The sequence below is a fragment of the Glycine soja genome, chromosome 5, assembly GCF_004193775.1.
Source record: "Glycine soja cultivar W05 chromosome 5, ASM419377v2, whole genome shotgun sequence".
NCBI classification, from domain to species: domain Eukaryota; kingdom Viridiplantae; phylum Streptophyta; class Magnoliopsida; order Fabales; family Fabaceae; genus Glycine; species Glycine soja.
In genome coordinates this window covers 14436117-14580295 of record NC_041006.1, presented here as the reverse complement: position 1 = coordinate 14580295, position 144179 = coordinate 14436117, and the positions used below count along the sequence as shown (strand labels likewise).

General features: G+C 38.3%; 3 protein-coding genes across 4 annotated transcripts; 1 reads left to right on the top strand and 2 right to left on the bottom strand.

Moving 5' to 3' along the window:
* Nucleotides 1-31930: 31930 nt before the first annotated feature.
* On the bottom strand, nt 31931-80032 carry LOC114411162 (uncharacterized mitochondrial protein AtMg00810-like). The gene is made up of 2 exons (XM_028374917.1): nt 79100-80032; nt 31931-32116 (listed from the first exon to the last, which is right to left on the bottom strand). The coding sequence occupies exons 1-2, from the start codon at nt 80030-80032 to the stop codon at nt 31931-31933; spliced, it is 1119 nt and encodes a 372-aa protein (XP_028230718.1).
* Nucleotides 80033-84491: 4459 nt separating this feature from the next.
* On the bottom strand, nt 84492-102438 carry LOC114412349 (cationic amino acid transporter 2, vacuolar-like). Its single transcript, XM_028376192.1, has 14 exons — nt 101948-102438; nt 101186-101387; nt 100638-100722; nt 100151-100291; nt 99630-99748; nt 99440-99536; nt 98973-99145; nt 98398-98464; nt 88923-89081; nt 87038-87308; nt 86526-86631; nt 86231-86343; nt 85841-85916; nt 84492-85001 (listed from the first exon to the last, which is right to left on the bottom strand). The coding sequence occupies exons 1-14, from the start codon at nt 102102-102104 to the stop codon at nt 84845-84847; spliced, it is 1923 nt and encodes a 640-aa protein (XP_028231993.1). The 5' UTR covers nt 102105-102438; the 3' UTR covers nt 84492-84844.
* Nucleotides 102439-136927: 34489 nt separating this feature from the next.
* LOC114412348 (replication factor C subunit 3-like) lies at nt 136928-141382 on the top strand. Of its 2 annotated transcripts, none has more exons than XM_028376191.1 (11): nt 136928-137148; nt 137233-137343; nt 137510-137542; nt 138181-138349; nt 138718-138899; nt 139644-139780; nt 139908-140006; nt 140198-140267; nt 140348-140422; nt 140768-140805; nt 141020-141382. In XM_028376191.1, exons 1-10 carry the CDS (start codon nt 137065-137067, stop codon nt 140801-140803), a joined length of 996 nt encoding a protein of 331 aa, XP_028231992.1. In that variant the 5' UTR covers nt 136928-137064; the 3' UTR covers nt 140804-140805; nt 141020-141382. The 2 variants fall into 2 exon arrangements, with proteins under 2 accessions (XP_028231992.1, XP_028231991.1); XM_028376190.1 differs by having other exon boundaries at nt 140760-140805.
* Nucleotides 141383-144179: the final 2797 nt, after the last annotated feature.

Sequence of the window (144179 nt, the reverse complement as noted above, 5' to 3'; positions counted from 1 at the left end):
ACTTTCCGTACCCCCTTTTGACGTGCTTTAGTCATTTATTTAAGTCATTTTCTCGCCTAATAAAAAATAAAATAAATTTCCACCGATCATTTGAGTTATAACATCCTTTAATTTCTGTTAGAATAAAATCCGACCGATCTTTCACGTCGTAACCACATTTAAAACCAAAAAGAGGCAAAATAATAATATAATAATAAAAAATATCTTTAAATAAAATAATAAAAAAAATCAATCAGACATTTTTTCTTTGGGATTTTCTTTCTTAATCGAATTGACTAATAACCAAAGTGAAATTAAGGCTAAAATCAATTCATAAATCAAGCTTTTTTTCATCACCCAAAAACCATTTTTAAAGGTCCAACGCCTTGAAATGGTCCTTTTCGCTTTTCTTGGTTAAACGTGGATTTTTAAAAGCCTAAAATCAACACATAGCTTTGTCACCTCTTTCAAAAAACCAAGAGATCATTAATGGTCCAATGCCTTAATGTTTTCTCTCCTTTCAAAAGAATCAAAAGATCGTTTAATGGTCCAACGCCTTAAATGACCTTTTATTCAAATCAAAATATATCTTGCAAAAAAGGATAAAAACAACTTAACCAACGTTTAGTTCTGAAAAAACTACGTAGGTCTGATTTCCTTATCACAATTGAGGAATACGTAGGAGCAAGGGAAACACCCTTGTCGACCACAAAAAGATAAAAATATAAAAGGCATAAAAAGACATAAAAAGCGTAAAAAAGGGAAGATAAAACAATTTGAAGTCATATTTGCACACTTGACTAAAGGCTGTCGTCCCTTGTGACGAACGCGTGGGGTGCTAATACCTTCCCCGTGCATAAATACAACTCCCGAACCTTTCACACTTAAAGTTCGTAGATCACGCCTTTTTCGGTTTTTCCGACGTTTTCCTCGAATAAACATTGGTGGCGACTTCGCGCGTTTTCCTTCCTTGGAAAATGCACCCGTGAGTCTCGCGTCGCCCTCCGTCCGAAGGGTAGGTTGTGACAGTTGGCGACTCCACTGGGAACTATTGTTAGAGAGTTAGGCCAATCAATCAGTGTGCTTTCCTTATTATGACTTCCCTTTTGTTCTTTTTCTTTGTCTTTTTTTTTCTTATGTTCTTGTATATATAAACTCTTTTGATGCTTTTAGTGTGTTTTAAAATGTATGCATGAGGTAAATATTTATTCATTTGATGCACACAAACACCAACACTATTTGCACACACGGTGAGTTGAAAAGGGGCCCTATACCCGGGTCCATGGGAACATAAGGAGTGGAGGTGAATCTGTGGTCATGCTAGGTCTCCGACTTGCTTAATAACAGTGAACCCTCATCTAGAGTTTTTCTCTTTGATAAACGTATTGTTGCTAGTAGTCCCTACTATCGCAATATGTTCTTCAAAGGGGATGATACCTTTAGAGACCATCAAGAGAGATATGACCACCTTGGGAATTATCACTAAAAGCCCTTTTAGCTCCCTCCCATGTAGGTCCCTTAAATAGGGGCACGAAGCAAACACGCTGCGTGCCACTTTTTACACTGCCATGCATGTAGTCCTAAATGTCCTGTACCCCTTTGATTATATTAGTTTGTGGATATTATCGTACTATGTATATCCCCGTGTTATACCTTTCGCATATGCATCATGCACAGGTTTCGTCTTGATCCCCTCACTTTGGCAAACCAACGGATGGTCCGTGTCGCCTTCTTAAATACATACGTTGGGCGCCATGCTGCCCAAACGTTGTATCTAAGAAGGGGAAAATTACCCGGGCTCCCGTATTCATAAAATTGCATTTGTGTCATATGCATTTCTTCATGCATTCATCCATTCCACCCATGATAGATGTCGGAGTTTTGATTCGCACTGGGTTTTGTTTCACTTTAGTAAAACATGGGGTCCAATCAAACACCTTCGCTTAAAAAGAGGTTCTATCAAGTCAAGGTCAAGAGCCTAGGGATCACCAATCTAAGCGAGTTAGGGCAATTGATGGGTCAGCTCCAGCGACAAGCGTTTCGCAAAGCTTACGGTAAAATCTGGGACCTAGCCATGGTAGATGTCTCCACGGAGGCCATTGCATCCCTCGCCCAGTATTATGACCAGCCGTTGAGGTGCTTCACCTTTGGGGACTTCTAGCTATCACCCATGGTGGAAGAATTTGAAGAGATCCTAGGATGTCCTCTAGGGGGAAGAAAACCATACCTCTTCTCAAGGTTCTATCCCTCATTAGCTAGAATTTCTAAGATAGTCCAAATCTCAGTGCAGGAATTAGACCACAAAAAGCAAGTCGAAAATGGGGTGGTTGGAATACCGAGAAAATGTTTGGAGGCAAAAGCAAGAATATTGGCAGGTAGAGGCAAATGGGCCCCGTTCATAGACATCCTCGCACTTTTGATCTTTGGGGGAGTCCTCTTTCCAAATGTAGATGGGTTGGTGGACCTGGCAGCGATCGACGCTTTCCTCGCCTATCATGACCGCAAGGAAAGTCCGGTTGTCTCTATACTAGTCGATCTATACGACACCTTCGACCGAAGATGTGAGAAGAGCAGTACAAGGATTGTTTGTTGTACTCCAGCCCTCTATGTATGGTTGGTTTCACACCTTTTTTGCCAAGAGGTGAGGCATGCTTGCCCGCTAGAAAGCCACCGTTCATGCACAGAGAAAAGAGGGGCAAATTGGGACCAACTCTTAGCAAGCAAAGAAGGAGCGTCTGTCAACTGGTTCCCTCGATGGAAAGAAGGAAGAACCAGGATTCTTATTTCGTGCGGAGGATTTCCAAATCCTTGATGGGGACAAGGGGTTGCATAAGTTACAATCTCCTTCTTGCTATAAGACAACTTGGCTACCCTATGAGAGGGGCACCATTAGAGGAAGAGCTCGCACCTATTATTGCACGAGGTTTCAATAAGACCAACGTGGAGGCACTTCAGAAGGTCCGCAAGGCGTGGGAGATGGTGCAAAAGAAGGACAAAGAACTCATAGGCAGTAACAACGGGCCCATCAGCGGCTACCGTAAGTGGTTGAAAGCCCACATGCAAGGTTTGGGTTGGCTCCCGAGTTTGAGAACCACTAAAGGGGAGGAAGTTGAGGCACCGGAGGAAGACGAAGAGGTGCATGCCCTTAGGGCAGAACTCGAGCAAGCCCAAACAGTCAAAGAAAGGTTCAAATCAGCAGCTCTCAAGATCCGAAAGGAGAATGCCGAACTGAGAGATGTAAATATAGCTACCACCAAGGCCTTGGAACGAGAGACCAAAAGGGCTCGTAGGGAAGAACACGACCAGAACAAATTTCGAGGGGCTCTGTGGGGCAGTAACAGCGAGCTTAAGCTCCGGAGAGAGGAGAGGGACCAATCACGAGTAGACAGTTTGATCTTGAAGGATGAGTTGAAGGTTTGCCTAAGGTCCAAGAGAAGCTTGTCTCAGCGTTTATGCAAGACAAAAACCAACATGTTATCCATCATCAACAAGTACCAAGAAGAATTAAATCTAGCCACAGTCCACGAGCACAAAGTGGCGGACAAGTATGCCTGAGTGTACGCGGAAAAGGAGGCTAGAGGAAGGGTGATCGACTTGTTACATCAAGAGGAAACAATGTGGATGGACCGATTTGCTCTTACTTTAAACGGGAGTCAAGAACTTCCCCGATTGTTAGCCAACGCCAAAGCAATGGCGGACACCTACTCCTCCCCCGAGGAGATCCACGGACTTCTCAGCTATTGTCAGCATATGATAAACTTAATGGCCCATATAATTAGAAATCGCTACGAAGTTTGTATTGTCACTCAGATCTTGACTAGTTATAACTTTCTGAATAAAATGAGTTTATCCCACGTTTTTACTCCAAAAATTAGTGTGAATCAAATCACTCCCGCATTTTATCTCTAGCATGCATTCATTTTTTTTACGTACTCCTCACGTTTGGGTTTTTAGGAAAAAAACACCATAACTAAACGCGCCCAAGGCATCCTTATCGCACCAGATCCAAATCTAAGATGATGGGTGACCAAGAGGAGATATAGGAACAAATGAAAGCCGACATGACGGCTTTGAAAGAGCAAATGGCTTCCATGATGGATGCCATGTTAGGAATAAGACAACTTATGGATAATAACATGGCCACCGCTGCCGCTGTTAGTTCGGCTGCCGAAGCAGACCCAACTCTCCCAGCTACTGCGCACCATCCTCTCCCAAACGTGGTAGGACAAGAAAGAAGCACACTGGGGCACATCAGCAACCCCCATTTGGGATACAACCGAGTGGCTTACCCTTATGGATTACCACCTAATTACACGCCACCAGTCATGCGTGATGACGCGGGTCATGTCCCTTCCCCCATCCTTGAAGGGGAGCCTCCTCGACAGTCGGACGAGGTTCACGAGGATCGTAGAGAGTATGCCCAAGGAGACATCAATTTCTACCCCCTAGTCCCCGTCGAGGGGCCGGCACCCAACACACTGCCTCAGCCCAACCTCATGGGAGAACCTCGAAACCTCCCAGCACAGCCAATATTCTTGTCCACAGAAGGGTCGTCCCCGGCAGCGGAAGAAAAAAGGAAACTCAATCTCATATGTCATACCCTAATTTCGTCTGGGGACCATTGTTTGATGGCATGCAACCTTCACTTGACCGCTTCGAGGAACTTGACACCCATCGTTAAACAAACCGTGAAGTTCCGCGACATGTCAGGAGTCGAAAGGAAACATTATTACGCAATCCGTAAAGTTCTATAACATTCCAGAAGCCGAAGAAGGGATGGTTGCGTAATTCGTAAATTTTCGTGACATTATGGAAAGAAAACAAGTATTGTTACGTAATTCGTGAGGTTTCGTAACGTTACGGAAAAAGAATCAGCAAAAAAAGGGCAAACGGGGTGTATTTAGTAAAATGGGGGGTGCAAATAGTAATTTTGAAATGGGCCTTCCAGAGTGTTTTTCGAAGCTGGATTGCTTCTGGAGGAAGCAACCCATCTCGCCTGGGTGAGCTGGGCGGCAACCGCCTCCCCCTTTTTCTTATAAAAAGGCAAAATGGGGCTGTTCTAAGGGTCCCTGATCTCCCTGGCTATGTATTTCAGCTGTTTTGGGTGAAAAAAATTGTTTCCGTGAAGAAAATCGAAGCCGAGGTGCTTCCGTAACGCTTCCGAGAATTTTCCGTAAGAAAAATTCGTGAAGGTTTTCCTCCGTTCTTCACCGTTCTTCGTTCTTCAACGGGTAAATTTCCAAATTTGAGACTTTCAATTCATTTCTTGTTTTTTTGGTTTTCATCTTTATTTTTTTCACTTTCAGTTTCTTTTCTTCCGTTTTTAACGTGCTTTAACCGTTTATTTAAGCCGTTTTCTCACTTAATAAATGATAAAATGAATTTCAACCGATCATTTGCGTTGTAATCTCGTTTAATCACTGTTAAAACAAAATCTAACTGATCATTCACGTTTTAATCTCGGTTAAACCAAAAAAAGCAAAATAATAATAAAATAACCAAAATATCTTGAAAAATAATAATAAAATAATCAAAATATCTTTGAATAAAATAATCAAAAAAATTAATTGGACGTTTTTCTTTGGAAGTTTCCTTGGATCAATTGACTAATAACCAAAGTGAAACTAAGGCTAAAATCTACTCACAAATCAAGCTTTGTCCGCAAAAAATCACTAAAAACCGTTTTAAGGTCCAACGCCTTAAACGATCCTCTTTGCTTTTATCGGTTAACATGGACCGTTCAAAAGCATAAAATCAACATGTAACTTTACAATTTGCAAGAACTAAGTAGGTCTGATTTCCTCTTCGATGAAGGATACGTAGGAGCAAAAGCCCCACTTTTGTCGACCTCGTGAGATGGTTAGAGGTCCAACGCCTTAACTTTTTTACCATGTAAAATGGATCATTTTAAGGTCCAACGCCTTAAATGACCCCCTTCCAAGTAAAAAGAATCACTTGATTTGCCCCTTTTGAAAGAACTACGTAGGTCTGATTTCCTTATCACAATTGATGAATACGTAGGAGCAAGGGAAACACCCTTGTCGACCACAAAAAGATAAAAAACACAAAAAGCATAAAAACAAAAAAAGACATAAAAAAGGGAAAATAAAACATTTTGAAGTCATATTTGCATACTTGATTAAAGGCTGTCATCCTTTGTGACGGACGCGTGGGGTGCTAATACCTTCCCCGTGCATAAATACAACTCCCGAACCTTTCACACTTAAAGTTCGTAGACCACACCTTTCCGGTTTTTCCGACGTTTTCCTCGAATAAACGTTGGTGGCGACTCCGCGCATTTTCCTTTCTTAGAATACGCACCCGTGAGCCCCGCGTCGCCCTCCCGTCGAAGGGTAGGTTGTGACATCATCGAAGACAGATTGAAAGTTGTTGAAGGCTTTCGCGACTATCCGTTCGCGGACATGGCGGATCTTTGCTTAGTACCGGACGTCGTCATCCCCCCAAAATTCAAGGTACCTGATTTCGACAGGTACAAAGGGACGACTTATCCTAAGAACCATCTCAAGATGTATTGTCACAAGATGGGGGCATATTCTAGGGATGAAAAGTTACCTTCACATTTGGGTTAATGGGCACAACAAGTGGAGGCTTAATAGTTGGCCTTGCTAGAATGAGACAATGTGGAGGTCTTGCATTTGGTTTCATCACATCTTTGTTTCGTCTGAAAAGATCTGAGAAAATCTTATAGGCTTGGAAGCCATGTCAAATGGCTTCTTTGCTTTCAGATGCTCTACCAGGACTTCAATGGATACAAACTCTTTCACTCCATATTCCTTTTCCTTTTTCCTCAGTTTGTCCTCATCCATTTCTTTAAACAAAGCAACAACAACAATTATCTCATTAGCTTTAGACATTGGTCTTGGATCCACCCCTTCAACACCAAGATTTGTGCCCACTATGCCATCCTCTTGCTTTCTAAGAAAGACTTCAATAGTAAGCTGAAGAATTTCAATAAGATATGCAGAAAACAAGATACAGACTATATCATCCACTGAATGAAAACAACTATGATAGAAAACAGGACTACCATCCAATGCTTGATAAAATAGTGTTTTTCACAAAGGTTTTTAGAAGAGCACTTGTGTGAATAAATGTGTCAAATTAAGCTTAAGAGAATACAATTAAGCTCAATAGAGTGGACAAGCAATTAAGCTTGAATACAAATGAATAAATTTGCTTAGCAAAGGATGAACTATTTAAGTGCAGAGTGAAATGTCATATGACTTGATAATATTTCACTTCAAATGCTCTCTCTTGCTACTCTTCATAGGATAATGTCTCACTTTTGAATTGCAGGGCTTGAATCTCCATTTATAGACCTTTATCCGTTATAGGATTTGTGCTTGCCTAGATATGACTGTTGTCTCACATTTGGAGGCATTTCTACTTGACGCACTCTTGTTGGAGAGAGAAGGAATAAAGTATAGACAATTTCATGTGTTTATTTTCTTTAGAGAAAACAACCCATGAGGAATATTCCTGTAAATCTTTATATTTCCTTCTATTTTATCCTTCCTTAAATTCAAATGTTAACAATTCAAAATAAGAGAGGCAAAAATGAACTTCCAAAAATTAAGTTTGTACACTTCCCTTTGTAGCTAACATTGATTTCAATACAACGTTGATTGTTACTTATACTTTATATAAAATAGATTATGTAAGTGCTTAAGTCCATTGGATGCAAATAAAAACAATAGTTTATAGACATTGGTTTTTGCAATGAGTGGACGCTAGTTTATAATAACAGGTTCGAAGCTGGATATTACTCTTCAATAAAACAGTTTCCACTTTGAGATTGAACGTGTACTAATAAGAGCTACATAGTACAAAATAATACCAAGTGTGCTCATATATAGTAGGTCATATTCACTTAAGGATAGCTCATTAATCCATCAATAATTTATACCTTTGTAATCATCAAAATTATGGGTAAGAATGGATCGTCTAGTCGTAATAGTGGACTGTCCAGACTTAACAATCTGCTCCTTTTTTATGATGATCAACCATATAAATTTTGATCAAGATAAAACATAATCATGATAAGATAGAAAGATAATGTATGATTATGAGTTACGTATCAGAGAAAATATATATGTATAAAGGTTTGTAAAAATTCCCCCTGAGTTCAACAACCTTTATGCATGTATCAGAGCAAACCACACTTATATTATTTAAGAGTGTGTCATTTACATAAATCAAAATTCCTTAGCCTTATTACCCTTTTGTCATTAAGAAAAAGACTTAGGGTTCAAAGAAAGAATGATGATTGGACATTATTGTCACTCTTGATTGGACGATGGTAGTGGCAGTTGAACTGGTGGTGTTTATGTTAGTGATGGTAGTGTTGCTTCAGTAGGTGTAGGCAATATACTTGGAGTTGGTTGTTGCTGGACAATAGGAGGAGGTTGGACAACAACACCCAACATGTTTTGCTGAGCTTGCAGTAGATTCTACAGTGGCATATTGGAGAGATTGGTGAATTGAGTAGCAATGGCAGACTGAATGGATTGCTTGTATTGCTTACTCTCCAATCATTGTTGTTCAGCATAAGCTTACAATTCCTTTCTTGTTTCTTCTCTTTATTGCTCCATGACCTGAGTTACTAGTGTTTGAGTTTCTTCTTTCTGCCTTATCAGAGCTAGATTAAGCATCACTTGAATGTGATCTTTAGTTAACCACAACATCAAGAACCTTCTTTTGCACTAAAGAGGCTTCATTTGAGGTATCAGCCTACTTAGATGCAGGTTTAGGTTGACATGTTGGAACAACCTCATCATCCTTGGTTGCATTGGACTTAGTAGAGAATGATGCTTGCTTATCAACTTCATGCATTGCACCAGAGATAATGAGATCAACAAGGACCTTAGTAATCTTGGCGATATCGTCCATTGCTTGTTGCTCAGCTCTTGCTTCCTTTCCAGCTTGTACTTTGGTGGCCTTTTTATTATCTTCTTGTGCAACTTTCATTTCTTGATAGGTTTTCTCCACTTGTTCCCTATCAGGCTTTTGTACTTCATGGAGTTTCACCACATGATCCTTGAAGTCTTTCTCATCCATCTTTGTCAGATTTTAGACAATGTCATGGGTGGGATGTTCTTCCAGCCTAAAGATGAATCCTTCATCTTCAGAGTCCTTAACAAAACACACACAAGCATCATCAAAGTGATACGTGTTAGTGCTTAGCTCTACTGAGTTTTAAAAGATTGGCTAAGATTTTGTTAAAACATAAGCACTTAGACAATGAAGGAAAGCTGGAGTTGCTGCACATGATGTCCAACCTTATGTCAAGGAATAAGATCGGGCTGCACAATGCACAAGGCAAGATAAAGTGTCAAGTGAAGAATTGAAGCTGCAGGATCCACGATGTCGGATACAATGTCCAGGACATCCTGCCCGAAAATACTGGAGTTGCTGCACAATGCACAAGGCAAGATAAAAGAATTGAAGCTGCAGGATCCACGATGTCGGATACGATGTCCAGGACATCTTGCCCGAAAATACTGGACACATAAATCTGTTATATCTTTAACAGATTATTGTGCAGTTAGCAACAGATTAGATGATCTATCTTTAGGAACGAATTAAAAGATAATTAAAGTTCGAATTACAAACTAGAAGAGTTCGTTCAGGGATTAAAGATTAAAGATAAAAACTAAAAGATCAAACTGTATCTTTTAGTTCTTTAAGTGCAGATTTTTCAGGAGAATGATAGATCTCCTCCAGCACAAGTTGTTGCAGCCCAGATACGCACACTGCTATATAAACATGAAGGCTGCACGGGGTTGAGGACCAAGTCCGAGATTGAAGAGTTATTTTGTGAGTTTTGGGACTTGAGTGTTTTGTGAGCCACCTTGATGTTATCCTAACTTCAAGTGTTGGACCTGAGTGTGTAGAGTTGATCTCTTTTGTTCAGAGAGCAATCTCTGGTGTGTCTTTGATTTATTTGTAAACACGGGAGAGTGATTGAGAGGGAGTGAGAGGGGTTCTCATATCTAAGAGTGGCTCTTAGGTAGAGATTGCACGGGTAGTGGTTAGGTGAGAAGGTTGTAAACAGTGGTTGTTAGATCTTCGAACTAACACTATTTTAGTGGATTTCCTCCCTGGCTTGGTAGCCCCCAGATGTAGGTGACGTTGCACCGAACTGGGTTAACAATTCTCTTGTGTTATTTACCTGTTTAATCTGTTCATACTCTCAAATATAATCTGCATGTTCTGAAGCGTGATGTCGTGACATCCTGTACGACATCTGGCATTGGTATCAGAATTTCAATTGGTATCAGAGCGGGCACTCGAAATCACTGAGTGAGATCTAGGGAGATAAATTCTGATGAACATGGAGAAAGAAGGAGGACCAGTGAACAGACCACCAATTCTGGATGGAACCAACTATGAATACTGGAAAGCAAGGATGGTGGCCTTCCTCAAATCACTGGATAGCAGAACCTGGAAAGCTGTCATCAAAGGCTGGGAACATCCCAAGATGCTGGACACAGAAGGAAAGCCCACTAATGAATTGAAGCCAGAAGAAGACTGGACAAAAGTTGAAGACGAATTGGCACTTGGAAACTCCAAAGCTTTGAATGCTCTATTCAATGGAGTTGACAAGAATATCTTCAGACTGATCAACACATGCACAGTGGCCAAGGATGCATGGGAGATCCTGAAAACCACTCATGAAGGAACCTCCAAAGTGAAGATGTCCAGATTGCAACTATTGGCCACAAAATTCGAAAATCTGAAGATGAAGGAGGAAGAGTGTATTCATGACTTCCACATGAACATTCTTGAAATTGCCAATGCTTGCACTGCCTTGGGAGAAAGAATGACAGATGAAAAGCTGGTGAGAAAGATCCTCAGATCTTTGCTTAAGAGATTTGACATGAAAGTCACTGCAATAGAGGAGGCCCAAGACATTTGCAACATGAGAGTAGATGAACTCATTGGTTCCCTTCAAACCTTTGAGCTAGGACTCTCGGATAGGACTGAAAAGAAGAGCAAGAATCTGGCGTTCGTGTCCAATGATGAAGGAGAAGAAGATGAGTATGACCTGGATACTGATGAAGGTCTGACTAACGCAGTTGTGCTCCTTGGAAAACAGTTCAACAAAGTGATGAACAGAATGGACAGGAGGCAGAAACCACATGTCCGGAACATCCCTTTCGACATCAGGAAAGGTAGTGAATACCAGAAAAGGTCAGATGAAAAGCCCAGTCACAGCAAAGGAGTTCAATGCCATGGGTGTGAAGGCTATGGACACATCAAAGCTGAATGTCCCACTCATCTCAAGAAGCAGAGGAAAGGACTTTCTGTATGTCGGTCTGATGATACAGAGAGTGAACAAGAAAGTGATTCTGACAGAGATGTGAATGCACTCACTGGGAGATTTGAATCTGCTGAAGATTCAAGTGATACAGACAGTGAAATCACGTTTGATGAGCTTGCTACATCCTATAGAGAACTATGCATCAAAAGTGAGAAGATTCTTCAGCAAGAAGCACAACTGAAGAAGGTCATTGCAAATCTGGAGGCTGAGAAGGAGGCACATGAAGAGGAGATCTCTGAGCTTAAAGGAGAAGTTGGTTTTCTGAACTCTAAACTGGAAAACATGACAAAATCAATAAAGATGCTGAATAAAGGCTCAGATACGCTTGATGAGGTGCTACAGCTTGGAAAGAATATTGGAAACCAGAGAGGACTTGGATTTAATCATAAATCTGCTGGCAGAACAACCATGACAGAATTTGTTCCTGCCAAAAACAGCACTGGAGCCACGATGTCACAACATCGGTCTCGACATCATGGAACGCAGCAGAAAAGGAGCAAAAGAAAGAAGTGGAGGTGTCACTACTGTGGCAAGTATGGTCACATAAAGCCCTTTTGCTATCATTTACATGGCCATCCACATCATGGAACTCAAAGAAGCAGCAGTGGAAGGAAGATGATGTGGGTTCCAAAACACAAGACTGTTAGTCTTGTTGTTCATACTTCACTTAGAGCATCAACTAAGGAAGATTGGTACCTGGATAGCGGCTGTTCCAGACACATGACAGGAGTTAAAGAATTCCTGGTGAACATTGAACCTTGCTCCACTAGCTATGTGACATTTGGAGATGGCTCTAAAGGAAAGATCACTGGAATGGGAAAGCTAGTCCATGAAGGACTTCCTAGTCTGAACAAAGTACTGCTGGTGAAGGGACTGACTGCGAACTTGATCAGCATCAGTCAGTTGTGTGATGAAGGACTCAATGTAAACTTCACAAAGTCAGAATGCTTGGTGACAAATGAGAAGAGTGAAGTCCTAATGAAGGGCAGCAGATCAAAGGACAACTGTTACCTATGGACACCTCAAGAAACCAGTTACTCCTCCACATGTCTAGTCTCCAAAGAAGATGAAGTCAATATATGGCATCAAAGATTTGGACATCTGCACTTAAGAGGCATGAAGAAAATCATTGACAAAGGTGCTGTTAGAGGCATTCCCAATCTGAAAATAGAAGAAGGCAGAATCTGTGGTGAATGTCAGATTGGAAAGCAAGTCAAGATGTCCCACCAGAAGCTTCAACATCAGACCACTTCCAGGGTGCTGGAACTACTTCACATGGACTTGATGGGGCCTATGAAAGTTGAAAGCCTTGGAGGAAAGAGGTATGCCTATGTTGTTGTGGATGATTTCTCCAGATTTACCTGGGTCTACTTTATCAGAGAAAAATCAGACACCTTTGAAGTATTCAAGGAGTTGAGTCTAAGACTTCAAAGAGAAAAAGACTGTGTCATCAAGAGAATCAGGAGTGACCATGGCAGAGAGTTTGAAAACAGCAAGTTTACTGAATACTGCACATCTGAAGGCATCATTCATGAGTTCTCTGCAGCCATTACACCACAACAAAATGGCATAGTTGAAAGGAAAAACAGGATTTTGCAAGAGGCTGCTAGGGTCATGCTTCATGCCAAAGAACTTCCCTATAATCTCTGGGCTGAAGCCATGAACACAGCATGCTACATCCACAACAGAGTCACACTTAGAAGAGGGACTCCAACCACACTGTATGAAATCTGGAAAGGGAGGAAGCCAACTGTCAAGCACTTCCACATCTTTGGAAGTCCATGTTACATTTTGGCAGATAGAGAGCAAAGGAGAAAGATGGATCCCAAGAGTGATGCAGGGATATTCTTGGGATACTCTACAAACAGCAGAGCATATAGAGTATTCAATTCCAGAATCAGAACTGTGATGGAATCCATCAATGTGGTTGTTGATGATCTAACTCCAGCAAGAAAGAAGGATGTCGAAGAAGATGTCAGAACATCGGGTGACAATGTAGCAGATACAGCTAAAAGTGCAGAAAATGCAGAAAACTCTGATTCTGCTACAGATGAACCAAACATCAACCAACCTGACAAGAGACCCTCCATTAGAATCCAGAAGATGCACCCCAAGGAGCTGATTATAGGAGATCCAAACAGAGGGGTCACTACAAGATCAAGGGAGATTGAGATTGTCTCCAATTCATGCTTTGTCTCCAAAATTGAGCCCAAGAATGTGAAAGAGGCACTGACTGATGAGTTCTGGATCAATGCTATGCAAGAAGAATTGGAGCAATTCAAAAGGAATGAAGTCTGGGAGCTAGTTCCTAGACCCGAGGGAACTAATGTGATTGGCACCAAGTGGATCTTCAAGAACAAAACCAATGAAGAAGGTGTTATAACCAGAAACAAGGCCAGACTTGTTGCTCAAGGCTACACTCAGATTGAAGGTGTAGACTTTGATGAAACTTTTGCCCCAGTTGCTAGACTTGAGTCCATCAGATTGTTACTTGGTGTAGCGTGCATCCTCAAATTCAAGCTGTACCAGATGGATGTGAAGAGCGCGTTTCTGAATGGATACCTGAATGAAGAAGCCTATGTGGAGCAGCCAAAGGGATTTGTAGATCCAACTCATCCAGATCATGTATACAGGCTCAAGAAGGCTCTCTATGGATTGAAGCAAGCTCCAAGAGCTTGGTATGAAAGGCTAACAGAGTTCCTTACTCAGCAAGGGTATAGGAAGGGAGGAATTGACAAGACTCTCTTTGTCAAACAAGATGCTGATAACTTGATGATAGCACAGATATATGTTGATGACATTGTGTTTGGAGGGATGCTTCGACATTTTGTCCAACAGATCCAATCTGAATTCGAGATGAGTCTTGTTGGAGAGCTGACTTATTTTCTGGGACTCCAAGTGAAGCAGATGGAAGACTCCATATTCCTCTCACAAAGCAAGTATGCAAAGAACATTGTCAAGAAGTTTGGGATGGAAAATGCCAGCCATAAAAGAACACCTGCACCTACTCACTTGAAGCTGTCAAAAGATGAAGCTGGGACCAGTGTTGATCAAAGTCTGTACAGAAGCATGATTGGGAGCTTACTATATTTAACAGCTAGCAGACCCGACATCACCTATGCAGTAGGTGTTTGTGCAAGATATCAAGCCAATCCTAAGATAAGTCACTTGACTCAAGTAAAGAGAATTCTGAAATATGTAAATGGCACCAGTGACTATGGGATTATGTACTGTCATTGTTCAGATTCAATGCTGGTTGGGTATTGTGATGCTGATTGGGCTGGAAGTGCAGATGACAGAAAAAGCACTTCTGGTGGATGTTTCTATTTGGGAACCAATCTTATTTCATGGTTCAGCAAGAAGCAGAACTGTGTGTCCCTATCTACTGCAGAAGCAGAGTATATTGCAGCAGGAAGCAGCTGTTCACAACTAGTTTGGATGAAGCAGATGCTCAAGGAGTACAATGTCGAACAAGATGTCATGACATTGTACTGTGACAACTTGAGTGCTATTAATATTTCTAAAAATCCTGTTCAACACAGCAGAACCAAGCATATTGACATTAGACATCACTATATTAGAGAGCTTGTTGATGATAAAGTTATCACACTGGAGCATGTTGACACTGAGGAACAAATAGCAGATATTTTCACAAAGGCATTGGATGCAAAACAGTTTGAAAAACTGAGGGGCAAGCTGGGCATTTGTCTGCTAGAGGAATTATAGCAGCTACTGCTATCTGAACGTGCTCAAACGTCTCACTTAACATTAATAGCACGTTCACTACTGAGCCAAAACAAATTCGACCGTTGCTTCACACGTCCCTCTACATTCCTCATTCAAACTTATATTTTCGTGGTAATCTCGTTTTCAGCATTCCCCAACAGCTCTCAGAAATTTACGAAATCATTCCAAAGGCTCTGCACTTCCATGGCTACCTCACCAAAAGAAACTTCAGCTCCTGGTTCAACCTCTGTACCATCATCTCCATCATCCACCAAAGCACCATCAAACCAGGAACGACCTGAATTCAATATCCAGCCCATACAAATGATTCCTGGTTCAGCCCCTGTTCCTGAAAAACTGGTCCCCAAACGACAACAGGGTGTGAAGATTTCTGAAAACCCTAGCCTTGCAACAAGTCCTAGGGAAGTAGACACGGAGATGGACAAGAAGATCCGCAGTATTGTGAGTAGCATTTTGAAAAATGCTTCTGTCCCTGATGCTGATGAAGATGTTCCAACATCTTCCACCCCAAATGTTTCTGTGCCTGATGTTGATAAAGATGTTCCAACATCTTCCGCCCCAAATGCTGAAGTCCTCTCTTCATCCAGTAAAGAGGAATCAACAGAGGAAGATGATCAAGCCACAGAGGAGACCCCTGCACCAAGGGCACCAGAACCTGCTCCAGGTGACCTCATTGACCTGGAAGAAGTAGAATCTGATGAGGAACCCCTTGCCAACAAGTTGGCACCTGGCATCGCAGAAAGATTACAAAGCCGAAAGGGTAAAACCCCCATTAAGAGGTCTGGACGAATCAAAACTATGGCACAGAAGAAGAGCACTCCAATCACTCTTACCACATCCAGAAGGAGCAAAGTTGCAATCCCTTCCAAGAAGAGGAAAGAAATTTCCTCATCTGATTCTGATGATGATGTCGAACCAGATGTTCCCGACATCAAGAGGGCCAAGACATCAGGGAAAAAGGTGCCTGGAAATGTCCCTGATGCACCATTGGACAACATCTCTTTCCACTCCATTGGCAATGTTGAAAGGTGGAAATTTGTGTATCAACGCAGACTTGCCTTGGAAAGAGAACTGGGAAGAGATGCCTTGGATTGCAAGGAGATCATGGACCTCATCAAGGCTGCTGGACTGCTGAAAACAGTCACCAAGTTGGGAGATTGTTATGAAAGCCTAGTCAGGGAATTCATTGTCAACATTCCCTCTGACATAACAAACAGAAAGAGTGATGAGTATCAGAAAGTGTTTGTCAGAGGAAAGTGTGTTAGATTCTCCCCTGCTGTAATCAACAAATACCTGGGCAGACCAACAGATGGAGTGGTGGATATTACTGTCTCTGAGCATCAAATTGCCAAGGAAATCACTGCCAAACAGGTCCAGCATTGGCCAAAGAAAGGGAAGCTTTCTGCAGGGAAGCTAAGTGTGAAGTATGCAATCCTGCATAGGATTGGCGCTGCAAACTGGGTACCCACCAATCATACTTCCACTGTTGCCACAGGTTTGGGTAAATTTCTGTATGCTGTTGGAACCAAGTCCAAATTTAATTTTGGAAACTATATTTTTGATCAAACTGTTAAGCATTCAGAATCTTTTGCTGTCAAATTACCCATTGCCTTCCCAACTGTATTGTGTGGCATTATGTTGAGTCAACATCCCAATATTTTAAACTACACTGACTCTGTGATGAAGAGAGAATCTCCTCTATCCCTGCATTACAAACTGTTTGAGGGGACACATGTCCCAGACATTGTCTCGACATCAGGGAAAGCTGCTGCTTCAGGTGCTGTGTCCAAGGATGCTTTGATTGCTGAACTCAAGGACACATGCAAGGTGCTGGAAGCAACCATCAAAGCCACCACAGAGAAGAAGATGGAGCTGGAACGCCTGATCAAAAGACTCTCAGACAGTGGCATTGATGATGGTGAAGCAGCTGAGGAAGATGGTGAAGCAGCTGAGGAAGAAGAAGAAGCAGCTGAGGAAGAGGAAGATGCAGCAGAGGATACTGAATCAGATGATGATGATTCTGAAGCCACCCCATGACCATCAGACCTTTATTTTTGCTTTTTACTCTTACTAGCTATAGGGGCATGTCCCTTTGAACAATGGTTTACTATTGGTCTGTAATATTTGCACCTTAAGTTCATGCATTCTACTTTTGTCAAATTCTGTCTAAAAAGGGGGAGTAATGGTATTATTATATGCATGATTAGTAGGATACTATGTATGTTGTGCATGATTTGTGATTTTGAGAAGTAGGATACGTTGTATGTATATGATTTTGAGGGGGAGACTGCTGCTGCTGATGATGACTGATGTCACATGAGATGTCTTGACATCCTGGAAAAGACTAGTAGCTGATAGAAGATGCTGCAGTGAACTGCTTTACAGCAGTAGGAGCATGGAGACAGGGGGAGCAGAAAGCTGATGTCACGTGAGATGTCCTGACATCCTGGAAACGACTTGCAACTTGCAGAATTTTGCTGTCGCCACTACAGATACCGCTGTGCTTGATTACTCTGATAATGAAAGTTGCTGATCCCACTTGCATAACTGCTCGTACCTGCTCAGGAAGTGTCTAAGTATGTTTTAGACAAAATTTGCCAAAGGGGGAGATTGTTAGTGCTTAGCTCTACTGAGTTTTAAAAGATTGGCTAAGATTTTGTTAAAACATAAGCACTTAGACAATGAAGGAAAGCTGGAGTTGCTGCACATGATGTCCAACCTTATGTCAAGGAATAAGATCGGGCTGCACAATGCACAAGGCAAGATAAAGTGTCAAGTGAAGAATTGAAGCTGCAGGATCCACGATGTCGGATACAATGTCCAGGACATCCTGCCCGAAAATACTGGAGTTGCTGCACAATGCACAAGGCAAGATAAAAGAATTGAAGCTGCAGGATCCACGATGTCGGATACGATGTCCAGGACATCTTGCCCGAAAATACTGGACACATAAATCTGTTATATCTTTAACAGATTATTGTGCAGTTAGCAACAGATTAGACGATCTATCTTTAGGAACGAATTAAAAGATAATTAAAGTTCGAATTACAAACTAGAAGAGTTCGTTCAGGGATTAAAGATTAAAGATAAAAACTAAAAGATCAAACTGTATCTTTTAGTTCTTTAAGTGCAGATTTTTCAGGAGAATGATAGATCTCCTCCAGCACAAGTTGTTGCAGCCCAGATACGCACACTGCTATATAAACATGAAGGCTGCACGGGGTTGAGGACCAAGTCCGAGATTGAAGAGTTATTTTGTGAGTTTTGGGACTTGAGTTTTTTGTGAGCCACCTTGATGTTATCCTAACTTCAAGTGTTGGACCTGAGTGTGTAGAGTTGATCTCTTTTGTTCAGAGAGCAATCTCTGGTGTGTCTTTGATTTATTTGTAAACACGGGAGAGTGATTGAGAGGGAGTGAGAGGGGTTCTCATATCTAAGAGTGGCTCTTAGGTAGAGATTGCACGGGTAGTGGTTAGGTGAGAAGGTTGTAAACAGTGGCTGTTAGATCTTCGAACTAACACTATTTTAGTGGATTTCCTCCCTGGCTTGGTAGCCCCCAGATGTAGGTGACGTTGCACCGAACTGGGTTAACAATTCTCTTGTGTTATTTACCTGTTTAATCTGTTCATACTCTCAAATATAATCTGCATGTTCTGAAGCGTGATGTCGTGACATCCTGTACGACATCTGGCATTGGTATCAGAATTTCAATACGTCTTGACAAGATGCAACACTTGAATTGAATCCAAGTGGTCAGCAATGTCACTTCCATTGTAACCGAACAATGATGCCTTTGAGGTGTTGTCGCAATGTGCCCTTTTGCGGGCGGGCGACGCGTGACTCGCGGGATGCGTGTTCCACGAAAGGAATACGCGCGGAGTCGCCACCAACGTTTATTTGAGGAAAACGTCGGAAAAACCGGAAAAGACGCGATCTACGAACTTTTAAGTGAAAGGCTCGGGAGTTGTATTTACGCACGGGGAAGGTATTAGCACCCCACACGTCCGTCCCAAGGGACGGCAACCTTTAATCGAATGTGCAAACATGACTTTGATTTTTTATGTTCCCTTTTTATGTCTTTATATCCTTTATACCCTTTTTATATTTTTTCTCTTTTTGTGGTCGACAAGGGTGTTTCCCTTTGCTCCTACGTATTCCCCAATTGCGATGAGGAAATCAGACCTACGTAGTTCTTTCTTATCAAGTGATTCTTTTTTACTTAAAAGGTGATCATTTTAAGGCGTTGGACCTTAAAAATGATCCATTTTACTTAGTAAGAAATTTGAAATGATAAACTTTCAAAAAAACCTATTTTTGTGGACGAGCTTGACTAGGCGAGTTGATTTTAGCCTTAGTTTCACTTTAGTTATTAGTCAATTCAATTAAGAATGAGAAATCCCAAAGAGAAAACGTCCGATTGATTTTTCGCTTTATTTTACTAAAAGACATTTTTTTGATTATTATATTATTATTTTACCTCTTTTTTGATTTCCAACGTGGTTACGGCGCGACCGAACGGTCGAAATTCATTTTAACCGAAGTTAACGGATAATACAATTCAAACGATCGGTGGAAATTTATTTTATTTTTAGGTTAAGCGAGAAATGACTTAAATAAAATGGCTTAAGCACGTCAAAAGGGGTACGGAAAGTAAATGAAAAGGAGAAGGAAAATACACGAAACACAATGTGGACCACCATGGGTACATAGAATGAATCAAAAAGCTTGGTTCGAGGTACTTACCCATTGAAGACCGAAGAACGATGAAGAACGAATGAAGAACGTCGAAGAACGGTCGAAAACCTTCGCGAAATCACTCACGGAAACGTTACGGAAGCGCCTCGGCTTGGATTTTCTTCACGGAAACAATTTTTCTAAGCAAATTCAAAAGAGAGAGAAGTGCCTAAGGGGCTGAACCCTTTTCCACTTCACTTCTCCCCCTATTTATAGAAAATTGGGGGAGAAGCTTGCCACCCAGCTCGCCCAGGCGAGCAGGGTTGATTCCTCCAGAAGCAACAGCCTTCTGGAGGAATCTTCTGGAGGGCCCAAGTGGGCCTGGTTGCCATTTGCACCCCCATTTCTACTAAGTACACCCCTTGCCTTTTTTTGGTGATTCTTTTTTCGTAAAGTTACGGAAACTTACGAATTTTGTAACGATACTTGTTTTCTTTCCGTAATGTTACGGAACCTTCCCGGGGGAACAAAAGGTGCAGAAGACGATGTCAGCCTCTGCATGCTATCAAGCGTTCTGTCTTACAGATAGCAAAAGAATGTTTATACGGATAACCACTCGGGTATTTCCGCCCGTCAGCGTGACTCAAAAGTCAGTATGACAGATCTTGTGAGCGCGGAAGATGATGTAAATCTCCGCGTGTCAACGGGCTTGTCGGCCGCGATTGACGAAGGGCGCAGAATGACCATAATTTGTCTCTGCGTGCCATCTGACACAGCTGTGTCTGAATGGCAAAAAGGTGTGCGGAATGACCATAATTCGTCTCCAAATGTCATCGGGCCCGCCACCTCTGGATGACAAAAAGGTGCAGAATGACCATAATTTGTCTCTGCGTGCCATCGGACATGATTGTGCCTGAATGGCAAAAGGGGTGTGCGGAATGACCATAATTTGTCTCTGCATGTCATCGGGCCCGCCGCCTCTGGATGACAAAAGGGTGCAGAATGACCATAATTTGTCTCTGCGTGCCATCGGACACGACTGTGTCTGAATGGCAAAAGGGTGTGCGGAATGACCATAATTTGTCTCCGCATGTCATCGGGCCCACCGCCTCTGGATGACAAAAGGGTGCAGAATGACCATAATTTGTCTCTGCGTGCCATCAGACACGACTGTGTCTGAATGGCAAAAGGTGTGCGGAATGACTATAATTTGTCTCCGCATGTCACATGACCTCAGGGTCAGTATGATAGAGATTGTGGGGCGGCCGACAAAAGCAAGGCTCTTGCTCCTACGTATCCTCCAATGAGGAACTCAGACCTACGTAGTTCTAGATAACTTGTGAGACTTGAAAAAGTCTCCACCGGAAGATGCTGACATCTCCGGAAAGGGCGCAGATGACCACATTGGCCTCTGCTCATCAATCACACTTTGGGTCACTGAATGACGAGGTGCGGATAACCGTAAGGCGTCTCTGCGGGCTACTAGCTCTTGGGTCATGGTAACAAAAAGCGGTGTGGTCGACAAAAGCGAGGCTCTTGCTCCTACGTATCCTCCAATGAGGAACTCAGACCTACGTAGTTCTGGATAACTTGTGAGACTAGAAATAGTCTCGATGTTTTCTTCGCTAAAATGCGAACGTGCTTTAGTAAAGAGATAAAACTTCCAACTAATCAGATCAACATATGCTTTTCGGACAAAAACAATGTGTCTACCGGGGAAGGAGAATCTGCTGATGAAATTTTCTCATAACCATAAATGAGATTTTGGATGTTTAGCATTTCATTTCTAAATGACCATTTAGAGGAAACACCGGGCTCGACAAAAATAGAAGAAAATCACTCAAAGTGTATCAATCTCGCACAGGTAAGTGTTTCATCCTAATTCCGAACCATAGATATGTCATGACTTGACTTTGCAAATTATTTCCTATCAAATCAAAAATTACATGCGTGATCATGGATCAATAGGACTTCCCTTGGGAATGGGTTCTTTTGGTGGGTTTTTCGGCTTTTGATTTTTTTTGGCTTTTTCCTTTTCTGTTTCTGTTTTGCGCGAGGCGAACAAGTCACCGACGCACAGGATTTTGGTTGGTAATCAAAGGGAGAAGACCACTTTCAGGTCGCGGTTTCCTTTCCCTTTTTTTTGTTCATTTGGTGACAATTCTGTATTGTATAGATATTGTCCGGTCCAAAGACCTTTCTGCACATTTCTTCTGATTTCTTTCGATCCTTGATCACGAGCTTTCTTTCCTTCCTTTTTTACTTTCTCCCATTCTTTGGTTGGGAATTTTCTTTCTTTTCTTTTCACTTTCTCCCACTCTTTGATTGGGAATTTCCTTTCTTTTTTTTTTCCTTTGATTGGAAATTTTCCTTCTCTCTTTTTTGCTTCCGAGGGTAAGGATTGACATTCTCACCCTGGGTCAAGGTTCATGGTGAGTCAGGATTTTGGCTCAAGACTTGTAGAATGGCTAGACATGATACATGTCAGGGTTTGGTTTGGTTCAAGGATAAAAGGGATGCCCCACATTATTTCCATGACACAAATGCAAAGATGATGATTTGGAAATTTTATGCAAAACTGGTCATGCATGCACCTATGCGGACACTTAAGTGTCAAATTTTTATGGTCATGTGATGCTAGGGCTCAGGATTCATTTCCTCTATTTTAAATCAATCCAATGTTTCCAAAATATGTTCTTTTATCAATTTGTGCATTCATCCGAGTCCATTTTGGGTACTCGGGAAAATATCACAGCATTCACCCTTCAGGTGTACACACATTTTTTTTTCAACAACTAGCTATGATCAGCGAATTTTTTTTTTCAAAGAAGAGTTGGAAGTCATCTCTTTTCAAAAGCATGTTGGTTTTTCAGCTAGACAACTTATTTTTCTTTTTTTTCTCTCTTTTTTTCTTCTTTTTTTGTTTATTTCTTTTTCTTGTTTGTTTTTTTGTTTTTTTTCCCTTTTTTTTCATGAGGTATTTTGCTACCTAAACATGTGTATATTTTTGTGAGGTATTTTTGCTATATACATGCATATCCAAGGTATCTTGCTACCTAAACATACATATATATTTTGTGAGGTGGTTGTTTGCTACCTAAATTACATACATGCATATCTAAGGTATTTTTCACTACCTAAACACGCATACATATATTTTGTGAGGTATGACTACCTTCCGAGCTTGTGCTCGTTTTATTTAAATTCTTAGGATCATGAGCAACTAGGTGTGTCCCAATATGACTTGAGAAACAAAAGGTGATCAAATAGCAAGCAGAAATTTAAAAGTTACTAGGTTGCCTCCTAGTAGCGCTTCTTTAACGTCTTGAGCTGGATGCCTGATGACTTGTTTGTCACGGACCTAGTACTTTTGCTTATCTTTGGCTTTGGACTTGGTAGCCTGCTGGTCGGCCATGTGTCGTAGGCAACGCTCTAACCTTTTTGTGGATGAGCTGAGGTGAACTCTAGAGGTGGTGGCGATGTGTCTATTGCCCGCTACCGGCCATCCCAATGCTGCTGTGGTGTTTCGCCCTGCGCCTGCCTGGGGGCGCAGTACTTCTTGATGAAAGCCTGGTTAATAGGGTACCTGATGACCTTGCTGGGGGCGACAGGCACTCCGTAGAACCGAAAAAGGTCCGTAATCAGAGCTAGAAACCCCAAGACCCTGTTGGACTTCTCCGGGTCCACTGGGTGTCTTGCGGGCGCGATCCCTGCAAACAATAGATGGCATCAGAAATCAGTTGAGAGAGGTGCATGCTTACCTATGCCACGACGACATGAACTTGCTGGGGGGAACGGGCGCCCTGTAGGGCCGACAGAGGCCCGTAACCAGAGCTGGAAACCCCAGGGCCCTGTTGGACTTCTTCAGGTCCACTGGGTGTCTTTGTGGGTGCGATCCCTGCAAACAATAGATGGTATCAGAAATCAATTGAACCATATGCATACTTACCCATGTCGGGACGACACAAACCAACTGATACTTTTGCAGGGGGAGATTGGCATTGCGGTTGCTGGGCAGAATGTTACTAAGTAGCAATGTCATCTATATCTGTGTAAGAGTGGTCATGTTGGTGCGCATGATCCGCACTCGTCTCTTTGCAGCGGCACGGGTGAAATCTTGCCCCGGTATGCATAGTAGCTGTGTGACAGCCTCCCTCTCTGGTGTTGCTCGCATAGTTGGCCCTCAGGGGGTTGCCTAGGAACCGTTAAAAGGAAACTACTGGCCCCTTAACCGGGAGTGCAAGTCTCGGTTAAGCATTTAAGGACAGAGGACCTTAAATTCTCTTAAGGTGTAGATGTGGAGCACACTGAAAATGAGGACACGTAGCCTTCTAAAGGTGAGGGCGTGCAGTCCTCTCAAGGTGAAGGCGTGCAGCCCTCTGTTGGTGAGGACGTGTAGTCCTCTCAAGGTGAGGGCGTACAGCCCTCTGTTGACGAGGACGTGTAGTCCTCTCAAGGTGAGGGCGTGCAGCCCTCTGTTGGCGAGGACGTGTAGTCCTCTAAAGGTGAGGGCGTGCAGCCCTCTGTTGGCGAGGACGTGTAGTCCTCTAAAGGTGAGGGCGTGTAGCCCTACGTTGGCGAGGACGTGTAGTCCTCTAAAGGCGAGGGCATGTAGCCCTACGAAGGTGAGGACATGTAGTCCTCTGATGGCGAGGGCGTGTAGCCCTCTGAAGGTGAGGACGTGTGGTCCTCTAAAGGTGAGGGCGTGTAGCCCTACGAAGGTGAGGACATGCAGTCCTTTGAAGGTGAGGGTAACTAGTACCCAAGGCGAGGGCGGGTAGCCCTCTCAAGGCGAGGACGTGTAGTCCTCTCAAGGTGAGGGCGTGCAGCCCTCTGCTGGCGAGGACGTGTAGTCCTCTCAAGGTGAGGGCGTGCAGCCCTCTATTGGTGAGGACGTGTAGTCCTCTAAAGGTGAGGGCGTGTAGCCCTCTCAAGGCGAGGATGTGTAGTCCTCTTCAAGGTGAGGGCGTGCAGCCCTCTGTTGGCGAGGACGTGTAGTCCTCTCAAGGTGAGGGCGTGCAGCCCTCTGTTGGAGAGGACGTGTAGTCCTCTAAAGGTGAGGGCGTGTAGCCCTACGAAGGTGAGGACATGCAGTCCTCTGATGGCGAGGGCGTGTAGCCCTCTGAAGGTGAGGACATGCAGTCCTCTGATGGATGAGGGCGTGTAGCCCTACGAAGGTGAGGACATGCAGTCCTTTGATGGTGAGGACATGTAGTCCTCTGGAGGTGATGGTACTAGTACCCAAGGGTTCACCCTTATGAGAAAGCAAGAGATCGACTCATCGAGAGGGTCGGTCATCCCAAATCCACACGACTGGATATTAGATGTAGGAAATCTATGCAGTTAACATGATTTCTTAGGGATGCAGATGCATGCAACTTTTGTCTTGAAATGCGGTAAATGCAGACTTCATATGAAACAATGCAATGTAATGGAAAGTTGTACAACGTTCATGACATTCTTTCCCTATTTTGTGATTTTGATTTTGATTTAATTTTTTGGAAAACATAGATTGACTGTCCTTTTGAAAGAGGTGATAATTCATGCAACCTCATCCTATCTTTTTGCAAATCTCTCCGGGAACTCCCTCAGAGTGTATGTTCTTTTTTATTTAGTCACTTGACCATTTTGGAGTGACGGCAATGGAGCCATTTGATGTTTAACCAATCCATTGAAATTCCAGGGTTTGTCCCCTTTTTTATTATTATTATTATTTTTTTATTATTATTTATTTATTTTTTATTTTTTTAAAAAAAAAACATCGATGGGTGAGAACTTCTAATCTGCCCCTAGGTTCACCTGAGGCTCATGCACGATGCCCCTCATTGCCCCAGTGTAAGGCTTTGAGGTACCAATTGTTATCTTTCGTCATGACCTTGTAGCAAGGAACCTATTGGGTGAGAACTTCTAATCTGCCCCTAGGTTCGTTTGAGGTTTATGCATAGTGCCTTTCATTACCCCAGTGTAGGGCTCTAAGGTATCCATCGTTGTTTTTGTTTTCACAACCTTGTAGCAAGGGAGAATGAAAGAAGCAGTTGATTTTTGCAAAAAGAATTTTCCAAGGACGAGAAATAGTTGAATTTTTTTTTTCAATTGATGGATTAAGTCAAATGACTCCTATGTAGAAGCAAGATGTTTTGATGTTTTGATGATGCCGAAGGATCAAGTGCTTCTAAGTTTTATGCAAGACAAGAAATCAAGATATATGATCAAGTTGATCTCTAGAATCTTAGGAAGAAGTTTCCAAATTGAAAAACAAAAGGTTTGACCAAAGAATTCTATCATTTCAAATTGAGATTTGCTCTCTGGTAATCGATTACCAGTAGTTGAAAATGTTTTAATTCAAATTTTTAAAACCTGTAATCGTTTACACAAGTCTTGTAATCGATTACCAGAGGGGATTTTCGGAAAATAATTTCCAAGAGTCACATCTATTCAAATGGTTTATGAATGGGCATCAAAGGTGGCTTGGAAGCACGAATTTAAAGAGAGTTTTCATTGCCCACAAAGTTTATCCTCTCAAAAGATTAAGAGTTTTTCTGAACTGAACTGTCTTATCCTCTCAAAAAGATTCCTTGGTCAACCACTTGCATATTCAATAAGGAATTTTGATTGGTCTTAATTGTACAATCTATCCCTTTTAAGAGAGATTTCTTCTTCTCTTCTTCTTACTTCTGAAAAGGGATTAAGAGACTGAGAGTCTCTTATTGTAGAGGATTCTTGAACACAAGGGAAGGGTTGTCCCTGTGTGGTTCAGACTTTGTAAAAGGAGTTTTACAAAGAGAGTGGAAAATCTCAAGTGGGTTTCTTGAGGACTGGACGTAGGCGCGAGAAGTGGCCAAACCAGTATAAATCAAGTTTGCATTCCTCTCTTCATTTAAACTTCTTTTATTGCTATTTATCTTTTGCTTTAAAGAAGTTTATTTTGATTTGTCTTTTGAGTAATTCATGTTTAAGGGTGCATTGTTAATCCAAAAAGAAAGAGTGATAGTTCAATTGGGGAATAGTCTTTGCATCTTAATTCAACCCCCCCTTTCTTAATATAACTGAGGCCATCTGTCCAACATCCTATTCTTGACAACTCGCTTCTCTAAGAAGACAAACTTTCCGGCATGATAAAATGAGGTCACATGAACGTCTATATTTTTATTTGAAAACACAGTCAATCAAATGCCCTCTCTTCTTTTTTTTGTTTTTTGTTTTTTTTGTTTTTTTTTTTACTTTACTCGTCGTTTTACGACACCCCCACCAACGTGCAAGATGAGTAATCTCTGATTGAACGATCTTGGAAGTCAACACTCAGGAGCGCAGGTTGCTTGAGCAAACAGACCAATGGCTTACACTCACATTCCGGTGGAAGTTGAATAAGCAAAGATGTGTTCGTGAGAGGATGAGAGAGACAAGGATGTCCATTTTATCCATATCATTTAGCATTGTAACTGTGGTTTATGGCATAAACTTGAAAATCCTGACGAGTCATAACAACAGCTTCCAGAATTGCCCCATGTATGGTGTTGCTTGTCAATGTTATGATTCAACAAGCGATTCTCCTCAAATTTTAGCCAGCCCGTATCAATTAGACTTCACACTTTATGCTTCAGGGTCATACAATGCTCAATGGAATGCCCCAGGGCTCCTCCACGATAAGCACACGTTGTGTTCGAGTCGTATCCTCAGAAAAATGGAGGTTGAGGAACCTTGGTTGGGGTTATGGCTACCATTGAATTATTGAGTGGATATGGGATCAAGTTTAGCATATGACAACGGAATTTGGGGTGAACCCTACAGGCTTTTTGCTGCAAAATTCCTTTTTGTTGGTGTTTTTTGGTTTGTGCTAAAGGTGGTCTTCGTCATTGGAAGTGCGGTAGACATGCTTTGTGGTTGATTTAGGGATGGCCTTTGTGGATAACTGGGTGGTGGGTAAGGAGGAGGTTTGTTCTTGGCTGAGTAATGACATTGTTGGGTTGGTGGGAAACTTGGCCATATAGGAATGGCAATCACAGAATGGGTTTCTCCCTCTTTCTCACCCTCTTCATTTGCCCCAGTTTTCTCAGTCGTCCTAGTAGGATGATCAAATTTGCCTCTTTTCGGACCCACATTGATCCTTTCACTGGCGAAGACCAAATCTGCAAAGCTTTGAGGGTGCGTAGCCCACCATCTTTTCATAGTAGAGTACCGATAATGTGTCTACCATCACGATTATCGTCTCCCTTTTTGCACATGTTCTGTAGTTGCATCCTATCCGGAACCATATCAGAATAGTACTGATACTGCCTAACGAAGGAAACCATTAGGTCCTTCCAAGTATGGACTCGGGAAGGTTCCAAGTTAGTGTACCAGGTAACAGCTACCCCAGTAAGACTTTCTTGGAAGAAATGTATTAGCAGTTCCTCATCTTTGCGTATGCCCTTATCTTCCGACAATACATCTTTGGATGGTTCTTGGGGCAAGTAGTCCCCTTGTACTTGTCAAAGTCCAGCACCTTGAACTTGGGAGGGGTGATGATATTGGGTACTAGGAACAACTCTTCTAGGTTAGGAAAGGCATAATCTTTACCTCCTTCAATGGCCCTGAGCCTTTCCTCTTTCCCATTTCTGCCATAGCATGAGGGTTTTTAACCGCTGTGGAATGTGAGGGTTGTGGTTGTGGGTGACACTGAGGGCCCTCCAAAGTGTTTTGCAGGGGTATACCACCAACAGCTTGCTCTTCAGTGGCATATCCGAGGCAAGGCTCGAAGTCGGCTAGATTGTGGTGGGGAATTTCATGTGTCTCCTCCATGGGTCGAGAGACATGTGCATGATCAGATTGAGGTTGTTGGCTCTTAATGAGTATGGGAGTGGAGTTATTGACATCCCCATTGGGAATGTACGCCACATTGGGTGGTGTATAGTTTGGGAGGCAAGCCATATGGCGGGAAGGCGTGCTTGTTTTGAATTTGCACATCATGGGGTCATCCGTACTTCCCAAATCTTTGCCTACCATATTTGAGGTTGGATGATTCATTTGCTTGAGGCCAGATGGGAGCATCGGGTTCACTTTAGCGACAGCGCTAGTAGCGGCAACTATAACCACATTGGCTTCCATTATCTTCTTCATGCTCATCATGGCCTCCATCATTGTGGCCATTTGCTCTTTCATGGCCTCCATGTCGGCCTTCATCTTCTCTTGCACCTCCTCTGCTTCACCCATTACTCTAACTCTAGCACGAGTTCGGTAAGGGCGCCGTAAAGCGTGTCCTTCTCTTTTTGATAACAATGATTAAGTTCATTTTATTTTATTTTATTTTATTTTTCAAGGAAAGAATGCAATGAGCAATGCAACCAATGAAAAGCATGGATGTATGCGAATGATGTACAGTTGAAGTATTGCGAATTTTTACGCAGGATATGGGGTTGAATCAATTTAGATTTTCAACATGGTCCATGACATCTTTGTCAAGGTGAAACTCGAAGTAACAAGGACATCAACAATCCAAAATATGTTTGGCAGTAGACGAAGCAGTGATGTGACTCGATTCATCTTTTGCCCCAATTTTGCAGGACGGTTACTTCCATATTTCAACTTGACTTGATGAACATTTTTGTAAAAGCATGAGCTTGGTTCAACCCTATAATCCAAGGAATGGCAATTCTGATCGCCAATACTTCAACAACGTCTCATAGGGATGAATGACTCGGGCATACTTTAAGCTATGCATGGAAAATGTAATTATGAAATTGAGATGCCCGAAGAAACACCATTTCCTAGTTAACCATGCATTAGGTACCATGTTCAATTATTTTGTTTTGTTGTTGTGTGTTTCTTTTTTAGAAATGGGTTTATGATCCCGACATGGTTGGCTCATGGTGCCTAACACATGCAATTAAGAATGTAGTGTGAAGTTTCACGCTTCCCCTTTTGTGTTTTTTTTTTTTTTTTTGTAGAGGAAAACGCAAGGATGAGCAAACATGAAAACAAATGGTATGCAATTTTGTAGATCAAAAAGTTTGTTGAACGCATATGCATGATGATGCCATGACTCATGCAAAATGTGAGGCTGGAATATGATAACGGACAAATGCAGGAACGATATGTTCCTTATGATGTTATGAAGAGATGCTTATGCAATGCATGATATGAATGCATTTTACGGACACGAGAGCCCGAAAAATTATCTCTTCTTACTTGCGCATTTGGGGGCGCAATGCCCCATGTGTACAATTAAGAAGGTGATATGGACCTTCCGGCTTCCCGTGACAAAGGACGAGACCAACATACAATGCATGCTAGAGATAAAATGCGGGAGTGACTTGATTCGCACTGATTTTTGGAGTAAAAACGTGGGATAAACTCATTTTATTCAAAAAGTTATAACTAGTCAAGATCTGAGCGACAATACAAACTTCCTAGTAGTTTCTAATCATATGGTCCATTAAGTCTATCATATGCTGACAATAGCTGAGAAGTCCGTGGATCTCCTCGGGGGCGGAGTAGGTGTCCGCCATTGCTTTGGCCTTGGCTAGCAATCGGGGAAGTTCTTGACTCCTGTTCAAAGTAAGAGCAAATCGGTCCATCCATATTGTTGCCTCTTGGTGCAATGAATCAATTACCCTTTCCCTTGCTTCCCTTTCTGCTGATATCTTGGCGTACTCATCCTCTAGCCTTTGCTCGTGAGTCGCTGCTAGATTTAGCTTCTCTTTGCACTCATCGATGATGGCCCACATATTACCTTCAGTCTCGCTTAACTATTGGGGCAAATTTCTTTTCGACCTAAGGCAAGCTTTTAGCTCGTCCTTCAAGATCTTGCCTTTCACCCATGATGATTCCTTTCACTTTTTCGGAGCTTGAGCTCACTATTGCTGCCCTATAAAGCCCCTCAAAACTTTGCTTTGGTCGTGTTCTTCCTTTCGGGCCTTCTTGGTTTCTCGTTCCAAGGCTTCAGCGGTGGCCATATTGACGTCCCTTAGTTCATCATACTCTTTTAAGACTTTGATGGCTATGGATTTGAACTTCTCTTCGACTACCCGGGCTCTTTCAAGCTCTGCCTTTAGGGCTGGTACCTCATCACTTTCTTCCGAAGCTTTAACCTCATCGTCTCTCACAGTCTTTAGATTTGGGAGCCAATCCAATCCTTGTGTTCGGACTCTCAGCCACTTATGATAGCCGCCGATGATCCCATTACTGCTTCCCCTAAGCTCTCTGTCCTTTCTTCACGCTGCATCCCATGCCTTGCAAACTCCTTGGAGTACCCTCGCGTTGTGGTCACTGAAACCCCGTGCGATGAAAGGCGTGATGCTTTCGTCTGATGGCACTCCTCTCATGGGGTAGCCAAGCTGTCTTATGGCGAGGACGGGATTATAATTAATACAACCCCTTGTTCCCATCAAGGGAACATTTGGACATCCTTCGCATGAAGATAGAATCCTGATTCTTCCTTCCTTCTAGCGAGGGAACCAATTAACAGACGCCCCTCCATACTAGCCAAGAGTTGGTCCCAATTCGCCTTTCCTTTTTCGACGCACGAGCGGTGACCTCGTAGCGGATAGACGAGCCTACCTTGTTGGAGAAAAAGGTGTGAAACCAGCCACACATAGAGAGAAGTGCCTAAGGGGCTGAACCCTTTTCCACTTCACTTCTCCCCCTATTTATAGAAAATTGGGGGAGAAGCTTGCCACCCAGCTCGCCCAGGCGAGCAGGGTTGCTTCCTCCAGAAGCAACAGCCTTCGGGAGGAATCTTCTGGAGGGCCCAAGTGGGTCTGGTTGCTATTTGCACACCCATTTCTACTAAGTACACCCCCCTGCCTTTTTTTGGTGATTCTTTTTTCGTAAAGTTACGGTAACTTACGAATTTCGTAACGATACTTGTTTTCTTTCCGTAATGTTACGGAACCTTGTGGATTACATAATCATCCCCTTTTTGACTTACGAAATGTTACGGAACCTCACTAATTGTGCAACGATGCTTCCATTTGATTTCCGGTGTGTCACGGAACCTTACGGATTGTGCATCAATATTTTCTTTTGTTTTCCGGCATGTCCCGGAATTTCACAAATTGCCTAATGATGGGTGCCAAGCACCTCACCAGGACCAAACAAAAGTTGCATGTTATCAAGCAAAGGTCCCCGGACGAAATTAGGGTATGACAGGTGTCATGCCAAACAATTTGATTCAAGAAAGTTCAACAAAAAAAATGTTTGGTTTCTTCACTAACTTCTTCCCACAGAATAGTAAGTACTAGTTTCTGGGGTAGTTGACAACTTAACCCTTTTGATGTTTGTTGAGCATCTCTTCGCTATAGTAAATGTTGAAGCCTTTCTTCTTCCTTCATCTTTGACAGGGAACCTTGTATAGCAGCGATTAGGTACAATCTTAATATCAATGGTTCTACTGATCTGTAGACCCAATGGATATGAAATAGCTTGATTAAATCCACATATGTGCAAGAATGCCACTTATCATGGAGAACTTAATAGGTGTTAGAATCAGATTAGCTATATTCACTAGTAGAAGGGGGCATCAAGATATTGATCTTCTTCTCCCACTTGAATTGTGGAGGTTGGATTTTCATAAAAGGATCCACTTTGCTTCTATCAAAGGTTGAAAGTGGGATATGATCTTGAGTTCTCTTCTTTTTTGCTTTATTCCTAAGCTTTTCTCTTGTTGCTTCTGCACTTTCGTCTGAGGCTAGATGCACACATTGTTGTGTTCTAGGGATCAACCAATGAGGTTGCATCCTGACCAAGTTTGTATGTACTAGTCGTTTTGGGGTGTGGCTATGGGTTAGCTGATGTGTGATGTGTTGAGATATTAGAATGCAAGTTGTTGGGTGCTGGTTTAATGGGGAATAGGGGTATTAGGTACACTGAGTTTAGTTAACACAATGTAATTTTACATTGTGTAATTATAAAGCGATGCAATTAAAATTTATAAAACTTATATAGTAAAATCTATGCTAGTCAATCAATTAAAATTTCATATGTAAAGAAATTATTTAAAGGCATAACTTTACAAGAACTAAATTAATAGGAAAATGTTAGAATTTAAACAAGTACAGACTACACAACCAACATTTAATTAGAAAAACACTACAAATTAAATAATTAGATAAAATAATACACTTAAATAAAATACTACTGACAATTGACCACAAAGAATTTAATTACATGCAACCAATATAGGAATTTAATTGCAGAGAATTTTATATGCTTGATTTTGAAAAATTTTCTACTTAACCATTATTAAGAAAAACTAATTTTATTTAATTTCCTTTATTTTTATTATTTCCTCAATTAATCACTAACTATATGTAATTACTCACACTTTTTCTTATTTAAACAAAAACAAATCCTCAATAAATCCTAATCAAATTACTCGCATACTTACTTATTTAGTTGAAACTTTTGGGGTGTTACATCAAGGCTTAGCTTAAAGGGATTCCATGAGAGGAGGAAGGAAAGGGAAAAAAGATAAGATAATGAGGAAGGAGAGAACTCTACACTACTACGAAAAATACTTTCTATGTTGATTAATTTGTGCATTCTACGTCAGTTATTAACCGACATTGTAATCAACATCGTAGAAAGTGCAGACTGTGACATCCTGCAAAATTCTACCCGGAATTTTTGTAAACGGTGCATTTTGAATGATTATATCTATATATATATAAGTATTATTCAGTGTATATGCATATATGTTCCTAGTAGAAGTAGGAATAGTGGGGGCAAGATACGCGGGTTAGGCTAATTAAGGAAGAGAAATCCATAACTGGAAGGTTATAGGTTAATTCTTAATTAATTAGTCTAAAAATCATCATTTTGCGTGCGACTTAGAATTTAACAAAACCAACCTCTGAACCACGCTCGGGGTTTCATTCTGAGCGTTTTGATATATATATTGCCTACTTTCGAAAACTGGCCCCGACGGGCGCAGAGAAACGCGAGGGACTGGAACCAGAGAAACGGCATGCAAACCGAGGCAGGACTTTGGCATTTCAAAAGGTCAGATTTTTCTCTTCATGTGGCTGAGCATGAGTCACATCAAGAGAAAAGTGGGCCTTTTGCTCCACTCAAATGGAGACATGTGGCATAGTTTATAATAAAATAATAAGAAAAGAGGAAAAAGCCTTTTTAAACTAAAAAGCAACTCTCTCTCTCCTCACTCAGCCCCAAAATTCAGAAGCTCTCTCCCTCTCCCTCATGTTGCTTTCTCTTTCTTCTTCATTCTCCATTGAAGCTCCAACAAAGCTCCAACCTTTGGCCATCATTTCTGCTCCAAATCGTGAGAGGAAGGCATTTTCGGAGTCGTGAAGCGCATCTCTACGTGTGGGACCTCGAAATTTCAGGTTTAGGTAGACTTCTTTCTCACTTGATTTCCGTGGGTATTGGGTTTTGGGAGATATGATGGGTAGTTTTGCTAGGTTTCTGCTTCATGATAGTTATTTGTGAAGAAATTTGTTGAAAGCATGTTGAACTTGCCATGTTTGGATGAGTTAAGCTTACCCATTCAGTTTTAGGGTTTTTATGATGATGCTTGTGATGTTTATGTGCTGAAATTGCTTATGGAAAACTGTTAGAGATGAAGGGTAGAGTTAACCTAGGGTTAGAAAGTGAGAATATGGTGTTATGAGTGGAAAAAGAGTGAGGTTTTGAGAGTTGGAAGGCCAAATCTGGATTTAGTGGCATTTGGAGGTTAAAGTGAGTTAATCCTAGCTTGAAATGTCATTTAGGACTTATGAGAAAGCTTGGGCTGTACAAGAGAGAAAAACAAATGACCAAAGTGAACAAAGAGCCATTTCTAGGGTAAAATTGGGTGTTGAGGAGTCAAATTTTGATTCGGTGGGATTTTAGGTGTAAATCTAGTTTGAGCAAGTTTAAATTGATGATATAGACTTGTGTGAAGTGAGAGTTTGCTCCAAATTTACCCCATTCTAAATTTCACTTCTCAAACCTTGAAAATCCATTAAATTGAGGGGTTTTGGATACCTAGATTTTGTGTTGCTGTGGTTTGAAGCTTCTCCTTGGTTTAGACATGATTGATACACAATTTGGGACTTGTAGGATTCGATTTGGGCAAAATTGGATGAGGGAAAGTGTGATTTTGAAATCTGCACTTTATGCAGAATTTTGCTGTTGAAATGTGCAGCAGAATTTTGTATAAGTGCAGAAAAATGCTATGTATTTGCTGGTTGTGGAAAGAGTAGTACAGAATCAGTTCTGGATGTTTTCAAGTAGATCCCAATGGTCAAAATGTAGACTTATGTACTAGAGACTTCCAGTAAAATTTTCGAGTTGATCCAACGGTTAACGAATTAGAACGAAGAAAATGTTACTGGGGTATTTGTATGTGAAAAGCTGCGATTATGAGTTGTGTTTTGGGCAGAGTTTCTGCTTTTGCCCTATTTTGCTTGGTTTTGTTGGTCCATGATGATTGGATGTGGAATTACCTGGATGTTGTGGAAGCTTGAGAGGATTGATGGGGACCTGGCGTTGAGAGGAACGAGGATAAGGGCTACGTGGGAGTACGTGAGCTCAGTTGGAGGTGGGCAACAGGGGATGGTGGGTTATACGTGATTTGTGGATGTGGAGAATCGTTTTGTACCATCGCCCGACCGCCACCTAGTACCACATGTGATGGGTACCCCATAATCCTACAAGCTTGAAATGAGGAAGTGTAGAAGGGTGAGACTTCCTGCTTTTATTTGTTGACCACAGAGTGGTACCTGGAGATATGTCGCGGGGGTCAGGAGACCTTGGGGATGTCAGGTGGGGTGCTATTGCCCACAACCAAGCTTGACCAATCCCGACCCAACCCAGGCATAGTCAGTCAGTGAGAACCTGTGATGTACCTAAACAGGCGAGCTCCTGGCAGTCAACAGATAAAAGGAACAAAGACCACAAAGCAAGGAGGCTTGTGTGGTGGCTGGCCAGCTGTGAAACTTGATTGATATATGGGATATGGCCTCTGGTAATCGATTACCAAGGGTGGGTAATCGATTACAAGGCTTAAAAATAAAGATAGGAGGCTAAGATGGTCTCTGGTAATCGATTACCAAGGGGTGTAATCGATTACCAGGCTTGAAAACGAGGTTAGGAAGCTAGGAGAGCTTCTGGTAATCGATTACCAAGGGGTGTAATCGATTACCAGGCTTAAAAAGGGAACTGGAAGATTGTGGAGGCCTCTGGTAATCGATTACCAATCTGTGTAATCGATTACACAGAGGAATGGGTCACTGGTAATCGATTACCAGGTATGGGTAATCGATTACACAGTGCCTTTTTCAGGTTTTCATGTCCTGAAGCTGTGTGATTCAAGTGTGGCCTCTGGTAATCGATTACCAAGGCTATGTAATCGATTACCAGAGATGAAAAGCCTAAAGATACCCCTTTTACTTGCATGTAATGGTTATGAGACGCATTGTGTTGCGACGCAATTAGATTTTCGTGAAAGAGTCTACCCCTTTCTTTTCTTTCTTGTAGATCGTGATGGCAGCACAGTTAATCCATGATCGAGTGGAGATGGAGTGCCTAGAGGGAGCTTGGGAGACCCTCGAAGGCAATACGAGGTGCCGATTTCGGGGCACGATTCGATTTACGGCTACTTCATTGGTGCATCCAGATGAACCCGCGCACACGCTTCAGCGCACTGTGGAGTGGATACTACCCACGCCTACACCATACCGTCTAGTGGAGCCAGTCCACGTGATTGAGGTGACGTCATCAGAGGAAGACCCTGAGGAGGACCCTGAGGAACTACCTCCCGAGCCTGCTGTGGATGCTCTTGACTTTCTAGAGGGTGATGAGGACCCACTCCCTGAGGTGGATTCTCCCGAGGATGTCATGTCGGCATCTGAGGCAGACTCTACGGAGGATAGTGGCCCTGGAGAGATGGCGATTAGTGGAGGCTCTTCATCATAGTAGACAGCTCATTGGACTAGTTTTATATACTTTTTGAGGGTAGGTGTATCTAGGACTAACTGTTGGGTTTACTCTTTTGTTTTGTATGGGTAGACCTATTGTATAGGAATTTGATGATTGTACACATGTGGCTGAAGCTACTACAGGGGATACTTTTGCTTTGGATGACACTAAGTATTTTGTAAAACTCCCATATTTTGGACAGCTTTAAATGATGAATGTACTTACGTTTAACCTTGTTATTTGAAAAGAAAGCATTAGCAAACTTTATTTACAAAAAAGTTTACCGACCGTATTTCGTTTTATTATTTTCACGTGACGACCTAAAGTAATGGCTGATATACTCTTCCTTTGAAACAACAAAATAGTTTAAAGATTACGAGTGGTAAGAAAGAAATGACTCCGAATAGAGTTGTGAACTGGCCATTCAGGACTCTATAGTGAGGATTTTCCTTCTGAACCTAATTATTGTGAAGAGAGAAAGAAATGAAAAAGAAAAAGAAGAAAAAAAAATTTACCATGGTTTTTGTTAATTAAATCATTACTTTTAAACCAGTCATTATTTTGGGGACGCCACACAGACTTTCTACGACGGTTCCATAGAGAACCGTCTTAGAAAAAGATATCATTCTAAGACGGTTCCTAGCTAAAAACTGTCTTAGAAGAGTACTTTTCTAAGATGATTCTTCGTTAAAAATCATCTTAGAAGGATACACTTTCTAAGATGATTTTCCAGATAACCATCTTAAAATGTATTTTTTTAAAAAAATATATATATATTGAGGATTCTAAGATGGTCTTCTCCAAAAACCGTCTTAGAATCCTCAATATATTTTAATTTTTCAGAAAACCGTCTTTGAATGTCTTTTGTTAATAAAAAATTAAAATTTTTATATACATTAACGTCCCAGCTGAATTCTGAAATTTCACTCAGCCCAATTATTAATTTTGAAATTGAGATTGTCGCACATGTCATATTAAACTTTTAATTAGTGTCGCAACCTACCATTCGACAGGAGGACGAGGCAAAAAGATAAAGTGCGTCTTCTCATAAAGAAAACGCGTAGAGTCACCACCAACGTTTATTCAAAAAAAAAATTAGAAAACCCAAAAAAAGGTTTGCGAATTTTGAAAATAAGGGTTCGGGAGTTGTTTACGCATAAGAAAAGTATTAGCACCCCACGCGTCCGTCACAAGGGACGACATTCTTTAATCGAGTGTGCGTAACATGACTTCAATATTATTTATTTTCCCTTTTATATTTTTATTTTTTGGGGGTTGACAAGGGTGTTGCCCTTGCTCCTACGTATCCTCAGGTGCGATGAGGAATTCAGACCTACGTAGTTCTTTACAGTGAGAAAGTTTGTGTGTCAAATTTTTTTTTATGCTTTTGAAAGATTCTTCTTTAATAAGAACAAAAGAGGATCGTTAAGGCATTGGACCTTGAACGATTTCAAGTGACATTTTGATAAAAAGAAGTTAGTTATGAGTTGGTTTTATCTTGGTTTTGTTTATTAACTTTCAATCACTTTTAAGACAACTTTACAACACTAGTGATCGGTTAAGATCGAACTTTACAAAGAAAAATGAGATCGTCGATGATAGATGGAGAAGATGAATGTACACATAATAACAAGGGGGACCCCTAAGGGTACATAAATCACATTCAATCCTCAAAAATAAAACTAACCGATGGTCGCACAAAGAACACAGAACATGAAAACGACGTAGGGAATAATCACGATCGCGATTCGGTAGCACCTCGACTTTGTTTCCTATTCTTTCTTCATTTTCTTTCTTTCTTCTCTCAATTCCCTCACCTTCTGAACCTTGGAACCCTTTAAAACACCCTTAGGACGCCTATTTATAGGCAAAGGGTCACTTTGGGGCAGTTGCAGCTCGCCCAGGCGAGCTGAAACTTAGTGTTGAAGCAATGAGCTCGCCCAGACGAGCTAGAGCTCACCCAGGCGAGTTGGTTTCTTCACCATGAAGTTATTTTGGTGGCCTAGGCTAGCCTGGGCGAGCTAGGGTCCAGGAAAACCAAGGAAAAGACCCTATTGCCCCCTTTTTTTGGTATTTTTCGCATTCTTGATCAAAACACTAAATGATCCTATTTTGCACTGTAACTGGCGTTCAACATCGTAAGTCGACTAGCAAGGATCAAAAGATCAACGAACGATAGTCCCCAAACGAAATTAGGGTATGATAGTTGCCCCTCTTTACTTATCTTTTATTGGAAATAAAAAGTGAAGTAAAGATAAGGACACTAATTTTGTTCGAGTGACCTTGCTATTCGACTGGGCAACTGGCGAAAACCAAGGAAGAAAAATCTGTAAACAAAAGGACATTTGAAATCCTATAAAACATAAAAAGGGAGGACATGGAAGTCCTATAGAGTAGAAGACATTTGAATTTTTTTTTCAAAGCATAGAAATAGAGGACGTTGAGTCCTAAGAAGCACGAAGACAAGGACATTGAGTCCTATGAAAGACAAAAGACATTGAAGTCTTATAAAGTGTAAAAGCCAGAAGACATTGAAGTCTTCGTAAGTGTAAATGACTGAAGACATTGAAGTCTTTGAAATGTAAATGAAGACATTGTAGTCTTTTGAAAGCGTAAATGATTGAAGACATTGAAGTCTTTGAAATGTAAATGAAGACATTCTAGTCTTTTGAAAACGTAAATGATTGAAGACATTGAAGTCTTTGAAATGTAAATGAAGACATTGTAGTCTTTTGAAAGTGTAAATGACTAAAGACATTGAACTCTTTGAAATGAAAATGACAGAGGACTTTAAGTCCTACGAAAGCATAAAGGCAGAGGACTTTGAGTCCCATGAAAGATAAAGGCGAGGACTTTGAGTCCTATGAAAGATAAAAGCGAGGACTTTGAGTCCTATGAATGATAAAGGCGAAGACTTTGAGTCCTGTGAAAGATAAAAGCGAGGACTTTGAGTCCTATGAAAGCATAAAGGCAGAGGAGTTTGAGTCCCATGAAAGATAAAGGCGAGAACTTTGAGTCCTATGAAAGATAAAGGCGAGGACTTTGAGTCCTGTGAAAGATAAAGGCAGAGGACTTTGAGTCCTATGAAAGCATAAAGGCGAGGACTTTGAGTCCCATGAAAGATAAAGGTGAGGACTTTGAGTCCCATGAAAGATAAAGGAGAGGACTTTGAGTCCCATGAAAGATAAAGGCAAGGACTTTGAGTCCTGTGAAAGATAAAAGCGAGGACATTGAGTCCTATGAAAGATAAAAGCGAGGACTTTGAGTCCGATGAAAGATAAAAGCAAGGACTTTGAGCCCCATGAAAGATAAAAGTGTGGACTTTGAGTCCTATGAAAGATAAAGGAAAGGACGTTGAGTCCTAGAAACCAAGCCAATAGGTAATAGTACCAAAGGGCTTAACCTTATGAGAAAGCAAGAGGTTGACTCTTTGAGAGGGCCTCTCATCCTAAACTCAAAAGATAGGACATTAGATTTGGGCTTGTAACGTGGTCAGGGGTAAGAGGGCTATGAAAGAAATAATTAGAGAGGCCCAAAGAGTGTTTAAGGGTTATATTGAGTAAAAACCTCAAGAGTGTTGCTTGTACTTTTATTCATTTCAACTTTTGGGTTAGGCTCTACTCCTTTTGTCTTATACATTAATCCTTATTGCACTTTTGGGCCTTCCTTGTAAAATTTAGGGATCTTTTGTCTCTCATTTTCTTCACTCGCCTTTGGCAGATTATATTTTCTTTTTCTTTTCATTGTTGCCTAAGTTCATGCATGTGTAGTTTGCATTGCTCTTCTCGTCGATTTAGCGGTGGTTCCTACTTGGGGTTTCTATTTTGTTTTTGTTGTTTTTCGTGTTGTTTTTAGAAAAAAAATATGCTTTGGCTCAAAGGGGGTTGCAAGGGATAAATTAGTATTTGGGATGTTGAAAGACGGTCATGTGTCATTTCAAATCTTGACTAGATACTTTTAGTAGTGTGGATTTTAGGACCAAACCTCTGATAAACATGCTCCTAATTGTTTTTACTTTTCTTTTATTAACCCTAATTTTTGCCTAGGTCGCCCTTTCGGGTTTTCGACCTACCGGGTGAGAACTTTTGATCTGCCCCTAGGTTCACTTGAGGCTCAAGCATGGTGCCTCTCATTACCCAGTGTAGGGCTCTGAGGTATCTATTGTTGTCTTTTGTCATGACCTTGTAGCAAGGAAAAATGAAAGAAACTGTGCCGGTTCTTGAAAATAAATTTTCAAGGATGAGAAATATTTAAAGGATTTTCAATTGACAGATTAAGTCAAATGACTCATGTTCTTGATAACTCACTTTTCTCTCAAAAAGACAACTTTTAAGAACGATAAAATGAGGTCACACGAATGTTTGTACTTCTTATTTTTTATTTGAAACACAATCAATCAAACATTTTTTTTAACTTTTTACTTTACTCGTCGTTTACGGCACCCTTACCAAACAGGGAGAACGAACAATTTCTGATTGAAAAGACTTGGAGATCAACTCAGGAGCATAGGTCACTTGAGCAAACAAACCAACGGCTTACATTCACATTCTAGTGAAAGTTAAATAAGCAAAGATGTAATTGTGAGAGAATGAGAGACAAGGACATCAAATTTTTCCATTTTATTAGCATTATGACTATTGTTTACAGTAATGGCATAAATCTAAAAATCCTAATGAGTCATTGGAGACATCTAACAACAACCTTCAAATTGCCTCAAGCATCATACGTAGTATTGCTTGACGACATCATACCTCACGAGTGATTCCCCTCCTCGAATCTCAGCCAGCCCGCATCAATCAGACTTTGCACCTTATGTTTCAGGATCTGCAATGCTCAATGGAATGCCCCAGAACTCCCCCATGATAAGCACATGTCACGTTGGGTTTGTATCCTCTAGGAAACGGAGGTTGAGAAATCTTTGTTGGGCTTATGACTGCCATTGCATTATGATGTGTCATTATTTTCTCCTATTTCTTACCCCTTTCTTTCACCATTTTAATTACTGATTAGCATTAATTGTCAAATTAATTATGCAGTTTTATCATTTGGGCCTACTTGACTAATTCTATGTTTTAATTTAATTTCAGGAGAATTATAAGCAATTGGACTTGGATCCGGAATTGGGCTGAACTGGCTTGGACTTGAAGAGAGCAGACAATTTTATTTGTCGTCCAGTTTTATTTTATTTCATTTTCGGGCTATATATTTGTAATTGGGCCACCAGACCTTATTGGGCCTGATAATCAGATTTGTAAGCTTTGGGGCCTAGTGACCATTAGTGAGCCCAGCTGCTAGGGTTTTAAGGTGGTTCGAGGTTACTATTCAGGTAGCCAGGCAGAGAGTATCGTAGGGTTTTCATTTTCAGCTTTGGTTCGTATTACTATTCATGTGAGGTTACTGTTCACGTAGTAATTTCCACTTTCATTTTCTGCTTCAATTTCCAGTTTTGTTTTCTACTTCAAATTCCATTTCGTTTCTGCTGTTAATGGAAGGCTGAATCTTTAGTGTTGTTTTCTCTTGAGGATTAAGCATAGCTCTCTTTGAGGTTTTGTTCTTAATATTAAATTCTAATCAGTTTTTCCCCTTTACCAATTATTCTGTATTGTTGCTGATATTAATCCATGCATGCTTAATGTTTGATTAATTGTCTTTGTGCTTAATTAACGTTCATGCTTAATGGACATGTGAGAGGGATTAATTGGTGTATGTGTTGCTTAATCACATAATGACAGCCTTGTGTTAATTTTCGCTTAGTAAATTAATTTTGGGTTAGATTAAGTGGTTGAACTAATTCGGGATAAATTCTCGTAACCTAGGATAAGAGGCTTACTTTTGAATCAAGGGGAAACAACATGTTTTAGTTCTATTAGTTTTTAATTCAAGTTTGCTTGCTGTTTAAATTACAAAAACAACCAACCCCCCTCTCCCCATTTCGTTACTGTTTTATGATTATATGTTATGAACATTTGTTTGATCATTGCTCGCTGGGAGACGACCTAGGATCATTTCTTGGATACTGCATTTTAATGTTTATTTGATTCGGATACGACTCCGATCACATTATCGAGTAGATAGGGGAGTAAGTCAACATATGGCATTGGAATTGGGATGAATTCTACAGGCTTCTTTTCTGGAAAATTCCTTCCCTGGTTGGTGTTTTGGTTTGTGTTAAGGGTGGTGTTTGGTATCGGATATGCAACAGGCAGGTTTTGTGGATGATTGGGTGTTTTTGGCTAATAAGGTGGTGGGTAATGAGAAGGGCTGATATTGGCTGAGTATTGATATTGTTGAGCTGGTGGGAAATTTGACAATGTGGGAACAGCAGTCACAACATAAGTTCCTCCCTCCTTCTTATTCTCTTCATTTGCCCCAGTCATCCTATTCATCAAAGCAGGATATTCAAATTTGCCTCTTCTCATACCCACTTCTATCCTTTTGCCGGCGAAAACTAAATCGGCGAAGCTTGAAGGCATGTATCCCACCATCTTCTCATAATAGAACAGCGGTAACGTGTCTACTGTCATTGTTATCATCTCCCTCTCCATCACTGGGGGTGCTACTTGAGCTGTCAGGTCCCTCCACTTTTGGGCGTATTCTTTGAACGATTCATGCTCTTTCTTACATATGTTTTGTAGTTGCATTCTATTCAGAGCCATATCAAAATTGTACTGATACTGCCTAATGAAGGCAACCATTAGGTCCTTCCAAGAATGGACTTGGGAAGGTTCCAGATTAGTATACTAGGTGACGACTGCCTTAGTAAGACTTTCCTGGAAGAAATGCATCAACAATTTTTCATTTTTCGAGTATGCCCCCATTTTCCTATTGTACATCTTTAGGTGATTCTTGGGACAAGTAGTCTCCTTGTATTTATCAAAATCCAGCACCTTTAACATTAGAGGGATAACGACGTTGGGCACTAGGCACAGTTCTGCCATGTTAGCAAAGGCATAATCTCTGCCTCCTTCAATAGCCCTCAACCTCTCCTCTATATGATCAAATCTCTCCCTTTCCACCTTAGCAATTCCTACCACAAAATGCAAGGGTTGTGGTTTTTGGCGATACTGAGGGACCCCCAAAGTGTTTGGCAGGGGTACACCGCAAAACGCTTGTCCCTCAGCGACATATCCGACGTGAGGCTCGAAGTCGACTAGATTGTGGTCTCGGGGTGCTTCATGTGTCTCCCCCATGGGTTGAGAGATGTATACCTGACCAGATTGGGGATGTTGGCTCTCAATGGGTATGGGAGTAGAGTTGTCGACAGTCTCATTGGGAGTGTGTGCAACATTGGGTGGTGTATAGTTGGGAGGCAAGCCATATGGTGGGAAGGAATGCTTGCTGAAGACCTGCACAAAATGAGGGCCGCCCGTACTTCCTAATGCTTTGCCTCCCTAACCTACCATATCCGAGGCTAGATGATTTACTTGATTGAAGCCAGGTGGGTGAGTCGGGTCCAATTCTATGGCAGTACTTGTGGCAACAACTATAGCCGCATTGACCTCTATCATCCTTCTCACACTCATCATGGCTTCCATCATTGTGGTCATTTACTCTTTCATGGCCTCCATGTCAGCCTTCATCTTCTTTTGCACCTCCTCTATTTCACCCATCACTCTAGCTTTGGCACACGTTCGATAAGGGCATCATAAAGCACATTCTTTCCTTTTGATTACAATGATTATAGTTCCGATTTCAAGTAAAGAATGCAATGAGAAATGCAACCAATGTGAAAATAAAAATAAGCATGGTTGTATGTGAATGATACATTGTCGAAGTATTGAAAATTTTACATAGGACATTCAGTAGAACATAGGGTCGAATCAATTCAGATTTTCATTAAAACAACATTGTTCATTACATCTTGTCGAAGTCAAAGTGCAACTAGAAATAAAACATGGATATCAACAATCCCTAGTTTTTGTAAATTATTTTAGCTCAACCATGTGTTGGCAGTAGCCAAAGAAGCTATGTAAACTTGATCCATCTTCTATCCCAACTTTTTGCAAGCTGGTTACTTCCATACTTGACCTTGACTTGATGAAACCTTTTTCTTAAGAGCATGTACTTGGTTCGACCCCATAATCCAAGGAATAGAAATTTTGACTGTCAATACTTCGACAACATATCATAGAGATGAATGATTAGGGCATACTTATGTTATGCAAGACAAATGTAATTATGAGATCGACATGAGACGCCCGAAGAACCATCCTTTCCTAGTTAACAATGCGTTAGGTACCAGGTTCACATGATTTTCAATCATTTTTTTAAGAGAAATGAGTGTATAATCCCAACATGGTTTGTTTATAGCTATTATCATGGTATCCAACACATGTAATTAAGAATGTGGCATAAACTTCATTCTTCATTGTGACTTTCTTTTCGTTCTTTCTTTTGTTTTTTTTTTTGTAAAGGAAAATACAAGGATCATGTATGAGTGAGCATAACATGCGAATGATGAAAATAGAATGTATGCAGTTGGCAGAACAAAAGCATGCTAAATGAAGATGTATGATAATGCAATGACTCATGCAAATGCAATGCATGAATATGATAAATGATAAATGCAGGAATGATATGTCCATTACGATGCCATGAAGAGATGCATGATGCGATCAAGGAACAAGCCAGAGTGAGTTTTCTATGTGCCCCCTAATTCAAGAACCTAATGGAAAGGATCCAAAAGTCCACTTCTAGTGATAACTCCCAAGGGTACTTTCATGTAACCTTACTGGTCTCTAGAGATATCATCCTCTTAGATAATACATTGTGGCGATAGGGACTATCAGCGACAATGCATCACCAAAAGGGGAAAACTCTAGATGAGGCTTCACTGTTATCAAGCGAGTCAGAGACCCAGCATAACCACAGGTCGACCTCCACTCCTTATGGCTCACATAGACCTGGGTATATGGCCTAATATCTTAACGTGTGTGCAAAGGTATGTGTGCCATGTGTGCATAAAACAAAAATATTCCTAGCTATGAATGTAATAGATAGACATACACACACCAAACACAATAACATAGCGAAGTTTATACACAAATATGGACAAAACTAAAGATAAAAGAGAAGAGGAAAAATAAAGAAGAAGTCACGATAAAACATTGCACATTGATCGAATGGCTTAACCCTCTAACATTTCCCAGTGGAGTCGCCATCTGTTGCAATCTACCCTTTGACGGAAGGGCGAGGCGAAAAGATAAAGTGTGTCTTCTCATGAAGAAATCGCGAAGAGTCGCCACCAACGTTTATTCAAGGAAAATGTTAGAAAAACCAAAAAGAGGTTTGCAAATTTTGAAAATAAGGGTTCGGGAGTTGTTTACGCATAAGGAAGGTATTAGCACCCCACGCGCCGCCTGTCACAAGGGACGACAACTTTTAATCGAGTGTGCGTAACGTGACTTCAATATTATTTATTTTTCCTTTTATATTTTTTATTTTTTTGGGGTCGACAAGGGTGCTGCCCTTGCTCCTACGTATCCTCAGGTGCGATGAGAAATTCAGACCTACGTAATTCTATAAAGTGAGAAAGTTTGTGTGCCAAATTGTTTTTTTTGCTTTTGAAAGATTATATTTTAATAAGAACAAAAGAGGGTCGTTAAGGCGTGGGACCTTGTACGATTTCAAGTGACATTTGATAAAAAAAAGTTAGTTATGAGTTGGTTTTATCTTGATTTTATTTATTAACTTTCAATCTCTTTTAAGACAACTTTACAACACTAGTGATCGGTTAAGATTAAACTTTATAAAGAAAAACGAGATCGCCAATGATAAATAGAGAAGATGAATGTGCACATAATAACAAGGGGGACCCCTAAGGGTACATAGATCACATTCAATCCTCAAAAATAAAACTAATCGACGGTCGCACGAAGAACACAAAACAAGAAAACGACGTAGGGAATGATCGCGGTCACGATTCGGTAGCGTCTCGGCTTCATTTCCTCTTCTTTCTCTCTTCTCTCAATTCCCTAACCTTCTGAACCTTGGAACCCTTTAAAACACCCCTAGGACGCCTATTAATAGGCAAAGGGTCACTTTGGGGCAGTTGTAGCTCACCCAGGCGAGCTGGAGCTCGCCCAGGCAACCTGAAACTTAGTGTTGAAGCAATGAGCTCGCCCAGGCGAGTTGGTTTCTTCACCATGAAGTTATTTGGTGGCCCAGGCGAGTCAGAGGCTAGCCTGGGCAAGCTAGGGTCCAGGAAAACAAAGGAAAAGACCCTTTTGCTCCCCTTTTTTTGATATTTTTCGCATTCTTGATCAAGACACTAAATGATCATCTGTTTCGCAGTGTAACTGACGTTTAACACCATAAGTCGACTAGCAATGATCAAAAGATCAACGAACGATAGTCCCCGGACGAAATTAGGGTATGACAATTAGGACACAAAGCATTAGCTAATGATTCACCTGTAGGGCATGGTGTAGTAGATTGAAATTCAATATAGTTTCAACATTATAACATTCAAGGTAGATAGCATAAAAAATGCAAGACATACCTTTCCAAGCCTTGTACCCATTATTGCACTTGTTAGTGTTAACATCAAGTTTAAAAATCCGAAGCTTTTAAAGTAAATTCACAAAAGTAGGCATTTGCCATTACTAGAAATAAGAAAGGAGAAATGCACAATTATATGATACAAACCTTGTAAAAAACCAGGCATAAGTAGCATGGCATAACATCCAAGGGCAAGTAATTGTGTAATCCAACGATAACCAACACAAAAAAACACACATAGCCAACTAAAATAATGATAAACTATAGAACAAAATCACTAACCTTACCAAGACTCTGACTTGCCACCCCCTTTCGAGCTTCCTTGGCCTTCTCCTCTGCAACCCTCTCAAATTCTTCAGCTGTGGAAGGTGCCCTCTCTTCCATCATGGACATTATTAAACAATTGAGTGTTGAATGAGTCGTGTGCAAACAAACCATTCACATACAAAAACAAGCTTTTGAAATCACAAAGAGACCAAAGGAAAATTAATTACTATTTCCTAACAGTTTTTTTTATAGATTCAAATATTTTTAACTAATTAACTGCTTTCTTTTTCTTTTTTGTGAACAAGGAGAAATAATTAGAATTCAGTATTTTTTATTGAAAAAGAGAACCTATTTTCTACAAAGAAGAATAAAAAATATTTAAAAAATTCATTGAGTTAATATTTTAAAGTACAACGTACTACACTAGATTTGAAAAACATAAACACATTAGATTTGGAAAAGTAATAAAAATCAAGAAATAAAACTTAAAGAAGAAAAATGAGGCATAAATTTCAAAACTGTAAATTTTTTATTTTTCTTGCAGAATAGTAGTGCAAATATACCACTTAGCAACACGTGGAAATAGTGTACCTTTCAGTATTGTGATTAAAACCTTTTTGCTCCAAGTGGAAATATAGACTGGCTAAAGTGGCTATTAATAACATTGGAAACGTGTAAATGAGTATGGTTGTCCCTGTGCACGGAAATAGGATGCAAATAAATTAGTAATGTAGTTCCATTATACCAAATAAATAAAAATAAATCTCAATAAACAGTCTTGTAAATGTTAATAAATAACTTTTAATTATCAAATAATTTATATTCAATTTTTTCATGCTAATGCATTACATTCATAATCAAATTTATATAAAAAGAATACTAATAAAGTCTTGTAAATATAATTATTTAGTGTTTAAAATAACAACAATAGATGATAAAAATATTACTAAAAATAAAAATAAAAATATTTTAATATTTTGCCTAAAAAGAAAAAACACAATTATCTTCCCAATAAATATTATAAAAGAGAAGTAGTTATTTATTTAAAAAGATAAAATATTTTATCTTCAAGATAAATACTATAAAAAGATAACTAAAATGTCATCATCTTCACAATACAAAATATAAAAGGAGTATTATATATTTGATAAAAAATAATAATAGATGACATTTTAATGACATATCTTCTAATCCCAAAATAAAATTAATTACTGTAATATTAAATATAAGGAAAATCATATTAGGAAAATATGACTTACTTTCAACTACTTCCATTTCTTATATTCAGTTCACATTATCACTAAGTAACAATCAAAAGCATTGCAAGTTTATTGTCCTAATATACCCATCTTACAAAGGCAATTCTATCCGAATGGTGAATATAGAAAAACACTTGTAGATAAAATCATTAGATTCACATGAAAAGATTACACAAGGGAGGATGGGAGAATGTTAAAAAATAAAGACTTGCAGACAATACACTAACCTCAAAATAATCATTCATCCAGCACATATGGAGCATGAATTTGATCCTGCTGACTCTAAGCTGCAATATATAAATAATATAAATAATAATGATATCAATTTTATCGAAAAGCAGCTCAAAAAATAGGACACAATTTAAACTATACCAACATTTGTTGCAGGTTCTTTTAAACTATACCAACACAATTTAATCTTCATATTTGAAAAAGATATTTATATTGAAGACTTAAGGACAAAAGTATCTTATAACATGCCAAAAATGTATCCCCAGAACAAGAGAACAGGATTCTATTCCCCATAAAAAAAAACGTAGATATAGGATTTAATTACCAATTATTATATTTGTAAATCGACTTGCAAAAAACTGAAAAAGTTTGGAAATTGTCTTACGCTCCATTTCAAATCTGAGCAAGTCAGAGATCAGCATACCCTTCGTTCACTATTGATACTAAGCAAAGTCAAAGTCATACGTATGGTTAAAATGATCTGCAACATCCATACTTTAATGAATTAATGAAACAATTTTTCAATCATGAAGAATACAAACTCTATCCATATCCAATAAAAGCAGAACTCATAAGACAACACAACACAGATTAAGCTACATATATATACATCAGTTAAGTAACTTTACCTTTTTTTTTCTCTTATTAGGAACCATCTTTGCAACAAAGCATAAAAACCCTTCAAATGATTTAAGCCAAAGGGTGCATCCAACAAACCCCTTACCTCAACTCAAAACCCAGATCACCCAAACTCCCACTTCCACTTCAAAATCCCTGAAAAGAAAACACTAAAACAGAGAACCACACAAACACCAGAACACCCTAGATCAAAAGGGGGCTCAAAATGCAAAGCGAGAAAAACCAAATAAAAAATGAAAAAGTAAAGGAGAAAACTTTTGTTGGAACAAATAAAGTTCTCCACACTCACTCACACTATGCACTCACTCACTATATGTTAGAGAATAAGAGAAGATGAAGGAATTGATTTAGAAAATAGAGGGAACTTAGAATTCTGAATTAAAACTTCTGCACACTCATTCATCTCATTCATGATCACTAATATTTTTATACACTGCACATGTAGCTATAACAACCTTCATAGCTGTCAAACTAACTAATTCCTAACTAACTAACTGAATTACAGCATACATCAACATCCCTCCTTAATTCAGATTTGTCAAGGATGTCACTCCTAACTTGTCTCTCAATTCCTTGAACTTGATAGACTTCAATGGCTTAGTTAGTATGTGATGTAAGCTCCATTTGAGCTTGTAGGCCTAGGATCTTCTTCATCAATGGATTCCTTTGCTTCTAGGAAGATGAATGGCAGTGGAATGGAGAAAGGAAGAGAGAGAGGAGACGCGACTTCAAGGAGAAGATGAGTCTAGAAGAAGCTCACCACCATAGGAGGCCATGGATAAGAGCTTGGAGGAAGAAGGAGATGAATGAAGGGTGTCATACCCTAATTTCGTCTGGGGACCTTTGCTTGATGACATGCGACTTTTCTTTGGTCCTTACAAGGTGCTTGGCACCCATCATTAGGCAATTTGTGAAATTCCAGGACATGCCGGAAAACCAAAAAAATATTGATGCACAATCCGTAAGTTTCCATGACACACCGGAAATCAAATGGAAGCATCGTTGCTTAATTAAGTGAGGTTCCGTAACATTCCGTAAGTCAAAAAGGGGATGATTATGTAATCCGCAAGGTTCCGTAACATTACGGAAAGAAAACAAGTATCGTTACGAAATTCGTAAGTTTCCGTAACTTTACGAAAAAAGAATCACCAAAAAAAAGCAGAGGGGGTGTACTTAGTAAAAATGGGGGTGCAAATAGCACCCAGGCCCACTTGGGCCCTCCAGAATATTCCTCCAGAAGGCTGTTGCTTCTGGAGGAAGCAACCTAGCTCGCCTGGGCGAGCTGGGCGGCAAGCATCTCCCCTATTTTGCTATAAATAGGGGAGGAAGTGAAGAAGAAAAGGGTTCAGCCCCTTAGGCACTTCTCTCTCTTTCGAATTTGCTTGGAAAAATTGTTTCCGTGAAGAAAATCTAAGCCGAGGCGCTTCCGAAACGTTTCCGTAACGTTTTCCATGGAGAATTTCGCAAAGGTTTCAACCGTTCTTCGACGTTCTTCATTCGTTCTTCATCGTTCTTCGATCTTCAACGGGTAAGTACCTCGAATCAAGCTTTTTCGATTCATTCTATGTACCCATGGTGGTCCACATTGTGTTTTGTGTATTTCTATTCTCGTTTCATTTACTTTTTATACCCCTGTTGACGTGCTTAAGCCATTTTACTTAAGTCATTTCTCGCTTAACTTAAAAATAAAATAAATTTCCACCGAACGTTTGAATTGTATTATCCGTTAACTTCGGTTAAAATAAATTCCGACCGTTCGGTCGTGCCGCAACCACGTTGGAAATCAAAAAAGAGGTAAAAAATAATATAATAATCAAAAAAACATCTTTTAGGTAAAATAAAGCGGAAAATCAATCGGACGTTTTCTCTTTGGGATTTCTCATTCTTAACTGAATTGACTAATAACTAAAGTGAAACTAAGGCTAAAATCAAATCGCCTAGTCAAGCTCGTCCATAAAAATAGGTTTTTGAAGTTTGTCATTTCAATTTCTTACTAAGTAAATGGATCATTTTTCAAGGTCCAACGCCTTAAAATGGTCACCTCTTAAGTAAAAAAAAAGAATCACTTGATAAGAAAGAACTACGTAGGTCTGATTTCCTAATCGCAAATTGAGGAATACGTAGGAGCAAAGGGAAACACCCTTGTCGACCACAAAAAAGAAAAAATATAAAAAGGGTATAAAGGATATAAGGACATAAAAGGGAACATAAAAATCAAAGTCATGTTTGCACATTCGATTAAAGGCTGCCGTCCCTTGGGACGGACGTGTGGGGTGCTAATACCTTCCCCGTGCGTAAATACAACTCCCAAACCTTTCACTTAAAAGTTCGTAGATCGCGTCTTTTCCGGTTTTTCCGACGTTTTCCTCAAATAAACGTTGGTGGCGACTCCGCGCGTATTCCTTTCGTGGAACACGCATCCCGCGAGTCTCGCGTCGCCCTCCCGCCGAACGTGTGCTTATCATGGAGGAGCCCCGGGGCATTCCATTGAGCATTGTATGACCCCGAAGCATAAAGTGTGAAGTCTAATTGATACGGGCTGGCTGAAATTTGAGGAGAATCGCTTGTTGAATCCTAACATTGACAAGCAACACCATACATGGGGCAATTCTGGAAGCTGTTGTTATGACTCATCAGGATTTCCAAGTTTATGCCATAAACCACAGTTACAATGCTAAATGATATGGATAAAATGGACATCCTCTCACAAACACATCTTTGCTTATTCAACTTCCACCGGAATGTGAGTGTAAGCCATTGGTCTGTTTGCTCAAGCAACCTGCGCTCCTGAGTGTTGACTTCCAAGACCGTTCAATCAGAGATTACTCATCTTGCACGTTGGTGGGGGTGTCGTAAAACGACGAGTAAAGTAAAAAAAAAAAAAAAAGAGGGGGCATTTGGTTGACTGTGTTTTCAAGTAAAAATATAGACGTTCATGTGACCTCATTTTATCATTCCGGAAAGCGAGTTGTCAAGAATAGGATGTTGGACAAATGCCCTCAGTTACCTTAAGAAAAAGGGGGTTGAATCAAGATGCAAAGACTATTCCCCAATTGAACTATCACTCTTTCTTTTTGGATTAACAATGCACCCTTAACATGAATTACTCAAAAGACAAATCAAAATAAACTTCTTTAAAGCAAAAGATAAATAGCAATAAAAGAAGTTTAAAGGAAGAGAGGAATGCAAACTTGATTTATACTGGTTCGGCCACTTCCCGCGCCTATGTCTAGTCCTCAAGCAACCCACTTGAGATTTTCCACTCTCTTTGTAAAACTCCTTTTACAAAGTCTGAACCACACAGGGACAACCCTTCCCTTGTGTTCAAGAATCCTCTACAACAAGAGACTCTCAGTCTCTTAATCCCTTTTCAGAAGTAAGAAGAAGAGAAGAAGAAATCTCTCTTAAAAGGGATAGATTGTACAATGAAAATTCATTATTGAATATGCAAGTGGTTGACCAAGGAATCTTTTTGAGAGGATAAGACAGTTTAGTTCAGAAAAACTCTTAATCTTTTGAGAGGATAAACTTTGTGGGCAATGAAAACTCTCTTTAAATTCGTGCTTCCAAGCCACCTTTGATGCCCATTCATAAACCATTTGACTCTTGGAAATTATTTTCCGAAAATCCCCTCTGGTAATCGATTACAAGACTTGTGTAAATGATTACAGGTTTTAAAAATTTGAATTAAAACATTTTCAACTGCTGGTAATCGATTACCAGAGAGCAAATCTCAATTTGAAATGATAGAATTCTTTGGTCAAACCTTTTGTTGTTCAATTTGGAAACTTCTTCCTAAGATTCTAGAGATCAAATTGATCATATATCTTGATTTCTTGTCTCGAATAAAACTTAGAAGCACTTGATCCTTCGGCATCATCAAAACATCAAAACATCTTGCTTCTACATAGGAGTCATTTGACTTAAATCCATCAACTGAAAAAATCCTTCAACTATTTCTCGTCCTTGGAAAATTCTTTTTGCAAAAATCAATTGCTTCTTCATTCTCCCTTGCTACAAGGTTGTGAAAACAAAACAACGATGGATACCTCATAGCCCTACACTGGGGCAATGAAAGGCCCCATGCATAAACCTCAAACGAACCTAGGGGCAGATTAGAAGTTCTCACTCAATAGGTTCCCAGCTACAAGGTCATGACGAAAGATAACAATTGGTACCTCAAAGCCTTACACTGGGGCAATGAGGGGCACCGTGCATGAGCCTCAAGTGAACATAGGGGTTGATCAAAAGGTCTCACCCATCGATGTTTTCAACAAAAAAGGGGGATAAATCCTAGGATTTCAATGGATTGATTAAACATCAAACGACTCCATTGCCGTCACTCCAAAATGGTCAAATGACTAAATCAAACAGAACAAACACTCTGAGGGAGTTCTCGGAGAGATTTGCAAAAGATAGGATAGGGTTGCATGGACTATCACCTCTTTCAAAAGGACAGTCAATTTGTGTTTTCCAAAAAAAAAAATCAAAATCAAAATCACAAAATAGGGAAAGAATGTCATGAACATTGTACAACTTTCCATTACATTGCATTGTTTCATATGAAGTCCGCATTTACCAAATTTCACGACAAAGGTTGCATGCATCTGCATCCCTAAAAATTATGTTAACTGCATAGATTTCCTACATCTAATGTCCAAATCTTGTGGATTTGGGATGACCGACCCTCTCGATGAGTCGATCTCTTGCTTTCTCATAAGGGTGGACCCTTGGGTACTTGTACCTATCGCCTTTAGAGGACTACACATCCTCGCCTTCAGAGGACTGCACGTCCTCACCTTGAGAGGACTACACGTCCTCGCCTTGAGAGGACTACACGTCCTCACCATCAGAGGGCTGCACGCCCTCACCTCCAGAGGACTCCATGTCCTCGCCTTGAGAGGGCTACACGCCCTCACCTTGGGTACTAGTTACCCTCACCGTTGAGAGGACTACACGTCCTCACCATCAGAGGGCTGCACGCCCTCACCATCAGAGGACTACATGTCCTCGCCTTGAGATGGCTACACGCCCTCACCTTGGGTACTAGTTACCCTCACCGTTGAGAGGACTACACGTCCTCGCCCTCAGAGGGCTGCACGCCCTCACCTTTAGAGGGCTACGTGTCCTCATTTTCAGTGTGCTCCACATCCTTACCTTAAGAGAATTTAAGGTCCTCTGCCCTTAAATGCTTAACCGAGACTCGCGCTCCCGGTTAAGGGGCCAGTAGTTTCCTTTTATCAGTTTCTGGGCCACCCCCTGATATTGGAGGAGGGCCAACCGTGCGAGCACAACCAGAGAGGGAGGCTATCACACAGCTACTATGCATACCAGGGCAAGATTTCACCCGGGCCGCTGCAAAGAGACGAGTGCGGATCATGCGCACCAACATGACCACTCTTACACAGATATAGATGACATTGCTACTTAGCAACATTCTGCCCAGCGACCGCAATTCCCATCTCCCCCTGCAAAAGTATCAGTTGGTCTGTGTCGTCCCGACATGGGTAAGTATGCATATGGTTCAACTGATTTCTGATACCATCTATTGTTTGCAGGGATCTGAAGAAGTCCAACAGGGCCCTGGGGTTTCCAGCTCTGGTTACGGGCCTCTGTCGGCCCTACAGGGCGCCCGTTCCCCCCAGCAAGTTCATGTCGTCGTGGCATAGGTAAGTATGCACTTCCCCCAACTGATTTCTGATGTCATCTATTGTTCGCAGGGATTGTGCCCGCAAGACACCTAGTGGACCCGAAGAAGGCTAACAGGGTCTTGGAGTTGCCAGCTCTAAATACGGGTCTCTGTCAGTTCTACGGAGTGCCCGTCGCCCCAACAAGGTCATTAGGCCCCACAATAACCGGGCTTTCATCAAGAAGTACTGCACCCCCAGACGGGCGCAGGGCGAGACACCACAGTAGCATTGGGATGGCCGGTAGCGGGCAATAGACGCACCGCTACCACCTTTAGAGTTCACCTCTGCTCATCCACAAAAAGGTTTGAGTATTGCCTACACCACACGGCCGACCAATAGGCGACCAAATCCAAAGTCAAAGGTAAGCAAAGTACTAGGTCCATGACCGACAAATCATTAGGCGTCCAGCTCAAGACATTAAAGAAGCGCTACTAGGAGGCAACCTAGTAACTTTTAAATTTTTGCTTGTTATTTGATCACCGTTTGTTTCTCAATTCATAGTAGGACACACCTAGTTGCTCATGATCCTAGGAATTTAAATAAATCAAGCACAAGCTCGAAAGGTAGTCATACCTCACAAAATATATATATGTATGTTTAGGTAGAAAGATACCTTAGATATGCATGTATGTAAACAAAAAAACACTTCACAAAATATATATATGTATGTTTAGGTAGAAAGATACCTTAGATATGCATGTATGTAAACAAAAAATACTTCACAAAATATATATATGTATGTTTAGGTAGAAAGATACCTTGGATATGCATGTATATAGCAAAAATACCTTAACAAAACATATATATGTATGTTTAGGTAGCAAGATACCTTGGATATGCGTGTGTATAGCAAAAATACCTCACAAAAATATACACATGTTGTCATACCCTAATTTCGTCCGGGGACCTTTGCTCGATGACGTGCGACCATTCTTTGGTCCTCGTGAGGTGCTTGGCACCCATCATTAGGCAATTTATGAAATTCCAGGACATGCCGAAAAACCAAAAAAATATTGATGCACAATCCGTAAGTTTCCGTGACACACCGGAAATCAAATGGAAGCATCGTTGCATAATTAAGTGAGGTTCCGTAACATTCCGTAAGTCAAAAAGGGGATGATTATGTAATCCGCAAGGTTCCGTAACATTACGGAAAGAAAACAAGTATCGTTACGAAATTCGTAAGTTTCCGTAACTTTACGAAAAAAGAATCACCAAAAAATAGCAGAGGGGGGTGTACTTAGTAAAAATGGGGGTGCAAATAGCACCCAGGCCCACTTGGGCCCTCCAGAAGATTCCTCCAGAAGGCGGTTGCTTCTGGAGGAAGCAACCCTGCTCGCCTGGGCGAGCTGAGCTCGCCTGGGCGAGCTGGGCGGCAACCACCTCCCCTATTTTGCTATAAATAGGGGAGGAATGCAAGAAGAAAAAGGTCCAGCCCCTTAGGCACTTCTCTCTCTTTCGAATTTGCTTGGAAAAATTGTTTCCGTGAAAAAAATCTAAGCCGAGGCGCTTCCGAAACGTTTCCGTAACGTTTTCCGTGAGGAATCTCGCAAAGGTTTCAACCGTTCTTCGACGTTCTTCATTCGTTCTTCATCGTTCTTCGATCTTCAACGGGTAAGTACCTCGAACCAAGCTTTTCGATTCATTCTATGCACCCGTAGTGGTCCACATTGTGTTTCGTGCATTTTGATTCTCGTTTTGTTTACTTTTTATACCCCCCGTTGACGTGCTTAAGCCATTTTACTTAAGTCGTTTCTCGCTTAACTTAAAAATAAAATAAACTTCCACCGAACGTTTGAATTGTATTATCCATTAGCTTCGGTTAAAATAAATTCCGACCGTTCGGTCGTGCCGTAACCACGTTGGAAATCAAAAAAGAGGTAAAAATAATATAATAATCAAAAAACATCTTTTAGTAAAATAAAGCGGAAAATCAAGTGGACATTTTCTCTTTGGGATTTCTCATTCTTAATCGAATTGATTAATAACTAAAGTGAAACTAAAGGCTAAAATCAATTCGCCTAGTCAAGCTCGTCCATAAAAAATAGGCTTTTGAAGTTTGTCATTTCATTTCCTCACTAAGTAAAATGGATCATTTTTAAGGTCCAACGCCTTAAAATGACCACCACTTAAGTAAAAAAGAATCACTTGATAAGCAAGAACTACGTAGGTCTGAGTTCCTCATTGAGGATACGTAGGAGCAAAAGTCCCGCTTTTGTCGACCACCCCAAGAGATCGTTAATGGTCCGATGCCTTAACGTTTCTCTCCTTTCAAAAATAAGAGATCGTTAATGGTCCAATGCCTTAACGTTTCTCTCCTTTCAAAAATAAGAGATCGTTAATGGTCCAATGCCTTAGCGTTTCTCTCCTTTCAAAAACAAGAGATCGTTAATGGTCCAACACCTTAACGTTTCTCTCCTTTCAAAATCAAAAGACCGTTTAATGGTCCAAACACCTTAAATGACCTTTTGTTCAAATAAAAACATATTTTGCAAAAAAGACAAAAACAACTTAACCAAACACTTTGTTCCAAAAGAACTACGTAGGTCTGATTTTCTCATCCCAAATTGAGGAATACGTAGGAGCAAAGGGAAACACCCTTGTCGACCACAAAAAAGGAAAAAATATAAAAAGGGTATAAAGGATACAAGAACATAAAAATCAAAGTCATGTTTGCACATTCGATTAAAGGCTGCCGTCCCTTGGGACGGGCGTGTGGGGTGCTAATACCTTCCCCGTGCGTAAATACAACTCCCGAACCTTTCACTAAAAAGTTCGTAGATCGCGTCTTTTCCGGTTTTTCCGACGTTTTCCTCAAATAAACGTTGGTGGCGACTCCGCGCGTATTCCTTTCGTGGAACACGCATCCCGCGAGTCTCGCGTCGCCCTCCCGCCGAAGGGTAGGTTGCGACAGTTGGCGACTCCACTGGGGACTGTTTTTAGAGAGTTAGGCCATTTAATTTTGTGCAATGTTTTACCATGACTTACCCCTTTGTTGGTTTCCTTTCATTATGTTCTTGTGTATATAAACTCTTTGTTGCTTTTAGTGCATTTTAAAATGTATGCATGAAGTAAATATTTATTCATTTGATGCACACAAACACCAACACTATTTGCACACACTGTGAGTGAAAAAGGGCCCTATACCCGGGTTCATGGGAGCATAAGGAGTGGAGGTGAATCTGTGATCATGCTAGGTCTCCGACTTGCTTGATTACAGTGAACCCTTATCTAGAGCTTTTCTCTTTGAAAACCTATTGTTGCTAGTAGTCCCTACTGCTACAATATGTTCTTCGAAGGGGATGATACCTCTAGAAACCATCAAGAGAGATATAACTACCTTGGGGATTATTGCTAAAAGCCTAGTTAGTTCTCTCCCTTATAGGTCCCTTAAATAGGGGCACGAAGCAAACACGCTGCGTGCCATTTTTCACACTGCCATGCATGAGTATCATATACCCTTTTGCTTATGTTCGGTAAATATTGTCATACTGTGCACATTCCCGCATTATGTCTTTTGCATAGGCATTGCATATGGGTTCTGTCTTGATCCCTACTGTAAACAAACCAACGGAGGGTCCGTGTCGCCTTCTTAAAAACGTGCGTTGGGGCATTTCGCTACCCCTAGACATCGTATCTAAGAAGGGGACAAATTCCCCGAACCCCCGCTTTTCTAGATTGCATCTGCGTCATATGCATTCCATCATGCATTCATCCATCCCACCCATGATAGATGTCGGAGTTTTGATTCGCACTAGATTTTATTTCACTTTAGTAAAACATGGGATCAAGTCAAAAGCCTTCGCTTAAAAAGAGGTTTTATCAAGTCAAAATCAAGAGCTTAGAGGTCACCAGTTTACGAAAGTTGGGGCAATTAATGGGTCAACTTCAACGGCAAGCCTTCCGCAAAGCCTATGGTAAGATTTGGGACCTAGCTAGGGTAGAAGTCTCCATGGAACCAATTGCCTCCCTCGCCCAGTATTATGATCAGCCGTTGAGGTGCTTCATCTTTGGGGACTTCCAGCTATCACCAATGGTGGAAGAATTTGAAGAGATCCTAGGATGTCCTCTAGGGGGAAGGAAACCATACCTCTTCTCAGGGTTCTACCCCTCATTGGCCAAATCTCGGCGCAGGAATTAGACCGCCAAAGGCAAGTCGAAAATGGGGTGGTCGGAATACCGAGAAAATATTTGGAGGTAAAAGCAAGAATCTTGGCAGATAAAGGCGAGTGGACCCCATTCATAGATATTCTCACACTGTTGATTTTCGAGGGAGTCCTCTTTCCAAATGTGGATGGGTTGGTGGACCTGGCAGCGATCGACGTTTTTCTCGCCTATCATGACCACAAGGAAAGTCCGGTTGTCGCTATGCTAGCCGACCTATATGACACCTTCGACCGAAGATGTGAAGAAAGCAATGCAAGGATTGTTTGCTGTACTCCAGCTCTCTATGTGGGGCTGGTTTCACACCTTTTTCTCCAAGAAGGTAGGCCCGTCTATCCGCTACAAGGTTACTGCTCGTGCGTCGAAAAAGGAAAGGCGAATTGGGACCAACTCTTGGCTAGCATGGGGGGGCGTCTGTTAATTGGTTCCCTCGCTAGAAGGAAGGAAGAATCAAGATTCTATCTTCATGCGAAGGATGTCCAAATGTTCCCTTGATGGGAACAAAGGGTTGTATTAATTATAATCCCATTCTCGCCATAAGACAGCTTGGCTACCCCATGAGAGGAGCGCCATTAGACGAAAGCATCACGCCTTTCATCGCACGGGGTTTTAGTGACCACAACGCGAGGGTACTCCAAGGAGTTCGCAAGGCATGGGATGCGGCGTTAAGAAAGGACAGAGAGCTTAGGGGAAGCAGTAATGGGATCATCGGCGGCTATCATAAGTGGCTGAGAGTCCGAACACAAGGATTGGATTGGCTCCCAAATCTAAAGACTGTGAGGGACGATGAGGTTAAAGCTTCAGAAGAAAGTGATGAGGTACAAGCTCTAAAGGCAGAGCTTGAAAGAGCCCGAGTAGTCGAAGAGAAGTTCAAGTCCATAGCCATCAAAGTCTGAAAAGAGTATGATGAACTAAGGGACGTCAATATGGCCACCGCTGAAGCCTTGGAACGAGAAACCAAGAAGGCCCGAAAGGAAGAACACGTGCAAGCAAAGTTTTGAGGGGCTTTATAGGGCAGCAATAGTAAGCTCAAGCTCCGAAGAGGTGAAAGGAATCATCACGGGTCAAAGGCATGATCTTGAAGGACGAGCTAAAGGCTTACCTTAGGTCGAAAAGAAATTTGTCCCAACAGTTAAGCGAGACTGAAGGGAATATGTGGGCCGTCATCGATGAGTGCAAAGAGAAGCTAAATCTAGCGGCGACTCACGAGCAAAGGCTAGAGGATGAGTACGCCAAGATATCAGCAGAAAGCGAAGCAAGGGAGAGGGTAATTGATTCATGGCACCAAGAGGCAACAATGTGGACGGACCGATTTGCTCTTACTTTGAACAGGAGTTAAGAACTTCCCCGATTGCTAGCCAAGGCCAAAGCAATGGCGGACACCTACTCCGCCCCCAAGAAGATCCACGGACTTCTCAGCTATTGTCAACATATGATAGACTTAATGGACCATATGATTAGAAACCGCTAGGAAGTTTGTATTGTCGCTCAGATCTTGACTAGTTATAACTTTTTGAATAAAATGAGTTTATCCCACGTTTTTACTCCAAAAATCAGTGCGAATCAAATCACTCCCGCATTTTATCTCTAGCATGCATTGTATGTTGGTCTCGTCCTTTGTCACGGGAAGCCGGAAGGTCCATATCACCTTCTTAATTGTACACATGGGGCACTGCGCCCCCAAATGCGCAAGTAAGAAGAGATAATTTTCTGGGCTCTCGTGTCCGTAAAATGCATTCATATCATGCATCGCATAAGCATCTCTTCATAACATCATAATGGACATATCCTGTATTTGTCCGTTATCATATTCCAGCCTCACATTTTGCATGAGTCATGGCATCATCATGCATATGCGTTCAACAAACTTTTTGGTCTGCAAAATTGCATACCATTTGTTTTCATGTTTGCTCATCCTTGCGTTTTTCCTCTACAAAACAAAAACAAAAAAGGGGGAAGCGTGAAATTTCACACTACATTCTTAGTTTCATGTGTTAGGCACCACGAGCCAACCATGTTGGGATCATAAACCCGTTTCACTTAAAAACAAAATAATTGAACATGGTACCTAATGCATGGTTAACTAGGATATGGTGTTTCTTCGGGCATCTCAATTTCATAATTACATTTTCCGTGCATAAGCTTAAAGTATGCCCGAGTCATTCATCCCTATGAGATGTTGTTGAAGTATTGGCGATCAGAATTGCCATTCCTTGGATTACGGGGTTGAACCAAGCTCATGCTTTTACAAAAAGGTTCATCAAGTCAAGTTGAAATATGGAAGTAACCGTCTTGCAAAATTGGGGCAAAAGATGAATCGAGTCACATCACTGCTTCGTTTACTGCCAAACATATTTAGGATTGTTTATGTCCTTGTTACTTCCAGTTTCACCTTGACAAAGATGTCATGGACCATGTTGAAAATCTAAATTGATTCAACCCCATATCCTGCGTAAAAATTCGCAATACTTCAACTGTACATCATTCGCATACATCCATGCTTTTCATTGGTTGCATTGCTCATTGCATTCTTTCGTTGAAAAATAAAATAAAATAAAATAAAATGAACTTAATCATTGTTATCAAAAAGAAAAGGACACGCTTTACGGCACCCTTACCGAACTCGTGCTAGAGCTAGAGTAATGGGTGAAGCAGAGGAGGTGCAAGAGAAGATGAAGGCCGACATGGAGGCCATGAAAGAGCAAATGGCCACAATGATGGAGGCCATGATGAGCATGAAGAAGATAATGGAAGCCAATGCGGTTATAGTTGCCGCTACTAGCGCTGTCGCTAAGGTGAACCCGATGCTCCCATCTGGCCTCAAGCAAATGAATCATCCAACCTCAAATATGGTAGGCAAAGATTTGGGAAGTACGGATGACCCCATGATGTGCAAATTCAAAACAAGCACGCCTTCCCGCCATATGGTTTGCCTCCCAAACTATACACCACCCAATGTGGTGTACATTCCCAATGAGGATGTCAATAACTCCACTCCCATACTCATTAAGAGCCAACAACCTCAATCTGATCATGCACATGTCTCTCGACCCATGGAGGAGACACATGAAATTCCCCACCACGATCTAGCCAACTTCGAGCCTTGCCTCGGATATGCTGCTGAAGGGCAAGCAGTTGGTGGTATACCCCTGCAAAACACTTTGGAGGGCCCTCAATATCACCCACAACTACACCTCTTGCATTCCACGACAAGTAAAAACCCTCATGCTATGGCAGAAATGGGAAAGTTGGATCATCTAGAGGAAAGGCTCAGGGCCATTGAAGGAGGTGAAGATTATGCCTTTGCTAACCTAGGAAAGTTGTTCCTAATACCCAAACATGGTCATTCCCAAGTTCAAGGTGCTGGACTTTGACAAGTACAAGGGGACTACTTGTCTCAAGAACCATCTAAAGATGTATTGTCAGAAGATGGGGGAATACGCAAAAGATGAGGAATTGCTGATACATTCCTTCCAAGAAAGTCTTACTGGGGTAGCTGTTACCTGGTACACTAACTTGGAACCTTCCCGAGTCCATTCTTGGAAGGACCTAATGGTTGCCTGTGTTAGGCAGTATCAGTACAATTTTGATATGGTTCTGAATAGGATGCAACTACAAACAGTGTGCAAAAAGGGGGCACGAATCTTTCAAAGAATACGCCCAAAGATGGAGAGACTTGGCAACTCAAGTAGCACCCCCAAAAACAGAGAAAGAGATTATCATAATGATAGTAGACACGTGACCGGTGTTCTACTATGAAAAAAATGGTGGGTTACACACCTTCAAGTTTTACAGATTTGGTCTTCGCCAGCAAAAAGATCGAAGTGGATCCGAAAAGAGGCAAATTTGATCATCCTACTAGGACGACTGAGAAAACTGGGGCAAATGAAGAGGGTGAGAAAGAGGGAGAAACCCATGCTGTGACTGCCATTCCTATACGGCCAAGTTTCCCACCAACCCAACAATGTCATTACTCAGCCAATAACAAACCTCCTCCTTACCCACCACCCAGTTATCCACAAAGGCCATCCCTAAATCAACCACAAAGTCTGTCTACCGCACTTCCAATGACGAAAACCACCTTTAGCACAAACCAAAAAAAAAAAAAACACCAACAAAAAGGAATTTTGCAGCAAAAAGCCTGTAGGGTTCACCCCAAATTCCGTTGTCATATGCTAAACTTGATCCCATATCTACTTGATAATTCAAATGGTAGCCATAACCCTAGCCAAGGTTCATCAACCTCCATTTCTCCGAGAATACGACTCGAACGCAACGTGTGCTTGTCACGGAGAAGCCCCGGGGCGTTCCATTGAGCATTGTACGGCTCTGAAGCGTAAGGTGCAAGGTCTAATTGATACGGGCTGGCTGAAATTTGAGGAGAATCGCTTGTTGAATCCTAACATTAACAAGCAACACCCTACATGGGGCAATTCTGGAAGCTGTTGTTATGACTCATCAGGATTTCCAAGTTTATGCCATAAACCACAGTTACAATGTTAAATGATATAGATAAAATGGACATCCTCTCACGAACACATCTTTGCTTATTCAACTTCCACCGGAATGTGAGTGTAAGCCATTGGTCTGTTTGCTCAAGCAACCTGCGCTCCTGAGTGTTGACTTCCAAGACCGTTCAATCAGAGATTACTCATCTTGCACGTTGGTGGGGGTGCCGTAAAACAACGAGCAAAGTTCAAAACAAATAAGTTTCAAAATAAAAAATAAGTTTCAAAATAAAAAATAAAAAGGCATTTGATTGACTGTGTTTTCAAGTAAAAATATAGACGTTCATGTGACCTCATTTTGTCTTTTTAGAGAGAAGTGAGTTATCAAGAATAGGATGTTGGACAAATGGCCTCAGTTACCTTAAGAAAAAGGGGGGTTGAATTAAGATGCAAAGACTATTCCCCAATTGAACTATCAATCTCTCTTTTCGGATTAACGATGCATACAGGGATAACCCTTCCCTTGTGTTCAGGAATCCTCTACAACAAGAGACTCACGGTCTCTTAATCCCTTTTCAGAAATAAGAAGAAGAGAAGAAGAGGTCTCTCATAAAAGAGGTAGATTGTAAAATGAAGATCAATCAAAAATTCCTTATTGAATAAGCAAGTGGTTGACCAAGGAATCTTTTTGAGAGGATAAGACATTTCAGTTCAGAAAAACTCTTGATCTTTCGAGAGGGTAAAACTGTTTGGGCGATGAAAACTCTCTTTAAAACATTTGAATGGCCATTCATAAAACATTTGAATAGATATGTCTCTTGGAAATTATTTTCTGAAAATCCCCTCTGGTAATCAATTACAAGACTTATGTAATCGATTACAGGTTTTAAAAATTTGAATTAAAACATTTTCAAACTGTTGGTAATCAATTACCAGAGAGCAAATCTCAATTTGAAATGATAGAATTCTTTGGTCAAACCTTTTGCTTCTTCAATTTGGAAACTTCTTCCTAAAGATTCTAAGAGATCAAACTTGATCATATATCTTGACTTTCTTGGATTCTTATCTTGAATAAAACTTAGAAGCATTTGATTCTTTAGCATCATCAAGACATCAAAACATCTTGCTTCTACATAGGAGTCATTTGACTTAATCCATCAACTGAAAGATCCTTCAACTATTTCTCGTCCTTGGAAAATTCTTTTTGCAAGAATCAACTGCTTCTTTCATTCTTCCTCACTACGAGGTCGTGAAAACAAGACAACACTTGGTACCTCTAAGCCCTACACTGGGGCAACGAAAGGCACCATACAAAAACCTCAAGCGAACCTAGGGGCAGATTAGAAGTTCTCACCCAATAGGTTCCCTCCTACAAGGTCATGACGAAAGGCAACGATTGGTACCTCAAAGCCTTACACTGGGGCAATGAGGGGCACCGTGCATGAGCCTCAAGTGAACATAGGGGCCGATCAAAAGTTCACACCCGTCGATGTTTTTAAACAAGAAAAAAAAAAGGGAGACAAGCCCTGGAATTTCAATAGATTGATTAATTATCAAACGACTCCATTCCCGTCACTCCAAAATGGTCAAGTGACTAAATCAAACAGAACATACACTCTGAGGGAGTTCCCGGAGAGATTTGCAAAAAGATGGGATGAGGTTGCATGAATTATCACCTCTTTCAAAAGGACAGTCAATCTGTGTTTTCCAAAAAAAATTAAATCAAAATCAAAATCACAAAATAGGGAAAGAATGTCATGAACATTGTACAACTTTCCATTACATTGCATTGTTTCATATGAAGTCCGCATTTACCAAATTTCACGACAAAGGTTGCATGCATCTGCATCCCTAAAAATCATGTTAACTGCATAGATTTCCTACATCTAATGTCCAAATCTTGTGGATTTGGGATGACCGGCCCTCTCGATGAGTCGATCTCTTGCTTTCTCATAAGGGTGGACCCTTGGGTACTTGTACCTATCACCTTGAGAGGACTACATGTCCTCGCCATCAGAGGACTGCATGTCCTCAACTTGAGAGGACTACATGTCCTCGCCATCAGAGGACCTCATGTCCTCGCCTTGAGAGGGTTGCACGCCCTCACCATCAGAGGACTACACGTCCTCGCCTTGAGAGGGCTACACGCCCTCACCTTGGGTACTAGTTACCCTCACCGTTGAGAGGACTACACGTCCTCGCCTTGAGAGGACTACACGTCCTCACCATCAGAGGGCTGCACGCCCTCACCATCAGAGGACTACACGTCCTCGCCTTGAGAGGGCTACACGCCCTCACCTTGGGTACTAGTTACCCTCACTATTGAGAGGACTACACGTCCTCGCCTTGAGAGGGCTACACGCCCTCACCTTGGGTACTAGTTACCCTCACCGTTGAGAGGACTACACGTCCTCGCCTTGAGAGGACTACACGTCCTCACCATCAGAGGGCTGCACGCCCTCACCATCAGAGGACTACACGTCCTCGCCTTGAGAGGGCTACACGCCCTCACCTTGGGTACTAGTTACCCTCACTATTGAGAGGACTACACGTCCTCGCCTTGAGAGGGCTACACGCCCTCACCTTGGGTACTAGTTACCCTCACCGTTGAGAGGACTACACGTCCTCGCCTTGAGAGGACTACACATCCTCACCATCAGAGGGCTGCACGCCCTCACCTCTAGAGGACTACATGTCCTCGCCTTGAGAGGGCTACACGCCCTCACCTTGGGTACTAGTTACCTTCACCTTCAGAGGACTACACGTCCTCGCCTTCAAAGGGTCATGTACCTTCAACTTCAGAGGACTACACGTCCTCGCCGTCAAAGGGTCATGTGCCTTCACCTTTGTAGGGCTACACGCCCTCACCTTTGTAGGGCTACACGCCCTCACCTTTAGAGGACTACACGTCCTCGCCATAAGAGGACTACATGTTCCCCATTTTCAAAGGGGGGCATGCCCTCACCTTTAGAGGATTGCACGTCCTTGCCATCATAGGACTACACTCCCTCGCCTTCGAAAGGCGACACGTCCTGAACTTCAGAGGGCTACACGCCCTCGCCTTTAGAGGACTACGCGTCCTCACTTTCAGTGGGCTCCATATCCACACCTTAAGATAATTTAAGGTCCTCTGTCCTTAAATGCTTAACCGAGACTTGCACTCCCGGTTAAGGGACCAGTAGTTTCCTTTTAACAGTTCCTGGGCCACCCCCTGATATTGGAGGAGGGCCAACTGTGCGAGCACAACCAGAGAGGGAGGCTATCACACAGCTACTATGCATACTGGGGCAAGATTTCACCCGTGCCACTGCAAAGAGAAGAGTGCGGACCATGCGCACCAACATGACCACTCTTACACAGATATAGATGACATTGCTACTTAGCAACATTCTGCCCAGCGACCGCATTGCCAATCTCCCCCTGCAAAAGTATCAGTTGGTCTGTGTCGTCCCGACGTGGGTAAGTATGCATATGGTTCAACTGATTTCTGATACCATCTATTGTTTGCAGGGATCGCACCCACAAAGACACCCAGTGGACCCGAAAAAGTCAAACAAGGCCCTGGGGTTTCCAGCTCTGGTTACGGGCCTCTATCAGTCCTACAGGGTGCCCGTACCCCCCCGGCAAGATCACGTCATCATAGGTAAGTATGCACATCGCTCAACTGATTTCTGATTTCATCTATTGTTTGCAGGGATCGCGCCTGCAAGACACCCAGTGGACCCGAAGAAGTCCAACAGGGTCTTGGAGTTGTCAAGCTCTAATTACGGGTCTCTGTTAGTTCTACGGAGTACCTGTCACCTCCAGCAAGGGCATCAGGCCCCCTACTAATCGAGCTTTCATCAAGAAGTACTGCGCCCCCAGGCAGGCGCAGGGCGAAACACCACAGCAGCATTGGGATGGCCGGTAGCGGGCAATAGACACACCGCCACCACCTCTAGAGTTCACCTCAGCTCATCCGCAAAAAGGTTAGAGCGTTGCCTACGACACATGGCCGACCAATAAGCGACCAAGTCCAAAGCCAAAGGTAAGCAAAGTACTAGGTCAATGACCGACAAGTCATAAGGCGTCCAGCTAAAGACGTTAAAGAAGCGCTACTAGGAGGCAACCTAGTACCTTTTGAATCTGTGCTTGTTATTTGATCACTTTTCATAGTAAGACACACCTAGTTGCTCATGATCCTAGGAATTTAAACGAGCACAAGCTCGGAAGGTAGTCATACCTCACAAAATATATATATGTATGTTTAGGTAGAAAGATACCTTAGATATGCATGTATGTAAACAAAAACACACTTCACAAAATATATATATGTATGGTAGCAAGATACCTTGGATATGCATGTATACAGCAAAAAATACCTCACAAAGCATATATATGTATGTTTAGGTGGCAAGATACCTTGGATATGCATGTATATAGCAAAAATACCTCACAAAAATATACACATGTTTAGGTAGCAAAATACCTCATGAAAAAAAAAAAAAAAAAGAAAAAAAAGAAAACAAACAAGAAAAAGAAATAAACAAATGATAATGATAAAAAAAAGGAAGAAGGAGAAAAAAGAAAAAATAAGTTGTCAAGCTGAAAAACCAACATGCTTTTGAAAAGAGATGACTTCCAACTTTTCTTTGGAAAAATTCACTGGTCATAACTAGTTTTTGAAAAAATGTGTATACACCTGAAGGGTGAATGCTGTGAAGATTTTCCCAGACGCCCAAAATGGACTCGGATGAATGCACAAATTGATAAAAGAACATATTTTGGAAACGTTGGGTTGACTAAAATAGAGGAAATGAATCCTGAGCCCTAGCATTGCATGACCATAAAAATTTGACACTTGAGTGTCCGCATAGGTGCATGCATAACCAGTTTTGCATAAAATTTCCAAATCATCATTTTTGCATTTGTGTCATGGAAATAATGTGGGGCATCCATTTTTATCCTTGAACCAAACCAAACCCTGACATGTATCATGTCTAGCCATTCTACAAGCCTTGAGCCAAAATCCCGACTCACCATAAACCTTGACCCAGGGTGAGAATGTCAATCCTTACCCTCGGAAGCAAAAAAGAATAGAAGGGAAATTTCCAATCAAAGAAAAAGAGAAGGAAAATTTCCAATGAAAGCAAAAAAAAAAAAAAGAAAAGAAGAAGAAGAAGAAAAAGAAGAAGAGAAAAGAAGGAAAATTCCCCAATCAAAGAGTGGGAGAAAGCAAAAAGAAAAGAAAGGAAATTCCCAATCAAAGAATGGGAGAAAGTAAAAAAGGAAGAAGAAGAAGGAAAGAAAGCTCCTGATCGGGGATCGAAGGAAAAACAGAAGAAATGTGCAGAGAGGTCTTTGGACCGGACAATATCTGAACAATACAGAATTGTCACCAAATGAACAAAAAAGAAGGAAAGGAAACCACGACCTAAAATAGTCTTCTCCCTTTGATTACCAACCAAAATCCCGTGCGCTAGCGACTTTTTTTTCTCGCCCCGCACTAAACAAAAAAACAGAAAAGAAAAAGCCAGAAAAATCAAAAGCCAAAAACACACAAAAGCCAAAAAAAAAAAACCATCAAAAGAACCCATTCCCAAGAGAAGTCCTATTGATCCATGATCACGCATGTAATTTTTGATTTGATAGGAAATAATTTGCAAAGTCAAGTCATGACATATCTATGGTTCGGAATTAGGATGAAACACTTACCTGTGCGAAATTGATACACTTTGAGTGGATTTCTTCTATTTTTGTCGAACCCAGTGTTTCCTCTAAATGGTCATTTAGAAACGAAATGCTAACATCCAAAATCTCATTTATGGTTATGGGAGATTTCATCAGCAGACTCTCCTTCCCCGGTAGACGCATTGTTTTTCACTCAAAAAAGCATATGCTGCTCTAAATCAGTTGGAATATTTGTCTCTTTGCTAAAGCATGTTTGCATTTTAGTGGAGAAAACACCGAGACTTTTTCCAGTCTCACAAGTTATCCAGAACTACGTAGGTCTGAATTCCTCATTGGAGGATACGTAGGAGCAAGAGCCTCGCTTTTGTCGACCACACCGCCTTTTGTTGCCATAACTCAAGAGCCGGTAGCCCGCGGAGACACCTTACGGTTATCCGCACCTCGTCATTCAGTGACCCCAAGTGTGATTGACGAGCAGAGGCCAATGTGGTCATCTGCGCCCTTTCCGGAGATGTCAGCATTTTCCGATGGAGACTTTTCAAGTCTCACAAGTTATCCAGAACTACGTAGGTCTGAGTTCCTCATTGGAGGATACGTAGGAGCAAGAGCTTTGCTTTTGTCGGCCGCCCCATAATCTTTGTCATACTGACCCTGAGGTCATGTGACGCGCACCCTTTTTGTCATCCAGAGGCGGCGGGCCCGATGACAAGCAGAGACCAAGTTTGGTCATTCTGCACCCATGATACGCGGAGATACCTTACGGTTATCCGCACCCTTTTGTCATCCAGAGGCGGCGGGCCCGATGACAAGCAGAGACCAAGTTTGGTCATTCTGCACCCATGATACGCGGAGATACCTTACGGTTATCCGCACCCTTTTGTCATCCAGAGGCGGCGGGCCCGATGACAAGCAGAGACCAAGTTTGGTCATTCTGCACCCATGATACGCGGAGATACCTTACGGTTATCCGCACCCTTTTGTCATCCAGAGGCGGCGGGCCCGATGACAAGCAGAGACCAAGTTTGGTCATTCTGCACCCATGATACGCGGAGATACCTTACGGTTATCCGCACCCTTTTGTCATCCAGAGGCGGCGGGCCCGATGACAAGCAGAGACCAAGTTTGGTCATTCTGCACCCATGATACGCGGAGATACCTTACGGTTATCCGCACCCCTTTGCCATTCAGACACAGTCGTGTCCGATGGCACGCAGAGACCAAGTTTGGTCATTCTGCACCCATGATACGCGGAGATACCTTATGGTTATTCGCACCCCTTTTGTCATCCAGAGGCGGCGGGCCCGATGACAAGCAGAGACCAAGTTTGGTCATTCTGCACCCATGATACGTGGAGATACCTTACGGTTATCCGCACCCCTTTGCCATTCAGACACAGTCGTGTCCGATGGCACGCAGAGACCAAGTTTGGTCATTCTGCACCCATGATACGCGGAGATACCTTATGGTTATTCGCACCCCTTTTGTCATCCAGAGGCGGCGGGCCCGATGACAAGCAGAGACCAAGTTTGGTCATTCTGCACCCATGATACGCGGAGATACCTTACGGTTATCCGCACCCCTTTGCCATTCAGACACAGTCGTGTCCGATGGCACGCAGAGACCAAGTTTGGTCATTCTGCACCCATGATACGCGGAGATACCCTATGGTTATCCGCACCCCTTTGCCATTCAGACACAGTCGTGTCCGATGGCACGCAGAAACCAAGTTTGGTCATTCTGCACCCATGATACGCGGAGATACCTTATGGTTATTCGCACCCTTTTGTCATCCAGAGGCGGCGGGCCCGATGACAAGCAGAGGCCAAGTTTGGTCATTCTGCACCCATGATACGCGGAGATACCTTATGGTTATTCGCACCCATTCTTTTGCTATCTGTAAGACAGAACGCTTGATAGCATGCAGAGGCTGACACAGTCTTCTGCACCTTTTGTTCCTCCGGGAACAACAAAGTCATTTACATGCGGAAATTTCATGGTCGCCCGCGACTCTCGTCAGCCGAGAGGAGCGAAATTAGTGTCATACACTGATTTTCGTCCGGGGACCTTTGCTTGATGACATGAGACCATTCTTTGGTCCTTGTGAGGTGCTTGGCATCCATCATTAGGCAATTTGTGAAATCCTAGGAACGACAAGTCACGGTCACCCGCGACTCTCGTCAACCGAGAGGAGCGAAATTAGTGTCATACACTGATTTTCGGGGACCTTTGCTTGATGACATGCGACCATTCTTTGGTCCTTGTGAGGTGCTTGGCACCCATCATTAGGCAATTTGTGAAATTATGGGAACAACAAGTCATTTGCATGTGGAGATTTTATGGTCACCTGCGACTCTCGCCAAATCGAGAGGAACGAAATTAGTGTCTTATCTTTACTTTCCTTTTATCTCCAATAAAAGACAAGTAAAGAGGGGCAACTGTCATACCCTAATTTCGTCCGGGGACCTTTGCTCGATGACGTGCGACCATTCTTTGGTCCTCGTGAGGTGCTTGGCACCCATCATTAGGCAATTTATGAAATTCCAGGACATGCCGAAAAACCAAAAAAATATTGATGCACAATCCGTAAGTTTCCGTGACACACCGGAAATCAAATGGAAGCATCGTTGCATAATTAAGTGAGGTTCCGTAACATTCCGTAAGTCAAAAAGGGGATGATTATGTAATCCGCAAGGTTCCGTAACATTACGGAAAGAAAACAAGTATCGTTACGAAATTCGTAAGTTTCCGTAACTTTACGAAAAAAGAATCACCAAAAAACAGTAGAGGGGGGTGTACTTAGTAAAAATGGGGGTGCAAATAGCACCCAGGCCCACTTGGGCCCTCCAGAAGATTCCTCCAGAAGGCGGTTGCTTCTGGAGGAAGCAACCCTGCTCGCCTGGGCGAGCTGAGCTCGCCTGGGCGAGCTGGGCGGCAACCACCTCCCCTATTTTGCTATAAATAGGGGAGGAATGCAAGAAGAAAAAGGTCCAGCCCCTTAGGCACTTCTCTCTCTTTCGAATTTGCTTGGAAAAATTGTTTCCGTGAAAAAAATCTAAGCCGAGGCGCTTCCGAAACGTTTCCGTAACGTTTTCCGTGAGGAATCTCGCAAAGGTTTCAACCGTTCTTCGACGTTCTTCATTCGTTCTTCATCGTTCTTCGATCTTCAACGGGTAAGTACCTCGAACCAAGCTTTTCGATTCATTCTATGCACCCGTAGTGGTCCACATTGTGTTTCGTGCATTTTGATTCTCGTTTTGTTTACTTTTTATACCCCCCGTTGACGTGCTTAAGCCATTTTACTTAAGTCGTTTCTCGCTTAACTTAAAAATAAAATAAACTTCCACCGAACGTTTGAATTGTATTATCCATTAGCTTCGGTTAAAATAAATTCCGACCGTTCGGTCGTGCCGTAACCACGTTGGAAATCAAAAAAGAGGTAAAAATAATATAATAATCAAAAAACATCTTTTAGTAAAATAAAGCGGAAAATCAAGTGGACATTTTCTCTTTGGGATTTCTCATTCTTAATCGAATTGATTAATAACTAAAGTGAAACTAAAGGCTAAAATCAATTCGCCTAGTCAAGCTCGTCCATAAAAAATAGGCTTTTGAAGTTTGTCATTTCATTTCCTCACTAAGTAAAATGGATCATTTTTAAGGTCCAACGCCTTAAAATGACCACCACTTAAGTAAAAAAGAATCACTTGATAAGCAAGAACTACGTAGGTCTGAGTTCCTCATTGAGGATACGTAGGAGCAAAAGTCCCGCTTTTGTCGACCACCCCAAGAGATCGTTAATGGTCCGATGCCTTAACGTTTCTCTCCTTTCAAAAATAAGAGATCGTTAATGGTCCAATGCCCTAACGTTTCTCTCCTTTCAAAAATAAGAGATCGTTAATGGTCCAATGCCTTAGCGTTTCTCTCCTTTCAAAAACAAGAGATCGTTAATGGTCCAACACCTTAACGTTTCTCTCCTTTCAAAATCAAAAGACCGTTTAATGGTCCAAACACCTTAAATGACCTTTTGTTCAAATAAAAACATATTTTGCAAAAAAGACAAAAACAACTTAACCAAACACTTTGTTCCAAAAGAACTACGTAGGTCTGATTTTCTCATCCCAAATTGAGGAATACGTAGGAGCAAAGGGAAACACCCTTGTCGACCACAAAAAAGGAAAAAATATAAAAAGGGTATAAAGGATACAAGAACATAAAAATCAAAGTCATGTTTGCACATTCGATTAAAGGCTGCCGTCCCTTGGGACGGGCGTGTGGGGTGCTAATACCTTCCCCGTGCGTAAATACAACTCCCGAACCTTTCACTAAAAAGTTCGTAGATCGCGTCTTTTCCGGTTTTTCCGACGTTTTCCTCAAATAAACGTTGGTGGCGACTCCGCGCGTATTCCTTTCGTGGAACACGCATCCCGCGAGTCTCGCGTCGCCCTCCCGCCGAAGGGTAGGTTGCGACACATGTTTAGGTAGCAAAATACCTCATGAGAAAAAAAAAACAAACAAAAAAAAAAACAAACAAGAAAAAGAAATAAACAAATGATAAAAAAAAAGAAAAATAAGTTGTCTAGCTAAAAACCGACATGCTTTTGAAAAGAGATGATTTCCAACTTTTCTTTGAAAAAATTCATTGATCATAACCAATTTTTGGAAAATGTGTCTACACCTGAAGGGTGAATGCTGTGAAATTTCCCCGGACGCCCGAAATGGACTCGGATGAATGCACAAATGGATAAAACAACATATTTTGGAAACATTGGGTTGATTTAAAATAGAGGAAATGAATCCTGAGCCTTAGCATCACATGACCATAAAAATTTGACACTTGAGTGTCCGCATAGGTGCATGCATGACCAGTTTTGCATGAAGTTTCCAAATCATCATTTTTGCATTTGTGTCATGGAAATAATGTGGGGCATCCCTTTTAATCCTTGAACCAAACCAAACCCTGACATGTATCATGTCTAGCCATTCTACAAGCCTTGAGCCAAAATCCTAACTCACCATAAACCTTGACCCAGGGTGAGAATGTCAATCCTTACCCTCGGAAGCAAAAAAAGAAGAGAAGGAAAATTTCCAATCAAAGATAAAGCAGAAAAAAGAAGAGAAGGAAAATTTCCAATCAAAGAGTGGGAGAAAGAAAAAAGAAAAGAAAGAAAATTCCCAACCAAAGAATGGAAGAAAGTAAAAAAGAAGAAAGCTCCTGGTCAAAGAAACCAAAAGAAATGTGCAGAGAGGTCTTTGGACCAGACAATATCTGAACAATACAGAATTGTCACCAAATGAACAAAAAGAAGGAAAGGAAACCACGACCTAAAATGGTCTTCCCCCTTTAAATTGCCAACCAAAATCTTGTGCGCTAGCGACTTTTTCGCCCCGCACTAAACAAAAACAGAAAAGGAAAAAGCCAACCAAAAATCAAAAGCCAAAAACACACAAAAGCCGAAAAGCCCATCAAAAGAACCCATTCCCAAGGGAAGTCCTATTGATCCATGATCACGCATGTAATTTTTGATTTGATAGGAAATAAATTGCAAAATCAAGTCATGACATATCTATGGTTCGGAATTAGGATGAAACACTTACCTGTGCGAGATTGATACACTTTGAGTGATTTTCTTCTATTTTTGTCGAACCCAGTGTTTCCTCTAAATGGTCATTTAGAAACGAAATGCTGACATCCAAAATTTCATTTATGGTTATGGGGGGGTTTCATCAGCAGACTCTCCTTCCCCGATAGACGCATTGTTTTTCACTCAAAAAAGCATATGCTGCTCTAAATCAATTGGAATATTTGTCTCTTTGCTAAAGCATGTTTGCATTTTAGTGGAGAAAACACCGAGACTTTTTTAAGTCTCACAAGTTATCCAGAACTACGTAGGTCTGAGTTCCTCATTGGAGGATACGTAGGAGCAAGAGCCTCGCTTTTGTCAACCACGCCACCTTTTGCTGTCATGACCCAAGAGCTGGTAACCCGCGAAGACACCTTACGGTTATCCGCACCTCGTCATTCAGTGACCCCAAGTGTGATTGATGAGCAAAGGCCAGTGTGGTCATTTGCACCCTTTCCGGAGATGTCAACATCTTCCGGTCGAGACTTTTTCAAGTCTCACAAGTTATCTAGAACTACGTAGGTCTGAGTTCCTCATTGGAGGATACGTAGGAGCAAGAGCGTTGCTTTTGTCGGCCGCCCAACAAGATCTGTCATACTGACCCTGAGGTCATGTGACATGCGGAGACAAAATTTGGTCATTCCGCACCCCTTTGCCATTCAGACACAGTCGTGTCCGATGGTACGCAGAGACAAAATTTGGTCATTCTGCACCCTTTGTCATCCAGAGGCGGCGGGCCCGATGACATGCGGAGACAAAATTTGGTCATTCCGCACCCTTTGCCATTCAGACACAGTCGTGTCCGATGGCGCGCAGAGACAAAATTTGGTCATTCTGCACCCTTTGTCATCCAGAGGCGGCGGGCCCGATGACATGCGGAGACAAAATTTGGTCATTCCGCACCCCTTTGCCATTCAGACACAGTCGTGTCCGATGGCGCGCAAAGACAAAATTTGGTCATTCTGCACCCTTTGTCATCCAGAGGCGGCGGGCCCGATGACACGCGGAGGTTTACATCATCTTCCGCACTCACAAGATCTGTCATACTGACTTTTGAGTCACGCTGACGGGCGGAAATACCCGAGTGGTTATCCGTATAAACATTCTTTTGCTATCTGTAAGACAGAACGCTTGATAGCATGCAGAGACTGACATCGTCTTCTGCACCTTTTGTTCCTCCGGGAACAACAAGTCATTTACATGCGGAAATTTTATGGTCACCCGCGACTCTCGTCAATCGAGAGGAACGAAATTAGTGTCATACCCTAATTTCGTCTGGGGACCTTTGCTTGATGACATGCGACCTTTCTTTGATCCTTGTGAGGTGCTTGGCAACCATCATTAGGCAATTTGTGAAATTCCGGGAACAACAAGTCATTTGCATGTGGAGATTTTATGGTCACCCGCGACTCTTGTCAAATCGAGAGGAACGAAATTAGTGTCTTATCTTTACTTTCCTTTTATCTCCAATAAAAGACAAGTAAAGAGGGGCAACTGTCATACCCTAATTTCGTCCAGGGACCTTTGCTTGATGACATGCGACTTTTCTTTGGTCCTTGCAAGGTGCTTGGCACCCATCATTAGGCAATTTGTGAAATTCCAGGACATGCCGGAAAACCAAAAAAATATTGATGCACAATCCGTAAGTTTCCGTGACACACCGGAAATCAAATGGAAGCATCGTTGCTTAATTAAGTGAGGTTCCGTAACATTCCGTAAGTCAAAAAGGGGATGATTATGTAATCCGCAAGGTTCCGTAACATTACGGAAAGAAAACAAGTATCGTTACGAAATTCGTAAGTTTCCGTAACTTTACGAAAAAAGAATCACCAAAAAAAAGTAGAGGGGGTGTACTTAGTAAAAATGGGGGTGCAAATAGCACCCAGGCCCACTTGGGCCCTCCAGAATATTCCTCCAGAAGGCTGTTGCTTCTGGAGGAAGCAACCTGGCTCGCCTGGGCGAGCTGGGCGAGCTGGGCGGCAAGCATCTCCCCTATTTTGCTATAAATAGGGGAGGAAGTGAAGAAGAAAAGGGTTCAGCCCCTTAGGCACTTCTCTCTCTTTCGAATTTGCTTGGAAAAATTGTTTCCGTGAAGAAAATCTAAGTCGAGGCTCTTCCGAAACGTTTCCGTAACTTTTTCCGTGGAGAATTTCGCAAAGGTTTCAACCGTTCTTCGACGTTCTTCATTCGTTCTTCATCGTTCTTCGATCTTCAACGGGTAAGTACCTCGAACCAAGCTTTTTCGATTCATTCTATGTACCCATGGTGGTCCACATTGTGTTTTGTGTATTTCTATTCTCGTTTCATTTACTTTTTATACCCCCTGTTGACGTGCTTAAGCCATTTTACTTAAGTCATTTCTCGCTTAACTTAAAAATAAAATAAATTTCCACCGAACGTTTGAATTGTATTATCCGTTAACTTCGGTTAAAATAAATTCCGACCGTTCGGTCGTGCCGCAACCACGTTGGAAATCAAAAAAGAGGTCAAAAATAATATAACAATCAAAAAAACATCTTTTAGGTAAAATAAAGCGGAAAATCAATCGGACGTTTTCTCTTTGGGATTTCTCATTCTTAACCGAATTGACTAATAACTAAAGTGAAACTAAGGCTAAAATCAAATCGCCTAGTCAAGCTTGTCCATAAAAATAGGTTTTTGAAGTTTGTCATTTCAATTTCTTACTAAGTAAATGGATCATTTTTCAAGGTCCAACGCCTTAAAATGGTCACCTCTTAAGTAAAAAAAAAGAATCACTTGATAAGAAAGAACTACGTAGGTCTGATTTCCTCGTCGCAAATTGAGGAATACGTAGGAGCAAAGGGAAACACCCTTGTCGACCACAAAAAAGAAAAAATATAAAAAGGGTATAAAGGATATAAGGACATAAAAGGGAACATAAAAATCAAAGTCATGTTTGCACATTCGATTAAAGGCTGCCGTCCCTTGGGACGGACGTGTGGGGTGCTAATACCTTCCCCGTGCGTAAATACAACTCCCGAACCTTTCACTTAAAAGTTCGTAGATCGCGTCTTTTCCGACGTTTTCCTCAAATAAACGTTGGTGGCGACTCTGCGCGTATTCCTTTCGTGGAACACGCATCCAGCGAGTCTCGCGTCGCCCTCCCGCCGAAGGGTAGGTTGCGATAAAGGGAGAGGGAGAGAAGAGCACGAAATTTTGTGCTCTAAATGAGCTCTGAAATCTGAAGTTTAATATTCAAATCATCAAAGTTGAAAAAAATGCACACACATGACCTCTATTTATAGCCCTTGTCACACAAAATTGGAGGGAAATTCAAATTTCACTTGAATTTGAAATTGAATTTGTGGAGCCAAACTTTGGAGCCAAAATTTCACTAATTATGATTAGTGAATTTTAGTTATGGTTCAGCCCACTAATCCAAGATCAATTCCAAGATTCTCCACTAAGTGTGCTTAGGTGTCATGAGGCATGAAAAGCATGAAGGACATGCGCAAAGTGTGACTATATGATGTGGCAATGGGGTGTAGTAAGCAAATGTTCACCTCCCCCTCTAAAATTTAATTGGATTGGGCTTCTACCAATTCAATTAAATTTATTTCCAACCACACACATCAAATATCCATTTAGTGCATGTGAAATTACAAAACTACCCCTAATACAAAAACTAGTCTAGGTGCCCTAAAATACAAGGGCTGAAAAATCCTATATTTCTAGGGTACCCTACCTACATTATGGAGCCCTAAATACAAGGCCCAAAAATAATGAAACCTTAATCTAATATTTACAAAGATAAGCGGGTTCGTACTTAGCCTATGGGCCCGAAATCTACCCTAAGGCTCATAAGAACCCTAGGGCCTTCTCTTGCATCTCTGGCCCAATCTACTTGGAGTTTTTCTATCCAATGCCTTGCGGGGTAGGATTGCATCATTATGTCTGCAACTTGATCTTCAGACCTACAAAAATCCAATTCAAGTTTCTCCTTACTCACTTGATCACGTAGGAAATGAAACTTGGTTTCAATATGTTTACTCCTGCCATGTGCCACAGGATGCTTAGCTAAATCAATTGCTGATTTGTTATCCATCAACAACCTCATAGGATTGCAATTTCTCAAGTTTAGTTCTTCCATTAAAGCTTCCAGCCATAGAGCTTGACAGGCTGCCATAGCAGCAACAATATATTCTGCTTCACATGTTGACAAAGCAACTACACTCTGCTTCTTTGAGCACCAGGAGATTGGTGATGTTCCAAATTTGAAAACATACCCAGCAGTGCTTTTCCTATCATCCTTATCACCACACCAATCTGAATCACTATAACCAAACACTTCTCCTTCTATATTCTTCTGACTGTAAGGATATAAAATGCCAAGATCCAATGTTCCTTTCACATACCTCAAAATCCTCTTTGCTGCCAAGAAGTGAGGTGTCTTTGGTTTCTCCATAAACCTGCTTATCAACCCAACACAATAGGCAATATCAGGTCTGGTGTTACATAGGTACCTCAATGAGCCTACAATTTGCTTGTACAAGGTAGGATCAACTTCTTTCTCATCCCCATCTATTTGCAGCTTAATTCTAGTTTCAGTTGGTGTGATAACAGAATTGCAATCCATCATATTGAAACTTTTTAGGATGTCTTGTGCATACTTCTTTTGATGCATGAAAATCCCTTTACTAGTAGAAACAAATTCAATACCCAGGAAGTATGATAGTTCACCAAGATCAGACATTTCAAATTCATCCATTATTCTTCCTTTGAACACTTTTATATCTTCTTTACTACTGCCAGTCACTAGCAAACCATCTACATAGAGACATATTATCAAAAACTCACCAGAATTTGTGTTTCTGACATAAACTCCATGCTCAGTAGTGCACTTGGTGAAATTCTGCTGGACTAGGAAGCTATCAATTTTCATATTCCAGGCTCTAGGGGCCTACTTGAGTCCATATAGTGCCTTTTTCAACTTGTAGACTTTATCCTCTTGTCCTACAACTACATAACCAGGTGGTTGAGTTATGTAGATTTCTTCTTCAAGTGGCCCATTCAAAAATGCTGACTTCACATCCAAATGATATAAAGACCAATTTCTGTTGCAAGCAGCTGCCACAATGAGCCTAACAGTTTCAAGTCTTGCAACTGGAGCAAAAACCTCATTATAATCCAAGCCATGTTTTTGTAGAAATCCCCTTGCTACTAATCTTTCCTTATACTTGGACACATCTCCATTAGGCTTTACCTTAGTCTTATAGACCCACTTCACATCAATTGGTCTTTTTCCTTGAGGCAAATGGACTAACTCCCAAGTCTAATTCTTCTCAATTGATCTCAATTCTTCTTCCATAGCTGCTCTCCAATGTGAACTTTGTGAGGCTTCATCATGACTCATTGGTTCTGATTCAGCAAGTAGAGCAAAGTGCACAAAATCCCCTTCTGCAGTGATTGTTGTATCAGGATACAATTCATATTCTCTGAGTGTTTGTGGTACTTGTCTCTCTCTTTGTGACCTTCTGAGTTGCTCTCCACATGATGATACATCCTTTTCACTTTGTTTGTCTTCAAGGTTCACAATCACCTTTCTTTCACCATCATCAACAGCATTTATTTCCCAATTCCAACCCTTTGTTTCATCTATCAAGACATCTTTGCTAATCACAACCTTCCTCATTCTAGGATCATACAACTTGTAGGCACCAGTTGGATGATATCCAATGAGTATCATTGATTCAGCCTTGTCATCAAGTTTCTATCTGTTCTGCTCAGGCACATGTCTAAAGCATAGTGAACCAAGTATTCTGAAATGACTCACACTAGGCTTTTTTTCTGACCATGCTTCTTCAGGTGTGTATCCCTGCAATCTCTTGGTGGGACACCTGTTCAGAATATACACAGCAGTAGAAGTTGCCTCTCCCCAAAAATAATGAGGCATTCCCTTCCCTTTCATCATGCTCCTGGCCATGTTCAAAATGGTTATGTTTCTTCTCTCAGCAACACCATTATGCTGAGGTGTATAGGGAGATGTCACTTCATGAATTATCCCCTCTTTATCACAAAATACTTGAAATTCATGTGAGTTATACTCACCACCTCCATCTGTTCTAAGCACATTGATTACCTTATCACTTTGTTTTTCACTCAACAACTTAAACTTCTTAAAAATGTTAAACACTTCACTTTTCTGCTTAATGAGATAGATCCACATTTTTCTAGTAAATTCATCAATGAATGACACAAAGTAACTATTACCTCCTAGGGATTTCACTTCAAAAGGACCACACACATCAGAATAGATCACTTCAAGCTTTCTTTTGGATCTGATTGGAATTTCTGACTTGAAACTATTCCTTGGTTGCTTTGACACACAACACTCAACACATAATTGTTTTGGTATCTCAATTTGGTGAAGACCATGAACCATTTTCTTACTTTTCAATTCACTTAAACTCCTGAAATTTAGATGACCGAACCTGTGATGCCACATCCAGCTTTCATCACTTATAGAAGTAGTCAAGCATTGAAATTCTGCAATTTGAATTCCAATCTTGAATGTTCTATTTCTTGACAAAGGGGCCTTTAGAATCAACCTCCTATTGCTATCAAATATCTTCATTTGACTGTTCTCCATCTGCATTGAGTAGCCCTTTTCTAGCAACTGTCCCAAGCTCAGCAAATTATTCTTCATATTGGGAACATATAGCACATCATTGATAAATGAGTGTTGTCCATCCTTCCTCTGAATCATCACCTTTCCAATGCCTTCTGCAGTTACAGAGTTGTTATCTACAAACTTGATCTTGCTCTTCACCTTATCATCAATGTTTACAAACCACTCTCTATGTCCAGTCATGTGATTGGAACAGCCTGTGTCAAGATACCACAAATTAACATTCTCTTCTTATGAGTTTGTTGTTGCCATTAGTAACACTTTATCAAAGTCAGAATCCTCATCTTGTGCCAATTGAGCTTCATCTGCATTTCTTGGAACCCTTTTATTTCTGCATTCATTTGCAAAATGTCCCTATTTCTGATAGTTATAATACTAAATCCTTTTCTTGTTGAATTTCTTCTTGCCCACTTTGTGATTCCCTCAACTTTTCTTGTCAGTTTCTTCATTCTGGTTATGATTTCCAGAACTGCTGGAGCCCTCACCTGACCTCTTCCACTTATTGTTCTTCCACTTTCCCTTTCCCTTCTTATTCTTGCCACCATCATAGTTGTTCCCTTTGGTAGTTTGGGCTTGCATAGCTTGCTCAGCTGATCTTTGTGAATTTCTTTCATTGAGCCTCATCTCTTGAGCTTCAAGAATTCCTTGCAGTTCTTCAATCTTCATTTCCTCAAGATTCTGGCCTTACTCACTTGCCACCACTATATGATCGAATTTTGGTGTCAAGGTTCTTAATACCTTGACAATGATCCCCAAGTCTGATTGCTTGTCACCATAAGCATTCATTTGATTTGTAATTGCCAAGATTCGAGAAAAGAACTCACCAATGCTTTCTTGATCACTCATCTGTAGAAGTTCATACTGCCTTCTCAAGGTCTGCAACTTTACCTTCTTGAGTTTGCTATCCCCTGCATAGGATTTCTCTAGAGTATCTCATGCCTTCTTTGCATTATCAGCAGATCTAATTTTCTAAAAATTATCTGCATCTACATACTGATGAATAATGAACAACGCCTTTGCATCTCTTTTCATCAAATCACGGTGAGTCACATTCTGTGCATCAGTTGGGTTCCTGTCAGGTTCTTGAACCCCTTCTTGCACCACTTCTGTCACATCTTGAAATCGAAAGATTACCTTCTTCTGAGCACACCAATCATCATAGTTCTTGCCTTTGAGAACAGGCATAGATGCTGGAAAATTTTCATTCGAGGAAGCCATCTCAATTTCAGTATCCAAGGATCTTGAACCTCTGCTCTGATACCAGTTTGTTGGAACAAATAAAGTTCTCCACACTCACTCACAGTATGCGCTCACTCACTCTATGTTAGAGAATAAGAGAAGATGAAAGAATTGATTTAGAAAATAGAGGGAACTTAGAATTCTGAATTAAAACTTCTGCACACTCATTCATCTCATTCATGATCACTAATATTTTTATACATTGCACATGTAGCTATAACAATCTTCATAATTGTCAAACTAACTAACTCCTAACTCCTAACTAACTAACTGAATTACAGCATACATCAACAACTTTCAATTCAAACTTGAACAGAGCTCAAAAAAACAAAAACAGACCCAGAATAGTTTAGCAGCAAAAAAAATCCAAATAAACAAAAAAGAAATGGAGAAGGTCTTGAAATGTAGCTGAAAAGGCCAGCCATGTTCCCGCCGCCGCTGAATCCTCTCACATCCCCAGTGTACTGGTTCCATCGTAGATCCATTGATTCTCTTCTCTATGACAACCTTGACCTAAACCCCTTTTTTCTTCCACTTCCCACCTTTTAATTTAAAGACAAAGAGAACACAAGAGAAGACGAACCGCACGAAGGGGAATTGAAAAGTTGAAGAGTGCGCCTGGAACCACAAAAATAAAGACTCACTGAACGACGGTTTTTCATTAAAACCGACTTACGTATTTAATTTCAAGGACAGTTTTCAAAGAAACCGTCTTTGAAAAGATGTTTTAATTTTAAAAGTTACAAATATTTATAAAAATGTCACTGTTATTCAAACGATGACAGTCTTTTAATAATTGTCTTTAAATATGCATCATAAAAAATACTTATTTTATAGTGCTAGGAAGAGAAAAGGAAAGAGAGATTTTGAGAAAAAAAGATAGACTTCCTATTTATGTACTCATTATATCCTCTACAGTTCTTGCTTAAGCACCACCAAAATTTCGCTTAAGCAAGAATGCCACCAAGAATCGACCACCTTTTTATACACTCATACTTAAGTGAGAACCCATATACTCTCTTAAGCTATCGATCTTGCTTAAGTGACCGAACCTCCTCACTTAAGCAAAATTGTTGCAGAAATGACTCTCTTCCCTATCACTCTACTCCTATGGAAACTCAACCAAAAGGATACCAAGACAAACCCAAAACCACCTCATAACACGCTCACATACTTTATTACTCAAGTTATTTAAAACACACAAAATTTAAATTTAATTTCTCTTGTATTTTATATCAAATACTTATCATACATTATGAACACTATAGTGTTATATTTTTTTTATCTCAAGACGGACTAAAAAAAATTTTGCAAATTCAAAAAATTAAAAAATACATATTTTAATTTGGGAGACTAAAAGATATAAACTTGCAAATTTAAAAAATAAAAAATATATTTAAGCCTCCCTTTTATAACAAGCTTGGTATGACTTGTGTTGCGACTCATCCATCCATTCCATCAGACATGAGAAAGGTAAAACAACAGGGATGAATAATTTACCATTAATTCAGGCCATCCAACATAGCAGGTGCATTTTTAGATGAACTTTACAATTCTAAAACGAAAAAAGTATTTTTAAAAATACGGAGTTACGTACAACTGTCTGTCCAAAAATTAAGAGAATTAATTGTAATTATTTAACATTTTGTTATATATATTTTATAATAATTTACAATTTAACTTTTTAATCAATGATAATAACTCCGCAATTTTTTTCATACAATATGCACATCCTTGTGGCGATACGCAGTAGTGACTAGATATCACTAGCTTGTAAAACGCCACTATTTTATTTGCATGCAAGTTCCAGTGCGGAGTTCATGGAGATTAAGCAAGACAGCTTGTGGATGTGTGATAGATATCAACAACTTGAGTTGCTGGCACACAAACTGCATCTTTCAGAGTGCTATGGGTTCGGCCATAAAATACATAAACAATAACTCCTATAGCCAGCCATATAGAAACACGTGCCCAAGTAGCAGCCCTGGAAGAATAACAAAGAAGAATTATATAACTGAAAAAAATAGTGGTTCAATTCTATGGTGTTTAATTTTTTTATACATACAGAAAATTCTATGTTGTTTAACTGGGAGTTAGAATACAGATTTAAATTAAGTAAATTAACAATTAGTCTTATTCCTATTAAAAATATCAGTGTAAGTAAAGACCCCAAATTTTAACTGATATGGATAAAAAAATCATAGTCGAAAGAAAATGATAATTCTAACTACAATTAATGTCAACTTTCATTGATTAAGGAACCAGATTGATTTTTTTTTGTTAAATAAGTGTTGTTTTTGATGGATTGTTAAATAAGTGTTTAATCCTGTCGAATTTTAGATTTCAAATTTTAGTTCTTTTAAAAAAAAAATATTCATTTTTATTTGTTTATTTTTATTTCTAATAAATAATCCTTTGGGAGGGATTAAAAATGGGTAAAAAGGAAAAAAAAATTAGCCTTACAGAGATTAATTATGAACAATAAAAATAAAGGAAGAATTAAAAATAAATAAATTTTTTAGAGCAACTAAATCTTAACAATTTAAAATTCTACAGGGACAAAAAACTTATGTAACCTTTTTTTCATTATTGAAAATCTAAATAACTCTCACTTTACCTTGGAACCAAATTAATGTCAACTTAATTTTTTAGGATTAACAAAAACTTTTAATAATTTGAAGGCAGAATTCCATGTAATTCCAGAACTGAATATAAATACTTACCCAAGATTAATGTCAACTTAATTTTTTAAGATTAACAAAAACTTTTAATAATTTGAAGGGAGAATTCCATGTACTTCCAGAATTGAATATAAATACTTACCCAAGATTAACAAGTAAATAGGAATTGATAAGAATGCAAGCTACGGGAAGCAGAGGCACAAATGGGCAAGTAAAACCTGAAAACGAATGAAACAGTTATTTTCACTCCACAAATTAAGCATCTTACAGTGAATTTTGGCAACCATATAAAAACTATTCCAAGTTAATCTTTTCAAATTTTAATCCAATAATATTCTAACTCTCAAGTAAGATACAACCTCCCCTTGAAACTACAGTGTAACATTTCCTACAATCTTGCTATGCAGTATTTATGGTTAACTTATTTTCATTTATTTTTCTTGCATATGACACATGTTCTTACATTCAATATCTCACTCACTCACACAAACCATATAAGTTTATTACCATAAGATAACAATTGTAAACCCACCTCCAGAGTGCCCAAAGTTGTGCCTTGCATCATCTTGATCCATACAGGTTAGGAAGACAAAACCAGACAGAAGAAGACAGCCACCAACTCCACATAATGCAAAACGAACAGAACTGGTAATGCCAAACATAAAATGCTTCATTAAAAGGTAAGAACATAAAACTAGTGCTTAAATGGCATGACAAACATTAGTGAAGTGCATAAATTTAATGTAAGCAGGAATTTGAGCATCTATATCAAGACTTTATCAATGTGTATGCAACTTGAAAATTGAAATATCTGCCACCAAATCAACCTGATCATAGTTTTATTTGAAGCTGCAAATGTGAGGACAAACACCCCCAAGCATGTGAATGCTATTACCCACCCAATTACTTTTCTCCTGTTACCCTCATGTACATCTGCACCACAAACACACAGGAGTAAGGAGAAAAATAGCAAGTGTCAAATGACATAAGGAAAGGCAAAAGAATAAACTATAAAAACCGACTATTGGTGTAAGTTGCTTAGGATCTATTTAGGTAAGCTTATTTAGAAACACTTTTAGGATAAAAGAAATAAGGAAAAATAAATAAAATGTATTTTTTCAGAAGCTAAAATTAATTTATGCATTAGTTAATTTGTAAAAATCTTTAATATAGTTTCTCTAAAATATGAGAGAGCTTCTACAAATTAATTAATTCAGAAGCTAATTTTAACTAATGGAGAAACCCTTAAAAAACATTGGTTTCATATCTTGATCAGCAATATGTTGACATTATGTACAATAGAGATATTGTTAGATAGAAAAGGTAAAACTTTACTCACATTTGCCTATGACAGGATCTTTAGCAATAAGAGGACAATCAATTGGTACATCCTCTTTAAAAACTGTAGGCTTCTTGCTCCCAGAAGCACCAACATGTGTCTTTGCATCTTCTTCATTTGCTTCCAAGCTGCACCAACTATATTGTGTTGACGCTGAAACAATTGGTTCTTGGAGGGAAGGGAGCAATAGAACCTCATCTGGTGGGATATATCTTAGTATTAGCACAGATATTGCCACCATGGTGAATGCAAGAAGTGTACCCACACTGACCTACATGAGACAAGGTAAATATACATTGGCACTATACGTATAGGTCAATAACATCTATTAAACATGAAAATGTCATTTTGTAAATTCTTTATGTTGTTGATCATGAGTTGTAATTGATAAATACTTGTTTTGATTAGGATGATTGTTATTGTTTTAATGTTTGATTATGTGTGAAGCCATGCATCCTAGACTAGGATATGTAATTCAACATGCTCTAATTGATTAGCATTGTATTGATTCATGATGATTAGCCTTTGAGAATTGAAATTTTCCTAACTTGGTTTTTAAAATCTCTAAGTTTCAATTTTGCATCAATATAATAGACTATATGCTAATATAGTAGACTAAATCATGACCCCTGAATCTCAGAATTAAGATAGGTGTGCAAATAGTTGACTATCTTTAGTGTCTAATTGACTATTTGGGTCTGAAGAGTTTTTTACTTTCGCAAACAAATGACTATTTGGCAATATAATTGACTATTTGTTTTTCAGGAAATGCAAGCGATGCGAAGAACAATATAGTTGACTATCTCTATGACCTAATCAACTATTTTTGTTCTGAGACTATAAAAATGAGTTTTTCAAAGGAACTCATGTGTGACACAATTCTCTTATATTTTTTACTACGATTTTCATTGAGAGAGATTTAAAACCTGTGAGTGTCATCACAACTTTGATCCTTCGATTGGAAACTAATTTTCACATGGATTCAATGGATATGTGCATTGGATCATGAAGAGAAATTAATACTACATAGTAAGTATTTTCAAACTTTCACATCTTTCACTTATTAGATGAAATATTTCCTTAATCTATGTTTTGATTTTCGATTTCATTTAGAGGGTTACTCAATGGCGTTCATGTAGTGGGTTTCTACATGCATGTAGGTTTTAATTCTTGATAGGTTTTCAAGGGTTAATGCATTTGTGAGTGCATTTGCGTGTGAGTTTGATTGTAACTCAAAGATTATAGTGCAAAGATCCTAGTGGGTTACTATGGATCAACTAGATTTAGATTTCTTAGAAATTGAACCAGTATAAATTGTGTTTGCATCTTTTCTCTAATCCTTCAACTATTGTATTATTTCTTGCTTAGGTTTCTTAACTTTTGTGTGTTGATATTTTGATTTGTATCATTGTGTAATTATGATTAAGAAATCAAAGGGTATTTGCAACACATATGAATCTCTTGTTTCAATTGGATTAAAGGAAGCTATTTACGAAATTTTTTAATTTGAGTTTAAAATTGGTTTGAAACCAATTCACGTCCCCCTTCTTGGTTTGTGTTTTGATGACAAATTTAGCATCACCAAGACAATCATTCCCTCCAACCCACTTTAATATATATGTATATAGTTCTACTTGATAAACCCCTTTTAAACACACAGATTAATTTTGCACTTTAATTGAAGAATAATGAAGAATAACGGATTTATGGTCATGGCATGACCTATATAGTTCCTAAGTTTACTATCACAGGTATTTTAATTTGTGTGGTATATGATGATCATATACCACACAAGCTTTTGAATTGAGTTTCTTTTAAACATTAAAGCTCATAATTGTAACAAAAAGCAACAAGGGGATCCTTAATGTTGCAAAAGTATACTTACCATCCCAGCCAGTTCAGAGACTTCCATAGAAAATGCTAAGAGTGAAGCAACAAGGCCAGTAACTATTGTGCTCTTAACAGGAACTTGGCTGCACTTGTTTATGTCAGAAAAAAATGGTGGCAGCAACCCATCCCTTGCCATAGCCATCAATATTCTTGGCTGAGAGACATTAAACAAAACACATTGATAATTTTACCTACAAAACTTCAAGAAAAAGGAACAAAAAAAATTATGTGATAACTACAACAGGCAATCACAGTACAAATCAGTAAAAGGAAATGCTAAATATATTTGGAACATTACAATATTAACAAAATTGAATGTATCACATCTAGGTCTACTAGTACATATTTAAGGATAGGCAAATGTTAAATTTCAAGCTAATAGAATACTCAAATTACATATATTGCATTTGCACAACAACAACTATAACAAAGTCTTACCCCACTGGGTGAGGTGGACTTAATGTATCACATGATACCATTTGACTCAGTTAAAAATCAAAGTTTCAAAAATATCATGTTACCCCTTCCTCTAAAATTCATTTCATTACTAACAATGTTGTAATCACTAGATGATATACAAGTAGAATTTATATTGCATCGTCGTTAATATGATAACATTGAATTTCTCTTGTGTTCAACGCATATGATATCTGTTTTAGTACCTTTTCAATTTGTAATTGTGTTTCACCTAGTAATATTTGTGGCAGACCCTATTAGGAACCAAGAATTGAAAAGACAAATAAAATAAAGAATTTTATTGACTAGTAAGAAAACAATAGAAAATAGGAGAAACTCTCCTCTAAGGGTGTTCCCTTCACAAAGGATTTCTCCTTTCACAAAAAGCTAATTTTCAATCTACAAATGATAAGATCTTCGTCTCTCCTATCCCCTATTTATATCTAATAAACATGTCTAACTAAACAAACTAACTCATTAATAGTCCAACTATCTTAACTAACTCTCCTTTCTCCTTATATCCTAACAGTACACCCCTCCTAAAAATCAACCTTGTTCTCAAGGTTAGAATTTGAAAAGTGAAATTGTACACTGAAACTTCCTTAACTTTTCTTCAATTGCTGGAAGACAATTGCACCCATTATAGCTTAACTAGGAATGACCCATTGCCCCTGCCTGTGGGGTTGAGTTTTGTGGCTTCGAAGGAGGTTGGGATGGAAGCAAATTCTGAATAATTTGGACCTCCATGTATGATGCTGCAATCTCTTTCCACCTATGTTATTTTAACATGTTATCAACTACACCTGCATCCAAGTTTAGCAGTATAAATCCTACCACCCAATTTGAACTCTTAGTTTGTAACACCATTCCTGTTCTACGATGAAACATCATGGGTAAACCTGGGTTCATTGGTTTCGGTACTAGTTTGATGTCTTGTTTGTTTTCCATTGACAAATATAACTCTAAAGGTCTCAAGGATGATTTATGTTTCTCATTGACTGTCACTAACTCAACTAAAACAACATTGTAGAAGCCTCAAACAATGGTGCTATCTCCACACTCATCTTGGCCCATTACATCCATAATCAGATCCACTATGTAGAATGTAAATTTTCCCTTTATTACTTTTTCTTTCTCCAGAAACAAATTAGGGGAAGAGTGGTTCATCTCTGTTGTGTGCACCCATAGTGACTCTATTTCCCTTGGCATCGTAGACAATGATTTACTAGTAAGTGGGTTGGTATCTTGTGGTTTGGCTGACATGCCAAAAATCCTTAGCTTTGTCAACATAGAAGACCCATCCTTCTCCATGAGAGGTTGTGGCTCTACTAATGACAACCCATTAAGGGTTTATGTGAGTTTGCGTTTGGCGGGTCTGGTGGTGGTGTAGGCGCAATCAATCTCCATATAATCCTAATTTCCATGGTTGTGGGCTTTTATAAAAAAACCATTATCACCATAAAATTCTATGGCATTTACTACCCAAGAATGAAATTCTTTGATGACAATTGCAAAACCACGTTCTAGTTCTTGTATTTTTTGTTGTAGATTCTTAGCCTCTTCCACCCTGAATTTATCTACCCCCTTGGCCTCAGTCTTTAACACTAAGCTCATCCCCCTTGGTGGGTTCTATTCTCCCATTGGCAGAAACTCCAAAGACTTTTCCTAAATCACTGTCTTGTTGTGACTTTATTACCCACACCATGGCAGCAAAATTGATACTACTTGCATGGGTTATTTCTCCTCTTATTTGGACTCAACATTGATGCCCTTTTTCTTGATCAACAATTGTAACATTTGTTTGATCTCTTTAATTCCCTCAATGATTTTCTTGATCTTGATTTCAAAGGATTGTGCCTCCACGCTTTCCTCCCTTTTAACCTTAAGAATTTTTTCTGAACTTTTTAGTAGCCCATGCTTCAACTCTAAAATGCTAACTTTGCAAGAATGATGGTGCAACCCACAAGATTTGGGTTCCTCCTTCCGGAACACCTCCTCCTTCCAAGACCCATCCTGTTCTGGTTTGATTTCTTATTTCTTCGCCAACTGTTGTAACATTTTCTTAAGCTTTGGTACATTGTTGGTCCTCTCTTTCAAGAACACTATGGAAGTCTCCCTTTCTTCAATGCAAGTTTTTGTCTCAGTTTTATCTTGCTTCAAGATACTCAATCTTTCAAAGAAGTGGTTACCATAGCGATCTCTAAATCTTTTGATCAAGGCTATGGAAAATGAATCCCAATCTGAATTTGGGTTCTTTTGGTTCCAAATGTAGAACCAATGCATTGCAACACCCTCCATGCTCATGAATGCATTTGCAACTTATGGAATGAAGCACTTTCTTGTAACTCAAAGAATCTTTCAGCCCTAGCAATCCAACCAATTGGGTTTGTCACCATGAACACTAACAACTCCACCTTCTTAGACCAAATTTGTGCTTCCTCCATCTCGAACACTGATTGTTAGGAACCAAGAATTGAAATGAAAAAGAAAAGAAAGAATTTTATTGACTAGTAAGAAAAGAAGAGAAAATAGGAGAAAACTTTCCTCCAAGTGTTATTTTGATTGAAATCTTTCTTTCAATTAATTTGATTATGATGACTAACAAAATTTTATTTGTTTGTCTTGATTGATTGAAAATGTGAGCATATGTTTATATGTTCTTGATTGAGTTAATTTTTCTTTCTCAAAGCATGAAATTTCTTTTTAAATATATGATAATATCTATGATCTTTATCCTACAATACTTGTGTTGATTATTTTGATATAATTGAATACATATGTTTCTTTTAAATGATTATGCATGATTTTGAATGTGATATGTGAATTACTTGATTAAGTTTCTTTCATAAAGTATTTTCAAAATTTAATGTTACATATATTTTCTTTAAGAAGGTATTTTGACATTCATTCAAATCCTTTTTCCCTTAAAAGACATTCAGCATTTAGTTTTGGCTGAAATGCTCTTTGGTAATCGATTACAATAAAAGTGTAATCGATTACAGGCAGTTAAGAAGAGTGTAATCGATTACCAAATACTGTAATCGATTACAACGCGTCCCTACCCCTATATATTCAGATTTCAAAATCTGAAAACTGCAACTCCTCATTTTCTCGGGAAACCCTCGTTCCCAATTCTTCTTTCTTCCAGATCTCACTCATTTCTTGTCCAAATCACTCCCCACAAAGCCCAAACTTCATTTTTTTCATTCTCTTTCATTTAAACCGATTGAAATTTCAAATAACTCCCTCAAATGGCGGAACCATCAAAGAAGCGAAAGGGTTCTTCGAGTCGAAGCCAACGACATTCCGAGACTCAAGAAACGCAAATTCCCTCCTCCATTTCCTCTTCCTCATTGTTCTCATCTGAAGAACAACGGATACGGTACACAAATATTTTCTCTTCTCATTCCATTATTGATCCAAAGTTCATTGACATGGATTTCTTTTCCAATGAGAGTTTTGAATGCATTCAGGCATTTGAGAACTCCAATCTCATTCCTTTCATGTCTTTAAAATTGCCTGTTTATTATGAATTAGTTAAAGCCTTCTATTCTAATCTTAAAATTCAAGAAGGCACTTTGATTTCTGAAGTTTATGGGATAAAAATGGTCATTGACCAATCCCTATTCTATGACTTGACCCAATTATCTAGTGAAGGTGTACCATTTGAAGGTACACTGAATGATGATTGGAAATTTGACTTCTCTGTGCATGATGCCCGCCGGTTGGTTTGCACCAACCAAGCGAATATGACCGGAAGGCTTCTTGCCGGTTCATTGGCTTTTGAAAGCCGCATCCTTCATTATCTCATTGTGCGTATCTTGCTTCCAAGATCTTCAAAGCTTGCACAGGTTTCTGAAGAAGATCTTATTGTCATGTGGGCTTTTCATACAGGCCGACAAATTGATTGGGCACACTTAGTCCGATATTGCATGCATAAGGCATTGCGATTAAATGCTCCATTGCCATATCCACACTTAGTCACTCTCTTCCTTCAACACTTTAACATCCCTCTTGATTCTGAACCTTTTGTTCCAATCAAGAGATCCTTCTTAATTGGTGCCGTTGTGATTGCATCTTTTGGTTACCGTAAAGAGCATGATGGCTCTTGGGTGAAAAAAGGTGCACAACCCATTGATGAAGAAGGACACTTACCAGTTGGAGAAGATTCCTCTGTTCTTCAAAGGATTTTGGACAGGTTCGATGGTCTTCAAACCTTTGTTGGTGAAAGGTTTGATGCTCTGGAGTTACAAATGGACATGCGATTCGATGAGATGGATTCAAGGATCACCAAGGTCGAAGGAGATGTCTCTCACATCTGCACATGCTTTGATCTACCATCACCACCGCCACCATCATCTTAGATTTCTATTATGTTTAATATTATTAGTACTTTGATTTCTAGCCGTGTATTTGACTATATTATTATGACATTTGAACATTTAGTATTTCTTTTACTATTTGCTTAGTATGACTGAACATCTATGATTTATGTTATAAGACTATGTGGTTTATATTTGAATTTGGGTTATTCATGTTTTTGCTTCATGATTGGTTTAGATTTTTCAATGAATGTCTTGTGTATGATTGGTTTAGATTTTTCAATGAATGACAAAGATGATGACAAAAAGCCCAAGGAATGATTTCAAGATTAAGTCAACAAGAAGAAATCAAGAAGATTCAAGAATCAAGAGAAGTTTGATTTCAAGATTCAAGAGAAGAAATCAAGAAGACTTCACAAGGGAAGTATTGAAATTTTTTTTCAAAAAACAAGCATAGCACAGTTTTGTTTTTCAAAAGATTTTTTCTCAAAATTTTCTAAGTCACCAGAGTTTTTACTCTCTAGTAATCAATTACCAGTTTCCTGTAATTGATTACCAGTGGTAAAGTTTGATTTCAAAAACTTTTAACTGAATTTGCAACGTTCCAATTGATTTCAAAATGGTGTAATCGATTACAAGATATTGGTAATCAATTACCAGTGTATCTGAACGTTGAAATTTAAAATCAATTGTGAAGAGTCATATTTTTTCATAAAAAGCTTTGCGTAATCGATTACATGGTTTTGGTAATCGATTACCAGTGACAAGTTTTGAATAAAAATCAAGAGATATAACTCTTCCAATGGTTTTCAGGTTTTTCTAAAGGTTATAACTCTTCTAATGATTTTCTTGACCAGACATGAAGAGTCTATAAAAGCAAGACCTTGACTTGCATTTAAAACAACAATTATTACAACTTTTTTCATATATTTTTTTACAACCTTTGAATCTCTTTGAACATCTTCTTGAACTTCTTCTTCTTCTTCTTCCTTTGCCAAAGGCTTTCAAAGTTTTCTAGTTTCCAAACCTTGTTCTTTCACAGAAAACAAAAGTGTGCTATTCATCTTTTTCATTCTCTTCTCCCTTTGCCAAAAAGAATTCGCCAAGGACTAACCGCCTGAATTCTTTTGTGTCTCCCTTCTTCCTTGTCAAAGAATTCAAAATGACACAGTATGAGAATTCTTTTGATTCTTCCCTTTCCCATAAACAAAAGATTTCAAAGGACAACCGCTTGAGATATCTTTTGTTTCCCCTTCACAAAGTTTCAAAGGACTAACCGCCTAAGAACTTTGTCTTAACACATTGGAGGTACATCCTTTGTGGTACAAGTAGAGGGTACATCTACTTGGGTTGTTGTGACTGAGAACAAGAGAGGGTACATCTCTTGTGGATCAGTTCAAGTGGAGGGTACATCCACTTGGTTGTTCAAAGAGAACAAGGGAGGGTACATCCCTTGTGGATCTTTGCTTGTAAAGGATTTTACAAGGTTGAAAAGAAATTTCAATGACCGCAGGTCGCTTAGGGACTGGATGTAGGCACGGGTTGTTGCCGAACCAGTATAAAACTCTTGTTTGTCTTCTCCTTCCCTACACTTCTAATTTCCGTTGTGCACTTTAATTATCACTTTTACTTATGGTTAAGTTTCTATTTCTATTCTTTACTTTCTTAACACTATAGTAAAAGCCTAATTGATTTCAGTAACATTAAGAAGGATAGATTTTTTTAATTAGTAAAGGTTCATTAATAATTAATTCACCCCCCCTTCTTAATTATTCCGAGGCCACTTGATCCAACACCAAGGATTTCCCCTTCATAAAGAAGTTCTCATTTCAAAAAGAGCTAACTCTCAATCTACAAATGATAAGACCTACCTCTCTACTATCCTTCTTCCCCTATTTAATCTTATAAATTCCTCTAACCAACTAACCCACTAACTCATTAATAGTCCAACTATCTTAACTAACTCTCCCTTCTCTTTATATCCCAAGGACCGTCACCTAATTAATGATTATATGATATTGTAGTTCACATCAATCAAAGTGTATATATTTATTATATCACACTCTCGCACACGCATAGCAAATTTATATTAGAAAATATTATTTTTTTAATTTAAAGAAAAATATATATTAAAACCAATTATTTGTCAACATAAGATAATTCAGACACACATTTAGCTTTCAATTTGGAGTGTAAACATTATTAACCATTTAAGTTTTGTACTTAATCCAAATTATTTTTGCTAAATGACTTTTTTGGTCATTTTTTTTTTCATTTTGATATTTTCTTTTAAAAAATTCATTTTGATCGTTTGTCTTTTTAAAATGATTCAAAATGATCACATCGTTAGTTTAAAGTTAACATTATTAAAATACTCAAACTTTGGAGTCTTTTAGCAACCACAAAATGTATTTTTCTCATATCTCCCTCTTTCTCCTACTCTTCTTCTCCCTTGAGCGGTTTTGACCACCAAGGTGGCATACTCTTTCTTTTTTTCCTTTTTTTTTATTTCTTCCCTTTCTCCCCACACTCTACCAACTACATCGTCAACTGATTTGCATCTTCTGCCATACACCCATCGTTGAAAAAGCTAAGAAAAGAGCAATGCCAAATCTATAAAACTCATCTCTACAAAACGCAAAAAGGTGATGTTGAACCCCCTCCAAGACCTATATCTACAAAACCAAACTTCAAATAAAACGTTAATCGTGGCTACCCCAGGTTCGTGTTTTACCCAACACAAATTGTGTCCATTATGACGCATGTTCATTCAACCATCAAAGTCATTCTCACATGCAAAAGGAAAAAAGTCTGCCACTATAGTGGCCAAACTCACTAAAGGGGAAGAGGAAAATGAAGATTTGAGAAAAATATATTTTGTAACCGCTAAAAGTTGCGTACTATTAATAGTGTTAACTCTTAACTGATAGGAGGACTATTTTGAATCATTTTAAAAAGATAAATGATCAAAATAAATTTTAAAAGATAAAAGATCAAAATGAAAAAAAAAAGATAAATGACCAAGGTCATTTATCCAATTAATTTTATTATCTAAAGACACATTCTATATAATGGTGTGGATGATATAGATTTACTTGTATGTCATATCAGGTTTTTTAATTGAAATAATATAACAATTTTAAAATAAATGTAATTTTTATGCAAAGTTAATATAATATTTTTACTTTATTAATCTATTAAAGCATATGTAAATACGATTTTTAAGGTGATTGTTGTGAAAACTAATCAATTTGTTATATATGTCAAATTCTAATTGGATAATAATACAAAAATATGGCCAGTTAATAGTATTAGTCTTTTAAAATTCTGTTAAGGTAAAAAGAAAATATTATATTAATTTATTTTATTTTGAAAATAATTGTTTTTAAAAAAAAACATTATGTCCCTAAAACTAATCCATCCCAAATCCCAAACAATGATAACCCTGTCACCATCAATTCCAGAGGGAGTTTTGCTGATACCTCAGAATTAAAAAGCAGAAGAATACAGAGAGGATGCCAACACGTAGAAATTTGAAATATGCTATTTTAGAGCGTGTACAGAGAGAACACTTGTGAAGAAAACACAAACGAGGAAAAATAAGAGAAATTCAACCCAAGAACCTATGAAACCAACAACGAAAGTTCCTAATCATATACCCATGCGTCATATCCAAAAACCAAATTCCATAACACACTCAACAAAAATCTAAACCACAAACAAACTCCCAAAATTCACGATCCTTCCTTGAAGACTTGAACACTTCACGCGGAACATCCACCTCTTTTTTCGTGATAATTAGATAGTAAGTTTTTTTTTTATAAGTATATTATAAAATATTTGTTTAAAAGTTTATTAAAAAACATTTATTTTTTAAAATATTTTAAGTATTCTCCGAACCAAATAAATTTGTGACGACTCCGTTTAATATATTAATTTTTTGTTGCCTCTGTGCAATCCGATGTGGACATTTTTAACCTTTGTTAATTTGTGACCGACACAACTTGCATTCAAAACAAGAAGGTCCCATTTTCATGAAATAAAGATAAATTGCATAGCCAGTCGGTGAAGAACAACTGGCTTGTTCGAGAATGGGATTGGATCCGATCCATTTGATTTTGAAGAAAAAATTATTGGATCCAATCATTTTCATCATTTTATTAATTTATCATCTAATTGATCTAGTTTAAATTTTTAATCTGATTCGATTTAATTTAAAATAATTTAAATTTTATCAATTTTCAATTTTATTTTTATTTTTATTTTTTTAAAAAAATAAATAAATGATAAAATATAATAAATATAATAAAAATAATTTAAAATACCAAATATTTTATTTATATTATTATATAACTAATAATAAAATACCTATGCATCTTAACTCAATTAAGTAATAAAAATATCTTTAATTAAATATATTTTCTATAAATAAATATATGTTATATGATAATTTTATAAATATATAAGAAATAAAAATAAAAATGAAAATAAATATGTAAAAGTTTGATTTAAATCAATTTTTAAAATCTAAAATCCAATCTGATGTAATAAGAATTTTGATTTTTCAATTTTTTATCCGTTCAATTTTTAATTTATTTAATTTAATTTTTTTTCTATCCAAGTATAATTGGATCGATCCGTCAGTGAACAGTATAAGAACAACAACCAGCATAAACAGAAAATGAAATTTACCTGGGGCAATATCCCACCCATTAATGATGCGCATAAAGCTGTAAAGGCCCCACCATTTATAACGTATCTGCAACCACAATTAGCAAAAGTGACATAAGAAACCACTACCCTATTAATAAAGCTATTATTATTTTTAGAGATTATTTAACTTTCTCTAAATAAAAAAAGTTAAAGAATTCATAAGGAATAATTGCTATTAATAATTCATAATTTTGGGAGCACAATTTTTTTAATCATTTTCTATAAGATTTTCTATTCTCATTGTTATTTACAGTAAATTAAACAACTTCTTATTTTTCATCAATTTTTTATTTTTCCTTTATTTCACTTGACGTTATTTTCATTTTTTTATCTGTTCTATTTTTTCTTCCGCTGATACACTAAAAAATAAGTTTACGTTTGACATTTTCCACCCTTTTAATATCAATTCCTTAAACATCACTTTTACCAAAATCTAAAGTAATCATATTCTTTAACGTAAAGAAAAGAAAAAATCATATTCTTCTGTTCAGCTACCTAAACTTTAAACACTTACGCTACGTAGTTATAAGAAAGAAAATAAAAAAATCACTTACGCTGCCCATTGCATCCCATTGTCAGCAAATGCAGATGATATGGGGGTATCAGGATTGATTGCATAATAAGGCACTAAACCCACAATAACAATTGACACCAACATGTACAATCCACAACATAGAAACAATGAGCCACCAATACCCAGTGGCAAATCACGCTGAGGATTTTTCACCTGATAATCATAGTAAAACATTATTAAAGATATAATAAATAAATAAATTAAAAACCACGCTAGTTATGCATTGATAACATTAAATGTTATACTTTTCAATAAATAAAATCTATTTTTGTTTTCTTAACTATTGATTTTGAGTTGAGGCAACATTTAGTAAAACCTGATATATTTTATACCTATTCCGAATCTACCAATATCGATCAAACGGAGGTGAAACTTTAGATGATATGGATTAATTAAGTCATAAGTTCTAATCTTAGTATTATCATTGTACAACAAAAAAATTTATACCTCTTCGGCGGTGCTGGCAACTGCATCAAAACCAATATATGCGAAAAAGACTGTAGCAGAACCAGCTAGCATCCCATCTACCCCAAAGGGAAAGTACCTATTAAATGAAGAGGCAAGCATTCATTCAGTAACTGGAATACACCAAAGGAAAAAAAAAAAAGGAAGTGTAAAAGAAGGATGTATAGTATACCCTGCGGGAAGCTCATATCCAACCCATCCAGATTTGAACCCCAAGTAACCACCAGCAAGTATGACAAAAATCAATGCACATATGTTAATTGATGTGATTATACTTTGCACCATTGTACTCTGCATACATCATGCATCAATTAAAATTAGCTCTAAGGAGAGATAAATTTTGATATTGGGACACTTCTTTAGATGTCAATTTAATCCTTAAATATAATAAAATGACAAAAGGATTTCTAAATTTTTTTATATTATTACTTTAATCTTTAAATTTAATTATTTATTATTTTAGTTTTCAAAAGTACGTTAATATTGTCAATTAAGACACATTTAAAAAAAAATAGATCAAATTAAATAGTGATAAAATACACTTCCAAGGACTTTTTTATCTTTTTATTAGATCTGAAACTAAATTAACAATGTCTCACAGTAATTCTTTACATCTGTCTTTTTGAATAGATTCAAGAAGATAGGTGAAAGGGTCAAAACAACCTATTTGCAAGGAAGCCAATAGAAACGTACCTCTTTGATCCCAACACATAGGAGTCCAGTAATAATAAATATCATAATTGCTGAACATGGGTCAACAACAACATCAATCCCAGGAATGCTATGCCGCGATAAAAAGCTGGGCAAATTTTCTCCTCCTCCAATGAGTGCAGCCTAATCAGAGAAATACCCAATTGATATTAACAACAATTACATCATATATTTTTACTAGCAATTCAAACAAATAAAGTTGCTAAATTGCCATCAAAACTCTGAGCTACAGAATAGAACATCGAAGCAAGAAGAGAAATCACTATTTGAAGTATGCACTGAATCACTCAAAAACATATGAATAAAAAATCAGCATACAAGAAAAATTCTAAAACAAAAAAGGAAAAAGTGAAAGATGAATCATCCTCAAACTATCTAATTGAGGATCGAAATAGGACGATATAATCAAAAGTTCAACACCCTATAAGATAAACAAAAACCGAATAAAATAGCTAAAACAACAGCATACCAAATTGGGTGTCATGCCACGAGCAACCGCAGCTCCTCCAATTGTATATTCCAGTATCAAGGCCCAACCAATCAACCAAGCAACTCTGCAAAACAAAGTAATCATTCTCTGTTAATCAAAATATACCAAACCCTCAATTTTTAAATTTTAGTAAATTAACCGCCACATAAATTAAATAACTTAAAACCTCAAACTTTCAAAACTTTAAGGTATTAGTCCTCTGTATGGAAGAACATCTGACAGAAGAAATCATCCCGTTAGATATATCTCAAATCTTTAAGGATTAGTCCCCAGGTCTCAGCTAGAATACTCCATTAACACACACACACACACAAGAACATAAAAACTAGTCCTACCCCCTTCACATAGATTCCTATGTATCTCAATAAACAGTACTATCCCAAACTAACCCAGAGTTTACATCATAATTGATAACTCATAACCCCCCTTCAGATTTCAGTATGCAAAGTCAGCATACATCACAATTAGAAGGTGCAAGGAAATAAATAGGAAGAGAAAACCACTAAGAATGTGAATTAAATGAATACCCTTCTCCAACACAGATGTAAGAGTAGTGATATGCACTTCCAGCAGAAGGACAGCGACTAGCCAACTCTGCATAGCAAAGTGCAGAAAGAGCAGCGGCAAATCCAGCCACCAGAAAAGAGAGGGGCAAAGCAGCTCCTGAATGTTCCCGAGCCACGGTTCCAACCAGCACATACACACCAGCACCAATTGTTGCACCAACACCTGACTCAAATCACCACAAAATTAGAATATTAAAAATAGAAAAAAAAAATTATGACCAGATATTTTTTTAGTGCATGTTTGTGACCAAATGAAATAAGAACACATTAATTCAGTTCAATGGGTCATTTATATATATTTTTTTCTTTTTTCAATTTTGACTCAAAAATTGAAGAGATTCAGACAGTAAAGTGAGTGGCCAATAGCCAAATCTTATGAAAAAAAGTACTCATAACCGGAATTAAAAACCATAAAAGAAAAAGAAAGTAAACACAGAAAATTTGGTATTGTGAAAACAAACTGTTGAAACTAAATCTTGAACGGATCCACATCCAAGGATCTAAATAACTGCCGCGACCGTGATTTCGGCCGGGGACTCTGCAACCACAATTGTGGTCACATTTATCTATCATTTTCCGGCAATATCAAATATATACCATGACTGTAATTTAAAACCTTTTCCACACACATACTCAGATGAAAAAGGTGATTAAAAATGAACTAAAACACCAGAAAAAAAAATAAAGGTAGAAGAGAAGAAAAAAGAAATAAAGTTGAACTACCAATTGCCATGAGATGAGGCACAGTTAACTCCTTGGCAAGTTGGCCTTGAGAATTGCTCTTATCTGAAGAATCCACCCTTTTCCTCCTGGTTAAGAAACTCCATGAACACTGTCCTCCATATTCACCACCCTCTTCTGAATCACACCAAATCCCCATCACAACTTTTCTTTTCTTTTTCTTTAATTTTCTATTTTTGGTTCAACAAGCCTCACGATAATACTATTCAGTAGCAGAGAAAGTTTCTTTACAATTAAGTGATGAGTTAATTTGGGTTTTGAAATAGTGTGGTTATGCAGATTGAGTGAGAGAAAAGAAGAAGAATTTTGCAATTCTATTCTCCCCTGTTCGAGGGAAATTCAAGTGGCTGGCGCGGTCTCTTGTGGTTTAGTTTTCTTTCTTTCTTCTTTGCTAATTGTTCTGTGATTTGTCTGGGTGCGTTTTTGAAGCCGGCAATCATCGCCCTCAGGTTCCTATGTTATCTGGTTATTTAAGTTAGAATTTGACCTTATTTTTAAGGCTTTAATATTTTCTCATTTATGCATTTTTCATTTACTCAAGAAAGATATAAGATAATTTTTCTCGAAGAAAAACATAAATCTTAGTACAAGGCTACAAGCCTAATAACATTCTAATTTATAAAAACAAATTAAAAAATATATACGAAAATAGCAAAGAATTTAAAATAAAAGTTGACTTTCTAAATTAAAAAATTAAAAATAAAATTTACAAACTGACTATGGGTTGATTCTTGGTTTGCTAAATTAATTTTATAATAATTAGAATTGTCTTTTAAAATAAATAAATATTTAACCCTTTTCAATCAGCATATAATTTCAAAGAAATTAATATATTTCAAAAGTGATTTTGAGAAAATTATAGATGCATCTCCTCCTTTTGAAGAACATACACATATCTTTTCCGGGGCTTAAGAAAATTATATATGTCTCCCTTTTGTTTTTAAAACCTGCACAAAATGCCTAAATACCATTTAAGCATTTGACAAAAAGCAAGTAATGTGTGTTGACATTTTTGATTAAAAAAAGCTAAAAAAATTATGTAAAAAGGTTGAAAAACCTGACACTTTCTATAACAACATACATGTAGATTTGGATGTACGTGAACCTAATTTCGGGCAAAAAGTAATAGATTTGAATTTTGTGGGTACAAAAAATAGATAGCTTTTTTGCAGTGACACATTTTCACATTTATGAGGACAAAAAATATATTTTAGCTTTTTAAATCAAAATTGTCAATGCACATGACTTGTTACTATCAAATGTTTAAACGACATTTAGGGGATTAGTGTAGGTTTTAAAAACAGAAAGGAAACATGTGTAATATCCTCAAATCTCAAGGGAAACATGTGTAGATTTTACAAAATGAAGAGAGACATATGTAATTTCCTTAAACCTCGGGGACACATGTAATTTGCTTTATATTATTTTTGAACAGAAATAATTTTTTAGTAATAATTCTTTAAAAATTAAAATTAAATGAATCATCTTTAACCAATAAACATTAGTAAGGGACACTGCTAGCTAAAAATCATAGCCTAAAATATGTTTCTTGTCTCTATAAATATCGAAAAATTTGAAATTCATCCCTGCAAAATTTTTTATATGTTTTTTGTATTTATAAATTGAAATGTGTTGTTTTTTGGTCCGGAGCTAAGCTTGGATGAATCCAAACCTATGTGTCTACTAAAAATTATACACTTGGAGCTATGTTTCCTGTTTCTCTTTCCTCGATTCTCTCTCCTTTGGCACACTCTGATTCTTTTTTTACCATAACTTTAACCACTACTCCATCACCACCTTACCCATCTCCTTTGTGTCGCGCCACCACCTACACCACCTCCTCCACCGTGTGCCACTATCTGCACCAGCCAGCACAGCGGGCACGACGATGTCGGGGTCGCAGATGGTGATATGGTGGTGGTGGAGACGCATGACGGCGTCAGGGTCATAGATCTGAGGGAGAGAGGAGCGCACACGTTGTTTGATGGTTTGATGGTTTTAATGGTGTTTGAGGGTGGTTTTAATGGTGGTGTTTGGTTTTGATGGTGGGAGTGCTAGGATGGTGTTTGGTGATGGTTGTTATGGGTTTGGGAGAAAGGACTTCTTTTCAAAAAATAAACAAATCTTACAATTTGAGATTAGATTTTTTTTAAAAAAAAAAATTCTATAATATATGATGATTTTTAACTCTCAGAAATTACATTTTGAAATATAAATTAAAAAAATGTCTTGTAGGTTTGGATTCGTTCAAGTGTAGATTTGAGCCAAAAAAATAACACATTTCAATTTTATGAGAATGAAAAACATATCGAAAACTTTGCAAGAATGAATTTTAAACTTTTCGATATTTATAAGGACAAAAAACATATTTTAGCTAAAACCATATGCACTACATAAGACAAGGTTGATTTTAGATATAAATTTCTTTGGGGAATACCTTGATTTTAGATATAATATAATTGTATTTATTTTTTATATAGATTATTAAGGGTATCCATCTCAAAATAATCTTGAATCAGTTAATGTTGAACAATAGTACAATTGTATTTATACTTCATATTGATTAATATAGATTCAACATGTTAATTAAATTTAAATATTAAATAATAAATAATTCCATATTCATTTATTTACATTAATTTTAAACTTAAAAAGTGAAAGTATTTAAGTTTCGGTAATTTAAAGGCACAAACGAAATTTTTAAAATTTAAATCTCATTGTCATGGACTTTGTTTTATTTAACAGTACACTAGTAGTATTACTAAATATTTTAGGTTAAAATATTTTTTTTTCTTCTAAAATTATTAAAGTTTAATTTTATTTTCTGTAAAAAAATTCGTCTGTAATGTTTTATTTTCTCTTAACACAACTAGCTTTGCTTTTTTTTTTTCCTCTCTCTCTCTCTCTCTTCCACTTTCTTTGATCCCAACTTATCCTTGTCACTTGTTTCTCCCTCACTCCCCCACAACAGCTACACCGACAATGACAACGAGCACCACTACAATGTCGTCACCACCATGGCATTGTGGCCTTTGCCAGTGTCGAAGTTCGTCAACTTGTTCTCAAAACTCTGTCTACATCCAATGTTTTCACCTATATATCCCTACCTGTGATATTTTAATTTATTCTCATTCTCTTCAAGGGTAGGTAATATTGACCCTTACACATTTGGCTATTGTGATGAAATACGCTTTTGAAGGAGAGTTACTTGAGTGGATATGTAATTGTACTTACCAAAATCTACAACTGATCGACGTTAGGGGTGACATGGCCAAGATGGGCTCCACGATCTCATGGGTAGGGTTTAAGGTACCCTCTGTTTGGAGAACACGAGGGGGGACTTGCAAAACAAAGGACTCTGACGCTCAAATAAGTACCTGAGTTAGATGAGAATGAGATATGAAAATGGTGAGATAGAACCTGATACTTATAGAGTGAAGTAGGAGCTTCGGGTCCTTGTTTGTAGGGGTTGTTACGGTAGTGTAACAACCCTTGCAGATAATTGCTAGCTTGTAGACAATAGCTAGTAGATAAGTTGTTGCTTATATGTAATGTGTATCTTATAGATAATTAAGTACCTGCCACTTGATAAGGAGGTTGCAACACTATCATTAATATTCAAGTAATGAGGTATTAGAGTTAACTTGTCGGCCCAATAGCCTGACTGCTAAGGGCGATGTGTACATGTTCCTATGCCAGGGCTGAGATGGAAGATTGACGTGTGTATTGATGTGCCACGTCGCTTGCCACGTACATTTTGTGGATCCTAGACAGTACATAAGCCCCACAAGCTTTGAGCCAACTTGTTGGCGAAAGAGATTGTCTGGTGTTGAGGGAGATTGGCTGGTGTCAAGGGTAATAGCCTTTACAAGTAGAAGGGTTGCGAGTTTGTCGAGCCCTCAAGCGTGGACAAGAGTTGTCCGGTGTCGAGGGTGGTAACCTCGGTAGGTGCGAGAGTTGTTGTTAGTCGGTCAATACGACTAACTTTTGTGTAAAAAACTTGTAAATTGTATATGACTCCTCCCATTTATGGTTCTTTTTGTAATATTGTAATTACTTTTTGATAATTTAGGTAATAGGCACCTTGTATCACAGTTCTGTGTATTTAATGATCATTCCACTTCAATTTCAGGTAAAACAAGCAAAATTGGTGAAGTGCAGATTTCATGAACTCGTTAAGCCACTTATCTTCTGGCTAAGTGCATCATTCGCTAAGCGCCCAATCTGATGGCTAAGTGCATGGACAATTTTGGAAGAAGGTTGAGCTGTATAGAGGTGCTGAGCGAAGACCAACTCGCTAAGCGCACCGTCTTCACCTTTAGGCTGAGCGAGTGTGTCTGGCGCTAAGCCAAAAGTCACTTACGTGCGCTAAGCGAGCTCATCTTCCGCTAAGCGCACGTCCACCGACAGGAGTGCCTATTTAAGCTGAAATCACGATTTCTGAAAGGGGGAGTTGAGTTTTTTGGGAGTTTTCGGTTATGGAGCAACTGAGAGAGAACTGAGCTTGAAGAGGAAGCCATCTTGCAAAACTTTGGATGAGATTTTGAGAGATTGTGAGGTTTCTAGAGGTGGAGGAGACATCCCCACTACTTGTATTTCTTCTATCTTTCATCTTCTCTTCTCATAGTTGTAAAGGAAGCTTCCCTTCTATGGAGAGCTAAATCCTCAATTGGTTCTTCCTATGGGGTACTTGATGTAAATACTTTCATATCTATCTAATGATGTTTTATGTGTTCACTATGCTATCAGCACTTAATTCTAGTGTTCCTTTGCCTTAATCACGCACTTGCATGCTTAGTTAGGGTCACTCAACATTGGGAAATGGTTTGATCCTTAGAACTTGATAGGACAGGGCTAGCTTATCGTATTTTCACAAGACATCGGGGTGCAGTAGCTTAGTTTTTGTTATGTTATGTCTTAATAGCGGTTCTGATTAAGTTTAGTCCAACAAGAGGGATCTGAGGACGATGCTGGATTAGGATTAGGCTAAACATGCACGAGACATTGGGGTTTAGTAGTCCAGGAGACAACATAGAACACATGAACATTGTTAGATAAAGAATGTTAGTCGGTTAATACGACTAACTTTTGTGTAAAAAAAAACTGTGTAAATTGTATTCGACTCCTTCCATTTATAGTTCTTTTTGTAGTATTGTAAGTACTTTTTATAAATTTAGGTAATAAGTACTTAGTATCCCAATTTTGTGTATTTAATAACCTTTCCATTTCAATTTCAGGTAAAATAAGCAAGTTTGGTGAAGTTTGATTTTTGCAGTTCGCTGAGCCATCCTCCTCTGGATTGGCTAAGCGCATAGAAGAAACTGGAAGAAGATGACTTGTACAGGTGCGCTAAGTGAGAGTTAAACTCGCTAAGTGCACCGCTTGCACCTCCAGGCTGAGCAAAGAAGAGGCACGCTAAGCCAAATGTCACTTAATTCGGCTGAGCAAACCGGAATGTGGTTGAGCTAACAACCAAAAGTATGCAACACTATTTAAAGCCTGAAATCAGAAATAGAAGGGAGTTCTCAATTTTTGGCGTTTTCTCTGTTCTTGGAAGCATTCATCTGAGTGGCTGAGTGGCGGAGAAAACTTCTGGTGTGAAGATCCTGAGGGACAGTAGAGATTGAAGAGGAAGTTATCTTGTGGAGTATTGGATGAGAGTTTGAGTGATTGTGAGGTTTCTAGAGGTGACGGAGACATCCTCACCACTTGTACTTCCTAATCTTTCATTTTCTCTTTTTCATCTTTGTAAGAGAAGCTTCCCAGCTATGGAGAGCTAAATCCTCAGTTGGTTCTTCCTACGTGATACTTGATGTAAATACTCTTATATCTATCTAATGATGTTGCATCTGTTCTCTGTGCTATCAGTCCTTCATTTTAGTATGCTTTTGCCTTGATCACGTAGATGTATGCTTAGTTAGGGTCATTCAACATTGGGAAATGGTTTGATCCTTAGAACTTGATAGGACGGGGCTAGTTTATCGTATTTTCACGAGGGATCAAGGTACGGTAACCTAGTTGTTGGTATGTATGTCTTAATGCAATTCTGGTCAAGTTTAGTCCAACAAGAGGGATCTGAGGACGACACTTGATTAGGATTAGGCTAAACATGCACGAGAAATCAGGGTTTAGCAGTCCAGGAGACAACATAGAACACATGAACGCTGTTATGTAGAGAACATCTTTAGTAGCATTAGTTGCCCAGTAAGAAGACTAAGACGTTGACCATCTGCCTTCACACCCACCACTGCTCACCTTTTTATTTACCTTTGATTAGTTAGTTTACACATGTGTCCATACTACACACAAACCTTTTACAACAAGACGCTTATTTACTGAACCACAGCTTTACCAAGTAAAACAAGTTCCCCGAGAGTTCAATACTCGGTTCTTACTGTTTTCTACTACTTGCGCGATCTGGTGCACTTGCCAGCCATCGAACAAGTTTTTGGCGCCATTGTCGGGGACTTCTTTCTATTTGGAAAGTTTAGTTCAGTTCCTTAAGTGTCTATTTATTATTCTTTGATTATTTGTGAATACTTGTTGTGTCTATATTTGTTTTCTTCTTGAACTGGATAACCGCTGTTTCTGTCAGTATTTTGTATGCATAGATCTCCTACAGGTAATTTAGTTTCTCTAGACTTGGAAATTGAAGCTACTTTAAGAAGGAATAGAGCCAAGAGGAGAAGGAAATTGTTGCAAGATAGGACAGTAGCTTCCATTCTAGAAGAAGAAGCTCAATCTTCTGACTCTACTTCATCTGATTCATCGTCATCAAGGGAATCCGCTACAGATCTACCAGAAGCCTTTGTCATGGCTGAAGAACATCAACACAGGGTTACTCTTGAAGATTATTCCAGTAGTTCAGTACCGCAATTCTTTATAAGTATTGCGAGGCCAAAAGTCCAAGCACATAATATAAACTACCCTCATTCTTTGATTCATCTGATACAGGGGAACCTATTTCATGGTTTACCAAACGAGGACCCCTATGCACACTTAGCAACATACATAGAGATTTGTAACATTGTAAAGATTGCAGGAATGATGTAAAGATTGCAGGAGTGTCAAACGAGGGCATAAGACTCATCTTATTTTCATTTCTTTGGTAGGAGAAGATTCAAAGATAACAATCTGAAGACGTGGGAGGAAGTTGTTGAGAAATTTTTGAAGAAATACTTCCCTGAGTCATAGAATGCAGAAGGGAAAGCTGTTATTTCATCATTTCACCAGTTCCCTGATGAGTTTTTGTTGAGAAAGACTCTCACACATGGATTCTCTGAGCCAATTCAATTGAACATGTTTATAGATGGGCTGAGATCACAAACCAAGCAGTTGTTAGATGCTTCAGCAGGAGGGAAGATAAAACTGAAAACCCCTGAAGAGGCAACTGAACTGATTGAGAATATGTCTGCAAGTGATCATGCCATTCTACGAGATAGAGTGCATCAACCCACCAAGAAAAGCTTGTTGGAATTATCATCACAAGATGCTTTGTTGGCACAAAATAAGTTTTTTTCTAAGCAACTTGAGATCTTAACAGAAACACTTGGTAAGTTTAACTAAACTGTCTACTGGTCAACCTTCCCATTCTTCTGTTTTGCAGGTTATAGGTTGTACCATTTATGGTGAGGCTCATGAATTAGGTCATTGTATTCCCATTGAAGAACACACTCAGGAAGTTCATTACATGAGAAATCAACAGAGACAAGGATACAATCAAGGAGGATTTTCAGGATTCCAGCAAGGTCCCTACAATCAGCAAGGACAATGGAGATCACACCTTGGAAATCAATTCAATAAGGACCAGGGTGGACCTTCCAACAGGCCACTTCAACAAGGACCAAATTTTTTTTCAGAGAACCACCAAACTGGAGGAGACACTAGCTTAGTTTATGCAAGTGACCATGTCCAACCATAAGAGTACTGAGTCAGCCCTGAAAATCCTTGAGATCCAGGTGGGCCAACTGGCTAAGTAGTTAGCTGAGAAGTCATCCAGTAGCTTTGGAGCAAATACCGAGAAAAATCCCAAAGAAGAGTGTAAAGTTGTTGTAATAAGAAGTAGGAAGCCTGTGGCAGCTGAGGATGAGGATGTTGTTGCTTTGAAAGAGCAAGTTGCTTTGAAGGACACTACTGTTAAAAAGAAGAATGTGGTAACAAATGAGAGGAGTCAGTGGAGAGAAAAACCAATAACTGTTGGAAAGGAAGAAATAAAAGACAATGAAAAAGAAATAGAGGGAGAAAAACAAAAAGAAAAAGAAGAAAAAGAAAAAGTTGAAAAAAATAAAGAAGAAAAGAGTAAGAGTGAAAAAGCAAGAGAAAAAAAAAATAAAGAAACAGCTTCAGATGAGGGGAAGGAAGTGCCATATCCTTTGGTACCTTCCAAGAAAGATAAAGAACGCCACCTGGCGCGATTCCTAGATATTTTCAAGAAACTGGAAATAATTATGCCATTTGGAGAAGCTTTGCAACAAATGCTACTCTACTCAAAGTTTTTAAAAGACATGTTGACAAGGAAGCACAAGTACATTCACTAGGAAAATATAGTTGTGGAGGGTAATTGCAATGTTGTGATTCATAAAATTCTTCCACCAAAGCACAAAGACCCTGGGAGTGTGACCAATCTTTGCTCAATAGGTGAAGTCACAATGGGAAAAGCTCTCATTGACTTGGGAGCCAATATCAATCTAATGCCACTCTCCATGTGCAGAAGACTGGGGGAGTTGGAAATCATGCCCACTATAATGACTCTACAGTTGGCTGACCGCTCCATTACCAGATCATACAGAGTAATGGAAGATGTTTTGGTCAGAGTAAAACATTTTATCTTCCTAGCAGACTTTGCTGTAATGGATATCTGTGAAGATAATGGCATTCCCTTAATTTTGGGAAGGCCATTTATGTTAACTGCAAGTTGTGTAGTTGATATGGGAAGAAAGAAACTGGAAATGGGCTTTGAAGATCAGAGAATTGATTTTGATTTATTTGTGGAAGACAAGCCTGTGCCATAACAAAATGTTTGCTTGTAGGTAAGGGAGGTTGAACAAGAGGTCCTGAAGGTGAGGACTAAATTTGATATCGCCCATTGAGGTATATGCGTCAAGCTAATGACATTAAAAGAGCGCTTCCTGGGAGGCAACCCAGTGTTGATTTCTTTCATTCTGTTTTCATGCGTTACATAAGTTAGAATTTGCTTGGTGATCATTGAAAAAGGGGTTTATTAGCTTGTTTTTAATGATAGATATAGGGGTTTCTTTTAAAAGGGGACTGATCTTAAATTATAATTTTTTTTATGAAAAACAGTTTTCTCGCTAAGCGCAGCACCTTTGGCTGAGCGCATATCTTCAATGCGCTAAGCGCGTCGTAATGGCGCTGAGCGCATCAACCCCTACATCTTTAGATATTTGGGCCAACTAAGATGATCATGGATGAGCTAAGCCAAATTCAGCTCGATCTAAATTGGGCTAAGCCAGAGCCATCCGCTAAGCACGTCATGTTTAGTGGCTAAACGCAGTCACCTTATGCTAAGCCCTATTCTTTGCAGCCTAGTAACCGCTAAGCGCGCACTTATGCACTGAGCTCATACCCCTCTATATGTAGCATGAAGTATATCAGCTAAGCCGGCCATGGGCCCGGCTTAGCGAGAGTTGCAAGAATTTTCATCTGCACAACTCGCTGAGTGCGTCTTTTTGCACTAAGCCCAATAAAAAAAATTAAATTTCAAAATTTGGGCTTGGGCTCAGCGAAACGGCCCGCTAAGCGAGCGTGTTGAGAAACCAAACGTCTCTCAGTACCGCTTAGTGTCCGCACTCGCTAAACGAGTTGGTTGAAAACAGATAAGTGAGTGTAATAACAGTTACACTCACATTCACTCATATTTTCTAAAATGCATCTCCTACAACCTCTCTCTCCCAAATATTTGTGCATTGCATTTGTGCATCGCATTTGTGCATCTTCTGTTAATCTTCACGAAGCACTTCTGATCCAAGTAAGTTCCTCACGTCATTTATGCTTTTTCTTTTGTTGAAACCTTAGGATAGAATACATTAGGTTAGCAATTTAAATTTTAGGATTATTTAGTAAATAGAACAGATAAAAATTAGGACTTTGTTAAGGATTGTACTTTGTGGGTACATTTGATGGTTTTGCATGTTTGATAGGTGCCTTTTAGAGGCCTAAAAAGAGAAGAAAACAAAGTTCCTTTTCTGCATTTTTTCTGGAAAACACGATGAACTCGCTAAGCACGGATGATGCACTAAACGAGTTCATCAAAAGTGCTTAAATGTATGCATTTCCAGGCAAACTCGTTAAGCCAGTCGTGCTGCACTAAGCGAGTTCATCTTTTTAGATGAATGTTCATCATCTGGTATGAACATGGCTAAGCGACAACTGTGTGCGCTAAGCCACCAGAGTCTTGAAAGAGACAACATTAGGGCTAAGCTAGTGTAGCCTAAGTAACTTAGAAAAATCTGAGAAGGCTGCCTCGCGCTAAGCCAAGCTGATTTGAGCTAAGCACAATTCCTTGCGGCAAGTGATTGGCTAAGCGAGTCTGATTCGCTAAGCCATATCACTTAGAAAATTTTGAAGTTTTGAAAAGCGCTAAGCCAACCCTGCTGAGCTTAGTGCAATTCGTTGCGGCACCCTATTACGCTAAGCCATTGTGTGAAATGATTTTCTCTTGGCTAAGCGAGTACCTATCTTGCTAAGCCAATTATGCATAACAAAATTTTGTTGTCATAACTGGCTAAGCGCCACCTGTTGCGCTAAGCCAGTGTGTTGTTTTTCCTAAGTTGCGCTAAGCAATAGTACTTTCGCTTAGCGACTAATGCTTATTTCTGTTTTATTTTTCTATTTTTAAACTTGAATAACTTATGGTTTAATCAACTTTTTTGGGTTCTTTTTATTACAGATGGCATCAAGGAAAAGGAAGAGCACTGCTTCTAGGCCACAAGCTCAGTATGATACCAGAAGATTCAAATCCTTGGAAGCCTGGAACCGATATACAGATAACATTCTGGACCGGAGGATCCTTCTGGAAGGAATGTTAAGATTTATCATACTGAATTCGATGAGTTTAAGGCAAAGTTGGAGAGGCGTAACCTACACAAACGCCTCGCCAACCTTCAAGAGGGAAGCATAGATGTGGTGGTGGTTAAAGAATTCTATGGCAACTTATACAACCCGGAAGACCACAACCCTAAGCAAGTAAAGGTAAGAGGAAATTTAATCAGGATTGATGCTGACAGCCTGAATACCTTCTTAGAGATCCCAGTAGTTTTGGAGGAGGGTGAGACACTGCCTACCTATTCCAGATTTACGAGGATGAGGATTGATCCTCAAGAGTTTGCTGCCCGTCTCTGCATCCCTGGTAGGGGTTTTGTTCTAAATGCAGAAGGCCATCCTCGGAAGCTTCTGAGGAAAGATCTCACCACTCTTGCACAGACATGGAGTGTCCTCTCCTACAGCAACCTGACTCCCACTTCCCACACCTCTGATCTTAATATGGACAGAGCCAGGTTGGTTTACGGCTTAGTCATAGGCACAAACATGAATATTGGAGCCCTAATCTCAGGTTAGATTTCTACTGTTGCCCAGAGTAACTCCTTTAGGCTCAAATTTCCAGACTTGATCACTTCCTTATGCAGAGCTAGAGGAGTTACCTCTGATAGTCTGACCTATGAGAGCCTGAGCCCGGCCATTAACTTGACCTACATTAAGATAAATTGTTGGAATATGGATGATCTCACAATTAACTTCAGAGGGGCCAGGAAGGTAAGGGCTCGACCAACATATTTTCCTTCTTCTTCTGCACCACCAGTTCCTCCCACTTCTGCCACGCCTACACCAGCTGCCCATGACTCTCAACGCTTTGAAGCCATGCTTCAGAGTATTCACCAGGGAAAAATTTTATTACTACAGAGCCTATAGGTGGTAGCTCTTCCAAGGTCCATTCTGTTGGTAGAACAGTTCATTGAGAAGGTATCCTGGCCTGGAACCGTACCTTCTGCTGTGAGAGAGGGTGAGGGCCCCAGTGCTCAGGTACCTCAACAGGTACAAGATGCGTCTTCTGAGGCTACCATCCCTGGAGCTTTTGATTTTTCAGGTGCAGGAATAGAGATGAGACCTTATGAGGCTGTTCTTCCTAAGCCAATTGTGCCAGTTATACATGAGACTGTTGAAGCAGGTGAGTCACAATTTAGATAGGAGGCTGCTACTCCTCAGAGGACACCACAGACCCCAAAAGATCCACTCTTATCATGGATGGAGCTATCTTTTGCTCAGCAGGTAGCAGATCCTCCTACACCAGTACATGAGAGACAAGCATATCCTCCTACACCCATCATGGAGATGCCAGAAGACCCTACCACGCCAGTCCTGAGACTGTCATCCACTCTTCCAGCTACCCCAGTTTTACATCTGATAGATGAGGAGGATATGCAGGACCAGGACACACAGGGCACACAGGACCAGTCACAGGAATTCTAAATTCCTGATTTTTCCTTTTTGGAAATTATTATAATTATTATAGTTTTAGTACATTGTTTTTGGTGATTTTGGTTTATATTTATAATTATATACTTATGTTTTTGTGGATAATTAGTATGCACGTTTTGAAGCATACTTAACAACTTAACTTGATTCTCTGAGTATGCAGTGCAAACACTTGATCTTTTTGTGGAATTGGTGTTGTGAATTGATTGTGGAATGAATGCATGATTGAAATGAAGATTGTGTTTCATCATGAGTTGAGCAAGTGTGTATGTTAGATGAGAAAGAACAAGATAGTAGGCTCACAGTTAGAAATGTTAGTCAGTAGACAGGTTGATTGTTAAAGAAAAGCTTGATCATAAACCGGTGAGAGTGTGAACTTAATTGTTGAGAGAACGACTAGCATAGAGTAATAATTTTTTCATCAATCTCTAAAATTTTAGAATGAAATGCATAAATTGGAAATGATGAAGGCCATTGTTGTATATACAAGCCACTTGACCAAAAGCTTACTTGTTATCAATGATTATATCATTTGCATCCATCTTTGAGCTAAACTGTAATTGTATTGAACCGTGAGCCTTGAGTTGTAATTCCTATTTACCTTGCTTAATTTTTAAGAGGGCACATTGGTTTAGGACAATTTCACCCCAAATTTTGGGGAGTCTGTTAGATGGTTAATGTTTAAAGGTAAGAAACAGCAACACACACAGCAAAAAAAAAAAAAAAAAAGAAGAAGAAAAGAGTTCAAATAAGTGTGTGTTGTTAGAACAAGTCAAGTGAAAGGCTAATGAGCAAGATAAGTATATTAAAAAGAATAATTGGTTAAGTCTAGGATTTGTGCTCTCTTAGAATCCAAGCTTTGGCATCCTAGAAAAACCAATATTCATTATAACCTAGCCTCATTACCAGCCAATAAAAGTCCTTCTGATTCAATTTGTGCATTTTTTACTTTATGGCATGAGATGAAGTTCAAAGATTGGACCTCTTGCTAGTCGTTATTGATAAAAAGCTTAAACACTTGTGCTTGAGTGAAACAGAAGCCGTGAGATTTCGGTTTAGCATCTTTCCATGAACTCTGTCTCCTGCCTAGCTTCATTTAGTTGTGTTGCTTGCTAACATGTTCTCTTCTCTAAAAAACTGCATGCCTTGTGAAAAGCAATTGATAAAGGCATTATGTTTCATTTATGTTCATGTGATAAATATTTTTGTATACAACACACTTTTGTACATAATCACTGCATGTTTTTTATCACTTGGGGACCAGTGAGCTATTCTTTATTTGCTTTAGGACAAGAAAAACTGTAAATTTAGGGGAGTTTGTTAGTCGGTTAATACGACTAACTTTTGTGTAAAAAAAACTGTGTAAATTGTATTCGACTCCTTCCATTTACAGTTCTTTTGTAGTATTGTAAGTACTTTTTGTAAATTTAGGTAATAAGTACTTAGTATCCCACTTTTGTGTATTTAATAACCTTTCCATTTCAATTTCAGGTAAAATAAGCAAGTTTGGTGAAGTTTGATTTTTGCAGTTCGCTGAGCCATCCTCCTCTGGCTGAGCGCATGATCCACTGGGTGCAGCATGATTGGATGAGCGCATAGAAGAACCTGGAAGAAGATGACTTGTACAAGTGCGTTGAGTGAGAGTCAAACTCGCTAAGTGCACCGCTTGCACCTCCAGGCTGAGCAAAGAAGAGGCGCGCTAAGCCAAATGTCACTTAATTCAGCTGAGCAAACCAGAATGTGGCTGAGCTAACAACCAAAAATCAGCAACACTATTTAAAGCCTGAAATCAGAAATAGAAGGGAGTTCTCAATTTTTGGCGCTTTCTCTGTTCTTGGAAGCATTCATCTGAGTGGATGAGTGGCAGAGAGAACTTTTGGTGTGAAGATCCTGAGGGACAGTAGAGATTGAAGAGGAAGTTATCTTGCGGAGTATTGGATGAGAGTTTGAGTGATTGTGAGGTTTCTAGAGGTGAAGAAGACATCCTCACCACTTGTACTTCCTAATCTTCCATTTTCTCTTTTTCATCTTTGTAAGAGAAGCTTCCCAGCTATGGAGAGCTAAATCCTCAGTTGGTTCTTCCTACGGGATACTTTATGTAAATACTCTTATATCTATCTAATGATGTTGCATCTGTTCTCTGTGCTATCAGTCCTTCATTTTAGTATGCTTTTGCCTTGATCACGTAGATGCATGCTTAGTTAGGGTCATTCAACATTGGGAAATGGTTTGATCCTTAGAACTTGATAGGACGGGGCTAGTTTATTGTATTTTTCACGAGGGATCGGGGTATGGTAACCTAGTTGTTGGTATGTATGTCTTAATGCAGTTCTGGTCAAGTTTAGTCCAACAAGAGGGATTTGAGGACGACGCTTCATTAGGATTAGGCTAAACATGCCCGAGACATCGGGGTTTAGCAGTCCAGGAGACAACATAGAACATAGGAACATTGTTAGGTAGAGAACATCTTTAGTAGCATCAGTTGCCCAGTAGGAAGACCAACACGTTGACCATCTGCCTTCACACCCACCACTGCTCACCTTTTTATTTACCTTTGATTAGTTAGTTTACACACGTGTCTATACTACACACAAACCTTTTACAACAAGACGCTTATTTACTGAACCACAGCTTTACCAAGTAAAACAAGTTCCCCGAGAGTTCAATACTCGATTCTTACTGTTTTATACTACTTGCACGATCTAGTGCACTTGCCGGTCGTCGAACAAGGCTAAACACTCAATCAATTCAAGAATCCACTCCAAGCAAGGCTGAATTTGATTTCTAGTTTAGTATTTCAATTATGCGTGAATGTTCATCTTTTTCTTCATTCCTATTTTTTGATTTTCATGATTATGAATAGGCTTAGGATTGAAAATGAATTAGGATATAGATTCATTTCCTAATTTCAAAATTTAATCACAGGTTGCTTGCATGATATTCCAACCTAATTTGTGATCTCAATGAATTTAGGGATTAATTCAATTGAGCTAACTCTAATGGCATTGATTAAACTTTCATAACATGATCATTCTCTATAGAACTATGATAATTCATTTGCATTGGTTTGGTGAATTGGATTGATGATTTCGAATCTATTTCATTATTTTAAATAAAGTGCAACATATCATACATGTACAAAGTGACTATTATGTACAAACCCAATAGTAATAAGTCAGTGACTTGACTTAGATAATGGTAGTTGACCTCTAAGATGAAAAATGTTATGCTTTGCTCTAAAAATAAAGAGACTAGGACCACTATATATTTTGAGGCAATTACATGACCCACATCTGGTATAGTCATCCATTTATCTTTAGATGCATGTGTGCCAACATACAAAGATTGCTTCAATTTATCCACTTGGTTACTAGTACCAAAGAGTTCGACATGAATCATCCTTCCATTATTGAAGCTCTTTAATCAAATCCTGTTGGACTATAGACCATGATTCCTAACCCATGCCAAGTTGAGTTGCAATTACACGATAGCCACAATTCCTACCAGCCTTCACATCAATAATCTCTTCAATAAATGGATGAAATAGAATAGGAAGTTGGTCCATATATGGCAAAACTCTCCTATGTTTAGAATTATGGACTGATTCTGATATGAAGGGCAAGTTAATCTTCTATTTTAAGTATAAAATTATGCATCAACATGCTCCCAATATAAAGGATCACCTTTAGTTGATTTATCTTTCTTTGACTCTAGGCCTTTTGGAGCACCCTTTGTCTTTACCTTTTTAGGAGGTGGAAACATTGAAGTTGTATGACGATGCTAGTTCATGCAATCTTTCTAGAAAAACAAATTTTCAAATGTAATCAAGTTCCTAATATCACTTTAACAAAACATCTATATAAGGTTGTGATGATAACTAAGAACCTCCGCTATTTTTTCATTGGTCACTAAGGTTTAACAACTTCCAGTGAGCATGACTTGTATGCAGCGGAACTGAGTGACACATCATATTGTACCTAGCAAGTTCACATGCACAAGGTAGACCATGTGTAATTCTAATTGTGCAACCACATATAGAACTATCAATGCCAACATCTGTAACTTGATCAAACTCGTCAACAATATAACTCAATGCATTCCTTGATAAAAATACTCACAACTTATTGTAAAATGAAATATTGTGCCTGTGTTCCACCACATTTATGCTTTTGTCGAATGATGCCTTAGTCTCTGTGAGTTGCAATGTAATCATGTTATTCATAGAATCCAAACAATTACACAAATCTCCCCTGCTATCTTGAATCAATCTCTTGAACCCTTAGTGTGATGCTTCAACCCTATCAAGTAGCATGTTAATAATAATCATAATAATAATAATAATAATAATAAGTATAAGTACCACAATAATAACATTTTAATTAATAAATAGAAAAATAGTTATAATATATTTTCACGATATATTATTAAAATATAAGTTCAAGTATGCCTATTGATTGTTTTGTTACCCAAATGCATCACTTTAACTATCCATGCCATGACAAATTTTTCCGGCATTGCATATACTCACTTTCATTAGGAGAATTCATAACATCATCTTGTGCATCCATAACTAGGTCTCATTTTTCCTTTGGATAAACTATCAACTTGCATTTAGCATTCACATTTTTGTTTATATGAAAACAACACAACAAATTTGAAGAGCTTGGAAAGACCAATTGCACCACATTCATCAAAGCAATGTCCCTATCAGTTACAATCACTTGGGGTATATCACTGTCATTAATAATCAATCCACTTAACTTCTGTAATGCCCAGGTGATGTTATCAACTCACTCAAACTCCATATAAGCAAATGCTACAAAGAATGTTAACTTTGTTGAAGTGACACTTGCTGATACAATCCTACCCCCTAAGGGCATTAGATAGAAGACTCCAAGAAGATTGAGCCAGAGATGCAAGAAAAGGCTCTAGGATTCTCATGAGTCTTAGGGTAGATTTCGGGCTCAGGGGCTAAGTATGAGCCCACTTATCTTTGTACATATTAGATTAAGGTTTCATTATTTTTTGGCCTTGTATTTAGGGCTCCATAATGTAGGTAGGGTATCCTAGAAATATAGGATTTTTTAGCCCTTGTATTTTAGAGCACCTAGACTAGTTTTTGTAATACAGGTAGTTTTGTAATTTCACATGCATTAAGTGAATATTTGATGTGTGTGTTGGAAAATAAATTTAATAGAATTAGGAGAAGCCCAATCCTATTAAATTTTAGAGGGTGGGTAAGCATTTGCTTGCTACACCGCATTGCCATATCATATAGCCACCACACTTTGTGCATGCCCTTCATGCTTTACATGTCTCATGACACCTAAACACACTTAGTGGAGAATGTTGGACTTGATCTTGGATTAGTGGGCTGAACCATAGCTAAAATTCACTAATCATAATTAATGAAATTTTTTCAAATTCAAGTGAAATTTGAATAGAAATTAAAATTTCCCTCCAATTTTGTGTGACACTTAGGCTATAAATAGAGGCCATGTGTGTGCATTTTTTGAACTTTGATCATTTGAGAATTATACTTCAAAGTTCAGACCTCATTTGAGGCACAAAATTTTGTGCTCCTTCTCTCCCTCGCCCTTCACTCATCTTCTCTTACCTTCAAGCTCTTATGCATGGCTTCCTATAGTGGTGAACTTCTTCTTGACTCATCTTCTCCTTGAAGTGGCATCTCCAACCATCTTTCTTCCATCTCTATTCCGCTGACATTGAACTTCAAGAAGCAAAGGACTCTATTGATGAAGAAGATCCAAGGCCTACAAGCTCCACATGGAGCTACATCATGTGGTATCATAGCATCTTCGTCTAGGTGATGTTCTTTTGCTTCCTCTATCCTTTTGTTTGGTCAATTCACTTTAGTTCCTTGTTCTTTATCTTATTCTCCATGTATATCCGCCATTTTCTCGTGGTTTAGTGCTGTTTAGAGTAGATTCAAAAAAATAAACCGATTAAATTTTAGATCTACACTTGTTCTTGCATTTCTATGGTTCAAATTTTATAAATCTACTCTTGAATCAAGTTTGTGTTAGTTTTAGGTTCTATCATTTTTCATTCATAATCTTCTTGTGTTGAACCTTTAGATCTAAATTTTCTTCCAAAATATTGATTAGGAAAAAAACACAAAAATCTAACTGTAAATCACTTAATCCATGTTATCTTAGAGTCATGTTTATTCATAATAATTGTCACATTATGTTCAAAGTTTATGTTGAATTTTGATTTTGTTGATTGAATTCTAGATATATTTGTTCATGTATTCTTGTCATTCTTAGCATATCTTTTGAATTTTGAGTCTAATTCATGCATGTTATTTAGTTCATAACATGTTCTAAATCAATTCCTAGAAGTAGTCTTGTTGTTGAACTTTATTTTGTTTTCTAAGTATCCTATATGATGTCTATGAAGAAATTGAGTTGTGGTGCTAAGTTGTGACTGAATTTGTGAATCAAAATAAGTCTTAAGCTTTCTTGAATTGTTTTATTCAAGACAATTAAGCATAAACAAACAAAAATTGTAATTATCCAATCCTTAAGCAACATAAATACTACTCTTGATTTCTAGGTTGAAATCGCTGGTGTTGGCAGCTTGAACATACGAACTTGTAAAAATTACTGGGAATTGGTTACTACAAATTTTGAGCTGAAATTTTTACTGGTTTTTTCAAACATCTGGAACAAAATTAGAAAACAGAACCAAGTGATTTGGATAAAAGGAAAAAATATGAAAAATCACACAAGTTGGCAAGAAAATTAGTGTCCAGAAAAAAAAAAGTGAAAGGGAAGTGTGCTTGTTGTTTTGGCTCAAAATTTGTTCTACAATTGGTGCCTATTTTATACCAATATTAGTTATGAAATTTCAATTTAAAATTAGTGTGAAAACAAGTGCCAAAACTAGAGGTTTCTTGAGTTTTTTTTTTAGTTTTTTTTACTATACTCTAGAGCCATTCTAGGTTTCTCTTTGAGTCCTAACTTGCTATTATGTGTTTTTCATTGCTTTAATTGTTGAATAATCCTTGAAAATTTGTCTTATTAAAAATATATTGGTTTAACTTTCATTTCATTTTTTGGTCTTTGGTTATTGTTTGTCTCTTTGTTTCCTTGTTTGTGAGTTGCCATATAGGGAATTGGAAAAGAGGATTTGTGCCATCGCTTGAAGAATTTGAGTCAAGAAGCAAGGGGCCAACCACCTTAAGAGCTATTGGACTAAGAGGCACTCCAAACTGAGTGAATCACCAAAGAGAGCACAACCACCAAAATTGAGGACTGTTTTGTAATTTTGTAATTGGCAATTTACTTACTTTTATTGCATTCAAATTTTGTAACAAAAAGGTCTTTCATTGGAAGTTTGTTGGGAGCCTCCAATAGGTTACCAAACTTCCATTTGTGTGTAATAATTTTAGGCAATTTTCCCTTAGGATAGTGAGTGTTTAGTTGGGAACCTTAAATGAGGTCATCCAAACACTCTTAGGATCTGCCTAGTTTACATTTCTTGCACTTTAGTTTCTTACTTACTTTCATAGCTTATCTTCTTTACTAGTCACGCCTAGTTTATCTTGTTATTGCATAATACTTTCTTCTTTCTTATCACATTTATCTTGGGTTCAAAAGAACCCTAGCTTTTACCTTTTGCAAACCCCCAACAAGAAAGAACCACAACTTAGGAACCACCATGAGTCATCATTCATCTAGTGTTAATGGTGAGGGTACTAGTCATAAGGACCCTTTATCTAGAATATTAGATGATTTGAATTCCCTCAAGTTATGGAAAGAAAAACAAGAAAGAAAAGAAAAAGGAAAAGAGAGGATATAAATAAATCAAGAAGAGAGAGAACAAATAAGAGAGGAAGAAAGAAGGAAAATACTAAAAGAATTAAGAAAAGAAAGACATGCCTCCTATAGTAATCATGACTTTTGCAAGAGCCTAAGTGAAGGACTTCGTGACTATTATGAAGGAAGACATAGGTCACATCTTAGACCTCACTCCCATAGGAGTGAAAAGGAAAGAAAGCCTCAAGAGGCTAACATTAACCTCCCATACTTGCATGGGAAGGACAACGTAGAGACTTACTTAGATTGGGAAATAAGGGTAGAGCAATAACTTAAAAGAAAGTCTACTTCAAAATCTTATGACTCTCACTCTCATCGAAAAAATGACGAAGGTCAAGGCATCTTAGGGGCGGCACCTTCTATGCCTAAAGATGATAAGGGGAAGACAATAGAAAACCAAACCCCTAAGGCTAGTATGCAAGAGAAGGCTAGCTCTATAAAGTGCTTTAAATGTCTTGGAAGACGACACATTACTTCTCAATGCCCCACCAAGAAAACCATGATTATGAGGGGCCAATGTTAGTCGGTGAATACGACTAACTTTTATGTATAAAACTTGTGTAAATTGTATCAAACTCCTCCAATTCATGGTTATTTTGTAGTGTTGTAATTAGTTTTTGTTAAAGATAGGTAATAAATACGTAGTACTTCGATTTTGTGTATTTAATAATCATTTTCTCTCAATTTCAAGATAATTAGGCAAGTTTTGAAGTGCTGATTTTCACTCTCTCGCTAAGCCAATCTACTGGCTTAGCGAGCTATCCCTTGAGCGCAACAATCCTCGGCTAAGCGCGAGGAAGAATCTGGAAGAAGGATGAGTTGTGCTTGTTCCCTGAGCGAAGGGCCATCCCGCTAAGTGCACCGCTTCGGTCAATCCGCTGAGCGAGAAAAGTCGCGCTAAGCCGAAATTCACTAATACGCGCTAAGCGGTTCTGAAGTGCGCTAAGCGCATGAGCACGAACAAAGCCACCTATTTAAGCCTGAAATCAGATTTTGAAAGGGAGTTTGGCCTTTTGTTGAAGCTTCTACATAATTGGAGAGTTCTAAAGAGAGAAAGGTCCAAGTTCTAGAGAGTTTGAGAGAATTTGTTGTGTGAAAATTGGTAGAGACCAGAGCTGGAAGAGGAAGCCGTCCTCAGAGCTTGAGATGAGTTTGTGAGTGATTGGGAGGTCCTAGAGGTGGAGGAGACATCCCCACTACTTGTATTTCTGCAATCTTTCATCTTTCTCTTCTCTTCGTTGTAAAGGAAGTTTCCCAGTTATGGAAAGCTAAATCCTTTGTTGGATCTTCCTTGTAGGTACTTGATGTAAATATCTTTTTATCTATTTAATGATGTTTTGTGTGTTCACTGTGCTATCAGAACTTCATTCTACCATGCTTTTGCCTTGATCACGTAGATGCATGTGTTTTTAGGATCATTCAACAGTGGAAACTAGTCTGATTCGTAGAACTTGATAGGATAGGGCTAGTTTGTCGTATTTTCACGAGGAATCGTGGTACGATAACCTAGTTGTTGTATGTTTATCTTAATGCGGTCCTGGCCGAGTTTAGTCCAACAAAAGGAATCTACGGACGATGCTTGATTAGGATTAGGCTAGACTATCATGAGGAATCAGGGTTTAGCATTTCAGAAGACACAATAGAACGCATGAACATTGTTAAGAAGAGAATATCCTTCTAACATCAGGCACCTATTAGGAAGACCAACGTGTCATCTACTTATTTTTATGCATCATTTCTCACGTGATTTTTCCCTCTTAATAGTTAGTTTACACACTTGTTCATAGTAAACACATCTTTTTCACACTAGACACCTATTTACTGAAATAGCTTTACCAAGTAACACAAGTTCCCCGAGAGTTTGATACTCAATTCTTACCATTTTATACTACTTGCGCGATCCGGTACACTTGCCGAAAGCGAACAACCAACACATTTATAGTAGCCAAGATGAGGTTACTATTTCACCTTCCTCTAGTGAAAGTGAAGAAGCAAAAGGGGAAGAATCTAGTGAAGAAACCATGTTCTAGTGAAAGTAAAAGGTTTGTCCCATATTTTTCTATACTTGTAGCACCACTCATTGAGTTGGTGAAGAACTATGTTCCCTCATGGGAAGATGCCCAAGAAAGGGGTTTTCAAACCTTACCCTACTCCAACATACCTAACACCACTAATATATATGTTTTTATTCTTTTTACATGTGTTGAGGGAAGAAGCCCAGAGCTTCAAGAACCTTTGGATTTGAGGTCAACTCCTTTTCAAGGGGAAGGGAATGATGCAATCCTCCCCCCCAAGGGCATTGGATAGAAGACTCCAAGAAGATTGGGCTAGAGATGCAAGAAAAGGCCCTAGGGTTCTCATGAGCCTTAAGGTAGGCCCATGGGCTAAGTATGAGCCCACTTATCTTTGTACATATTAGATTAATGTTTTCTTATTTTTGGGCCTTGTATTTAGGGCTCCATAATGTAGGTAGGGTACCCTAGAAATGTAGGATTTTTCAGCCCTTGTATTTTAAAGCACCTAGACTAGTTTTTTTGTATTAGGGGTAGTTTTGTAATTTCACATGCATTAAGTGAATATTTGATGTGTGTTGGGAAATAAATTTAATTGAATTGGGAGAAGCTCAATCCAATTAAATTTTAGAGGGGGAGGTGAGCATTTGCTTGCTACACCCCATTATCACATCATATAGTCACACTTTGTGTATGTCCTTCATGTTTTACATGTCTCATGACACCTAAGCACACTTAGTGGAGAATCTTGGACTTGATCTTGAATTAGTGGGATGAACCATAGCTAAAATTCACTAATCATAATTAGTGAAATTTTGGCTCCACAAATTCAATTTCAAATTCAAGTGAAATTTGAATAGAAATTCAAATTTTCATCCAATTTTGTGTAACACTTATGCTATAAATAGAGGTCATGTGTGTGCATTTTTTGAACTTTGATCATTTGAGAATTACACTTCAAATTTTATACCTAATTTGAGGCACAAAATTTTTTGCTCTTTCTCTCCCTTACCCTGCACTCATTTTCTCCTACCTTCAAGCTCTTATCCATGGCTTCCTATGATGGTGAGCTTCTTCTTGACTCATCTTCTCCTTGAAGTTGTGTCTCTAATCATCTTTCTTCCATCTCCATTCCACTGCCATTGATCTTCAAGAAGTAAAGGACTCCATTGATGAAGAAGATCCAAGGCCTACAAGCTGTAGACAAAGGATCAAGCTGAATGTTTTGATGATGCCAAAGGATTACATGAATCATATGCTTCTCAAAGATTTACTCAAGACAAAGCAATTAGAGATATTCAAGATGGATGATCAAGATAGTCTATAGAGTCTTAGAAAGGATATTAAATAGGAAGGGAATTCCAATTGAAATCGCAAAAGGTTTGGCCAAGAATTTTAAGTTAAAAAAGTCTTTCTCAACAAATTTACTCTCTGGTAATCGATTACCAATGGCCAAAACTGATTTACAACAGCTATTAAAATTTGAATTCAAAATTTGCACTGTGTAATCGATTACGCATATATGGTAATCGATTACCAGCAGTTTCTGAACGTTTTAATTCAAATTTTAAAGAGTGTAATCGATTACACACTTATTGTAATCGATTACCAGAGGAGTTTTTCAGAAAACATTCTCAACAGTCACATCTTTTTATGTGGTTACTGAATGGCTATCATAGGCCTATATATATGTGACTTGAGACACGATTTTGACAAAGTTTTTCAGAACAACAAGTGTTTATCCTCTCAAAGAGCAAAAATCATTCTATCCTCTTAAAAATTCCTTGGCCAATTCAATTGCAATTCATTAAGGAATTATTTGAGTGCTCAATCTGTAAAATCTATCTCTTTCTAGAGAGATTCATTCTTCTTCTTCTCCTCATTCTCTAAGGGATTAAGAAACCGTGGGTCTCTTGTTGTAAAGGAATTCTAAACACAAAGGAAGGATTGTCCTTGTGTGTTTAGAACTTGTAAAAGGAATTTACAAGATAGTGGAACTCTCAAGCGGGTTGCTTGGGGACTGGACGTAGGCACAAGGGTGTGGCCGAACCAGTATAAATCTGAGTTTGCACTTTCTCTTCCCTTAATCTCCTTTGTTTATTATTGCTTTATATTCATATTCAAATTGTTTTAATTGAATTAATATTTAAGAAGTTCATTATTAAGGGAATTTATAACTTGAAAAGAAAGTGAAATAGATTTTAATTGGGGAAGTAGTTTGGAATATCTTAATTCAACCCCCCCCCCCCTTCTTAAGATATCTGAGGCCACTTGTCTAACAAGTGGTATCAGAGCTTCATTCTTGTATAAAGTTTAGAAGCTTCAAGAAAAAGATGGCCTCAGCAAACTCCTTATTTCCATAAGGGAATTCTATCAATAGACCTCCAATCTTTAATGGAGAGGGTTACCATTACTGGAAAACCCAAATGCAAATTTGTATTGAGGCAATAGACCTAAATATTTGGGAAGCCATAGAAATAGGGCCTTATATACCCACCACAGTGGAAAGAATTACAATAGATGGCAGTTCATCAAGTGAAAGTATAACTTTAGAAAAACCTAGAGATAGATGGTCTGAAGAGGATAGAAAACGAGTACAATACAATTTAAAAGCCAAAAACATAATAACATCTGCCCTGGGAATGGATGAATATTTCAGGGTTTCAAATTGTAAGAGTGCTAAGGAAATGTGGGACACTCTTCGATTAACACATGAAGGAACTACAGATGTTAAAAGATCTAGGATAAATGCACTAACTCATGAGTATGAATTATTTAGAATGAATGCAAATGAAAATATTCAAAGCATGCAAAAGAGATTTACACATATAGTAAATCATCTAGTAGCCTTAGGTAAAGAATTTCAAAATGAGGATCTCTTAAACAAGGTGTTAAGATGTTTAAGTAGAGAATGGCAACCCAAAGTAACGGCCATTACTGAATCAAGAGATTTGTCTAACATGTCCCTTGCCACTTTATTTGGAAAGTTGCAGGAACACGAGATGGAATTATTGAGATTACACCAACATGAAGAAAATGACAAGAAAAAGAAAGGAATTGCTCTTAAAGCATCATCCTCAATTCAAGAAGAAAGTGATCAGGAAAATGATCCAGATGATGATGATGATCTAAGTCTTTTTGTAAAAAGATTCAACAAGTTTCTTAAAGTAAGAGGAAATCAAAGGCGACCCAATTTTAAATCAAAGAAAAGGACAGAAACTTCATCCTCTACTTTAAAATGCTTTGAATGTAATCAACCTGGACATCTGAGGGTTGATTGTCCCATCTTCAAGAAAAAGATGGAGAAATCTGAAAAGAAAAATCTTAATGAAAAGAAACTGAAGAAAGCATACATCACATGGGATGAAAATAATATGAAATCTTCTGAAGATTCAGAAAATGAAGAGATAAATCTCTGCCTTATGGCTAAAAGTTACGAAAGTGATGAAGAGGTAACATCTTCAAATAACTTATCTATTTCTTTTGATGAATTGCAAGAAGCATTTGCTGATCTGCATAAAGAATCAATTAAACTTGCAAAATTAGTTTCATCTTCAAAGAAAACAATTTCAAATTTAGAAAATGAAATCTCAAAATTAAACAAAGAATTAGATCATCTTAGAAATGAAGTCTCAATTTCTAAAACAAATGAAAAAGTTAATATCTCCACTATTTCTGACAAGAAACTATCAGATCCTTGTAGTTGTTGTGAAAAATATGAAAAAGAAATTAAAGAGTTGAAAAATTCACTTGCTAAATTTTCTTATAGTAAAAATAATTTAGATGTCATATTAAGTAAACAAAGATATGTTTCAAATAAGAATGGACTAGGGTATAAATCTGAAAAACAACAAAAGTTTTATAAAAACTTTTCTACTTCCACACAAAAATGTAATTATATAACTTGTTTTTACTGTGGAAGAAGAGGACATGGCATATCAACTTGCTACTTCAAGAAAAATCACAGCAACATTAAAATGATATGGGTCCCAAAAGGATCCTCAGTTTATACTAACATGCAAGGACCCAATAAAGTTTGGGTACCTAAGTCAAAAATTTGATATGTAGGTGTCTTTGAGGAAGAAGTGGTACATAGATAGCGGATGCTCAAAACATATGACTGGAGATGCATCAAATTTTACACATATCTCTCCAAAGAAAAGCGGGCACGTAACATATGGTGACAAAAACAAAGGTAGAATCCTTGGAGTTGGTAAAATAGGTACAAATTCTTCAAACTCCATTGAAAATGTTCTACTTGTTGAAGGCCTTAAGCACAACCTGCTTAGCGTTAGTCAATTATGCGACAAAGGCTATCTAGTATCATTTGATTCTCAAAAATGTCTTATAGAACATAAGCATGACATTAATATAAAGCATGTAGGACATAGAGTCAATAATGTTTACATGATAGACTTAAGCATAAAACTAGAAAACAATCATTGCTTTCTTAGCAAAGATGATGATCCATGGTTATGGCATAAAAGAATTGCTCACATAAACATGGATCACTTAAATAAATTAATTTCAAAAGATTTAGTAGTTGGTTTGCCTAAATTGAAATTTGAAAAAGATAAATTATGTGATGCATGTCAAAAGGGCAAACAAACAAGAGTCTCATTCAAACCTAAAAATATTGTTTCAACCACTCAACCCTTACAATTATTGCATATGGATTTATTTGGTCCATCTAGAACCATGAGTTTTGGAGGAAGTTACTATGCTCTAGTTATAGTTGATGATTTCTCTAGATATACTTGGACATTATTTATTACACATAAAAGTGATTCATTCCAAGCATTTAGAAAACTTGCTAAAGTCATACAAAACAAGAAAAATCTCAAGATTGCATCCATTAGAAGTGATCGTGGGGGTGAATTTGAAAATAAAGATTTTGAATTATTCTGTGATGAACATGGTATTGAACACAATTTTTCTGCACCTAGAACCCCTCAACAAAATGGAGTTGTTGAGAGGAAAAATAGGTCATTGGAAGAAATTGCAAGAACTTTATTAAATGATACTTCTCTTCCAAAGTATTTTTGGGCTGAAGCTGTCAATACTGCATGTTACATCATGAATAGGGCCTTGATAAGACCCATTTTAAAGAAAACCCCATATGAGTTATATAATGGTAGAAAACCTAATATTTCTCATCTACATGTTTTTGGTTGCAAGTGCTTTGTGCTTAATAATGGTAAAGATAATCTAGGAAAATTCGATGCAAAATCTGATGAAGGTATTTTTCTTGGATATTCATTACAAAGCAAAGCATATAGGATATATAATAAAAGAACTATGAATATCGAGGAATCCATTCATGTTACCTTTGATGAATCTAATGCTATCTTGTCAAGAAAAAATATGCTAGATGATATTGCAGATTCTTTAGAACATATGAATATTCATGAACAAGATTCCAAAGGAAATGATAAAGGAAACAATGAAGATCCTCCAGAAGAAGTCAAATCCAATGATGAACTTCCAAGAGAATGGAAAGCTTCAAGAGATCATCCCCTCGACAACATTATTGGTGATATCTCAAAAGGGGTAACAACTAGATATTCTCTTAAAGATTTATGCAATAATATGGCTTTTGTATCTATGATTGAACCTAAAAATATAAAAGAAGCCATAATAGATGATAACTGGATCATTTCCATGCAAGAAGAACTGAATCAATTTGAAAGAAATAATGTGTGGAAACTAGTAGAAAAACCTGAAAATTATCCTGTCATAGGAACAAAATGGGTTTTTAGAAATAAATTAGATGAACATGGCATAATTATTAGAAATAAGGCTAGGTTAGTAGCAAAAGGGTATAATCAAGAAGAGGGAATAGACTATGAAGAAACATATGCTCCAGTTGCAAGATTAGAAGCCATTAGAATGCTCTTAGCATATGCATCCATAATGAATTTTAAACTCTATCAAATGGATGTTAAAAGTGCTTTTCTAAATGGTTTAATTCAAGAAGAAGTATATGTTGAACAACCCCCAGGCTTTGAAATCCCAGATAAACCAAATCATGTTTATAAATTGCAAAAGGCTCTTTATGGTTTGAAACAAGCCCCTACGGCTTGGTATGAACGCTTAAGTAATTTTCTTCTAGAAAAAGAATTCTCTAGAGGTAAAGTGGATACCACATTATTCATAAAGAGAAAACATAATGATATTTTGTTGGTTCAAATATATGTTGATGATATAATTTTTGGATCCACTAATGATTCATTGTGCAAGGAGTTTTCCCTTGATATGAAAAGTGAATTTGAAATGTCAATGATGGGAGAACTAAAGTACTTCCTGGGATTACAAATCAAGCAAACTCAAGAAGGTATATTCATCAATCAAGCCAAGTACTGCAAGGAATTAATAAAAAGATTTGGGATGGAAAGTGCAAAACACATGGCTACACCGATGAGCACTAGCTGTTACTTAGAAAAAGATGAATCTGGTCAATCTATAGACATGAAACAGTATCGAGGTATGATCGGATCTCTTCTCTATTTATCTGCTAGTAGGCCTAATATTATGTTTAGTGTATGCATGTGTGCTAGGTTTCAATCCAACCCCAAACAATCACATTTGAGTGCAGTTAAGAGAATCATGAGATATCTATTAGGTACAATAAATTTAGGATTATGGTATCCTAAGAACTCAACATGTAACTTAATAGGATATTCTGATTCTGACTTTGTTGGATCTAAAACTGATAGAAAAAGCACAAGTGGAACTTGTCAATTCATTGGATCCGCTCTTGTCTCATGGCATAATAAGAAACAAAACAGTGTTGTTTTGTCCACTGCTGAAGTGGAATATATTTCTGCCGGTAGTTGTTGTGCACAGATTTTATGGATGAAGCAACAATTATCTGACTATGGTATCCTTCTTGATCGTATACCTATTAGGTGTGATAATACTAGTGCCATAAATCTATCCAAAAACCCTGTTCAACACTCTAGAACCAAACATATAGAAATTAGGCACCATTTTCTTAGAGATCATGTCCTAAAGGGAGATTGTATATTAGAGTTTGTTGATACAAAGAATCAGCTTGCTGATATCTTTACAAAACCTCTCCCAAAAGAAATATTCTTTTCAATAAGAAGAGAATTAGGGCTTTTAGACCTTAGTAATTTGAATAGGTAATTTTTTTTATGAATGATTGATTGTGTTTTTGATGAAGTATGACGCTTGTTTTGTTTAATTTAGTTTACTTTTCTTGTTAGTAAAATTAACTCTTTAAATAACATAAGTTTTTAGACTTAAGAAATAAGTTTTCCTTTAGGAAAAGGCTATTTTTTGTTCTGGTAATCGATTACATGAATACTGTAATCGATTACACTAGAATAGATGGCTTGTAATCGATTACAGTATTCATGTAATCGATTACCAGTAGGTTGCCTCCTCCTGTAATCGATTACCATTACTTGTAATCGATTACCATGCATCCTGCTCTATAAATATCACGTTTTCAGAATCTCCTGCGCAGCCCCTTCCTCCTTGCGCCGTACCTCCATTCCTAAACCTTCAAACCTCCCTATCTCACTCATTTCTTCATCAAATCAACTCCCGTAAATTGCAATCTTCTTCTTTTTCATTTTTCTTTTGATTTCACCGATTAAAATCTGCAACAACTCCCTCAAATGGAAGAATCGTCAAAGAAACGAAAGGGTTCTTCTGCCTCCGCTTTGGCTTCAAGAGCTCATCGTTCTGGAGCCACTAGCGCATCCACAGCACCAATTCCACCCTCATTGTCCTCTTCCCCAGTGTTTTCTTCCGACGAACAGCAGAAACGGTACTCCAATCTTTTCTCATCTCGTTCCATTATCGACCCTAAGTTTATTGATATGGAATTCTTTTCTGCTAAAACCTTTGATTGCATTCAAGCCTTTCAGAACTTAGGTCTTCTACCTTTTATGTCATTACAATTGCCTATTTATCCTGAATTGGTTAAAGCTTTTTATTGTAATCTTGAAATTCAGGACAGCACTCTGATTTCTGAAATTTTTGGGATAAAAATGGTCATTGACCAGTCCCTTTTCCATGACTTAACCAAATTACCCAGTGACGGTGTACCATTTGAAGGTACACTGAATGACGACTGAAAATTTGATTTCTCTGCCCATGATGCCCGCCAGTTGGTTTGCACCAACAATGCGGATATGACCGGACGTCTTCTTGCCGGGTCATTGGCTTTTGAAAGCCGCATCCTTCACTATTTAATTGTGCGTATTTTGCTTCCACGGTCTTCCAACCTTGCCCAGGTTTCTGAGGAAGATCTAATTATCATGTGGGCCTTTCATACAGGGTGTCAACTTGACTGGGCACACTTAGTCAGATATCGCATGCATAAGGCATTGCGATTAAATGCTCCATTACCATATCCACAGCTTGTCACTCTCTTTTTCCGCCATTTTCAAATTTCTCTTGATTCTGAACCTTATGTTCCAATCAAGCGATCCTTTTTAATTGGTGCTGCTGTGATTGCTTCTTTTGGTTACCGCAAAGAGCGTGATGGCTCTTGGGTCAAAAAGGGTGTTCCACCTGCTGATGATGAAGGTCACATACCAGTTGAAGATAATTCCACTCTTCTTCAAAGGCTTATGGACAAGTTTGATGGACTTCAGACTTTTGTTGGTGACAAGTTTGATGCCATGGAATTGCAAGTTGACATGCGGTTCGATGCTATGGAATCAAGGATCACTAGGGTTGAAGAAGATGTCTCCTTCATCCGAACTTGCTTTGATCCACCACCACCGCCTCCTTCATCCTCTTAGATTATATGTTATTATTCTAACTTAGTTTAATTAGTAGTCAAATATTATTAGTACTTTGCTTTATCGCCATGTATTTGGCTTTTTGTTCTAGTCTTGCACTATTGTTATAATTCTCGCGTTTGTTTTGGTTAATTATGACGCTGTATGGATTTATTTCGATTTAATGGTTGGCTTTGTTTGGATATTTATTGTGTTAATGTTTGGATATTGATTGTTTTGATCTAGTTCTTTTTTATGTTGCCAAAGGGGGAGAGAACTTGGGAGAACACATATGGGTTAGAAATCAATTAGGCATACATGCCAAAAGATAGGGGGAATAAGGGTTGTGTGAACGTGCTATCATCTTGTATATAACTTGTCTTGATTTCAGGTATTGTCATCATCAAAAAGGGGGAGATTGTAGACAAAGGATCAAGCTGAATGTTTTGATGATGCCAAAGGATTACATGAATCATATGCTTCTCAAAGATTTACTCAAGACAAAGCAATTAGAGATATTCAAGATGGATGATCAAGACAGTCTATAGAGTCTTAGAAAGGATATTAAATAGGAAGGGAATTCCAATTGAAATCGCAAAAGGTTTGGCCAAGAATTTTAAGTTAAAAAAGTCTTTCTCAACAATTTACTCTCTGGTAATCGATTACCAGAGGATGTAATCGATTACCAGTGGCCAAAACTGATTTACAACAGCTATTAAAATTTGAATTCAAAATTTGCACTGTTAATCAATTACGCATATATGGTAATCGATTACCAGCAGTTTCTGAACGTTTTAATTCAAATTTTAAAGAGTGTAATCGATTACACACTTATTGTAATCGATTACCAGAGGAGTTTTTCAGAAAACATTCTCAACAGTCACATCTTTTTATGTGGTTACTGAATGGCTATCATAGGCCTATATATATGTGACTTGAGACACGATTTTGACAAAGTTTTTCAGAACAACAAGTGTTTATCCTCTCAAAGAGCAAAAATCATTCTATCCTCTTAAAAATTCCTTGGCCAATTCAATTGCAATTCATTAAGGAATTATTTGAGTGCTCAATCTGTAAAATCTATCTCTTTCTAGAGAGATTCATTCTTCTTCTTCTCCTCATTCTCTAAGGGATTAAGAAACCGTGGGTCTCTTGTTGTAAAGGAATTCTAAACACAAAGGAAGGATTGTCCTTGTGTGTTTAGAACTTGTAAAAGGAATTTACAAGATAGTGGAACTCTCAAGCGGGTTGCTTGGGGACTGGACGTAGGCACAAGGGTGTGGCCGAACCAGTATAAATCTGAGTTTGCACTTTCTCTTCCCTTAATCTCCTTTGTTTATTATTGCTTTATATTCATATTCAAATTGTTTTAATTGAATTAATATTTAAGAAGTTCATTATTAAGGGAATTTATAACTTGAAAAGAAAGTGAAATAGATTTTAATTGAGGAAGTAGTTTGGAATATCTTAATTCAACCCCCCCCCCCCTTCTTAAGATATCTGAGGCCACTTGTCTAACACAAGTTCCACATAGAGCTACATCACCTGCAATCTCTAGTTGTGGCAACCAATATTTGTTAGTTTTGTAAGTACTATCAATGAGCAAAACAATGTGTAAAGTACCATGAAGTTTAATGGAATCTAGATGTGACCAAAATATATCTCTAATAAAATCGGAACCATCCACCTTTCTATACCAGTACACATACTTATTATGTTCCAATAACTCTAGTAAATGTTGCATTTATGTCCTAGGACATTTTTGAGAGGATTGATAGGCTTGTCAGGCATTGCAAATGTGCTTGATAGTAGTGACACTATGCATGCTATGATTTTTCAATGTTAGTATGCTTCTTGGCTTCACCATGTTCTTTTCCATATCACCAACCAACTTCTTTTCAACACTTAGTCGACTAGCATATGAATGACCCACCAATGTTTATGCTAAGTAATGGTTGTGATAACCACACATTACCTTAAGAACCCATTCTCCAACCCTTTTTAAAGTTGTTCCTCTTAGCTTGAATGAACACTCACATTTTTTGGTACTAGTCACCCTATTTGGTGGTTCATTCTTTGATGGTCTTCTATATTTTCCATTCTTTCGCAAGTCAAAATTATGAATGTCTTCCCATTATTATGTCCCGTGTCTCTTACTGGCCTAAATATAATAAGGACAAATCCATTCTCTGTCACAAAATGATAGGCCCAGTTCAACATAGCATCTTGAGAAAGGAAAACCTAAAAATATAAATACAAATTTAGTTTTTCACGATCATATGTGGTTATAACTTACAAAACCTACTGATCATTTAATTACCTTTGTAGTGTTGAATGCATCACTACAATCAATAATCTTATGTTCCTCCCCGTCAATTGGTATATTTATGTCTTTACACATCTTACTAGCACAATATTTTATGTCCACATATAAAAAAATAAAATTAGAAAAAAGAAATTTTAACATCATTGATGGTGCAACACTCGAGTTAATACATTAGGTTGTTTTTCTTTGATGGAGATTTTCAGGATATCTTGTGATGTTAGGAAAAACAAGACACATGTCAAGTATTTTTTCATTGTTATATATATATATATAGAGAGAGAGAAGAAATCAAATTATACGATGTAACTTTGACAATTATTACACTATTTTATAATTTTTAACTGAATAATGTTTTTTTAAAACTTACTATTAGATTGAAAGTTCCTTTCACATAGATCATATGCAAAATTTCATATTAATCCAAAATTATGTGTTACCTCATTCATATAGGTTAAAATCAACATAATATAAATATTTCAAAATATACTAAGATATGAATCATTTGATTATTTTTTTGTTGTTTAATTTTGACAAAATTTGATATAGAAAATCTTGGTAATATGTAGATATAATTCAACGGTTGGACCAATAAAAATCATATTGTATAGCAAGTTATTAAAATGATATAATAGATGTTAAAGTTATACTAATATAATTTAATCCTTCTTTATATATATTATTTTTATTCAACTCATTAAATATAATTTCAAAATTTTCATATAGTTAAATTATTCTATTAATTTTTTCCCTGTTCTATTTAGTTCTATTTTCAAATTTCTTATGCATATTTATTGTAAACTATTTTTTTTGTTATATACTTCGATATTTCTTAATTATTAAAAGGTTAAATTACTCATTTAATCGCTAATTCATTATAGTTTCATGATTCTTATCTTTTTGGTCCATATAGTTTGAAAGTAAATTTTTAAGTCCATATAGTCTACATTTTAATTTTCTTTTAGTCTCTATAGTTTTGAAAGTGATTTTTTAGTCCTTATAATTTGTATTTTAATTCTCTTTTTGTTTCCTATAGTTTGAAAGTCATCTTTTTAGTCTTTATACTTTATATTTTAATTTCATTTTAGTCCTTACTATTAAAATATAAGTAATATTATCAATTATAATTAACTATAAAATATTAAAAAGTGATTTGTAACTAATTTATCGTAAAATAATTTGTAATAAAAAAATTATGAATAATTTATAAATAATTTGTAGCTAATTATTTTTATATTTTTTATAGTAAGGATTAAAAGGTAATTAAAATATAAATGATAGAAACTAAAAATATTACTTTTAAACTATGGGGATTAAAAGAGAATTAAAATATAAATTATAAAAATAAAAAAAAAGACTTTTAAATTATATAGACTAAAATAAAATTAAAATATAAACTATAAGAGTTAAAAAAAACACCTAAAAAAATAAAAATTATAAAACTATAGCTACAAAAATAAGTAATTTAACCTTATTAAAATAAGATTTGAATATTTCTTAACAACCAACCAGTGCGTGCGATGATAAAGAAAAATAAGAGCAGGCCAGGGTATATAAAGCCTCCCCTTTCCCGCCATTGCAGAGGTGTATTTTGTGCTGTGCCCCTTCTCAGCACTCAGCAGCGATAACAGTTGAAGACACAGAAAACAAGCAAGAGAGGCAGCTGAAGATGTTGTGGGTGGACAAATATCGTCCCAAAACCCTCGACCAGGTTATGGTCCACACCGACATCGCTCATAATCTCAAGAAATTGGTATGCTACACTCTATCAAATCAACCATTTTTATCCCATTCTTTTTTCTCTTTTGATTTTGATTTTTTGTTTGGGTTATCGAAGGTAACGGAACAGGATTCCCCCCATTTACTCTTCTATGGCCCATCTGGCTCTGGCAAGAAAACCCTAATCATGGCTCTTCTCCGCCAAATGTTTGGACCTGGTGCTGAAAAGGTTCTCCTTTTTCTTCATATTTTTTTTTGTTCAAGTTACTTTTGAGTGTCACTGCAAAAACAGCAAAAAAATAAAAATAAAAATGTGTATTGCAGTAATGTAGTTTATTTTCTTCTTGGTGACCTCATTTTGATTCCTTTTGAATCTGTTTTTGTTGACCTTGCAGGTGAAGGTGGAAAATAGGACCTGGAAAATCGACGTAAGCTTCTTCCATCTTTTTGTGGCTTATTATGATTTTAACGGTGCCCTTTGTGATTAGTTGCTGGCTGCCAATAGCTTAAGAGGTTCTAGGACCTTGACAGAAAGAAAGGGAACCAGAGAATCTTTCTTGATATATCATGTTGCTTATATGTGTTTTTTATAAGGTTTTATAATATTTATGAACATAAATAAGTGCTTTTGGTTGGGAAAAATATTCTGATGGAGGACCTGGTTTTGACTCAAACTTTTTCACTGTAAGACATGACTTGGAATGTAGTGAAGGCCTTCAATATAGCCCCACAGACAAACATTTTCTTAGACTCTTTTCATTTAGATATATCACGTGCACTACATATGTGTTCCCTTCTCTAGTACAACTTTATGTTGATATCCTTTGTTTTTTTTATCAACAAATGTTAGTTTTGTTAGCAGAAGGGATCGAACTTGCGATATTTCCCCTCTTCCCTTCTCCCTTAACCATCCAGCCCACCTTATATCTCCTTGTTCATATCCTTTGTGCTGTGACATAAATTTGAATTGTGTTCCAATGAATGGATTTGTTACACAATAAACTGATTTGTTGGTGTTTTTTAGTTGCTTGTTTTTTGTTTTGAAGTGCTTGAGAATTGGTTTCAGGCTGGGAGTAGATCTCTTGATTTAGAGCTGACAACATTATCAAGTGCCAATCACATTGAAATGAGTCCGAGTGATGCAGGGTTTCAGGATAGATACATTGTTCAGGAAGTAATCAAAGAAATGGCTAAGAATAGACCCATTGATACTAAGGGGAAGAAAGGATTTAAAGGTAACTGGAAGTCTTTGTTTTTAACCTCTACACAGTAACTGGAAGTCTTTGTTTTTAACCTCTAAATGAGTGTTGTTTTAAGCAAATAGAAAACTTCACCTTTGCATGGTTAAACATATATTTTCAAGTCTTCTTTTTTGCAAATTTATGTGCTATCTTTCAATTTTCTCCTTGATTGTGTACTGTGTGGTTTAGTTTGTAGTGTCTTATTTACTTGTGTAGTCCTTTTCTTCTTCTACCATTTTTTGTCCATGTCATATAAGCAACCTCTCCACCTTGTCCTGTCTAATAAACGTGAAGATTACAAGCATTAATCTTTATTTAGTTTTTTTTAAAAATTCTTGATGTTTGATTTTATTCTGTATCAGTACTTGTGCTCAATGATGTTGACAAACTCTCTAGAGAAGCCCAACACTCTCTCCGCAGAACAATGGAGAAATACAGTGCTTATTGCAGATTAATTCTATGTTGCAATAGTTCTTCTAGAGTCACAGAAGCAATCCGCTCTCGATGTCTCAATGTGCGAATAAATGCACCAAGTGAAGAACAGGTAATTATTTTCAACATATATTGCAATGGCCTAGGAAAGTAAGGAGTTTGCTTCCTTTGTGTGTGTTTAAGTTTCTATAAGAAAATCAATTTTCCAGCATTGAGAGGTGGTTGTTGTTCTCTTGCAGGATTGTGAATCAAAGTAGTTTCATTCTTTTATATACTATATAGAATTATTTTGCAATGTTCTACAAGGTTACCTGTTTTTGCTGCTGTGAGCATTATAGTAGGTTAGATTTTTAGTTTTATTTTTGTTTAAGACATTATCCCTTCTCAAGCTATCTGACGATATGCTGATTAAGAAAGTTGGAGAGGAAGTTTGAGTTTTATGTCATCAGTGCTTCCGTAAATGAAGAACAGCAACATTAATTCTGAAACTGAAGTGATAAGTTCTCCATTGAGAAATTTACAAATGTTTAATTATCAAACAATGTTAAAATTTTCTTTGGTAATCAACTAATCATTATGATTATGCCAGACACTTCCTTGAAAACTAAAAAAATGCCTGGATTAGCTATAATTAGGTTTTGTTTCTGAAAATCTATTTTTAGTTTTACTTTTTGTTCCTTGTTGCTTTAAAGGGTATACCAATGGCATCCAAGGTTTATCATATATTATGCAACAACCAAAATATACCATTTCAAATGGACGTTATTATATATTATATATAGTGATCATGTTTAGCTTACCCATTCTCTGAATTGAATATTGATCTCTATTGAATCTTTGGAAATCTATATGGCAGATTGTTCAAGTTTTAGAATTCATTGGTAAGAAAGAAGGACTGCAACTTCCTCCTGGTTTTGCTGCTCGCATTGCAGAGAAATCAAATCGGAATTTAAGGAGGGCCATATTGTCGTTTGAGACTTGTCGTGTCCTACAGTAAGCTCCATAAGCTTCCTATGCATAACCTCAAATGTTCATCTCCTTTTCAAATCTTTGCTTTAAGGGGGCCAACTAGTCAATTACTGACAGCTATCTTGTTTGCATTTTGTCACATGTGTTGCAGGTATCCTTTCACTAACAAACAAGCAATTCCTCCAATGGACTGGGAAGAGTATATTTCTGAGATTGCATCTGACATAATGAAGGAACAGAGCCCAAAAAGGTTTTCTTCTAGTACAATTTACTTTGATCTTTCATAATAAATAGAGTGTTCAACTGGACGTTGAAATTTGTCAGGTTCATGGTTTGCCTAATGAATTGTATAGTGAACTAATTTCATGTTTTATTTAGTTATCTGAGTGACTTGTGTGGTGTGCAATGCCTCTTTCATATTCTCTATCTCATCTATCTTAGGTTGTTTCAAGTTCGAGGAAAGCTCTATGAGCTGCTAATCAATTGCATTCCTCCGGAGATCATTTTAAAGGTAAGCGTGTTCCTTACAACTCTGCCTGTAAGTTTTTTTTTTTTTACTACTTGACTTTGATGTTATATTTGCTGGCTCAGAGGCTTCTTTATGAGCTATTGAGGAAACTGGATGCAGAACTAAAGCATGAAGTATGTCATTGGGCTGCATATTATGTAAGTGCTTTATCAGTATTATTTTTCATATCAGCATCTGGAATTAATATTGTAATGTGTCTTCTAGAAGATTTCATTTCTGCTATATTTATTTTTCATAATTTGTTAGCCTAAGCAACTGATTCAACTTTGTGTGATTGTATTGTACTTTGGTATAAGCATTAATCTATGTTTTTTACCCATTGTATTTTCCTCATTAGTCATTAGTGTGGAAATAGCTATTATATATTTATATTAATGGCTGAAGACCGAAAGAGTGAAGATTTTGTCTATAGCCATTTTCACCTCTTATTTTTCGAAGTGGTTCCTGATATTTCTTTTCCCTTCATTGAACAAGGAATACAGGATGCGTCTCGGACAGAAGGCGATCTTTCACATTGAAGGTATTTTGACTGATTGAATATTGTAGTCAGATTGACAGTTGTGAATTCTTTTATAGACCCTGCCTTATATTTATTTTTTGGACTCAATAAATCTATTTGTTGAAAGCAATGCGTTTATATTGCCAAGTGAATATAGATTCTAATACGAGTTGGCCTAAAAAAAATTGCTTGCTGACCGCTTTTTTTATTATTTTTTGTTTGTTTACATTGGCAGCATTTGTGGCCAAGTTCATGAGCATTTATAAATCCTTCCTTATTGCAACATTCGGCTGAAGGTCAGATGATGGCAGTTTGCTTTTCCATGATTCAACGTGTTAAATGAATTATGTACTGGAAATTAATTCTAAAATAAATGGAGTTTTTTCATGTTGGTTTTCTCTTCATGTATGCATCAATTGCGACAGAATGATGTTTCGTTTGTAAAGGTGTTGCTTTATTAAATTGCGTAGACTTCGCTTGATGCTTGATCCCCTGCGCAACCCAAGATTAAGTATATGAACAATTTAATTTTAGAATGATGGTTTGTATTATTGAATTCGAAATTTGACTCAAATAATTGAATGAAATTTATGCACCAGTATAAATATTTGCGATAGTGAACTCACGTAAGCCAAATTTTAGGTGGTAAAAACATCAATTTATTCTTAGTGGACATGAAGCAAAGAACTGACAAGTCAAATTTTAAGTGTTTCATCCTTTTAAACTTTTATTTTTATTTGACTAAATTGTAATTTTGATTTTTTTTTTATAATTTTTATCCGAATTTTGGTTTTATTTTTAAATTTATAATTTTGGTTCTTCAATTTTTAAAATTGCATAAAAATTATTCAATTTTAGTTCTTTCTTTGTTGACCATTAATCGTGGTGGGACTAGAACCAAAGTCTCTTTCCTTCTCTTTCAACTTGAGTTATATAACACACTATTATATACGTTGTTGTATTAGTTTGTTGCTTTTTTAAAATATTTTATTTAATGTTAAATCTGATTTATAAACAATAAATTATATAATTGTTATTAAAATTATTTTTTTATACAATCACTTTTATCTTTTATATCACTAATTTTTGGATGTTACTATGGGTACTCAACATTTTTTGCTGGGATATCCAGCAACTTGTGTGAAATGATCAGATTGTTCTTCGATAAGTTAATATTTAAAGGAACAGTGACTTGTTTGTACCAGTCACTTCCTTCCTCCTCCGCGCTGCGCTTCGTCTTTTACCTGTTCGTCATCCTTGTTTTTCCTCTGCATCTTATGAATCATATGGATCATCAATTCGTATGACTCATATGGATTGTTGATTCGTATGAATTTTTTTTATTTAATTGAACAAAAAATTGTGAATTATTTTTGAAATTGTTTGGTAGTGTAATTATATTTTGGAAATAATTTGTGAAATTTGATAATGTATTGATTTCTATTATGTATGGGCTTATTTGGTCAAAAAATATTTTATGTGATTTGTTTGTTAAGTATTGATTTTTTTTATAAAAACAAAAAAAAATTATTTTAGTTATTACTCAGATTAGGTTACATTACTAAGACTAAGATTAGATTAGATTAGATTTCCAAAACTAAGATTAGTTTGGCCATAATTTAAAATATTGCAATATTATATTTGTTTAACTTTTTAAAAAATTGAAACAAATATTGAAACCAAAATTTAAAATATATTTCAGAATTGATGAATCAAGAAGCAAGATATTCAGGCTCTGTTCCACCGTCATCACGGTTAAGCACCCTCAACAAGGAACTGGAAATGGTTCTTGTGACTCTACCTAATAAGAATGTTTACCTTTCATATTGTTGTCTCCATGTTTACATCAGAGACCGAAATTTGTGTCAAAATATTGGTACCATTCACACGAACATATATATGATACATTTACTCACACATGTGACATGTCTGTACTTAATTAGCTTTGGTAGTAGGACGTCATGTTTGGTCAATTGTTGTCAAATACCCTAACAAGTAGTAATATGGTTTTGCCTGGCTCATTTCGAAGAGTGACATTTTGGCTATTTGATTAATGATTAATTAGGAATTGCATGTATTCCATACACTTTGTTGGTTTTGCTTAGGTTGAGAAAAAAATTTGAAACAATGATAGCTAAGAAAAATCTTAGTTTCATTCACTTACCAATGCATCTAGTGCACTTAATAGTTTTAACATCACCAACTATATTCTATGACTTAGTTAGTTAGCACCCATCTTAGTTTCATTCGCTTAGCTCCATGACTAATGCCTTTGTTTGTTATAGCTTAGAGCTTTCTTGCTGAGCATTTATTTGTCCAACCATAGTCTTTATGGTTAGTATTAATCTCAATTCTGAACTCTGAGAATACGATATTACTAGACCACTATAAGCTCACCATATTTTTGAACTAAGTGTTAATTGAAGATTGACTTTGGCAATTGCATGCTAGCTTTCAAACTCAGCCGAGAACTCATCGTCTCATTAAGAATATGCCACTTGTTTTGGACTGTTTGATCTTTTATGTTAGTGTTTAAGTCACTTGCCCTATTCTTCAACATTGATGTTTTGATCACACTTGTAAAATTTTTTTATCATGAAGGCTTTAAACTCAATTCTTAGTGGTTTTAAGTAGAGCTTTATACCTACAATTTAGCACTCCCTTCAAATTGACTTGCAATATTAATGTTAACGCTGTGTAAAGGAGTTTGTTTTTCATTCACCTACTTTGATATTAATGGTGAAAATAATTACGTAATTCTGATGACTAATTTTTGTCATGTTCTCCCAATGCTTAAAACTATTTGATGAATGTACTTGTGTCATTTTGAAGTAACTGTACACTGCACTTATTGTGTACATTGATGAATATGCTTTGGAACAACATTTATATGTTTGTTTTAGCTTATGTTTTTGCTACTTAACAATTTTATTTGAAATCATTTTTCTTTCGAATATATGTCTAGTTAATAGATTAATGATTCTGCCAATCGCTAAGAATGAACTGGCGTTCATTATGACTGCTAATTGAATGTCAATTTTGTTATATCATTGTATAATAATTTGCTTAAATATCATGCTTGAATGTGAATTATGTCAGAATTAACAAATGAAGAGCACGAACAGTGCTGCGAAATGGCCAAGATCATGTTGAAGGTCACGATTGCATCAGAGGCTATTTTAAACACCATTAATGCCAAGGACCAGGTCATCTTCATTTTGATTTAATTAACATATCATTATTCTGTTATTTTGTGCAACTAACCAACCTACTTGATGTAGCTCTATGTGGAGCTTGTAGGCATTGAATCTTCTTCATCAATGGAGTCATTTGCTTCTTGAAAATGAATGACAGTGGAATGGAGAAGGAAGAGAGAGATGATCGGAGACACCACT

Bases quoted from the DNA above. Each gene is read 5' to 3' on its own strand.
- LOC114411162 (XM_028374917.1), bottom strand. From the start codon at position 80,032: ATGAAAATTGATAGCTTCCTAGTCCAGCAGAATTTCACCAAGTGCACT. The intron at 32,117-79,099 runs GTGAGTAAGGAG...TTGGGTCTACAG, and splicing joins TTCATTTCCTACGTGATCAA to ATCAGTAGAACCATTGATAT.
- LOC114412349 (XM_028376192.1), bottom strand. From the start codon at position 102,104: ATGGGGATTTGGTGTGATTCAGAAGAGGGTGGTGAATATGGAGGACAG. The intron at 101,388-101,947 runs GTAGTTCAACTT...GATTTGAGTCAG, and splicing joins GCCTCATCTCATGGCAATTG to GTGTTGGTGCAACAATTGGT. The intron at 86,632-87,037 runs GTGAGTAAAGTT...TTTGTGGTGCAG, and splicing joins AGATCCTGTCATAGGCAAAT to ATGTACATGAGGGTAACAGG.
- LOC114412348 (XM_028376190.1), top strand. From the start codon at position 137,065: ATGTTGTGGGTGGACAAATATCGTCCCAAAACCCTCGACCAGGTTATG. The intron at 140,268-140,347 runs GTAAGCGTGTTC...TTGCTGGCTCAG, and splicing joins CTCCGGAGATCATTTTAAAG to AGGCTTCTTTATGAGCTATT. The intron at 140,806-141,019 runs GTATTTTGACTG...TTACATTGGCAG, and splicing joins GGCGATCTTTCACATTGAAG to CATTTGTGGCCAAGTTCATG.